This window comes from Eleginops maclovinus, chromosome 13 (assembly GCF_036324505.1).
Source record: "Eleginops maclovinus isolate JMC-PN-2008 ecotype Puerto Natales chromosome 13, JC_Emac_rtc_rv5, whole genome shotgun sequence".
NCBI lineage: Eukaryota > Metazoa > Chordata > Actinopteri > Perciformes > Eleginopidae > Eleginops > Eleginops maclovinus.
The window spans coordinates 10,944,354-11,087,214 of record NC_086361.1 but is presented as its reverse complement, the minus strand read 5'-3'; the positions used below and the strand labels follow the sequence as shown (position 1 = coordinate 11,087,214).

General features: G+C 39.9%; 8 protein-coding genes across 12 annotated transcripts; 4 read left to right on the top strand and 4 right to left on the bottom strand.

Annotated features, from left to right (window-relative positions):
- The first annotated feature begins 53,883 nt into the window (after positions 1 to 53,883).
- Positions 53,884 to 76,567, top strand: LOC134874406 (adhesion G protein-coupled receptor B1-like). The gene is made up of 32 exons (XM_063898397.1): positions 53,884 to 54,362; positions 57,264 to 58,145; positions 58,905 to 59,054; positions 59,144 to 59,242; positions 59,363 to 59,524; positions 59,823 to 59,987; positions 61,060 to 61,224; positions 61,333 to 61,497; positions 61,587 to 61,688; positions 61,793 to 61,899; positions 62,013 to 62,207; positions 62,335 to 62,403; positions 63,553 to 63,661; positions 64,142 to 64,285; positions 64,380 to 64,449; positions 64,676 to 64,778; positions 65,198 to 65,241; positions 67,483 to 67,609; positions 70,811 to 70,914; positions 71,036 to 71,138; positions 71,282 to 71,432; positions 71,560 to 71,629; positions 71,740 to 71,806; positions 71,914 to 71,999; positions 72,193 to 72,364; positions 72,499 to 72,594; positions 72,711 to 72,750; positions 72,934 to 73,556; positions 73,678 to 73,713; positions 73,829 to 73,933; positions 74,157 to 74,207; positions 74,448 to 76,567. Exons 2-32 carry the CDS (start codon positions 57,443 to 57,445, stop codon positions 74,643 to 74,645), a joined length of 4,581 nt encoding a protein of 1,526 aa, XP_063754467.1. The 5' UTR covers positions 53,884 to 54,362; positions 57,264 to 57,442; the 3' UTR covers positions 74,646 to 76,567.
- A 12,039-nt stretch (positions 76,568 to 88,606) lies between these two features.
- Positions 88,607 to 90,402, top strand: LOC134874989 (ATPase inhibitor A, mitochondrial-like). Its single transcript, XM_063899319.1, has 3 exons — positions 88,607 to 88,813; positions 89,924 to 90,036; positions 90,138 to 90,402. The coding sequence occupies exons 1-3, from the start codon at positions 88,742 to 88,744 to the stop codon at positions 90,277 to 90,279; spliced, it is 327 nt and encodes a 108-aa protein (XP_063755389.1). The 5' UTR covers positions 88,607 to 88,741; the 3' UTR covers positions 90,280 to 90,402.
- A 476-nt stretch (positions 90,403 to 90,878) lies between these two features.
- On the top strand, positions 90,879 to 95,554 carry LOC134874987 (heterogeneous nuclear ribonucleoprotein R). Its single transcript, XM_063899318.1, has 11 exons — positions 90,879 to 91,081; positions 91,652 to 91,812; positions 91,915 to 92,033; positions 92,126 to 92,233; positions 92,345 to 92,458; positions 92,626 to 92,802; positions 93,013 to 93,148; positions 93,267 to 93,472; positions 93,560 to 93,709; positions 93,797 to 93,918; positions 94,130 to 95,554. Exons 2-11 carry the CDS (start codon positions 91,656 to 91,658, stop codon positions 94,734 to 94,736), a joined length of 1,896 nt encoding a protein of 631 aa, XP_063755388.1. The 5' UTR covers positions 90,879 to 91,081; positions 91,652 to 91,655; the 3' UTR covers positions 94,737 to 95,554.
- Positions 95,555 to 99,977: 4,423 nt separating this feature from the next.
- Positions 99,978 to 104,378, top strand: dnajc8 (DnaJ (Hsp40) homolog, subfamily C, member 8). Its single transcript, XM_063898656.1, has 9 exons — positions 99,978 to 100,127; positions 100,939 to 101,040; positions 101,521 to 101,577; positions 101,675 to 101,741; positions 102,413 to 102,507; positions 102,622 to 102,693; positions 102,817 to 102,908; positions 103,074 to 103,149; positions 103,928 to 104,378. Exons 1-9 carry the CDS (start codon positions 100,056 to 100,058, stop codon positions 104,048 to 104,050), a joined length of 756 nt encoding a protein of 251 aa, XP_063754726.1. The 5' UTR covers positions 99,978 to 100,055; the 3' UTR covers positions 104,051 to 104,378.
- Positions 104,379 to 104,777: 399 nt separating this feature from the next.
- On the bottom strand, positions 104,778 to 108,466 carry si:ch211-81a5.8 (uncharacterized protein LOC560648 homolog). The gene is made up of 5 exons (XM_063898657.1): positions 107,773 to 108,466; positions 106,780 to 106,941; positions 106,044 to 106,393; positions 105,690 to 105,777; positions 104,778 to 105,153 (listed from the first exon to the last, which is right to left on the bottom strand). The coding sequence occupies exons 3-5, from the start codon at positions 106,271 to 106,273 to the stop codon at positions 105,013 to 105,015; spliced, it is 459 nt and encodes a 152-aa protein (XP_063754727.1). The 5' UTR covers positions 106,274 to 106,393; positions 106,780 to 106,941; positions 107,773 to 108,466; the 3' UTR covers positions 104,778 to 105,012.
- A 581-nt stretch (positions 108,467 to 109,047) lies between these two features.
- clk2a (CDC-like kinase 2a) lies at positions 109,048 to 117,671 on the bottom strand. Its single transcript, XM_063898655.1, has 13 exons — positions 117,481 to 117,671; positions 115,932 to 116,149; positions 115,495 to 115,774; positions 114,319 to 114,409; positions 113,449 to 113,515; positions 112,851 to 112,967; positions 112,502 to 112,668; positions 111,967 to 112,061; positions 111,549 to 111,678; positions 111,026 to 111,108; positions 110,823 to 110,902; positions 110,638 to 110,728; positions 109,048 to 110,505 (listed from the first exon to the last, which is right to left on the bottom strand). Exons 2-13 carry the CDS (start codon positions 116,147 to 116,149, stop codon positions 110,317 to 110,319), a joined length of 1,608 nt encoding a protein of 535 aa, XP_063754725.1. The 5' UTR covers positions 117,481 to 117,671; the 3' UTR covers positions 109,048 to 110,316.
- A 1,285-nt stretch (positions 117,672 to 118,956) lies between these two features.
- LOC134874515 (histone-lysine N-methyltransferase SETDB1-B-like) lies at positions 118,957 to 128,074 on the bottom strand. 3 transcript variants are annotated; one of them, XM_063898546.1, is made up of 10 exons: positions 127,847 to 128,074; positions 126,649 to 126,823; positions 126,152 to 126,273; positions 125,637 to 126,020; positions 124,383 to 124,550; positions 123,114 to 123,315; positions 121,924 to 121,997; positions 119,510 to 119,700; positions 119,276 to 119,390; positions 118,957 to 119,180 (listed from the first exon to the last, which is right to left on the bottom strand). In XM_063898546.1, the coding sequence occupies exons 2-10, from the start codon at positions 126,816 to 126,818 to the stop codon at positions 119,158 to 119,160; spliced, it is 1,449 nt and encodes a 482-aa protein (XP_063754616.1). In that variant the 5' UTR covers positions 126,819 to 126,823; positions 127,847 to 128,074; the 3' UTR covers positions 118,957 to 119,157. The 3 variants fall into 3 exon arrangements, with proteins under 3 accessions (XP_063754616.1, XP_063754617.1, XP_063754618.1); XM_063898547.1 differs by having other exon boundaries at positions 119,276 to 119,386; XM_063898548.1 differs by having other exon boundaries at positions 125,919 to 126,020.
- Positions 128,075 to 128,981: 907 nt separating this feature from the next.
- On the bottom strand, positions 128,982 to 138,740 carry setdb1a (SET domain bifurcated histone lysine methyltransferase 1a). 3 transcript variants are annotated; one of them, XM_063898572.1, is made up of 9 exons: positions 138,652 to 138,740; positions 138,441 to 138,512; positions 132,419 to 132,514; positions 131,752 to 132,075; positions 131,437 to 131,604; positions 130,700 to 130,895; positions 130,477 to 130,550; positions 130,074 to 130,264; positions 128,982 to 129,972 (listed from the first exon to the last, which is right to left on the bottom strand). In XM_063898572.1, the coding sequence occupies exons 3-9, from the start codon at positions 132,507 to 132,509 to the stop codon at positions 129,865 to 129,867; spliced, it is 1,152 nt and encodes a 383-aa protein (XP_063754642.1). In that variant the 5' UTR covers positions 132,510 to 132,514; positions 138,441 to 138,512; positions 138,652 to 138,740; the 3' UTR covers positions 128,982 to 129,864. The 3 variants fall into 3 exon arrangements, with proteins under 3 accessions (XP_063754642.1, XP_063754645.1, XP_063754643.1); XM_063898575.1 differs by having other exon boundaries at positions 130,700 to 130,892; positions 138,441 to 138,681; XM_063898573.1 differs by lacking the exons at positions 138,441 to 138,512; positions 138,652 to 138,740 and adding an exon at positions 135,928 to 137,963.
- Positions 138,741 to 142,861: the final 4,121 nt, after the last annotated feature.

The following is a 142,861-nucleotide window of genomic DNA, read 5'->3' as shown; positions in this document are numbered from 1 at the left end:
GTAAACTTAAACGTTGCTTTAGTAAAGTCATTTTTTGGATGACTTACAAATAAATATCTTGGCATCAACAGGATGGATTCTTCAAGGATTCATCCTATCTAAAAGATTACACATACAAACTCCTCCTGCGTAATATACAGCAAATCTTAAAACAGTTAGTCAGTGTAGCAGATTATGCCTTGTCAAACGCTTGTAAAACACTTCAAGCCGCCTTGTTGAAAGGTGCTACACAGATGAACTTATTATAAACAACATAATTATGTGTAAACCGGAAAAAATTGCATACACGAAGATATGCTACACACTGCAGTTTAGTCCTACAATTAATAAAGTTATTTAAAAAATGAACCCTCTTTAACCATGGTACGTTTTACTAAGTCTTCCAGCTCAGCAGTAATCCCAGTATGTACTAAGCCAATATCTTTGGAAAGTTGAGCACTTGAAGCTAAGGCTCCTTACTTTGTTGTGAATCACCAAGCATGTGTTCCTTATTAAGCAACACTATATTTAATGAAGAAAAATCTCTTTTTACCCACATAATGTAACGAGAAGAAGATTTCCTCCCCCGCAGTTTTTAAATAGCCTCACTGTGAATCATGGTTCTTTCAATAAAGACATTTCTATGACTGACATGTTGACAGCAGAAAGAAAAAAAAAGACAAGTTTGGACGTGAAGGCGGTGATGGAATATTAATCAATGAAATATCTTCAGTTTCTTTTAAGTTGACTTTAAGTGTCAAAATAAAGAGAAAACAAACACGACTTGCGTCTCCAAATTTGAATATGCAAATGTGTGTTAAAGATGGGAATATATAACGTTGGATAACATAAATAGACGAAATCCGTGACAGTTGGTTCTGAAATATCCAAGGACAGGGGAAATATAAATCGTTGTAAGGTTTTTTTTGTTGATCTGATCAGTGTGGTGTTACCATGGTGTCCAAAATCATTGATTGTCAAGCACTTAGAGATGTCCAGCCCCTTAGCAAATCATGTACAATGTGTCTGAGCGCTGGCCAATAGAAGTGCAAGTGTTACTTAGTGATGCCACTATGTTGCGGAAGTAAACAAAGGACTACAATCGAGGCGTTTCAGGCAGTAGGGGAGTGTATGAAGAGAAACTCTATCTGACAGGAACTTTTTCGATTTTGTCTTGCAGACCATTTACATGCACAGAAATCCATATACTGTATACCAAGGAAGGTTAATGGTTGACTTTTAGAGAGTTAATTTGAAGGATGGATGATGAGTTGCTTGTGGGACAAGTTGTTTTTTATTGTTATTTGTTTCAACCCTTAAACCAAATATTTCCATGTACAGTATGTTTGTTTTTTCCATTACAGAAAAATGTGGATTTTAAAAAGACCTTTTGTTGGCCAGAAACAAAATACCAGCGAGCACATTGCAAACTAATAGAGCCATGGCATTAAAGATTGATCCGTTCACTTTCATTATTTCTTAATTTGTTATGTTTCTGCTGCAAAATATTGCATATTAACCAAACAACTTTTTGAGTACTTGGAATAATTTCTCCTTCTAGAGAGCACCTGACTTGTTTGTGAAATACTCCAAGCTCTGAACTTCATTATCTTTTATGGCAAAGACTGCGCCACATGGTCCTTAGGGAGACAGACGATGACGCTCGCCTTGTGCTCAGGACAGAAGAAGACGTCACAGACAGTGTAGAAAAACTTGGTGGTATCTTTGCATGAATCATCTTAAATTCACTCAAAGTATTCAACTTTGATAAAGACACTGTCAATATTGTGATGCTATAAAATCAATGTGAAATAAATATCAAAAGTTCTATCAACCAAATGCCATTGACTTAGATTCATGGATTTAGGTCCTTTTGAACAAGGCAATGTAATGAGACAATCCCTGTAGCTGAATACAATCTATCTATTCATCTATCCATCGCACTTCAACCCCTGTAATAATAAGCTATGCAATGGTATTCATTGCTGTATAAGAACTATAATTATAATATATTTTCAAGACACATGTAATCTTTTATTACAGTGGAATAGAGATGGAGGCCTCCGAAACAGCACTATCAATTAAGTAACTTGATTGAAACCGACAAAAGATATTAGCTTGGCAGCTCCGATGACTTGGAGGATATAGTTTCTCCTGAACTGCTGCACCTCTTGAATTTAATTACACCTTAGCAGGAGCACTGGCAGGGGCCTCACAGATTCCTCTCTAGAGCTGAATAACAGCACTTTCCATCACTGTGCAGCCGTTTCATAACTCCTTTAAAGCCGATGATGGAAAAGCTTTTATTTATGCCACAACATACACACAGATATACCAAACATGGGATTGAAGGATTTACGCAAAGTTTTCTTGTCACTGTAATCATGTTTGATCTTTTTAGGCAATCTTTTATAAGAAAGTACATAAAGCCATGTGTTTTGAACTTTGCACTAGCGGCACAGCTCAATAAAAGGGTTATAGAATAATACTTAACCTCCAGCATGTATACGATCTGCATTTATGAATTTGATTGCATTATTTACATTTATTAACCAATGTTGCACAGATTAGAGATTGGAGATTCTATTAATGGGAATTCCATGTGCCCTTATTCTGACATACTGTTGCCTGCAGCTTTATGTGTTCAGCAAAGCGAAGTGATACACCCTGAGGGCGGAAAAGTTGCTTATAATATGTATTATTGTTAGAGTTCAGTCATTAAAGGAGAACGTTTAATGCTGTGATGTAAAATGCAAAATCTGATCAGCTCCTTTTCAGTCAGGTTTTATGTAAATGGATCAGGAGAAAAATAGAGAATCTTTTTTCCTGAAACTTTCTGAATCTCTTAACACAGAGATGAATTACTGGTTATTTGTGAAGGAGATCCTTTATCCAATAACTTCTTCTTTAAATCCCTTTTACATTTTCCCACAGGCAATCCGGCAATCAGTGTCCTCTGTCTTTGCTTTAAGGGAAGCAAGATTATATACATAACCCATCAGAACAACGTCTTTGGAAATCAAAACAATTGTTCTGGTCATTTAGCAGCCATTGGGATAACTAAGATAAGATAAGATTAAATGTACCCTTAATCCCCGTGGGGAAATTCTAGCGTTTATGCAGCAACAGATAGATCAAAAGAAAACAGAACAGATTCACACAAAGATATGAGATAAAAAATAAAAATGATATACAGCTAACGGTTTTAAACAAACTATTAGAGCAGAAAATAAAATAAATGATGTCAGCATACATTTGGAGTCCGTTTTGTTAAAAATATACACACGTGTGCAGAAAGAAAGTGCAGTCAAAGTTATTGTACAGAAGTGCAGGCTTTATGTGCAGTCTGGGTTATTGTCGGTGAGTCACATGGTTAACCCCTTGTTGTGCAGCCTGATGGCCACAGGCACGAAGGAGTTTCCCAGGCGCTTAGTGCTGTGCGGAGGTGGGATGAGTCTGTGGATGAACATACTCCTCATCTTCACTAGCTCTGCATGGGGGGGGGTGGGAGGGGTTATCCAGGATACTTTCCAGTTTCCTCCTCGTCCTCCCCTCAGCCACCTCCTCCCGATTGTCCAGTTTAACGCCAATTACAGAGCTATCCTTCCACACAAGCTTGTTCAGCCTTTCAGCATCCCTTTTGTTGGTGTCCCCCCCCCCCCCCCCCCCAGCACACCACGGCAAAGAAGAGCACACTGGCCACTACAGACTGGTAGAACATCTGCAGCAGCCTCATGCACACGTTGAAGGACCTGAGCCTCCTCAGGAAGAACAGCTTGCTCTGTCCCTTAATGAAGAGAGCATCAGCGTTGTCACTCCAGTCCAGTTTATTGTTCAAATGCACTCCCAGGAACTTGTAGCTGTTCACCACTAACAAATACATTTAACTGGAATTTTAATTCATGCAGATACATGAGAGCCAAGCACCACATCAAACGAGTACCTAAACCGAAAAGAGAATTATGCAGCAGCTGTTTCTATTGAATTTCTGATGCCTTTGTTTAGCTGTTAACGGTTGAAGTGCTGTTAGCGTAACTGGCATGAATTTCAACAAACCAGTCGCTTTTACATTCACAGCAACATTATACCTTTTGAATCTGGATGAGCTTTCCGGAAGTCGAATTTAAGTGGAATATTTATTCATTTATTTTTCTGTTTAGGATAAAGATGAAAATAGTAGGCTACTGAGAAATGTGAAAATAAAATGGTTGCCTTTTAAACAACACTTAGTGAGAATTGAACTGCCTCAGCCCCAAATGATACTATTAACTGTTATTGATTTGAAGGATTACTACTGAATAGCTCTACTGTTTGCTTTTGCTCAATGTTATTATCTCCAATTAAAAAAAACATTTGTGTATCCACATGCTTTATTGCATTTAACTTGTCAATAAGACTAATAAATACAATTAATCTAATTTCCTTTCTCAGTCTGAACACATTAGTTATCAATTCATCTCATTATTGGTAAATTCATGGAGAATCAAGTTGAGAACAACAACTTTCATTCAAATGCATTTTTCGGATTGGATCTAAACTGTAATGGAATGTTGATCTGATTATGTGTTTAACACTGTTTTTGAGTTTAAGCCATAGGTCAGGGCAATTAATCAAAACAGTGTTCATTAGTCGTTCAGGGCCATATACATTAGGTTTGCAGAGCATTTTATGGCAGTCCATCCCAAAAGATTTTTTATATTAAAACATCTATGTCACACTAACTAACAAAACACCAACTAAGAAAATCTCTTCCGGTTGTCTTTCAGTTCAGTGAAAGACAACCGGAAAGTGGTGACCGATACTACTAACAACTTCAATTGACCAATTTCATCAATTGCTAAAATGTTTCTTTTCTGAACCGCTCCACCAGGCTCTGACACCTCTGGCTGCTCAGCACTACTGAACACAGCAGAGGAGATGCCTCATTTCAAATCCTCCAGCTCTGTTAACCTGTATTATTCAGACACATGATCTCCACAGAGACAGGTAGTCTGACCCTACACATTAAACTGAATCACAACTTGAAGCTAATAACTATCACAACATGGCAGAGTGCTAGAACAATTGCTTTGGTACTTACTTTAATATGAGTATAGATAGGGACTTAATTAGTCAGCTGGCACCAAGTATAACATCTAAGAAACATTTGTGCATAATATTTCATTTTTCCTTCTTTTTCTCTTTGTATGTTTCTGTCTTCCTGTCTCATTATATTTCTTTTCACACTGCAACCTCATCCACCCACTACTGTCACCTTTTCTGCACACTGTACACAAAACAGATATGAAATTTATCTTTTGGAGGTTTTCTCAGAGCAAAAGGGATGCCGTGATCGTGTGTATAGCTGCAAAATGTGCTCCAAATAACCACGTGCAGATTTGAAAGGAGCTGCTCCTGGTTTCCCAACACATCGAGATTCTGCTGACACATCTCACAGTCGGTGGGGTTGAGGTGGTGGAGATAATGCAGGAGCTACCTGACTCGGCCTGGGGACACACATTAGTAAGCAGCAAAGTAGACCAGAGGGATTGTACAAGTTAGAGCAGAATAACTTTTCCTAACTTTTTCCCCCAGGTTTCTTTTATACAATGCAGCAACACGAAGCTGCTGTGCTGTACATCCCTGTTGTGTTTGCAGAAGTCTCTGAAGGGGGGTATGGCAGGCAGTGATGCTGCTCTGTCACCATGCAGAGTGGAGGATAGTAAGCAGCAACTCCTGCCCACTAAGCTAACCCATTGCACAGTTATTCCCCTCAAGCTCCAACACAGAGTGATTATCCCTTTGTTTTGTCAAATTGTGCAACACTTCCCGTGCACACAGACTCAGCTTACTGACGGCTGCAGAGTATCTGCAGTGTTTGTGAGCAAGCATGGATGGATGGATAAGTTATATGCATTTACATGACATGCTTTATATTCTTCTATAGTTCCATGGATAGTGTATTGAATATAAAATATCTGCACATTGCAAATATATGCATTACCTTTATATTTACTTGGCCTTGAGATGTGAAAGAGGACATATGTTATATCCTTGAATTTCAATAAACTGTAAATGACATTTCTCTGCCTCAGTATATCCTCTCAGCTGCTCTCTCCCAACTCTTTTGACCTATTTGATTTCTTACAGCAGCACAGTTTCCTGAGGAAGAGTAAGATGTAAACGTTTATTCTGACAGTTTCCTTTGCAATAATATTGACAATACTGCAAAGGATCTTGAGTGCATTCCCATGTTCAGCAACATGTTTATGACTTTTGTAATACATTAAAACTATTCTAATGCTTTACCCAGTGTAAGTTAACTCTGGAGTCCTTGAACTGTAGTTTATTTACAAGTACGGTAAACAAGTGTCAATGTGGCTGTGTGTGCAGATGTCTGTTCAATAAAAAAGCTGTGACAGAGGGAGGAGGACTGCAGCACAAGAGGAATACAAAAGAGAAGGACGACCGGAAGTGCTGCTCCTCCCAGATCAGCCTGAGAGGGGCAGGAGAGAGCTGGAGATGATTTCCCTGAGCACACCACCCAACACTGCCTGAGGAAAGTACAGACTGTGAGGTTACTAAAGGACATCTCTGCTGTTTAGTCATAAACCTACAACTCAGGCATTGATTGTACAAGTTTCCTTAGGTTAAACAGAGGTGACCGCAGCCTGCAATTATGCAGACACTAATATAGTAATATCTAATAATATTTAACCCTCTAATGCAGACTTTTTATATGTTACATTAGTTTTGAAAAAAACAAACACCAAATAGCACAGGTTGAATGTGTGTGATTTGTTTAAACAGGTATTTCAGGGATACGGGAGTTTTATAGGTATGTTATGTTTGTATCACTTTATGAGACTCAGAAATTAAAAAGGGGCCTTAGACAGACTTTATTATGTATGTATTTTGTGCAGTCTAAAGTTATGTCAAACAGGAACATAAGGCTAAACTGTTGAGTGTCTATGGGATCACATAACATAATCAAGATCCCATAAGCACACACAACTTACCATAAAAAAGTGATATAAGCTTTGTCAGAGGGGAAGCCAACAGTCTCAGACTTTGAAACCTTCTGAACTTATGAAAAGTAATAGCTTTTAAGTAAAGATTTTCCCTGCAGTTAGTAAGTACGTTTTCCTCACCCTGCACCTTTTATGTATTCTATTCAGATGTGTGGAGAAAAACACATTTGCAAACACATACTGTATACCATGTTTTTCAGAATTAAACCTTCATCGCTTGACGTACATCTCTCTCCACTGGTCTGGCAGTGATTCATCACATCAAGGTCTTCTAAATAACAGAACGGAAGTGAGTGAAAACTAGATTAAAGCTCTATATTTCACCTACATTAAGTATGATGATAACTTAAATACATTCTAACAACTTTTATTGATCTGAATATTTCATGCTTATTGGATTGTTGCAGAAAATATGTGTTTTATTTGCTCTACGTATTTGACAACTTTAGTTTTTTATTTTTGACGCAGTAACTGCAAGTGAAATACAGTGGGGCAAAAAAGTATTTAGTCAGCCACCAATTGTGCAAGTTCTCCCATTAAAAAGATGAGAGAGGCCTGTAATTTTTATCATAGGTATACCTCAACTATGAGAGACAGAATGAGAAAAGAAAATCCAGGAAATCACATTGTAGGATTTTTAAAGAATTTATTTTTCAAATGATTGTGGAAAATAAGTATTTGGTCAATAACAAAAGTTCATCTCAATACTTTTTATATACCCTTTGTTGGCAAGACAGAGGTCAAACGTTTTCTGTATGCTTCATCGAAGGTGTTCCAATGCCCTGTCACATGCATGGTATACGCACTCTGCCCATTACTCCCATTGCAGTCTTCCCTCCTCAAACAAGTGATTATCTTTGTTGCTGTCAAATTGTGCTAACAACTCCCTGCCACAGACTCAGTTTACTGACGGCTTGCAGAGTCTGCAGTGTTGGGCAGCAGGCATGGATGGACTTGATTAATGCTTTACATGACATCTTCCTTTTTACTGTTCCGGTGTGTATTGAATCATTTGCACATTGCAAATATAGCCATACCTTTATTTACTTGCCCTTGGATGTGAAGAGGTTGTTTCAACTCATAACTAGATTCTCCCTAGATACTCAGGCCTCTCCCACTTTGACATTTTTCTTACAGAGCACTTTCTGAAGAGAGTAAATGTAACATTTATTCTGACGTTCCTTTGCAGATAATATGACAATACTCAAAGGATCTTGAGTGATTCCAGTCAGCACATGCTTATGACTTTTGTATATCATTAAAACTTTGAATGCTTATACCATTATTTACTCTAAGTCCTTGAACTGAGTTTATTTACAAGTACGTAAACAAGTGTCATGTGGTTGTGTTGCAGATGTCAGTTCATCCAAACGCTTTGACATCAGGGAGAGACTGCAACAAAGAATACAACAGAGAAGGCACCGGAAGTGCTGCTCTCCCAAGATCAGCTGAAGGGGCAGAAGGCTGGAGATGTCCCGGCACACACCCACTGCTGAGGAGTACGATGTGGTTACTGATGGACTCTCGTGTTATCTTAAACCCTACACTCAGATTGATGTACAGTTTCCTAGGTAACAGGTGACCGCAGCCTGCAATTTGCTCACGTCTAATATAGTATACATAATTTAACCCTCTAATGCAGATTTTATGTTGACCATTAGTTGAATAAAAACAAACACCAATTAGCACGTTGTGGTGTATTGTTTAACCAGTATTTCGGTAGGAGTTTAATTGTCATGTTATGTTTTCACACCTATAGACTCGATTAAAGGGCCTATTGCAGATTCATTTTCATGTACTGTTTGTGCAGTCTATATGCAAAGAATAGTATGTTGTGTCTCTGGGTCCTTTCAGATCCCATACACCTTACCTAAAGTGATTAGCTTGTCAAGGGAACCATATGAGTTCAGGACTTGAACCTTTGAATTATGAAAAGTAATGCTTTTATAGTAAAGATTTTCTGCAGTAATAAGTCGTTTTCCCTGCACCTTTATGTATCGTATCGATGTGGAGGACAAGAGCCATTTGCAAACACAAGTGTACCAGTCTGTTCGAGCCATTAAACCTTGCTCTGCTTTGTAGTACATCTTCCCATGTCTGGAAGCTGGTGATCTAAAAAATACAAAACATTAATGACGATATTGAAATGAACTGGTTTAACCTTGAATTATATTATATACTGTACCTTTGTTGAAACGTATTGCATAGTTGAAGGATACTATGGGGAAATAAAGACAGACAACTTAAAAAAACCTTAAAATAAAAAAATAGTTTTTGTTACAAATAGTATTTTTTTGCCATACATTTCGTTCTTGTGTGAAGGTCTTTGTGTGGCTTTGGAGCACTGCACACATTTGGAATTTTTTTGTACTGTATTCTTTCTTCACCACTGAACCAAATAATAAGAAATGTACACAAACACAGGAATACTCTGAACAGTGTGGCGTCTTAGTTGGATAAGGACTGATTGCTGTGTGAAAGGTTGTGTATCCCTTGTTTCCATTGTAAGCAATAGAGAAATACTATACTATTTGTCAGTTAATGTTAAATTTTACCTTAACTATTTTTACCCTACATATAAACAAAGCTGGTTGAAACTTCAGAGCGAGGAAACAGTGAAGAGGAGTGTGCATGTGATGGTGGTGAGTGTGCTGCTCCATCTTTGTGTGGGGGTGTGTGACAGTTTTTCGTTGGCGGGGCAGCAGGTGGAAACCATATTTTATCGAGGGAGCCTCGTGCTTCAGGCCTGCCCATTCCATAGCCCACACCGGGCTGGTGGTGGGAGGGGATGTTACTCATAGAACGACTTGTAGCGGTTGATCAATAATTAAATAGAAACATGACTTCTGGTTGTTTCATTTGACAAACTGTGTTCTGATTCCCACAATTCATTTCCTGCTATGAAGTGGTATTACCACCAGTATGCTGCTGGCACTGTTAGTGTTTGTACACATAACGGCTGAGTAGGGATTTAATTGTCTGCTGCTTTGGCACATTGTTACAGTTTCAGACTATTACTTCTCGCTGCTACTTAGGAGTACATCAGAGGAACACCGAGCTATTCTGCTGGCATTACAGTCTATTACAGCTTAAAAGAGGGTTATCATGGAGCAGGGGAGCACAAACTGCACAGCTGTCTGAAAGAAAGTAGTTTGTTGTGATTAAAAAACAAAACAAATATCCAACTACCTCAGGAAATCACATTATCCCACAAATGAATCTCAGCTTGAGGTCTACTTAGCAGCTGTTCGGGAGTTATAGCTCATTTTAAACCAATGTAATAAAACTGTAGATTCATTTCACAACACTTTGTTTATCCTGCCTTAGAAGCTGACATCAAAGGTAGATTTTTTTTAACTTGGTTGAAGTATTTGAATAAATATGCCCACAATTCATTAGCTGTTTTAAGCTTTTAACTATAAAATATAAAACTGTGTATACAGTACTGTAATTGAAAACTCCACAATAGCTTCGAAGAGGTTGTTGCGTATGGGTTTGCTTTGTCAGATCTACAGCACAGTATGTGAGAGGAATGTGGTCTTCAATCAAAAGTAATGAACATTTTTCAAAATTAGTTCACATGCAATTTAAAATGCAATCAATATGTCTAAGTAAGAAAACAAAACCTTTAAGCGACGTTTTTTCTTTCCATGAATACTGTAATTTGCACAGCTGGATTCTGTCAATCTGTCAAATGTCACGTTGAATATATGTGTGAAAACAAAGTGTCTTGTTTAAAAAGTGCATGTTTTATGTGGAGATACATTTAAAAGAACACACTTCACATTTGAGGTAGTTGTTTAGTTGTTTTTCCTGACAACTCTAGGTCAGATACAAGATAAAAACTCACTGGATCAGACACAAGAGGAACAAACCGATAGTCATACTAGATTTTCTCTAATGGGAAATTAGCCGGAAGATCTACTTTTCCTTTCTGCCAACTTTGGGGATTAAGAACAATGAAGCAGGATCCTCTGTGTGTGTGTGTGCCTCTTCAAATACACTGTGTCAGGACATGGGGTACATCACAGGGAGTCAGAGTGTGCCAAGAGGCATGCTCAATGTGGAGACAGATGGCTTACGACTCCTTCAAGACATCTGCTTACTGTGAGTTACACCATCAGTGCCAGATGCTAAGCAAAATGGGGGATGGACAACCCATGACATGTATCCCTTTCATTCTGAAGGGAGGTCACCCCTTAGCCCTCAATCATGTGGAACATCCTGAATAACACTTTATTTGTTGAGCTTTTTTCCTCTGCATACAGGCTTGATGTTACAGCTGTAATATAAAACTTCACAGAAATAAATACCCTATCATATATATTTATATGGTAGGAGCCAAAGGTTCATTAAGCATTTAAGTGTGAATATGCAAACATGTTTCCGCTGATATGGGTTCTCGTGGCAAAAAATCTGCAGAATGGTTCAATTAATTTCGGTCACAACATGAGTCTTCGTGTTGGCTCTATTGTTTCATGCAACTAAAACAAAATGGTTTCAAAACTGTGATAAAAGTACATATCATTACTTACAACTAGCATTTAAGTCTGTACTCATCAACATTTTGTGTTTATATAAGTGTAAAGTGAAGTAAGTCAATTAATAATGCAGCATATCTTTGTTTTATTATATTTGGCTTTACATCCTACAACTTGGCTTTTGAACATCAACGCTATAATCAACCTTGATTCAGGCAAATGTCAGAAAAGGTTAGCGACTAGCTAGTGAACAAGGTGAAGTTTCTAGCAGCTAATAACTAGATATTTCCCTCAGAAGTTGGTGTAGACAAAGTGTAGACAAAGCTAAAAGGATGAAATTAATAGTGAACCAACTTTGTGAAGGTATTATTTCTTGTCTGTTTGTTTTTTCTGCAGTGAATATGCATTTTGCTCCTTTTAGACATACATGTTTGATTTTAATAACAAGCATCATACAGGATAAAGAAACACCCACAAATAAAATAATACATTCAGTTTGATGTGTATTTACTGCGGCTATTACCTGTTGCTATTACTCCCTGTCTTTCTGTTTTTCTTGTTTTATGTTGAAATGGGGCATCAAGCAAGAATAGCATTCAAATTATGCCCTGCACTTTCTATTTCAATTTTCAGAACACAATCAATTATGATACATCTATCTTGGATGACATTGTTTGATGCTAAATGAAAACAAATCTCAGATGTCAGTCAGACCAGTGCTCCTATAAGTGGCTCAATAAATCAGTTTTCAAAGCCAAATTGTGGGGGTATAAACAGACTGTTTACTTTAAATAAAAGGTCTCTTTGTTGAAAGGTAATTGGATGCCATGTATTTGAAAACCCTCTCCCAGAAAACCTGGTTTGGTAAATTAACTCTATTTTTGCTCTGTTGTGGCAGTACCCGCACTGAAAGTCAATTACTTTCCTCATCAAGCAAGATCCCTCTGTGTAAAAAGCCTTAATTGTACACAGTTTATTCTTAGATGTTAACACACTTTGGTTCCTATTAGAAACTAAAAAAAGAAACAATCAGTCAGATTTATATTTTATACTTAACAAATTACATTCTTTTTAAAGGAACATTTTCGGTGATGCCTCAGGTGAGAAATGTAAAGCTGTCATTGTAATTTGCAAATAAAATTAGTGTCATATAGACTTCAGTTTGCTGCTGGGTCATCCGTGAACCAGAAATAGGCAGGGCCAATAGGAACAGTTCAGAAGACATTAGCCCAATAGTCAGCAAAAGAGCTTTAGAGGAAAAAGACATGACTACTGGCAAGAGAGTCTTCAAAGCTGTCATGTAGTGCATCATTTTATTTTACATATGCAAAACTGTTTCTTGGATCTCTGAAGTTGCTTGATTTTAAGCAGCATTCTTTTTCAATGGGGCTCCAAAAACTTTAGAGAGAGTTCTTCTAGAAAGAAACATCAGAGAGACTACAGGGGAAATATTTGAACTGTCTGTATCTATGAGATTACAGCTCCATTTGGTTTGTCTTCCATCTTCAAAGATACTTGAAAAAGTATGCTAGACCAGCACCAACATAGTGCATGACCATTATCCAACACTTTCAACTTTGGCGCAATTTTAACTGTTGTTTGTAATGAAATATGCAGGTTATTTCATTGGTTAAACCCGGAGCTGCAGTCTTTCTGGTCTGCTTCTGATTGACTAATGTACTGAAAGGCTGATATTATAGGGAGACAGGCATTTACAAGACCACTAGATTCTAACAGCAGTTATTACCCTTTCACATGAATAAGTACTGTAAGTCAATAGCGATACAACAAGCTTGATACTGTAGCTTGCCCAGTAAAGGTCAATACTTCGTCACAATACAGTAGACTTGCTGTCGGGTATTGAACACCAACATTTTTCTTTGCAGACTTTTAAAAATCCTTGCAGAGAAAAGTGCAGAAAGGATATTGATCTAGCCCTGGATCAATTTTCCTTTGGTTTTCTTCTCTGGTTACTTATGAACCCCTCTTCTCTAACCTTGCATCATTTTCTTTCATATTCCATTCAAACTTCCTTTTGTATATTTATATTTGTATATTTTCCTCCCTTATAGGGTCATTGAACTGCTGTTTAAACCAAAGTATGGCTTGCATGATAAAGCACACAATGACACACAGCCACTGCATACATTATAATGTCTGTGTATATAGACACTGCTGTTTCCAGGCTAGAACTTCCTTTCTTTGAAATTCTCTCAGTTTTTTCCCCGTGAGATCCGATTAACCTGTCAGAAGTGGAAAATCCTCGTCTAATACAAGTCCTCGAGAATTCACCACCTGCCACCAGAACGAGACCCTGTCCCCATGGAAACATAATCAGCTGAGAGAGAGTGGCTGAAACTGGCAGTGCACTAGATGAAGAGGAGGACAGACAGACAGAACGAGAGGGAGAAAACTGAAGGTGTTATTGGGAAGCTAGGGGAACTTGTGTCATGTGTCTCACCCCACACACTTAGTTTATCAATTATTCAGACTGTTACAGTATTTAATGAAAAGTAAAAAGGGAAAACCTAGTTTATTGTCTTTTGTTAATCAGGAGGAAGCAATGCATCAGTGTTGGAGTTATGAAGGCGGTTCCTCAAACTCCAGCTTTTGATTACAGTTATTTGAAAAGTCTGTATTTCAAAGAAGATGAACAATACTGTAAATGTACATTCAGGATAAAATGGCAATCTTTTATTTGCTTTCGTACTGAAAATCTACCTTCATGTACGGTGTGGATGTTTATTTGTTTCTTTTCTGAATTGACTCTAAACTTTTAAGTCTGAATGTTACTTTAATTGTCTCAAACACTTAAAGGTTACAGTGTTTGACCCCTTTAGGATAACCTTGACATACTAAAGGAACAAATGAAAATGTTGTTAGCATGTATTATAAAACATATTTACACCGTAGAAGACATGGAGCTCATTAACAATAATTAGGATTCATGTTTCCATAAGTGCAATATTAATTAACATTGTAAATAACTGACTCTTGAGTTATTAAGTCTTCCACTTTATTCACCAGCTAGCTGCAAACATTAGACTGTCTGCCATTTGATGCTGAGCAGGTAGCGTTCAATGGGTTTATCAGAGTGTTTTAGCTGAAAACAGTTGCTTGGTGCGCCTGAAAATGAGGCTGATTATGGAAAAAGTAATATCATGGGCCATATATAATATGCTAAAACACTGTGTAGAGCTGAGGGGAAGAGCAGAGCTTTGTGATTATTCTCAGTAACATTTGATTTATTGTTCACTATCAAACTGAATGACAAGTGTTATCTGTACACAGTGACACTATCATAAATATTCCCTCAAATGATGTCAATATCAAAACAGTAGTGTATTGTTTTGTATTCATCAGCCTTGGGTGGGTTCAGAGACATTACATTGCCTCCCCATCTTGTATTTATTTAATGGATGTTGATGCATAATGAATATGTTACAGAGGGACTTCTCTGCCAGTGTGCTGCTCTCTTGTCCTTGATGAGCGCTTTGTTTATGATCCCCCGACAGCAAATTATCATCAACGCTAACTACATAGTTTTCTCTCTCTGCATGTCGCTCCCTCCTCATCTGCAGCAGCTTTTCTATTACTCTTATCACTTCTTTTCTATCAGTATTGCTTGCACGAACTCCACATATTGTCTGACTCGCCCACCACTTCCGCTCGCTCCCGGTTACTCTCTCTCCCTCCCTCCCTCTCTGAATCTCTCTCCTTTTGATTTGGCTCCTTTCTCTAAGCAAGGTTCATGTCAGCATAAAATGAGGCTGTTTCATTCTACCATCTACTGAAAGCCTTTTTTTTTGCTTAACTATTTCTCTTTTATATTGGCCTGTCTTTCACCTTTGTTCATCTGGGGCTTTGCTCTTCAAGGTCTCTCCTCTGTCATCTGGAAAATCTTTGTCTGAATCAGTTCTCTGTCAGGTGACAGGAACTATTAAGCTGTATGCTGGCCAGACAAATAGAAAAAATAATGGACCATCAAGTGTTATTACACCATCAAAATGGTACAATATAATATTCATCAGCAAAGCAAGCTATCTCAACTTGGTCTCATCTTTGCGGCCACTGCAGTCACACAATTGGGGGCATTGGTGACAAAGTCCATAGGGACTTGGTTTGGGAACCGGAAGGTCACCAGTTCAAGTCCCAGAAAGACCAAGTGCTACCGAGGTGTCCCTGAGCAAGGCACGTTTCCAAACACTGCACCCCACTGCTCCTAACGCTAGGATGGGTAAAATGCAGAATGTACTACATTTCCCCTCTGTGGGACGATTAGGGTATATTCTTCATTCTTCTTCAATTCCAGCCAAGATTTGTAAATCAACCATACTTATCCAACATTGTTATAAGAATTATAAGAATAATTCTCTAAATAAACAAACTATTTAGAACCCATAGACATTTATATTAAATATTATGATAATAAACAAATATTTGATGGAATGTTATGAGGCAGATCATTTTAATTTAGATCAAAGAAGTTTGATAGTAATCATTATTAACTAAAGTTATTAGGTCAACAGAACCTGGGTCATGTTCATTGCCCAGTTTAAAACATTTGATTAAACCAAGGAATGCAATGCTTTGACTTACTTACTTGAGTAATTAAAAAATAGTTACATTACTTATTTAATTTAGAAAGTTTTCATCCCAAAACTGGTGAGAAAGTAACAAAAGAAAGCAGACGCAGCAGAGAACAGCCTGCTGCTGTCACAGGGATGGCACTGCACTCCGGAAATGATGAATGTTTAATAAGTTCACTGGCACAGGAGGGGTGACGGGCGGGGAAGAGTGGTCTCACAAATAATGAACACCTATGCAATAAAATGAATAATCACGTCGTTAAAGATGCCTTAACCCTAATTAATAACCCGTTGAATGCACCACCCGCCCAGCCTGCTAGGTAACTTAAATCAAACACACACACGACCTCCTCAGGTAGACTTTATGTTCAGCTGACATGCTAACATGCTAACATGCGGCTGGTAGTGAACATATTTCTTGATGTGACTGCAGTGGATTGTACAAAACGTTTTGTTTGAGGAGCTCAGGGTGCCAATGCCTGCATTGACAATGAACAAGCAGACGAGTTAAACTCCTACAGAGAAGAGTGAGGAGGACTTTTCCGAATTCACAGAAGATGTGCAGGTGAGTTCAAAAACAACATCACGAAACCCTGTCAACATGATGATGGTGGTGTGTCCCATTGATTTGAAACGGTGCAGCATTGAGAGTCTGTGTTTGAGACTGCAGCATTCAAACTTGGTTTATGTTAACCTATCAATAGGCTAAGAACTGACTGTAGCTTACTAATGGTTTTTGTTGTTGTTGATGTTGTTAGTGTTGTTACACCCGCTGGGGTGTCCATACAGATTATTTAGTGTAGATTTTCTGGTTAATTCTTCAACACTGAGGAAGTGGTTTCTAATACTAAGGCCTACTTTTACAAACAGGCTGCAAAGTGCTGTCTATAGAAAATAAATTAACCGGTAGATCTGGATATAGGGACTTTTTTTTTTGCTAATGTTGTTTCACAAGAGTATCCTCCCTACCGCTCTCTACTCTCCCTCCTTTCAAAACAAATGAAAATGTGAGGGACTATACCTAGAGTTTTAACTGGAATATTTAAAATAATGTCATCCAAGTACAGTTTTACTTCTTACTTTTACATGTGTTCACTATTCTGGTAATCTTTTGTACATCTGCTCTTGCCATGCACATGTATTAATGGACAATATATCATAACAATAGAACTAGTGTTTGCAGAGTCTAGGATTCTTCTGATATTTATTGCTAACTTTAATTCTAATAAAGCAAAAGACATGGGTAGGTCAACATTTCCTAAACACCTGTGTGATTTAATTAAATCCAGTATAATAGATCTGCAACATTTCTTTTTTTGAGACTGTGTCCCAGTTTGAAAATGGGTTGTATAATTATGTTAAGTGGACCTCCTGCCCTCCCATCTCGAATTTATTCTCTACTCATTGCAGAAACTGACACAAACAGCGAAAATGATGGGAGCTTTCAATAGAGCAGAGTTTAGTGTCTGAAACTTTGTAACTGTCTTGCTGTAAATTCAACACCATAAGCTTTATACAGCACCACTTAAGTGAATTGCGTTTCATTGTGCAGTGTTTGTGATATTGTAATGATATTGCGAGTTTGTTTACATTTTCGTCGTTTTTTTAGACCAATAACAACATTTTAGCTGTAACTTAACAATTCAATCAAACCTAAAGCAGCATCTTGTGCCTCTGCTGGATGAATTTCCCCTTCATTCATCATGCAAAGTTTGCAAAATCAATAGGATGCGTTAACATATGAAATATATATGTTAAGAGGAAGATTTATATTCAGTGCAGTTATCGGTAAAAAAACATTAGACAAATATTTTTTTGTGGAGCCTCGTTTTCTCATTTAATAAAGGAAATAAGCATATATGAATAATAAAATAACCAAAAAGCAGCAACGTCAAAGTAGACGAATAGGAGCTTATGTCCTAAGGCACGTGTTCCATCTGCACCAGTCTATGATCCTGGTCATACATACATACAATACATGTGGTGCTTAGGCCCCCCCCATTTCCGTACCATGAACTATTTTCAGAAGTGCTATATTTTGATGTCCTAATGGATCTCAACAAGATATGTTTTTACACCAAAGCATTTCCTAAACCACTTTCCCAGGCTGCCCAATGGAGGAAATGAATATCAGATGAAGATCAACAGTTCATGTAAGTGAAATGGGTATAATGGAGCTACATGTTGGGTTGTTTTAGTCATTATTACCTACCGTACAGTGTGAAATGAAGAAGAGTGGTTAAATGAATGACAGCATATGGTGTGCTTTACATTGTTTTCGTCTGAGGCGGGGGGGCGGGGGGATAGGGGAGTTAAATATCTATTTAAAGAAAGCCTCTGAAGATGAGTCAGGTCTGCATGATAGTTGTGTACTGTATGTCTTCTCCTAACACCACCCACTTTCTCTTCAAGAACAAAATATGAATTCTGTCCCTGTAACTATTTATGAGTGGAAAACACAGTTGACGTCAGTACGATTTACTACTCTATTCCTGTGCAACTAGCTGCACACCTAATAATACACTGATGATGTAATGTGCTTTTTAACAATACAAACAAGATTGTGGAACAGGAGGATCATTGGGCACTACATCAATCCATAACTTCAGCATGGTACAAAATGAAGTCCAGCGTAAGAGGCTAGAAATATACAGTACAGGTGCGTTAATGATGTGACCTGCTAATGTAGCAGACAATCTCATGAAGTGGCGTAACACTGGCACACTTACCCAGTTGTTCAGAGAGTGTGTATGCCTCTGTGTGTCCGGTGCAGAGTTGTTCCTGTGAGGGATGATGCCACAGAGTAGCTGTATAAAAAGCATCCTGCAGATAGTTGTTGCTCCATAAACATGCAGAATCAAAAATAGCCTGCCAACGCCTATGTCCTTCATATGGATGGGAATGATTCCTAAAATATTAACAATGTCTCATTTCACCTATCTATACCATGTCAAACACAGTGAGAAGGAAAGAAAAAAGAATGATAAAGAAAAAGACTCCCTCCTATGTTGCGCCCATTTTTTATTTAATCAAAGGGGAAAACAGTCTTTTAATTATGTTTTGAAGTAGAAAATAGTAAAAATAGATGCCTTACTTTTGGCAAAGTATTTGGTTAAAATGTAATTGAAACCAGACTTCCAGGACTTTCCCTTTTAAGGTTACTGTAACTACTTATATCACTATCAATATTGATTTTGGCCCATGTATTTATTAATATTTGATGTTGTTGACAAATGTTGTGGCATCAGTCTTTTTTAGATAAAAAACGTACAGCCCTTATGAAGGGCATACATTGCCCAGCTATTTTTATGGTATGATGAACAACAAGTTTACACTCTCCATGAAATCATAAAAGCTTTTCCTGTTGACTCTGCTAAAACTGGAAGAGTGTTGGAACACAACTCAACACCCACAACAATTTTACACCTTTGGCTATAATTACTTTTGCTCTGAATACGAGCCATAATTTAAAGATAACGGTTTAATTGATTCTCAAAACACCTCTTCAATTTCAGTGACTTATTGCAGTTTCATTTTTAGTTTTTTAACACCGGAAGTGCTGAGTATGAACTTGTAATAATAGAAAAATAGGCTTGTTAAGGAAAGCAGACTGTTCAACTGTAAAAGAACAACAAATAGCAGGTTTGCTTCTCATACGATTTTATACAAGTTTGGTTTTATTAGGGAATAAGTTAAATTGGGGCAAAAAGTGGATGCCATCAGCAATGAAAGTTCCCAACATGTTGTAAATCCCAGACACTGCATTGGCCTATTGACTAGTATTTAAGTTAAAACTAACATATACTGGTCCTTTTTTTTGTATTAAGAGGGAAACTCAAAATAACAGGAATCCTGTAAGTACATTAGTTCCCTGTAAAACAACTGGATTTTTGGTGATTGTAATTGTACTTAGTTGTATTTCAGTTTAAGGGTGACGTTTAAAATCACGATTTTCCAACTCACGATGTCTAAGTACTTGAGCAAAACAGAATAAAGGGCAATTTAGTTTTAGATGCATTCATCTTGGGTATTTTGTCTTGCAAAAATTGACAAGCACATCCATGTGTGAATAAGGTCAGAGATAGTAGATTTTGAAAACACTGTCATAACAACGATCTGTTGAAATGGTGCGGGATCATAATGCTTGAGCTGAGACTGATGGCTAGCTTGTTCAAACGTCAAAAATGTTTTTGTCTCTGTTACACACCCACATGTAGAGTAGGCTGGCTGTCTGACTAACCTTTGACAAGTTGAGGCTGTTGCTGAGGATGACTAACAGGCTGATAAATAAGCTGACGTTGTGACCATTGCAAACTGAAGGCTTTCTTGTCCTGTACAGTATTTCTCAAGCTCACTGTGTATTGTTGTTTTTGTGTGAAGGGGTTTATATTCATCTTTTGAATCCTTTGAAACCACAGCTATACTGTTCAGGACAGGAGGTGTAGTAAGCAGTCAAGATTTTCCCATATGGTCCGTCTGAACTTTTACACTTGAGGAGGGCTGCGAGCTGCAAAGACTTACTCACTGGGAGCAGATTGGGATGGGGGGTAGTGTGTTAAGTGTGTGTGTGTGTATGTGCTGGTCTGTACATATGCATATCCTCAGTGAGAGGCGCATTTGGTCTCGCACACACACACACACACACACACACACACACACACACACACACACACACACACACACACACACACACACACACACACACACACACACACACACACACACACACACACACACACACACACACAATCATAATCTCTCTCCCACACTCCCACAAACCCTACATGCATGTAGCCTACAATCAGTCTCATACTCACCTCAATGTTCAAGCTGCAAAATTGACCTTCCAACAAATGCACATTATAATAGCTCAATGAAATGCCTCCTTTAACTTACACCATTATTTCCACTATAGGACATCTGCTGTCCTAGAAACAGTACATAGTGACCTTCATATATGGTAGGATACATAACATTGAAATTCCTCTCATAATGTCATCCGAATTATATATATAGGAACGTGTGTGTGTGTGTGTGTGTGTGTGTGTGTGTGTGTGTGTGTGTGTGTGTGTGTGTGTGTGTGTGTGTGTGTGTGTGTGTGTGTGTGTGTGTGTGTGTGTGTGTGTGTGTGTGTGGTGTGTGGTGTGTGGTGTGTGTGTGTGTGGTGTGTGTGTGTGTGTGTGTGTGTGTGTGTGTGACAAAAGTACTGGTAATGCATGTGAGATGGGACAGTAATGTGTGTGTGTGTGTGTAGTGTCTACAAAAGCAGTGGAGATGACAGCACGCTCTCGTCACACAATGCAGGATTTTACATATTTAAAAAATGGCTTTGAAGATGTTTCATTTGGAAAGACATGCATTCAACACTTTCGATATCCATATAAGGTTGGATGCCATCAGTAAAATTCCTTTTTAACTTTGTTAATTAATTGTTTTTTTGTTTTTGGCAAATGAACCCTTTAAATACAAGTGTAGAAAGAAGGAGAGAGAGTATGTAACCATAACTTTAAAAAGCATAAAGAACAATTACACTAGTGGATTGTATAAAGGCAGCTAAATTAGCTGAAACAACAACAATCATGTGTATTACTTACTTGATTTCAATATTTCTAATATATTTTTTGATGAAACAATGGTACTAATTGTAAAAATTGATAAACATGTAAGTGCTCAAAGTTGTGTTGTGGTATGTCACACTTCATTTGGATAACCTACTGTAAGTTGTGTTTGTTTCGAGAGAGCGCCACAGGACTCTATAAGACCAAGATTGCTTAAATGCTCAATTCCTTGCAGACTCCTGAAAGCAAAACAGTTTGAAAGCCTGCTGGGAACACTTTCATCGATATGAGCAATTAAACCAACATACAGTGGCTTTTAACGATACCTTTTTCCCTGTAAGAGTAGCAGCATTGTTGCCATCATTTTCTGATCATTTAGGAATGTGAACTGACTAAGGCCCTCATGAAATAACTTCATTAATCACAATCTTCAAGTAATATTTTCTCATACCCACCACTCTTTTTGTATACACCGCTTTACAGGGTAAAGGGTTGTATGTGTTTAGTTATGATTTATTTGGAGTAATATTTAGCATGCACTGTGAGAGTGTATGGTAGTGTGTGAGAGAGTATGATTCATGACCGAAGAAGAACTGCAAACACAACATGAGGCAGATAGAAGCCACTACAGCTAAGAAATGCACAAACCTTGTACAGAAAGTAAAGAAGCAGATCTGTAACAGATGTATTGCAATGATTAAGCAATAGGCCGAAAAATAATTGCCAAACATTTTGATAAACAATGAATCGTAAAGTGATCTTTCAAGAGATAATGATATTCATCCTCCCAATTGTGAATATCTAGTGCTTTTTGCTGTATTTGATATCATAATAAACTGAATAGCCTTTTGTTTTTGGAGGGACAAAACAAGACATTTAAAGAAAATGTATAGATCAAACAATTATGTTGGTAATGTAGAAGGTTATTGTCAGACAAACCATAAAGGAAATAATCGCTGCAGCCGGAATATCTTCTGTGTGAGGTTGCACCTTGATATGCATAACAAAGCCTCAGCATGATAAATGGAAGCAACCTGAGACATTTTGCTTCTGTTATGCTTGAAAGTCTAATGGCTTTTTATTTGTTAAATATTAACATTTGCTCTACCTTGAGTACAGATTGTGCAATGATGAGTGGCTTACCATCAACAGCCCAGCTGTCACTTTCACCACTACAGTCTCACATGTTGGTTTTACAGAACCAGACAGCTTTAGGAGACATAATCTCCACATCAACACCCCATTAAGAGGACAACACTGACTGAGCATGTCATGTTACACAGACAATTCCCGGTGGTCTTAACCTCACCAGAACACTCAATCCTGCAAAGTGGTCCAAGACTCTGCACTGACAGACTGCAGCTCTTTCATGCAACCCAATTGTTTGCCTTGTTTTTTTGCTGTTTGCTCACTCAGGAAAAATAAATCCCCAGAAAAAATCCCCAGCTCATTTAACGAGACGAGCTGTTCGTCTGTTTTATGAAGGTCACATGTGCAGTGCTGCGTTGCTAAAATTTTACAGAATTATCTACATCCAGTTTTCCCTACAATCTGTTATTTTAGAGGACATGACAATGGGGGAAATGAACCATATCCCACTTGTTAAGTGATTCATGCATATTTATGCATATTTATGAGGGAGTAATCCCATTAAACGTGGCGGCAATGTGCCACTTTGCAATTTTGAATGTGTCACAACAAAAAGCTGCGTTCCTCCAAAATATGCAACCTTAATTTTTGATGAGAGCGCAGACAGCTGAAGTTATCAGGCTGAAAAATGACACTTAGCAGACTCTCTGGCAGGCATTATGTTAATGCTACTAGATCACAAAATAAATGACATGGCGTTGTTGGATAATGTGGTTCTCAGCTCAGATGCAACGAGAGGGATGATCGGGACAACAACCATGTGTCAGTCACACCTGAAAGCATTTCATTGAGCTATGTTAATGACTAATTTCAAATTATTCATATTATTTTATTAATATCACTTTTCATTGTCAAAAAACTGAAAAAACTGCCTAACATCGCATCCTGTGAACAATTTAGAAAAATCATTCACTTTTGTGCGCTCAATTTAATAATGCAAATATTCATAGACATGTATAGAATTTATTAGCTTTCAAAATCCACTTCACAGCCAAATCCCTTTTGGAAGAAATGATTCCTATGAACATGCTTCTTCAAAAATAAAAAAATGTACAGCATTTATGATTTGTCTGTTTTAAAGTTAGTGCTTTGTAGACGTTGTTAGAAGTGCTGCTGATTCATTTCTTATTTCATGTCACTGATACAGATGATCAAATCTGTTTAACTCAGCAAATGTAAAATTGACTTGAACAAAAACTCAAAATACATCGACTGTACTGTAACATATTTCATCAGCAGACCATAACTCTGTTTCACAACCGCAGTAAGATCAATTCTGCACCTTGTATTGTGTTATTGTTCAGTTATAAAACAAACTATGCTGAAAAATGAATGTTTTGTAATAGGATCATAGTACACTTCATTCTTAAATTACTACCAACTTGATCGTCTGGTCGCTGGAATATTTGTTTGTCAGGAAATAAATAGTAAGAAAGAAACTAAAATATACATTTATTTTGACCACGCATTAGATTAAGAATGACTTGTTATGGTCTCACTTGTCTTTTTTTTATTCCCATTGGACTATGAATATCGCAGAGATGAATGCCAGCACTCACAATGACGCATGTAAGCTTCTAAGAGCAGTGTGTGTGTGTGTGTGTGTGGGGGGGGGGTTTGGCAAGCTGATGGTTTCCAGGCTGTAAGTGGTAGCCCCAATTTAAATATTGATGCTATTTCCTGTTGCCAAACCTAGTTAAAGTGCGTATGTGTGAAAGTTTAGGCGAAGATGTAACAATGTGGGCTAAGAAATGTGCTGTTCTTGGCCAATATGCTCTTGGCTGGTATTTAAAAGAAACAAAATTGTAAATAGGGTTGATCATAGGGGGGAGATGGAACGCAAGATTACTGTCAGACATTTATCCATTTAACAAATCTTGTAACTGGAACTGCACCTCGTCATTTTGGTTTGTGGGGTCATTTTCAGTAAATTGCAATGACAGCTTAGCAGAGTTTGTATTTTTATTTTACACAGGAGCCTTTAGTTGAATCCTTCATCCAGAGGGACAGTACAACTTTGAAATAAATGGAATCTAAATACATGCCTAAAACAAGGAACCAACAGAGGAAGCATCAGTTCTTAAGGAGCTTGTTGATCATCTCACTACCAGAATTTGAAAGTGCATCAGTCAATACTTATTGATCAATATTGAAAAATATTGGCCTTATTATTTATGGGGAAATGTTCATGATTCAATTTAGTTTGTATTTACTGAGTCATGAATCCCTAAAAGGTTTTCAAGCATTTTCAATGTTTTCATCAATATAGGTTAATGTAGTGGATAATGAATTCACAAATTAACTTTTACATTTTTACCAAACTTTATTTGTTCATCAAGAGGCAATTTGAGTAAAACAAAACGCAAACAATTGATTTACAACAATGAAAACGGTGTATAAAATAGGATAAATAGAAAAGAAGGATACACTTTTAAGGTTCAATCCAGCAGCCTTCTGGTCTTTTATTTTAAGAGCCTCATGTCTTGCCCAACCGCAAAATGTCTTAAGCGTAGGGAAAAAGCTCCCTTGGCAGCCATTACATTCTCGTAATTGTGTCACGTTATGTGTAAGGATAGGAATATGCGCTCGACACAATTCTTTCTGATACTCGTTTCATGTTAAACAGAAAACAATCGATAAAATCTGGTCCAAATTCTTGCACAAACGATGCATTTCCAATAAAGGTCAACGAGAAAACATAATACTGCTAATATCAATATAGTATGTACAATGTTTGTGAGTGAGATCAGGATGAATGAGATATACCAGTGGTAACAACATATTAAGTTTGAGGGATCTCTTGAACCGAATTGAATATGGTCTTATATCAACTTTATTTTGCACTCAAGTATATCATCTGTCATTTTTCAACAGATTATGTTTTGCGTTATGGCTTGGCAAACATCACATCAATCAGTATCCATGGTAATACATGCTTTCTGCTTGGAAGTAGAGAATGGCAATGCATCCCGCAGTTTTGCTTTTTTATTCATACAATCCCTCTTAATGCAGTGTGCTGCAAAGCTGTGAGTTTTACTTCATGGAGAGTGGCACTTTGCAGAGAAGTGCAGATAAAAGGAATCACACTGCAAAGACAGTTTTAAATTATTAGGACCAATTATGGCAGATGCATCAAGTAACAGCTCAGCATTAACTGCAATAAAGTACCAAATGTAAAGTCTTTCCATGACATATTTTCTGGCTAGCTGAAATAAATGGTAATCAACAGAAAGAAGTAGGTCTTTCTTGAAACAACAGCGTTGCAACCTTTTGAAAATCATCTTTTGGTCAATCTCTGCTTAGTGCGACTATTACAAGCATTGACGTCAGAGAATAAATAAGATCCATTCTGAATTCACTTATGATTCAGAGATTTCAAACACAAAAGTAAAGAGCAAACAACAATGTACAGAGAAATTACATCAGCACCTGTTCATCAGTATAGTTCAGTCAAAGGAGCAGTTTGACAGTCTTTGTGCTATGCTAGGCTAACACCAGACTGTAGCTAGATAATTAGCAGCAGATCTTTATAAATCAATATGTTAGAAAATACAAAGTTAGCTCGATTCAAGCTTACTAATGATACCCTCTTCAACAGTTTAAATAACTACAGATGCAGATTAATATAATGTTGCTGGTTGAACAGATTCAGATAAAGTCGTCTCTAATGCAGACATCAGATTGTTTTGATCTTGCCAGATTATTCTTTGCAAAAAGTCCTTTATCAAACATAGTACAGGATCAGAAGAGAAACACAGTAAATATTGTTTATTCCAATGATTATACATGAGACAAAAGTACAGCAGGCCCTCGGAAACAGTGCAAAAGAGCAGGCCAAAACATAGTGTGGACTTTGAGTGACCCTTAATGCTCCACGCATATGCTAATACTTTTGATGAGGAAATGGTAACTGATCTTTTTGATCTGCCATTCAGACGCTCCTGCTTTGATCTGGGTCCCTCTGACTCTCCCTCTCCTCCCAGCGGTTTATCTTGCAACCTTCTTTGTTTCTGCCCTCCCATCCTCCGCAATCTCCACTTCTCCCACATTGATGCCACTGTTTCCCCCGCTTCTGACTCATCACATGGCCTGGTGTTTAAGTGTGTACGAGTAGAGAGTCTGCATATAAAGTGTCTGCTACACGAGAGATCAACAAAGTCCACATGGCTGCCCACTCTTTGTTATTAGCACCGGACGCTTGGGGAGAGGCTTGGGTACAGAGGCTGGGCAGCAAGTGATTGTAAGAGAGAGATCAACAGGAAGAGACAGAGAGGAGATGGGTAGAAGGAAAAGTCACATTTTCAATTGACAATTGAGAAGGACAGTAAAAAAATAGATGGACAGAGGGACTCTTTGTGCTATCTCAATCACAATCAGGCAAGAAAAATTGCATAATGATTACAAATCACAGAGGAATACATTAAGGAACCCATCTATCCCACACACTGCATTAGCTGTGCAGACAAACACGCATAATAATGACAAGACAACAAAGGTAGTGGTCTAGTGTTTTGTCCGGCCAGTGAGGATGTTCAGGGTGTGGGAGTTGGTCATTGAAGAGCGTTGTCTTTGTGTTTTTGTAAACCATCAAGCCTTCAGCAAAGTCTTTTCCATTTTAATGGCATACAGTGGGCTCACCCAAACCGTTTTGATGTGCTGTTGTGTTTCAACTTAAAGATATTGGCCCGGGTTTGGCATAATTTACTTTATGCATTAGTCATGAAATGCATCTCCAATTAGCTGAACTTAACCAGTCTTATTTTATTTATTTTACTTGGAGCATTTGATTTGTCACCCAACAGTTGTTTCTCATTCTGTTACTACTTATTTACAAATGAGAATGAGATGATAACTGCTTCACTTTTATTAATTGTATTCATTTATAGGGTAAGATATGATCAGTAAATGCCTTATTATAGTATAGAATCATGCTGTAAGAACTTTGATTAGCAATAAAAAAGGCAATTGGAATAAGAACTTGTAAATAAAAAATAAAAACTCAACTGGGCTCCAGCATTAAAGTTTTAGGGTTGAAATATTGTTTAGTTATTCAGATCGGATACTTCCTCCACAATAAATTTACTACAAACTAAACTTGAGGTGTATTTTCATGCACAATCACTTTTTTATTATTTCAGCAAACATTTAAACGTTTCTTCCCCTGCCGTTCAACACATACTGCCCTCCCTGTTTCTTATCTAATGTTTTAATACTGTACTCAGACTTGTTTCCTAATTCGGTCCCTGAGAGATTCTCATGTTCTACTCGAGCCATCTGCTTTCTGTCGATCCCTACTAAAACCCTGACAGTCGGAGCAGACTTTGCAAAGAACCTTAGCGATTAACCAGGGTTAAAAAGTTCCCAGTCTTGTGTATAAAGCTGTTTTTATAAAAGTGTTCATGAATGTGAGCGTGCACAAATGCATGCCCGGTCGAAATGCAGAGGACCGAGGTCAAACGAGTCAGGCATGAGGTGTAGAAATCCCAAACTTTGACAGATTTGGATGATCACATTTGCTATCATCCATAGTTCAGATTGAGGGGGACCTGAACTGTGAGTTTGTATGTGTTAAGCTGAGGTTGGGAAGGGTGATGGTTCTACAAGTGAGTGTGATAGTTGAGTCTTCTGAATATGCGGTGAGGCTGAAGTCACCAGGCCGAGTGTGAAGGTCTCGTGGGAGTGTGCAGATTTTACGGTGAGAGACTCAATCCAGCCCTCCCCTTGTCTTGACATTTTCTAGTATTTGCATGACATTCAAAGGTCCAATAAGCATTTGTGAAAAAAGAAGAGGATGATAAATAAATGTTGACTTCTTAGATATCCCTCTAGATAAAACTCTTTAAAGAATTAAATACATTATGTGCTTCCAAGTTTTGCCCAGAAAACACCCTTTTCTCCGTCCTCAATACAGTTTACAATTCACTGCTATTTTCCCTGCCATATATTTTCCAGTGTGTGGCAATTTTCGTTGATGTCATCAGTCTCTTTGTCTGAAGACGGCTTGGCGGGCATAATTTAAAAAACATATTTCAACACAGTTTGAGAACGTTACCTTGAAACCTGGAACACTTGTACTGTTTAACTGTAGATTGTGGGAATTAGCATGAATTTCAAAGTACAAAGAGGAGACTAATTAAGAGGGACCCGCTCAAGGACAGGTTACCAACCTTAAGTTATCAAACAGGCTCTTGTACACCTACGGACTCCCTGATGCCATTGTCCACAACTCATGAGTGTGAAAGGTGTCTGATTACACATTTAAATGAATGCACTGCTGTTTGATGATAGGTTCAGGTTTCATTTGCATCCAGGCACTGAATAGTTGTTAAAATTGCTGCCCGCAGAGTAAAGTGAGCAACGGGGAGCATGGGTTTGATGTATGATGAAGGAAGCACGTGTAAAATCACTGCTCTCATAAATCCACTTTCTTCATCTTTCTCTTTAACTTCCACACAGTTTGCCTTTTGTAGCACAAAGAGGAATACATACATTTGAGGCACTATGATAAAATCAAATAGATTATTCCAGGTTGATGGATTATGATGACTCTGGATATAAAAGCTGAGTTGTTTATTATCAATTAGGCATCTCTAGCCAGGCTGCAGCCATTCCGCCGCTGATGATAAGTAGTTTAATCAGAGCACCAATGGCTCCTGTCATACTCAGTTGCTGACGCCTGGATCATAGCATGACTCAAGCTAAAGGGCAAGATTTCCTAGTAATAATATTGCTGTGAGGCTCAGGGACCTCGCTGACGCCATTCCGACGCAGGTGCAGGGCGTCGTCATGGCGATAAAGGGATTTCCTGTTCACCACTGAAAGCACAAAACAAATAACCATCTGCAGGATCCTTGCTCCTCCACAGGTGATCCCCGAAAAGTCTCCTTCGTTCATATGCCGGGAAAAACACTTCAACATGGACAGTCCTGGTGAGTTGCCATAGAAGTGATGAGTATAATGACTACCAACTTTCAGTTTCAATGCATTACCTTACTTCCTCCCACTGCAGCAAGACCAAGGTTCATAATGAAAGCATTATTTGTTAACCGTGATTTAGTCCTTCCTAATGAAAAAAATTAGAATGAATCACCATTTGCTGTTAACTCTGTCACCCTTTGTAACAACACACAACAGTGCCCTCTTTATGCCAATAATTACAAAGTAAGGCAACTGCAGTGATTTTAGGTAAAGCTGTGGTAGTGTACGTATTGGACACATAAAAAAACAACCTAAATCCTTATCTTTAGTATAGTTTCCGTGTTCAGTATTAACAATCTAAATCTGTAGTACATATTATCACTGATATGCTGAGTGTACTTCTGTACTAAAGTAAGATTTTGAAAGCAGGGCTTGTAATCGTGTTTGTCCAGATGTGAAAATACAACCTTTGACAAAGCTTCCCACCTATAGTATTTAATTTAGAGAGTATTTTAATTTTACTTGATCCCATTATTGCAGCGAAATTTCTCAAGTTAAAGTTATTTTTCAGTTCATTTGAGTTTATGCAACGGATCTTTTTATACTTCTTGATGACGTCACTGGAAGATCTGAACTTCTTTTCTGAGAAAATAATCATCATGCTCTTATGTTGTTCGTCATGAGTAAAAAAAAAGCTACAGGAAGCGAGTTATGCAGCTGGGTGACATGCACTTAAATCCTAACAGCAGTTTATTCATGCACTTTTAGTCATTCTGATCGCTAAAATTGGAAGTACAGTGTTCATTATTCACATCCATCTGTTAGCACGTCACATTTGGTAACCAGGACTCCCAATTATCATGCCGGCTCAACAGTTGAGTTTCCTGCTGGCGCTCTTATTGCATATCACCGATTAACATTTATCTGAGAGGAAAAAGCCTCTGGTGACATTTGGGGAGCCTTGCATAAGTATGGTGAAAGGCCAGGAAGGCGGTGTTGCTGAGGTTATCAAAGATGTTGAATTTGTACCTGTCAAGATGTACAGTAGGTGTTAGCATATCTGGTGCCAGAAGATCAAAAATGCTGAAAACCAGACTGCGATACCAAACACTTGTCTGCAACATATCACCCAGGCACAGACAAATTATGCTACTAACACAAGAACATCTAAAGACCAGGCTGAGGCCAGGCCTGTGTTTCTGCCTGGTAGACTCGTTAAAGGTGTTCTCGCTCTGCCTGTGTGTTTTGCTCTGAAAACAGAAACCCTCATCAAAGTCACAGCTTGCTTACCGAAAGCTGAATCAAATGGTGAAACCCCAATTAGGGACAAACCTACAAATAATTATCACATGCATCTTATAGAACATTTTAGGTTATCTCATTGTTTTGGTTTTCCAGCAATCAACTTGAATGTTTGAATTCAAAGACACTGCTTGTCTACTTGAAGAGTAGATGCAAGCTGATGTATAAAGCAATTCTTTATCCCCTTTATAAGTGCCGCCGTTTAAACTTACTGGAATATTAGTGGCTTGAGGGAAGAAAAAAAGGGTAATTGCTGTCTGCGCCTGGGCTGCAGACACAAGGCTTTATCCAACCCGTAATGCTCTAACGACAAACAACTCTGAGGAGGGGTGGGCTTGTGGGGCATTGTTTTTTTCAGCAAATTGAACTGCTCAGTGATGCAATGTTGTATCGAAATTAAGCATAGCCAATGTTTGAGCAGGTTGCTTCTTGAAATTGAAAACTCACCTCTATAGTTTTCAATTTTAAGATCAAGATAGTGATACACCTAATTTGTTTTGCAATTAAGTTATTACAAGAAGATCACATGCTATAGCCTAACTGTTATCTGGTTAAATAGTATACAGATACTATAGTGATGGGAATCTGCTGTTTCCCACATCCCTGAGAAGGGAACTAATAATTGACCTAGCACTTTTTGTTATGTCACAAAATAATGTCACACACAAATATATGGCAATATAGGTTAAATTCTTCCTAAATGTCTATAGGAATAAACTAAGCAGGGGGTACAGGGGCACCTTTTTTATTTTGCAGCATTGTCTAGGGGGGATCCCCATGGTCTCAAACTTTCAGTCCCAAGTTATAGAAAAGGTTCCATTAAATTCTTGACACAGCATTTGAGTGAGATTTATCAAACTGGTTCAAATTGATTGAAGGTAACAATATCCACCATACACTGCGTATCTACCGCTGCACCATTGGAAATGACTTTACATTAACTCACTGTGTCATCTGTAGGTGTCCTCCTTAGAGACTCCAAAGTAATGAGCCATTGCAGACTGGCCCCCAGCAGTATTTTGTTGAAACAGGTGTTTTTGTCCTCTATACTGGAGATTTGTTTATCCTAACTCAATTGACGAACTTCACGGTTTTTTTCCAACTGTGAAGCTGAACATGGCCTTTGTTATTTAGACTGAACACGTCAGCCACGATGTTTACTTAGACCTATTCTGAGCGCTCATGAGAAAACCCATGTGAACCCTTCGTATTTTTTACAAGTTAACTTTGCTGTTCCAGGAAGCTCTCCCGCTGACTCATTCTCGTCACCAGGTATTATTTTTACATTAGATTTGTTCCGGGTTGGCTTAGCAACTGGAATATGAATAACATCCTAGCTTTTTTTATTTATTTTTATGGACCTTCCCAAATGGTATTATCATGTTGCCTAGCAAGCGGGTTGACAAAAGAGCTAGCAAATCATTTTGCGCGCAGCAGATGAGCTCTCTCAAGAGTCTCAAGTTTCCAATTCACAAATCTTTTGTGTCTTTCAGTGCATCAAACCAGGGCTGTGAATAGAAAAACCCTGGCTAAAGCACTTTAATGTGTTTCATGTTAAGACCAATACCGCTATCTACGCAAATTCTAAATTTGAACCGTGTCTAATATGATGACTGAGATGTGCCAAATAGAGACATGATGGATCAGTGCTGTTGCCTCCCAGCTAAATAGGCCTCGTGTTATACTTACCTGGATTAAATGGATGATGAAAACTGCATGGAATGTGATTCAAATCATCATTCATTCTTCTCCTTCTCCTTCTCCTTCTCCTTCTCCTTCTCCTTCTCCTTCTCCTTCTCCTCGATAATATTTCAATGTTCTGTAACCGTATTGTTTTATGTCATATTTCGAGAGTTTACACAACCATGTCTTTGTTAACTCCACCTGCTGTGGCTGCAACAAGAGTTTATTTTATTTTTGTGAGCATGAATAAAAGGTGACAGGATTCAATTCCAGAGCGGAGATTGAAGGCACATCTAAGACTTTTGGGGACAACAGATGGAACAACAGCTTGACACTTTAAAAAGAAGCTGCTATTGGCAGACCAGGTGCTTTGTTAAAGTGTTCTAAAAGGAATGTCACAATTCTTCATGGTTCCTCTGATGAATGTGAGATACTTATTCTGAAATGCCTTCTGTCTCTTTTTCACCACAAGCTGCCACGAAATACCAGAAATTATTCATTCATACTGTAGAGCTGCCAGTTCCCTTTTAAAAGATTGATCCAAGCATAGATAAAAGTTGTCATGGAGATGTCAGAAGAATAAAATTACAATTGAACATGTCAATGTCCCACATAGAGAACCTTGCAAATGAATTTTGGAAGGCAGCAAAGAAGGTTATTATCAATGAATCACCGGGAAGCTCTCGTTACTTCCAGCTCTGCGAGGGCACGCTGTGATGTCATTAATGAAGATGACATCACCAAGAGATTCCACGAAAAACTGCATAAGGTCGTCCTTCCCCCAGCCTGTCTGTCGCTGTTTCAAGTGGTGCTCCACACTACTTCTGCTCCTCCACGCTGATTGCGAGATTGAAATGGAATCACTGCACATCCATGTGGTCCTTGACTTGAGAAAAATGTAATCACCCTCTCTCCCTGGCATTTGTTCTCTGCCCCTCGATATGTCAATAAATAAGAAAAAACAGATGTCCATTAATTATTTTATTTGTATAGCAACAAATCATAACGGATATTTTCTCAACACCCTTGTCCTTGTTTTGAGTTTGCGTTCTTTTCTTATCATTTTAATTTAGTTTGTGTATCAAGCTTAACTGCTTATCATCTCCATTAATTCATTCAGTGTCAGTACACAGAAGACACTGTATCCCCTGTCTGCTGCACACACAAAAATCATCTCCACCGCCTACCACAGACTTCGACCCGTCAAGCCTTTGCCTGCCCTTGCACAGCATAGTGGGCATCTCATGAAGGAGACCCACTCAAAAGCTCAAATAAAGTGAGCATACATCTATGACGAATTGCACAACAATCCTTAAGTCACCTAATGATGAATGTATGAATGTAGGAGGGTGAGAGGGATTTTTTTTTTAGATTTATCACCCCAGAACTGATAAGAATGTGTGTGTGAGCCGGATATCTCTTTGTATGGTTGAGTCTCCTACACACATTCTGCTCTTCAGTAACACTCATATGTGTTTGTGTGGGGGGAGGGATTCCTAAATGACTATTTTAAGCATGTGTATCAGATTACTCAACAACTCCCTTATTGATAAGATGCCATGAAAGGAAACATGATAGGAGCATGTGGTTTTTTCCTGAGAAAAAGATCAATTTTAACCAAAGGGAATTCTGTTAATTAGCTATACTAGCTGTTTAAATATTTCATATACGTATCATTTACCTGGATGATCGTGATGTGTATGTTCTTATTTGCTGTATTAACAGTTGTTAAATAAAGAAAAAATGCTACAGAAAAGAAAATGTGCCAGTGAAATGTGTTGCCGATGATGTACACTTTGTGTCTAACCTCTTGAATTTAGACAGGTTTAGCAACTCTAACTTTAAAGTTCATCTTTTAACTTGGTTATTGGGTCCCTCATGATGCTTTAAATACAGTCAGACCATTAATTAGTAACTTACCAATCACAGATGTATCAGGCTTTCATTTGGAAAGCACAACTTGATGTGCAACATTCATTAAAGGAATGACACATCGTGATCTCACGATGCCAGTCTGTTGTTCACTGCTGGATAAAGCAGATGGGAAAAGTATAACTGTCAAATTGTGCATATGATGCACTGAGCACCGCTTATCTCAAATGGCAAAGACGTGTTCCCTTCTCCCAAAACTGTGATAAGTGTGATGTTTCTGACACCACTGAGAAGGATCTTTGCCAAAAGATAACGAGGGCAGATAATTTGACTGGTGTGTCACGACCCAGTGCTGCTTTATAGCCAGATCAGAAGTTATTTCCCAGGTGTTTATATTGCTGTCTTCTCAGGTAGGTCTACCAGAAATAGGTGTGAGGAAAGGGTCATTGTTACACCCCTGGTCCAATTTTGACATTGATGCTTGAGTGATCCCATTGTAAGATGGTCTCTAAATGTAATTATTTTTAATCTGATTGAATTGTTGAATGTCTCAAGTTTTGTGTAAAACTAACACTAGCTCACTTTCATCACCAGGGCAAGCTGCAAGATATATCTGATCAAGCTGCAGCCTCATTTACTTTATAATGTTAAGGGCAACATTGAGCAACTGCCTGTTAGCTAACATCATGTTTAAACTGTATTGTTAGCAGAGGTTTGATGTGATCTGCGTAGCCCCTGATTGCAATAATATAAAAAAAGAAGCTGCTTCTTTTGTTTTACTTAATGATAGGTTTCAAAACCAACCTTGTCTTATCTGGGTCTTAGAAAGGTCTTCTTATTTCACACCGTGGAATAGGCTATTTATTCTTTGAATGTTCACTCTTTAGCTACCCCCGTTCAAATCCTGTAAAAAATTAAACTCTTATTTGTCGGAAAGGTTGTATGGAAAGGCTGCCCATGTTGTCCTTTATTAATATTTTTAAAATCCCATGAAAAAGTAGCCAAACAATCGAATATTTCATTTACATTTAGTGATGGCCCATAAAAGACACGTCTGCAGCTTGGTGAGATATTCCTTAATTTAATGGACCCAAGCAATAGTGACATCTGACTTACACAGAGTTGCCCCCAAGAGAAGGTTGTAAAAACAAAAACAACAATGACCATGTTTATTGGAATTAGGAAATATATCACCTAATGGTAGAATGTATTTTTTAACAGTACTAGGGTGACAGTCCATGGCTTTAGCTTTATACTTTACACATATTGTGTTTGCAGACAGGGTTTGATAACCAGTCAATTTCATTGTTGGTTCTGTTTCCCTCTGGGTAATACAAACAACAAACAGTTAAAATACAGCCATTTTGATTTAGATTTTTTGAATAAAGCCTTTTAAGTTTTCTATCAGTTTTAAACAGATCAATTAACTTCAAATGTGTGGTGAACGAGCCACACATCTGAAAAGCAATTTAGAGATCAGCAAAGACATTTATCAAAAGCTGCCGGAAGTGAAATTATTCTCGTAAGATTTTACATTTTTTGCTTGCAATTTCCTCTCTTGGTTAAGTAAAGTACATTCTTAACATGATGATATCAGGTTGACAGCTTTATTATCCTTAAATCAGAGCTGGAGTCAGACGCTGAGAGTGAGTCAAGGTGACAGCAGATGTGAATGACTCAGGCTCCAGTCAATGGCCCATTATCATGTGCATGTGGCTCCCTCATTATCTCTTGATAGGACAGACTTGTTTTTTGGATAGGACAGATCATATCACCTCACAATAATTGTGTTAGTCAAATATTAATTCATGGCATGGGTTGGTGATGCATTGACACTAAAAATGGAAAACTACAGCAGCCAGGATCGGATGGATGGTTCCACAATTAATGGTGTATTGCTGGACTGTCACCAAATTATTTGAGCTTCAAGTGCAAGACCAGCAATTAAGATCAATGCGATAGTAAATCTTTTCTGATACACTGCACAACTGCAAGAATTGTCAAAAAGGTCATACATTTAAACAATTTGCCAAGAAAAGCTGAAATCAATATCTGAACCCTGGGGAAAGAAACACGTGGAATTTAAAACCATTATAAAAACTTCCCATGGAAAGGTGGGTTGTGATTCCCATTTGGAAATAAAAAAACAACTCCATTACATAAGAACCATGTGGGCATCACAAAGAGACACAAGTCACGATTCTGGGAGAGAGAAGGAACCAAGGTTTTATCCTAGAACAGGTTTCGATATTACTCTACGACCTATAATTGCTGCACACAAAGGCGATATCATTACAGGTAATCTTGATGTTAAATTGGGCCATCTCAAAGTGCTAAATACACTGACTTCATTTGAGTACATATTATGCTCCTGGAAATGAAATGCAATTATTGGAATTATCTGTCCTCATGATATTTAGTACAGCAATTAGTTTGCACTACGTAAAAGAAACGTGTCTAATTTCAGACTCTGTCTCTAGTAAGCTGTTGCACATTAAAAAAGAGATCTGTTTTTCAGGTACATTATCTAAACCTAATTTATTACATCTACTAGCTTCTTAATTTTTGTTGTGTTCATTGACTTATATCTATGACTCCTACAAATGCTATTGCCTGTTTTTTAATACCAAATCCGTATAATCAACTTCCATCCACAATTTTTCATTTTGGTAGAGCAAGTGAGGCAGCAAAAACTTGCACAACTTAAAAATGCAGCCAGCTGTGAAAGGAGCCGAAAGGATTAAACGGATAAGATTGCTAAGCAGAGTCCAACTGCTGCTGCTTCTCCCTGTGAAAACAACTGAATCAAAACTAAGTCTCTCCAGCGATCACCTTTGAATATCTGCTTCAGTGTTTGTCTGAGTTTACATTGGCTCTGTGTTTGTGGTTGGTTGCATCAGTGTTGCCTGAGTGATTTGTGTAGGTCTTTGGGTGTACGTGAGGGGGTGTGCAAGGTGTAGGTGTGCAGGTACATTAGTTTGCATGCATCACCCACCTTTTCTTTTTTTTTTTTAGCACACAAGCAAACAGAGTCACCATTCCTTTAGCAAATAGTGATGGCCACCCTTTATGAAAAGGTGGATTGTTTTTGATTATAAGACCCAATACATTTGCAAGGGAGGATGTCTTTTGGGACTGTTGGACTGGTTCCTTAGTTGGTTAGAGAATCCTTTTAGAGAAATAGATTGATATTTTTGGGAAAATAGTCTTTTATACTTTATGCTGTTGGAATGATACCCCTATTTCTAGTCTTTACGTTAGGCCAAGTTACTTTGCTGTATCGTCAAATATACTGTCTGGATGGTCCTTTCAGTTTCCTCTTGGCAGGACGGCAAATAAGAGAATTTCCCAAAATGTTGAATTATTACTTAACTTTTATTTGTTTAACGTGGATTTTTCATTGAATACATCACATGCCCATTTAAAATCCATGAATTCATAATATAGCGTCTGAAATGTCTACTTTCACTCACATCCCACCCAAAAAGCAACTTCCAGGGCTGGAAAATAAAGCCTATGCAGAAGTGCGAAATCGGCCCCGTGAGGCTGGCTCCAAAAGAAAACAAATGGTGCTGTTTCCTTTTAAATCGTTATACGGCTCGTGTGCTAGTATATAAAATGAAAGACATTTGAATGACTTTGAGTGAAAGGTAGGTGTTATCACAATCCGCCACCCATTTGCTGTCTGCTCGACTGCGTCACTATGGCGCGTATCATCTCCACCTCTTTGCCAATTTTTTACTTGAGCCCGGTGTTTGACGGTGTTGTTGCTGCCAAGATGGCGACTGCCAGAGCCACCCACATTGAGCTTCACAACCGGCTCCTTTAAAACCTCTAAGTGACGTCACACGAGCTACGTCCATGTTTCACAGTCTCTGGTCCCACTTTGAGAAAAACTGTGGGTAGTAATGGATAAATCTATTTCAGGCCCCCTCCCAAAAACAACCTGCATGAATACAAATAACATGACCGTAAAAACTGCGTGACTCTGTGACGTTTACTCAAAGGACTCCATATTGGAAGCACTCATAGTTATTGTGTGGGTGGGAGGCCCTGTCATTGTGTGCCAATCCCACTGATGATTCAACCGTTATGGCCCTTTCTTCAAGGGAAACGACTAAGTAAGAGTGGTCCCTTATATCTGGGACCTGCCAGCAATCGGCGTCCTGTTCTGGGCAATTGGCCGAGAAATCTGTCACAGACCACGTGAACAGAGTGATTGGTGCCATGAGATGTATCAAACACGTACAATTCTGTACTGTCAGACCATGAGCGTCGGGCAGCGTGGGAGGAGGCGTAAACTCAAGTCATCGTTTACTCCCTGCTGTGGTGTTTCATCCACCACACAGCCATAAGGGGTAGACTTGTTCGTCACTGGTTGTCTGAAAAACACCTCCCAGTATGGCCATGTTGTTATTTTGGGCAGTGATGGAAGGATATCCCATTTACATATTGCACAAATAAAAACAACAGTAAAGAGGAGGAATAAACATTTAGTTTGATGGTGTAGGAGGGATCAGATGAGCTTTCACACCAGGGCAACTAAAAGGTTGTTTTATGTTCTGAAGTGTACATAACAGTTCTACTAACAAATAACAATAAATATTTATAGTTGAAGGATTAAAGGTTTTGTTTCCAAAGCTGCAAAAAAATATCAACTCAACAATTTCCATTTTTAGAAAATATTTTAAAATGTCTTGATTATCAATCATTACATCACCTCCACTTTCTAATTAGTATTCATAAAGGTTTTGTTAGTTGTAACTAATCACTCAACTCTTAACCCACAGATAAGGTTATGAGCTGACAGCAGCTTCTACTGATTGGAAACGATACTCGGATTGCACCAAAAGAGAGAGGAAACCCATTGAGAAGTGGAACTATCCTGTAAGGAAATGTTGGTCTTGCCACATCCAGTACTTTTACCTTCAGATGTCCATAGAGAAGATCCAGATTTATTGGATTTGAGTAATTAAAATAAATGGCAAAACAAATCTTAATCAAATATTGTAACTTGCAGTGGCGGAAAAATAACTTGTTTCTATTGTACTTGTATGTACTTATGTAGATGTATACGCCTGTGTTCTTAAACAGCAAACTGAGGTTTTAGGAATTATTATATATAAATTATTTGATTCTCTGAAGACATACACTAAATGAATATAGTCATACAATAGCCTCAGAGTTCCTTTCTTTCCTTTCTAATTTACAGCAAGTCTGCAAAGTAGTCTGGACTTGATACTGTGAACTTTTCAGAGCAAAGTCTCCCACTGAAAAAAACTGTCTGTTACTTAAGTATCAGAAACTGAATGATATATAAGTGGTTTATGGGTCTGATATTGACTCACACTAAGCGTGACTATATTAATCAATCCTCTGGCCCTTTTTATTTGAGAAGATAAAAGTATTTTGTGTCAAAATACGGGTCAGGCTTTTAGAGCTTTCAGACACAAGTGTAGGGTGAACTGCAGGAAGTATGGCTGACCTGCAGAGACACCATGCAGAAAACATTTTTTTGGATCAAAGTGCGTGTGCATGTGTGCGGGCGTGTGAGTTTTTTTTAGACTTTTTCACTCTGAAATTGCCACTTCAATGACGGTATGTTAACCACAGTGCTACAGCCATAAGTCACTTAGCCTAGCTGCTCATAAAGAGATGAGAAGAGCTCGAAGCAGGAGGAAACTTCTAGCCTGAAGGACAAAGATCAAAAGTGTGCCACAAACCGACAGTTGATATCCCTTGTTTGTTATCACTAAACAAAGATGGGTACACTCATTGTAATAGACTATAAAACGAATGAATCAAATCCAAATGATTTCTTTGTATCTTGACAACGTACACACTTCAGCACATGATGAACCCACGTCAGTAATGACATAACAGTTATTGCTCTCCTTAGGCTCTTTGGACCCTAAAACATCTTTAAAACTCTTGTATTGCACTTGACTAGATACTGTATGTGAGTAATTGCACTGACATCAGTTTAAAAGACATCGTTTCCTTTCCTTGCTGTTTATCACAGGCAAAGAAATCTGCCCTTGATGGAAAGTCATGACGCACATTTCCAAAGCCAGCAGTACCTTTTAACACAGACCGTCATGGCAAGCTACATCTGGCTGCTGAAGTGAATTCCCTCCTCGGCTCATTTGAAAAATGCTGTCGTAGTGCTTATTGTTTCTGCCTCAATCAAGTGTGTTAATGGACATACTGTAGCAACTCCAATTTCCTGCAAGAGTATGTGAGCAAGAGAGCAAAGGAATGAATCATTGAGACAGAAGAAAGCCTTTGAGGGAGGAAGTACACTAGCTTTTTTCTTTAAATCTCAGAAATTAAAGTACTAATATTTCATTCTCCTGTGTGTGTAAGTGTGGGTTGACAAAATCTCACAAACATTTTTCAATTAAATGGCTTCCACGACACCACTATTAACATCTGTACAGAACAGCCTCAAAAATTGTAAAAAAGGTATAATATGAAACCTTTTAGAACAATTCAAAACTGTGTGACCTTTGTTATATTCTTTGAGTTGTGTACCTTGATTTGATTTGTTATGAAAGTAAGTCATCACAGTGGTCAATTTAACATCTGCATTTGAAGATCATAATAAGATCACGTTTATAATCATGAGCGGCCTAAAAACTGCAATTATGCACGTGCCTTGCTTTAAAATGTTTGTTTTAATTCCATGTCTCCATTTCTTCTCATAGCCTGAATGCAGGTTGTTATTACAGTATATTAATAGGGTGTCTTAATGCATCCTGACATGTGTGAGTGATGAAAAGCTGTTTTGAAATAACAAACATTAATAAATTAACAAATGCAATTACCCTAATTTCAAAAGATAGTCAAATAAAATGTGCTGGCACAGAGCCTTTCAAAGGACTATGACGTGTTTTATATAATGAAAGCATTAGTCCCAAAATGTTAAAAACACATTTATTCTTAACAATCTAATTTTTCCAGAAAACATGCTGAACCAGAGGAACTGACAGAGACAGCGTTGTTCAAATCTGATAAATAAACAGTCTTACAATATTTTCACATCCGTTACTGGCTGTAGTAAGGGACGTCCAGCACACTATTGTTTTTCCACCAAAAGCCCCCTGGTGATTATGTTATGTTTTCTTCCTGTGTTGAGCCCCAATCTGACAGTTTAGTACACTGTTTCAAGGAATATGTCTGGGCGTGAAAAGCAAGTATACATAATAATTGAATTGCTCCCACTTTGTGCCATCAAGAATAATGTTTGTTTTTGCCTCTGTAAATAGCCGGTTTGAAAGGCCGCAGAACATAATGAAGTGTTGTTGCCGCCCGAGTTTACAGTGACCAAACTGACCTTGGTATACCCATTCAGACGTAAACAAGTGAAAATAATCCAACCTTACTTTGCATTTCACTCTTACTACTCAAGCTTTACTTATATTTGTATAAATAAATGGTAAAAAGTAATACATAAAAACACAGTGTGTATGTGTTATAATACACACTCCAATAGGTGCTTGCTTTTTCTTCCCCTTTTACATTGTCTATTTATGCACACTTGGTGCCAAGCTTAGTGGGAGTAAAATTGATGATTACATTCTTGTCCTTGTAAAAATAGATGAACCCAAGTTATATAAGGCACCAAGGAGGTTGTTAGTTAAAAATATGTCAAATCAATCAACGGAACAATCTCAAAGAAATCCTGATAACAATAAACTTAGCTGAGCAGGAGGAAGAGGAAGGAGTGAGAAAGACACAAAGGAACTCAACAGCCCTCTTTCAGATTTCATACATGTTATATGATCTATCACAGTTCAAAGAAATCAGTTTACACAAAACAAAATCCCCAAACTCAAAATTCTCTTTTCTTCTCTATTGACATCAAATATACAGTGGGGCAAAAAAGTATTTAGTCAGCCACCAATTGTGCAAGTTCTCCCATTTAAAAAGATGAGAGAGGCCTGTAATTTTTATCATAGGTATACCTCAACTATGAGAGACAGAATGAGAAAAAAAAATCCAGGAAATAACATTGTAGGATTTTTAAAGAATTTATTTCAAATTATTGTGGAAAATAAGTATTTGGTCAATAACAAAAGTTCATCTCAATACTTTGTTATATACCCTTTGTTGGCAATGACAGAGGTCAAACGTTTTCTGTAAGTCTTCACAAGGTTTTCACACACTGTTGCTGGTATTTTGGCCCATTCCTCCATGCAGATCTCCTCTAAAGCAGTGATGTTTTGGGGCTGTCGCTGGGCAACACAGACTTTCAACTCCCTCCAAAGATTTTCTATGGGGTTGAGATCTGGAGACTGGCTAGGCAACTCCAGGACCTTGAAATGCTTCTTACGAAGCCACTCCTTCGTTGCCCTGGCGGTGTGTTTGGGATCATTGTCATGCTGAAAGACCCAGCCACGCTTCATCTTCAGTGCCCTTGCTGATGGAAGGAGGTTTTCACTCAAAATCTCACGATACATGGCCCCATTCATTCTTTCCTTTACACGGATCAGTCGTCCTGGTCCCTTTGCAGAAAAACAGCCCCAAAGCATGATGTTTCCACCCCCATGCTTCACAGTAGGTATGGTGTTCTTTGGATGCAACTCTGCATTCTTTCTCCTCCAAACACGACAAGTTGAGTTTTTACCCAAAAGTTCTATTTTGGTTTCATCTGACCATATGACATTCTCCCAATCCTCTTCTGGATCATCCAAATGCCCTCTAGCAAACTTCAGACGGGCCTGGACATGTACTGGCTTAAGCAGGGGGACATGTCTGGAACTGCAGGATTTAAGTCCCTGGCGGCGTAGTGTGTTACTGATGGTAGCCTCTGTTACTTTGGTCCCAGCTCTCTGCAGGTCATTCACTAGGTCCCCCCGTGTGGTTCTGGGATTTTTGCTCACCGTTCTTGTGATCATTTTGACCCCACGGGGTGAGATCTTGCGTGGAGCCCCAGATCGAGGGAGATTAGCAGTGGTCTTGTATGTCTTCCATTTTCTAATAATTGCTCCCACAGTTGATTTCTTCACACCAAGCTGCTTACCTATTGCAGATTCAGTTTTCCCAGCCTGGTGCAGGTCTACAATTTTGTCTCTGGTCTCCTTTGACAGCTCTTTGGTCTTGGCCAGAGTGGAGTATGGAGTATGACTGTTTGAGGTTGTGGACAGGTGTCTTTTATACTGATAACGAGTTCAAAAAGGTGCCATTAATACAGGTAACGAGTGGAGGACAGAGGAGCTGCTTAAAGAAGAAGTTACAGGTCTGTGAGAGCCAGAAATCTTGCTTGTTTGTAGGTGACCAAATACTTATTTTACCGAGGAATTTACCAATTAATTCATTAAAAATCAGACAGTGTGATTTCCTGGATTTGTTTTTCTCATTTTGTCTCTCATAGTTGAGGTATACCTATGATAAAAATTACAGGCCTCTCTCATCTTTTTAAATGGGAGAACTTGCACAATTGGTGGCTGACTAAATACTTTTTTGCCCCACTGTATGTGGAATTCATCTATAGACAACGAATTGGGAAAGATGTTTGAGATGAGAGAAACAATGGGAATGTTCTGAGTTTATACATTTCTGTTTCAGAACCGACCACATTAGGATAGATTGAAACTTCCCTTTCAACAACGGCATTAATAGAAGGGGTGCTTCCCACAACATGGATTGAATGAATAAAGACAGAGACTGACTGCTACCAATATTTTATCAGAATCCATTTATTCCCTATGACATTGTATCTGGTACAGTCAGAAGTTGCTGCTGTCTGTTCCAGTGCAGGGTATTTTTCACAGCAGCAGCTTGCCTCTGTTAGCTTTGTGTCTTTTTCCATATAAAAACGCCGGAAGCTGCTGACCTGCAGGAAGTAGGGCAAACCTGAAGAGACATCCTGCAGATATGAAGGATGTGATCAAAGCTTCATTGTGTCACTTGAAATGGGGAAAGGAAAGATGTGCGTGATTACTCGTTGCATGCACGGTGCATGTTCTGTGAGCATGTGCCTGCTTTTACCGTAGATTAAAACAGCTAAACTAGTCTCTGAATTGGGCACGGCATCATTAATCCATGCCTGAAGCATTGCTCCAAAAAGCTATAAATGTTTGAAGGAAAACATCGAAGTGCACATGTTAAATTGGAACGATGTTTGTCCTTGTGATGACATGTCAGAGCTCTTTGTTAAGAAAAAAGCACGGAAGAAAAGGGCTCATCATGTTGTCTTCGCATTGCCTGCTCCTTTCCACTACACAGAAAAGTGGATTTCCGGGCAGCCCAAATATGGTCAAGCAATGATGAGGTGTGCAACAGATGAGTCATAGACTCCCACACTCCCCAGCCTTACATGTATGCAAGACAGAGAGGGAAAGGGAGACTGCAAGAGAATACAGCTCTGCAAAACCCTGCAAGTTATTGTGCTTACAATGACATCCCCCCATTTTCAATGAGTAAATAATGGTATAAGAGACGGTATGGAGTACTGTGCATGATGTACTCTAACTGCAGTGCTCTTCTTTCAAACACTAAACCAACCTTAACACAGAAACACTGTGTGCTCTCCCTTTGTGTGTGTTTGTGTCGTGCACTTTGCAAATGCATGCAAGATGCAGAATGTAAATGAATAGTTCCTGGTGAATGTGCAATTAAAACTAAATTGCACATATCATGATCATTCAGAATGTGATTTTCATCCTTATCGATGTTTCCCTGAAACCTACTAATTATATTTTCTGATATTGAATAACTTTTCAATATGCAAATGATGTAATGTTTACAGTTTTTCATGTGAGAATGTTCTCTTTACAAACTACATTTTATAAAGGATAACCTAAGAAGAGATATCGGTTCTTGCATTAAAAGAATGTCACAAAAACATGTACCATATTGGCCTGAGTGACCCTGGAGATATTGGGTTTTACTCAGGGTCAGTAAGGCTGTGAGGCAAATGCTAAAAGTAGCATGCTAACATACTGTATTTATCAAAATTAAACATACTTTTTTGATCCCCTGGAAAGGAAATTGGATGAATAAGCATGAGAACAAGCTCTCGTCATCCAAAAGAAAAAGTTTGACATTTTGGGAGAAAAGAAACACATCTCATCAGTGGTTGTCTGTCTCAATGTGATGACAAGACAGAGATCTAAAGGGGAGGGGAGACAGATTGTGTTCATTTACTTTGGAGAGGCTATCTGTTTCTCTTCCAGTCTTTGTGTAACTCATTTTATTAGGATGGTGTCAATCTTATCAGCCAATTCTCTCAAGTGAATAAGTCACATTCCCATGGTTGAGAGGTTTCACTGTAGGGCAAAGTGTTCAAACGTCAAGTGTAAATCTTACAGGTTCAGATTATGCTAAGGAGTCAGCAAGAGTCTGTAGTATTTAAAATCACATATTAGGATACATTTAACAATCGAGAAAATTGCCACTCATACATTTGGACAGTTAACAGCCACATAGTTGTAGACCTCTTATTTTGGAGAGAATGAGTGTAATCCCTGCTAAGTCAGAACAGTGTGTTTCTGCTGTTTCTCAGCCAGGAGACATGATGTTATGCCGTTAACAAACTGATTAGGTTGCAATATCGCTTTTTTATTTGTTGCAGTATGTCTCCGGGGATCAAAGCCAAGCAGTGAGGGGCTAGGTGAAACTGAATCTGCTTATGTGCATCTTCCAACACATTTACGTCTAAATATGTCTATGGTTCATTTTTAGCCTGTTATACCAATGCCAATGCCAGCCGTTATATATTATTACTTTCCTGAGAACACGCTGCCAACACCCCCGAACCCAACAACCATGTGCAAATAAAGAATCCAGAAAATAATCCCTTTTGAAAGGATGAATGTCTCTTTTTACAGTTTTGGTTTTGTACGAATCAAACAAAAATACCTTAAGGACTTCCAGTTGGACAGATAACTGGTTCGCTGTTTCTCCCTGTTTCCAGTCTTAGTGCTAAGCTAACCGTAGGTTGGCTGCAGCCTTAGATTTGATAGACAGTTACGAGAGTTGTATCACACATGTTCTCAAGAACTGTGATGTCTTTTGATTCACAGAAATGTTAATTGACTGGAGACTGGAGTGTTGGATGGCTCCATTTCGCCAGGTGATTTTTCTTCAGTGTGCCAATCTAACAGAAAAGGAAAAAGTGGGCATGATTGATTGAGCTACTAACTAAAGGACCTAACAGGATTGCATATCACTGGAGTTGTTTTTTGTGTGATTTCATGTAACATATTTGATTGATTGATCGTTGGCAACTTTGTTAATGTTGTCATTGTTTTTTCATCTCTTCAAGGCAAAATCCTCTTGAGACTAATGTGTTACTTCCTTTCTCTCCGCATACTTTAGCCTTATATTATATTTAACATGTACTTTCGTCTTGACTCCCAAATTTAAGTCAATATCATAAGAAAATATTCACAGCATCTAGCCCAGTCTTCCTTAGCATTTTACTCTTTCCTCTAGTCTCCAGGCTCTTCCTGCACTACTCATCCACAGATAACTCCATGTATGTCTTTCCTTTGGCCATATCGGTTGTGTCGGTCAAAAACCGTAGTGAAGAGGCCTTCCTCTGGCACTCAGTGTAGCGAAAAACTCCTGTGAGTCATTCTTCTATATGCCTACATCTTTCCTTCGTTCTGGTGTTTATTAAAACCACACCACCTGCTTCATCAATTCCTAATGACTTGTCCCTTTCAAAGATGTGACTGTGACTAAGAACAGTTTGGTGTGTGCTCTCAGCTTGCTGTTGTTGTTGCAAGCGAGCAACAGCCGGGGAAGCCTCCACTCGATTAAAAAGAGCTTTGTGTTCTTGGCAATACCCAGAAAATGACACAAACAAACGAATATTGAAGCATTTGCCTGCAGCCCTGTCTTACCTTACTTTCGCAAAATCCACTGAACTAGTCCTGATCTGTGCACCATAACCTGCCTGCCCGACAGGCAAGGTAACCTCATTCCTGTTCTTAAGAAAAAGTCATGCGGTTCAGCTGAGCTCTGCTGGCTGTTCCATTAGAGAACAATCAATTGCCTGCCTTAACTCAAATGGCAGCATTTCAAGGCCTTTTCGTCTGGGTTGGTATTGATCATGAAACAACTGTTCTTCCACCTATAGGTCTTTCAGTAGGGGCAGCATTAAATGAGGATTGGAGTCTATGATAAAGTGGATGGCTAGCTAATGAACCCTGTAGGACATCCATTACAATCAAACACTGTACAAATGAGTTTGAAGTCCTTTCTTTTTAATTGAATTGAATCCTTTTTAAAGTTTTTAATGATCAATATGATCATCTCTCTCTCCTTGAAATTATGTTTAAATAATACTATTACTAATTTGTGAGCCCCCAATCTACACTTCTGGATATATGGCAAATATAATCAAAGCCTGGGAGTGTTTGATTATATTCTACTCTGACTTTCTTTCTGTTAACATGTCCTGAATGCAACACAATGGTAATCCAGGTTAAAGACTAGTTGCAAAATGTCTGCAAAAGTCACCGGCGGAGTGCCAGAATAAAAACAGGTAGTGGGTCACTGACTGACAAAATAAATGGCCGCTGTGTTCAATAACAGTATATTGAGTCCAGTTGAGTGTAGCGACAAGTGACAAGCTTCAGTCAATTTAAAGATTCTTCTAAAGGTTTGATTGCTGTAGAAAAGTGATGTTAAAGACATGACTCACACATCAGATGGTTTTAAATGGTGTATATTCGGTGATTGAGCTACCCATGTCAATCTGTACTTGAGGATTAAAGGTTAGAGAAGAGCTCAGAGGACAGAAAGAAGGGAAGAGGAAAACAGCAGGACTGTGACATCTTCACTGGGATAAAAGGTGGGGGTATTATTTTATAATTTGGAGAGACTTGAATAAATTCTCTTTTCTGTCTCTCTCAGTCTCAGCTTCAGTTATAAAGAAGTGCCCTTTTGTAGCTGAAAGTCGGTTCCTATAGAAAAACAACTTCTTTAGCTTGTTTTTATTGAACATTGTGCCTTTAAATTTCCCTTGTAAAGTACATTTTAGTTGTGAATGTAAGATATATAGAAATTATATAATGAATGACTCAACTTTCCTCACATTATGCTCTTTTCTCTGCTTTCAGGAAAGCTTTTATCTTGGGCTGGGTCTTGGACATGGCATCCGGTACCCTCGATAATAGTTATGAAGCTATTACTATGACTCTTGCCACTCATGAAGGAGGCTGAACGGAGGAAAAAGAAGTCAGTTAGGAAGAGCAGTTCATATCAAGTGAAATTAGCCAGTGGTTCTTTGTCTGCCCAGCTGTTTGCATGGAAAAAATATAGTTTTCTTATATTTTTTCATCACCAGTTGATGTAAAGAATATCGTACATTAACTTTGAAAAGTAAATAATCCATCAGAAGATATCATAGAAGATATTTTAAGGAACAGTTTGAATCAGCGACAAGCAAAGCAGTCAGAGGACTTCTGTCTCTAGCATCTTCTCACTTTACCTACCCACGAGTTCTGTTTCTGTGTCTTGTTTCACACTTTGTCTTAAATGGTTGCTACGATATATTAGCCAGCACTTAACAAAAAAACACTCATACAACACAGTCAACAAAGTATTCCATAAACCTTGTCAGTTTACAAACTATGTTCAACGACTGAAGTGTTAATGGAGTGTTATTGATGACTTATATTCCCAGGTACTTTTCTTCACCTTTTCCAGATGATGATAAAACTTTTGAGAAAGATGACCTTCTGCAGTTCAAATATATTGTACTGATAACAGTAATGAGACCCCCTGCGAGTGGAGTTGTGAGCAGTCACTGGAAGAAGCAGGCCAAGGTAATGTTTTTTTAGACAAGCATCAACCTGACCCATTTTTCTCCTCTACTGTGTCTGCTCTACTTACTACTAGTACTACCACTCAAATATCCATTTTCTTTGACTGTCAGATGGTAACAGCCTTCAGTAAGAACATCAGTTACATCATAATGGTCGCAAACATTGAGACATAAACCTCTTAACCTTTAGATCAGGGGTAACCAACAGGTCGATCGCGATCGACTGGTCGATATTCAAAGCCTTCACTGTCGATCCCTAGCATTTTCACATTTTCAAAAAAAATTCATATCCACTCAACAGCGCATTAAGATCAAAAAGAATTGATGAACTGAAAAGAGGACTATCGGCGAATATCTTCAAATCTTCCTACAGCTATAGTGGCCTTGTACATGGGATTATGTAAAGGACTCCCAAACAGCTCACAGACTGATACATCCCAGTTCTTCTCACTTCCTGAAAGAAGGGTGAATCCAATGAAGGCCATGAATTCATCTTTGTTGACATTTTTCCACTCTTTTCCTCTAGCTGTTGCTACTCTCCGTCCCTCCAAGTTTGTGCACTTCATCACCTCTTGTATGACATTATCATGATAGAGAGCTGCCATGCATCTTTTGGTGAAACAGTGGTGGCAAGCCCTTGTGCAGGCCCTGACCGACTTCTGAGGATATTGTGGCTCGGTGTTCTGCCCTGGGTGGGAGGTAACTCGCTCCAGTAAGAGCCCTTACGACTCATTCTGTTGGACGTGATTTGGACTTCACTTTCTTCTTCAGAGGACTCACAAGAGGAATCTTCTGTGTCTGATTGATCCTGTTCAGTTTGTAGAGTTGGATTTCCAGGTGGACGACAGACACTGCCACCTGGACAATAGTCTGGGTCCTCATCATCTGAGATTTCAGATTCTGAGTCCAACCCCGTAACTGCCTCTCCATCATCCAGCATCTGTAGGACCATTTCAGCTGTGTACCTAGCAGCCATGACACCTTCGATACATATAGTAATTTATCCCCTCATAATACTTTTTATGCAAATTAAATCAATTCTGTTCTCTGCAAGTTAAAATACATTTGTATATTTCAAAGCCAACTTTGTTTGTTTTAATACATATGTATATTGAGTTTCAACAAAAACATAGAGAAGATTTTAAAACATTCACAACATGGCACCATCTAATTGAACTCTGCCATGATGGGAAATTGAAAATAAAAAATATTCAGTACAGTAAAAAATAAGCTTAAAGTAAATACAACATTAAGTAATGAAGTCAATTAAAGTCAATTAAAAGGAAAAAACACTTGGATGTGATTACATATCTAATTATTAGTTGACATAATCTTACCAAGTAACCCTTCTCTTTTCTCTGCTGGTCTACAAATGAACAGTTCACAGGCACAACCTGCTGCTGCCTCATCACTGGTGTCTGAAAATGGCACCATCTAGGGGCCAGATACCAGAATCTGCAAGGAACATGATCGGTGAAGGCAAAGCAAGAATGAGAAATTGTTAAATCACTCGTACATTATGCTGTAACTCAAGCACAACAGTTTCTGAAGGAGACACTGAGAGTACAGGGCCACAGTGTAACAAAAAACAGATGGAGAAAAATACCTAAGTTGTCATTAATAGTAACAACTGTACTCCAGTTCAGGATTTTTTTCCCCTTGCATTATTGTAAAACAAATGTTTGATAGTTTTGACATTAGTCTATGTACTGCCTTGCTATCTGTGCTAATGTAGCTAAACCTAATGTTAACGCAGCTCACAAGCATTATGCTTTTGGATGTTTGTATGACTTCCATTCATGTCAACATTTTGAAGTTTTTTGTACTTAATATGAACCACTAACTGCTTTGTAACGTCCTGATAGCACTTGTGTTTATAAAGTTGTTTTGTAAAAAAGGGAAATGTATCAAAATGTACGGTCAAAATAAAAAATCAGTAGGAACTCTCTCCCACCTCAGTGAGATAAGTGCATCCTGTGATTCAGAAATATGCAGTGATTTGCCTTTTCCGGGTCCATGAGTGTCTCATCCTGCCTCCAAAATACTCATGTAGTAAGAGGGCTGTCCTGGCTTCTGTGGAAAAGAGTGTGGAGGCAATAGGTGCCGAGGTGCAGTGGTGATTCCTCAAAACTGTTTTCTCTCACACTCACTTATATGGGCATTTCTTTATGTAACTGGCCTGTAGCAGCCTACGTCTCCCTCTTAATTAAGCTCTGACAAACCAGCTTCATGGTTCAAACAGGCAGGTGCAACGACCGTTGGTTGTTTTAGAATTAAACACCTGGTGTTTTCTTGTTAATTACACATTCGCTGCATGCACACATGCCGAACAGCTCTGGTTCAGCAGATGAAGGTTGAATAAACGGCAGTTGAGCAGTAGACCATCCATTAGACTTCCTACCACTGCTTGTCCAGATTCTCCTAATACAAATTGTCTCAAGTCATAATTATCACTTGTCCCCTATGCATGCATTCCTAATACAAATGGGGGAAAAAAAGATTGGGGGTTCTTGAAGATGAGGTTGGACTTGTGCACAGCTTCTCATGTGCAGGAATCAGCTCGTGGTTACATAGTTGGTCGTCAGTTGCATCCGTTTTTTCTCGAGCGACCGATGATGCCTGCTAGTTTGTGATTTTTATCTAAAATAATATAACTGCTACAAAATGGAATCATGAACCAGTTTATCTCTTACCAGAATTCACCTGATTTTGTTTCATGTTAGCCCCTTAACATTTTTTAAGAGTTGTTATGAGTTAAAAGTGATGTCATTATGTGTAACAAGCGGCTCTACGTTTGTGTGGCATGACTTATTGTGTTGCGCTGCACGGGAAGATGTTTGATTGTGACACATTTTACTCTGAGTACGTTCACACGTCTGAAGTTTCACATCTAATGCTGTTCTCATAGTGCCAATGTCATGTGCCTGTTGTTTAATCCAATCCCAGCAACAAATTCAACTTTGCTTCTGTTTTTACTACTACTTTAATACTGTGTATCAAGATCACAACAGTTTTGCAATGTATTTACTTCTAAGGGCATTTCATAAAGGTTTTTAAAGATCCTATTTTTTACATAAATCTGGGTTCAATTATTGAAAATGTATTTCTTAATAGCACTTACAATGCAACTGCCCAGTCTGTCAAGATATATATATTTTTTTAAATGTTGGAAAAAGAGAAACAGTATATAGTCAATGCAGGACGAACATATTTTATAGAAATAGACATTTCCAGGAGGTAATCATAATGACTAAAAGCCATTAGGTGAAGTAAGACCCTGCCTTGAACGATATGCTGTTCTATTACATAGATTAAAATGTACCAGGCAATAAACGGAGGAGGAAATGCCCTTTTTTATGTATAGTAATTTCCCCCGAAATAGCACCTTAAAATTCCCACAAACCACAGTGTGACTCCACACTCCCACAGGCTCAGTTTCCTTGAGGAGACTGAGAAACAATAATGAGGAAGGACAATGACTGATGATCCCGTAATTAGCTCTTCTGTTTTACACATCCTGACTCATGTTGTTTGACAGTTTTTCACTTTCTCTCTCTCTCAAGTAGCTTGGCTAGAAGAGGAAACGAGCCAACATTACATCAACAGGCAGACACCCACGTTAGGTTATCCCTTCCACACTTCTGATTACTACCCAGATTCGCCCACGTCCCTTGAGAGAAACATCGAGACACTGACGAGAGAGGGGAGGAGAAGGAACAGGGATGGATGGAGGGGAGGCAGGGGTGCGCCTGATTCCTGTGAGCCCGCGTGTGTATGTGAATGTGTGTTTTAAGAGAAAGAGAGGGTGTTTCCTCTCCTGCATTGCTGCACTCTCTGTGACTCACCTTTCAATTTTAATTGGATGTTGGGATTCTGTCACTGGTCATGCTGTCTGCACAGCTGAGTTTACACCCCAACATCGCCCCACGTGGCCATCAAAAACTCTGATTGCTCTGAAACTGTTTTTTAATTATCACTAACAAGAAAATAATCTGTTAACGCAATCAATAAAGTGTCAAGTTTGTGAGAATCCAACATTGTCTTGGAATGTGTTAAAGGAAATGCATTAGACATAAACCTGTTGCTTCTTATTAACAAGTAATCATATTTAATATTTAATATCTATCATCATAACTGAGCACTTTCCGTGCAATGTTGCCACATCTCGTACTTCATGTAAAACAATGGATCTCCTTGTATTAGCCAAGTGCATGCACCATGCACACCTATTCCGCTGATCCTCTTTCCGGTACCTTTGGCTCTACGTTGATATCTGCGTAGTTTGGTGCTCATAATCGTTCGTCTCTGTGTCCATGCACAGATCCCTCCCTTCTCTTCTCATTCAGAGTCCCTCCCTCCCTCCTCCGTGCGCTGACACTCTCACACTTACACGCGCGCGCGCACACAAACACTTCTCCCCCGCACACTCCCCCCGTCTTGGTGCTGTCTCATTCACTTCAGTGCGCCATCCACGCACTGATTCCAACTTCAGCAGGGGGGGCGGGGTTGGATATAAACCACCGAGCTGAGGCCACAAGCTACACTGAGACTGAACCCACTTGCAGTGCAAAGACCACAAGCAAGAAGACTCCGAAGCCGGGAGTAGAATTACCAACACTTTTTCTGGAGCTTAGCAAGAAAAGACAAGCGATACCACAGCGTTTGGTTCTACGGACTGTCTGCTGGAGCTCCGATTCAACGAATTTGTCACTTCGCTATACACCAGTTTGTCTGGATTTAGCAGCTAAACAAAGTTGGTAGTAAACTCTTTGGAGTTTGGTTAGAGTCACAATTTTTCTTTGCTTGTGAGAGTGGACTGCACTGAAACTTGGGATCGACCCGGCTGGGGTCGAGCTTGGACCTGGCGCATCCTTTCAGCGGCGTCAAACACTGCGAAAGTTTTGGCCAAATCTGAAGACTTCGAGTCGCGTCAGACATTTGAGTGAACACTCAGCAGCTGCTTCCCCGAACCCAGCTTCAACACACCTGGGCGACCGGATAGAGAGCCACTGACAAAACTTTCTTGAAACGTTTTCAAGGTAAGGCAAACGTTTTTAATTCTTTGCTTTTTCTTCTAAATGTCGGTTTTCTGTGAATACGAGTTTGTGTGTTTGTGTGTTGGAGTGCAGAATACCGGAGCTTACAAAGTGAGAATAAGTGATGTGTATGAATGTTGTCCTGCAGCTTCAGAGGTTTTTCCTGCAGATTTCTCTGTTTTAACTCGTCTGTATCGGCTTCTGCTCTTCTGAGCAACGTGCATCTATTGCATTGTTTTCTGCGTATATGAACTGTCTAATCGCAATAATGTCTTCCCAGATTTAATTTAATATGCCCGATAGTTCTTTCACCATACAAGCGCATATCTACAAACACTGTAGTACTTAAAGTAAAGCTGAGTGAGGCAATGGGAATGAGATCAGCAGCATAAGTTAGACTGTAGCAACAGGTCACTGGCTGCCACATTCTGATGTTCATGTATCACTGAAATACATGATACATCGATTTGTGCAAATCCATCAAGTTTCATGTCAGGCATCTTCTGTTTATCTATCTTGCACAGCTATCAGTTTGCAGACTGGATTTGATTTGCTCTGCTCTAAAGTCATAAGTCCTGTATCTTTTAGTAGTACCACATAGATAAATACCTGGCAAGGGATAGTTTCTAATGAAATCCTTTTGTGAAACTGAACAAACACACGTTCTGTTAACATTCTCCCAAGATGCAGGGAATTGCTGTCTGCAAGCTGCAGTTTAGTTTTGCTGCTTGTAGTTTTTGCTATCACCTGGATTTGCAACAAAGCGGTTCAGCTTCCTGCCCACATGTGCAAGTATCTGCTCCGGGCACTGCAGAAGAGAAAGCGTGAGCAATTTGGGGATGAAGGATGACCTTTTTCTGCATTCACAAGGGAAAGCATTTTGCAAAGGAAAAATGATGGCCAGGAAATTGTCGATGATATCTCTCTATTTATCTTTCTCTATGTATAAACACATACACGAAAAAACATATAATCTAAATTATATTAGAAAATGAATTGTTACAATTAACAGTCTGGATGAAAAAGCATACGACTCATCAGTCAGCCTTCGAGGTAATTGCATCAGAGGGATAGTTATCTGTTTGTCTTAACTTTCTGTAAATTCAGGTTGTGTATGTAATTTCTAAGATTATTTTGCTTTAGTCATGCAAATGATTTACCAACTGCAGACAGTCATCTGCAGCCAGTGAAAATGTTGCATCTCATAATTTGCTTGCACATATTGTGTTAACAGTATAGTCTTGTTACTCCAAGTATGATTTATGTCTCTGTGATGACACAGTGTACTACAAAACCATGCAAGACAGCATAAATTGATAGCATTTTTGCAGTTTTCTACATTTTTTTTAACACTGATCTGCAAAAATGGTACCCTCTCTCAATACAACAAACAACACATTTTTTGGGCAGCGTGCTTTGCAGAAATGTTGATGACGACAGCAAATGGACAAGCGACAGAAAGGGACTGAGAGGTTGGGAGGGTGGGAAGAGAGAGAAAAAGAGCAACACATAAACAGAGTTCTCCTACGACAGCTGGACCTCTTTCTATTCACTGTGTGCCTCATCACATGCCCATTCATGGAGCTTCCGGTGGTTGGGAGGTGGGAGAGAGACACACACCTACACAAAGCAGAGGTCTTTGCTGCGGAGAGGAGGATAGGGGAGGGAGGGGTAGAGTGAGGCTGAGAGGAAGGGAGCAATGTGAGAAATGTAATTATGAGCTATCTGAAAAGTGCAGGTGCTTCTCAAAGTAAGCATCAATTGTGCTGCGTTATCCCTGTTAATCCTTATTCGTTTGATTAACCCTTCTGTAATGTGCAGGAAACACAGGCATTCATTGCTTAGCTTTAAATTAAATCCTCCTTCAAAACAAAGCATGATGTCCTCCACCTGTTGCACTGACATTCAACAGTGACAAGGGAAATAACAGGATGAAAAACATGAGACGGCAGAAGGATAACCCTGAATGTTTGTAAATGATGTTGCTGAGCAACGGTGTTTCCTCCTCTCCTCAGTGGTCCAAAGAGCATCTGCCGGGTCCGGTCAGGTACAGATACCTTGATATTGACCCTGCTTCTTTCTTCCAGACAGGGCTTAGTTATTCAGTGGCAGGAGTCGGTCTCTCTGCAAGATTAATTGAAGTGAAACATGTTTGCAAGATACATTGTGTGGCTTAAGTACACATTTTTAATACAACAAGCCCCTCTGCACAGTAGCATCAAAATGCATAATTAGTTTTATGGTTTTAGTCATGCATCCTTCTTTAAATCTTATATGCATTAATATGCAAGAGTGAATTTAATTTGTCACTCAGGAAACATATTTCATATTACTCAAAGATCTTGTATGCAATGCAGGAAATATTCCCAAAGCTCTTTAAGGGGCCACAGCAGGGTATGTCATCGCACCTCGCCACGGACACAGACGAACTATTCCTCTTGTTTACCACTCAGCATGAGGAGTGCATTGCACAAATTGTGGAACTAATAGGCGTCTTTGGTTGCCAGTGGCAATGCTTCTACGGACGTCAGACTGACGCACATGATGCGCGGCTCAGTTCAGTGTGTGGGAGGAAAGAGCAAGAGCTTGGAGATACCAGCCTGTTGTGAAGGACTGTAATTGCTGTGTCTGAGCAATTATTTTTCGAAGTACTGTGCATTTCATATCACTGAATCTGCCCTCAACACTATGAAACTGATCAGAGGGCAAATCCATGATGCACAAATATCAGTTAGACAATGAGTCCAATTAAAATGCAACTCATGAATAATGTTGTTGTTTTTTTAAATGCATTTCACTTGGATCAGGCTTTCATCCTGTATTCTGGTATATTTTGTTGTTATTATTTAGATATTGGAACATTCTGACATGCTTTCCTCTTTTTCTTTCCCTGTTTCTGTGCAGCACCCTCATTGATACAGACATGACACTTTGTCTGGTGCACTAAAGCCTACAAGTTCTTCAGAGGCGTTCATAGATACAACAAGGTTTCTAAAACAAGTGCAGTTACTTGCAACAAAGAAGTAAAAGAAAAATAAATTGTCGAACCAGCAATCACAGAAGCATACATCCAAGCCGACCCAATGGCGTGGTCAGCTCTTACCGGCCCCTGTGTGGCCCTTGTACTGCTCTTCTTCGGTTTGACGTACTGCACCCCCTCTGGACCAGCATCAGCCACCTGTGCCACCCTGGAACAGAGTCGTTTCTTCGGTGTATTCTCCTCTACGACCACCCTGCCCTCAACACCATGCTCCTGGACCCTGCAGAACCCCGATCCTCGCCGCTACAACGTTTACATGAAAATCACCAAGCCAACTGACTCCTGCGTGCCCCGTCAGATCAAGACGTTCCAGTTCGACTCCTTCATCGAGACCTCTCGCACCTACCTGGGCATGGAGAGCTTTGACGAGGTTGTCAAGCTGTGTGACGCATCCACCACCGTCACCTACCTGGAGTCCAGCAAGCAGTTCCTGCAGATCCGTAAGGTGGCTGCGAGAAATGGCGTAGAGATGCTGGAGGGGCAGAATGATGTTAGTGAGTTCAAGGCTGAATTTCTGGTTGTGGGAAAGAGGAACCCAAGTATGCCTGCCTGCCAGATGCTTTGCCAGTGGCTGGAGAAGTGCCTGTCAAGTAGCACCCACGATTATCCCTGTGGCATCATGAACACACCCTGCCAGTGCTGGGAGGCCCCAAAGAGGAAGCCAGGAAGCTGCTACAGAGGTGGTGTCTACGTTGAGAAATGCCTTCCCGTTCCCAGAGACATCGGACGCGATGCTGAGATTATCAGTGAGTTTGTGACTCTTTTGTTTTCAATTTACCTCCAGAATTGACCTTTTAAAGTGTGTAGGAGAGTTAAAGAAAAACAAAAATCTCAGCAGATGTGTCTGAACACCTGACCTCAAAAGAAACAAACAGAAACAGCGTGTTCCCTTGTAAGCTTTGTTGTAATGTAATGACACATAGCTAGTCTAGATGAGGCCTCCAGCGAACCACATATCTGCAGGTGGTCTCCAACCCTGCTATCTCTCAGTGTTTGTGTTTGTCTGTATGGCAGGGCAGAGGAATACACATCTTGTGCAAGTGATGAGAGGTAAATCAAAGATGTTAGAGTAATTGTGTGACTTCAGGCCTCATTGGCAAGACTTTCTGAAGCGCACATGTCCCAGGCTCTCCAATTTGTCTAAGGCTGGCATTTCTGGGTTTGGTAAGGGAGATGGCACATGTATTAGGTTGAGAGGGGGGATTGAAAAGAGCACAAAGACCTCACAGTCAGCTGGCGGCGGAAATTGAAGTGCAGCACTTGTGGATGTCATAGCAACGCACCTGCCGGGTTCCCACCAAGTGATTAAGTGCAAACAATTAACATTTCTAAATCTCAAACGAGTTAATTCTCTGCACATTAACAAACTATACTCAAATCGTGTTTCTATATATTATGAAAAGTATAAAGGGATACTAACTTCAACTAGTTCGCTGTAATTTCTTGCAGCAAAATCAGTTTCAAACATTTGCTCAATATTTCTGCTCTGCTTTTTCCTTCTGCAGAGGGCTGGGCTACATGGGGCCGCTGGTCGGTTTGCAGCCAGGAGTGCGATGGTGGTGTCCAGGTGCGCAGCCGAGCATGCCAGCCCGAGGAGGATGTGTGCGTGGGAACCGTTGAAGAAGGACGCGCCTGCAACCCTCAGCCCTGCATTGGTAAGCCTGCCTGTCATTCAGTCAGGAGCACAAGGCTGCATGTGACTTTGATTCAATGTAATAATCATACCATTTTCTAATTGTCTCAGGCAAACAGCGCACCAGGAGCCAGGGTCTGCGAGCCATCGTTGGTTTAAAGAGAGACAATGCTGATGATTCTAACCAAGGAGTTGCTGCAACCCAAACAGGTGAGACAGCAAGATCTTGTTGCTGAAGGTGGACGAGAAAACAAAAAAGTTCTGTCTTTTTTAAACTTTCTAAGTGTTGAGCCCCTTCCTCTAATTCATGTGTTTTTTGTTCCATGGTAGATTCTAAGACAGATGAGTGGTCCCCCTGGAGCGCATGTTCAATCACCTGCGGAGAGGGCTGGCAGAGCCGCACCCGCATCTGTGCTGCTTCCTCCTTCACCACCCAGTGCACCGGGCCCCTGCGTGAGAACCGACCCTGCAACAACACAGCTGTCTGCCCCGGTGAGTGCGTGGTTTCTCATCTCTAATGTACAGAGCGAGAAAAGAGTGTGAATGTAATGTGAGCACAATGGAGGTTTATACAAACACCTGTCACAAAGAGACAAAGAGAAGCAGGTGAGTAAGAGAGCCATTTTTTTAGCTTAAGCTTCAATTGATTATTAAGAAAAACTATGCATTTAACCATGTCACAGGGGTTGTGTGAGGGACTGCCCCACCTAGTGGAGAGTTTGCAAAGCGTGCCTTCATTGTGCAGCTTGAAGTGAATTCAAAATAATCCCTATGTTTTCCCCTTGTGTAGTTGATGGTGCCTGGGATGAGTGGACCCCCTGGAGCCTCTGCTCTTCCACATGCGGCCGTGGATACCGTGAACGTTCCCGCACATGCAAGCAGCCCCAGAACGGAGGAGAGCCTTGCCGCGGCCCCACAAGACAAACCAAGTTCTGCAACATCGCTGTCTGCCCCGGTGAGTCAGAGATCTTTTTATTCCTATAATTGATCTGATGAGAAACAGTATAATGCCTGAAAAAAAAGGAATTAAAACCTATATCACATTAAGTAAAAAAAATACAAACACTAATCATAGCTTAATTTACTACAATTGTTAAAGAATCAATGACAACTGACCCTGGCTATCTTACTTGATCCTTCACCTCAATAATTAATACATAACAGATGATTAATCTCCCTGGCGTCCCCACCATCAGAAACAACAACTGCAATGGCAGGTTGACATTACTTCTGACTCATAGGCAGAATAAAAGCTTCTGTGGGCATTAGTCAGTGGCTTTATCATTACCGCAGGTGACTCATGATGTACTCATGGTCACTCAATATAATATAAGCTTTAGAGTTTTGCCACCTACTCCTTTGCTGAAAGGATTTCACTCATTTTGAAGTCACAGCAGCAGTTTAATGAGTTCGTTTTTGACACTTTTTTCCTCTCCTTTATGTGTGTTTAAAAGGTGATTTCTCTATCATCTGTAGAACATTTACTTATCAGCAGATGCACATCTAAATTATGGGAGGAAAATCAATCATCAATCAAAGTCATAACTGAGATGATTGCACTTTTCATTTGAAATAAGAAGACTCGCCTTAAAAAATGTAGTCATCTTTATTTGTAATTTCACTGAGCAAAATTTGGTAGCAAAAGTGAAAAAAAATGAATAACTGAATGAAAAAGTATTAAATATAAAAAGTGTTTTGCTTTCAATGTTTTTTATTCTCATTTTTGATTTTATTAATTGATTTTTTTGAGTATTATTTAACTTAAATATTAGAAAATGGTCTCAGCTAAGTCAAGTGCAACTGAGCCCTAAAGACAGAAACTTGATTTTAGTTTAAGGCAGTTGATCTAGTAGACTTACATTCCTGCTGTATGATAGCCAAACTCAAACGTTTAATGCACTTAAACTCAGCTCTACTAGGTCATGTACGATGCTAAAGCATCAGTGAGTATGACATGATGCCGGCAGCCTGAGATCTTGTCGCTACGCTTGCTGTAAGTTTTTGGTGTATACTCTGCTTCCCTCTAGTGGACGGATCCTGGAATGATTGGTCAGGCTGGAGTTCATGCACTGCTTCTTGCTCCAACGGCACCATGCAGAGAATTAGGGAGTGCAACGGGCCATCCTATGGGGGCTCTGAGTGCCACGGCAGCTGGAAAGAGTCAGCCAACTGCTTCCTGAAAGAATGCCCTGGTAGGAAAAGAAACCAAATGCACATGTTTAACAGTCCCTATCCCCAAAAAAAGACAGAAGACATATCAAAGTCCAGGGTTCATGGTGTGAATTGTTCTTTGTCTTTAGTTGATGGTCGCTGGCATGCATGGACTTCTTGGGGCAGCTGCAGTAAGACTTGCGGTGGTGGAATCCAGCAGAGACAGAGAGTCTGTGAAGGTCCTTTCTTTGGTGGAGAGCCTTGCCCCGGTGAAAAGGGAGAGCAGAAGCGTTGCAACGAGAAGAGATGCCCTGGTTAGTGACTCCTTTACAATGCAAAGGAATGTCCACACTGCCATACAATTCAGTATGGAAAAAGATGACTTATGCTTCTTTCATTTCAGAGCCCCATGAGATCTGCCCTGAGGAGAACACTGGTGATGTTGTGTGGAAGAAAACCCCCGCCGGAGACATGGCTGCTGTTACCTGCCCTGCTGACGCCTCAGGTACAGAGACAGCTAGGACATGTTTTACCTGTTTTCTTCTGACATGTGAGACTGTTTATCATCCCCCAGAGTGACAACTAAAAGTGTGTATTCTCTTACAACAGGTCTGATTCTGCGCCGGTGCACCTTGGACGCTGTAGGTCTTGCCTTTTGGGAGAGCCCAACTTACATCAAGTGTGTCTCCAAGAACTATGAGAACATTCAAATGCTGGTAAGCCCATCCTAATAAGCCTCAAATCCAATGCCTCATCTAAGCTTCCAGTGGTGAAGTAAAACCAGTAAATAGCAGAGATTCACATTAACCTGTCCACTCTTCTTCTGCAGTCAAGGGACTACAAAACCAAAGCGCAGATCGGGCAGAGCGTGGACGGGGTAGCTGAGGTGATTTCACGCCTAAGATTCTCTTCCGATGAGGGAGCAAGGTACAGCGGTGACTTGGTAGCCGTCATGGAAATCCTGAGGAACACCACTGAACTGTACAAGGGAACCAGACTGAGGTTGAGCAATGCTGATGTTGAGGTAAGCTGACATAATTACAGATTAAAGAATAATATAAAGCAACACATTCTCCTCTCAACAAAATGTGTTAATAACTGAGCTGGATTTTGTATCTTCTTACACCCTGCCTCCTTTATGTGATCTGCAGAACTACGTCCAGACAATCAGCAACTTACTGAAGGAGGAACATCGCGACAAATGGGAAGAGGCACAGCTGGTACGTGATAAGGGTGTTTGTGTGTGTGTGTGTGTGTGTGTGTGTGTGTGTGTGTGTGTGTGTGTGTGTGTGTGTGTGTGTGTGTGTGTGTGTGTGTGTGTGTGTGTGTGTGTGTGTGTGTGTGTGTGTGTGTGTGTGTGTGTGTGTGTGTGTGTGTGTGTGTGTGTGTGTGTGTGTGTGTGTGTGTGTGTGTGTGAGTATTATCAAGGAAGAGAATGATGTTATGTTAATGTTCCTGTGATGCGATGAGTATATGCAGGACACATTCAGGGACATAGTTGTCAGGGTCTGTTTGGGAAGTTAGTGTGAAAATGAGAGGGGCGAGTTATAATATCAATGAGTGATGCACTGATTTACACTCCCAAATGCCCTTTCACTCACCCACACACTGCATGAGGACAGAGTAACGGTATGACGCCAAGAGCTAAAATGATCTGTGCAACTAAAGCCATCAAGAGACTAAATAGAACTTTGACCACCTGTTGATGTACTCTTTTCAATTACAAATTTATTTTCCTGTGAGTGCAGAGGGTTAACACATATTTGAAAACTGTATTGTGATATACCAAGGCCACTGCGACAAGAGAAAGCAAACACTTGAAGGTGACAGGGGGAAGAGAGAAAGGGAGAGATTAAATCAGGGAGAATCATTACGCCCACTTAGCAATCTGTGATTCTCTATGCCTTCCTACATACCAATGGCGGTTGCAGGGTGACACAGACAGCACATTGCATACAAGAACACACCTTGCGCCCACATCGCTGCAGTTCTGTGTCAGAGACGCGCAAGTCAGGCAACCCTCCCTTCCACGAGTGAGAGGACAAAAAACCCGAGTATGAATCAACAGCCTGCCCATTTATGGCCTTACGGAAGTTCTGAGGTTGCATAGCAGCAGGCAGTGGAAAAAATAAGCTTTTTTCTTATTTTTTCAATCCACTGCTGAGTACTCTGAAAGAACAAGTACAAGCTGGACTGACATATGAAAAGGAAATCCAGATATGGGCATATGGCATAAATTGCAGCCTTGCCTAGGTTCAATTATACTAATGGTGTGAATTGCATATAATGAATGAGCCGGTGCCCTTTTCCCTATCTTCCCTGTTTCTGACTCTGTCTTTTTTCTCTTCTTTTTTGTTTCTTTATTCCAGATGGGTGCAAACATTAAGGAGTTCCTCCGCCTAGTTGAGGACTCTGTGAACATGATCGGTATGCAAATGAGCGGCTTCCAGGACATTTACGAAGTCACCGAGAATTTAGGTGAGCCCTAATTTCCCCTGCCAGATGCTTTCTGCTCGCATCTAGTCAGGATGATTTGTCCTCTCTCCAGCCAGAGAGTGCATCAGTCTTAATCTTGCTTGTGAGTCTGAGTCCATATAAGCAGCTGAATGCATCAGTTATCACTTTCTCAGTGTCGAGTCCATCAGTTAAAACATATTACTTGTGCCATCTACAAGATGTTGTGCAACCATATTTTTGCATAAACTTATCATCCATCAATCCCTGTAAATAACTGTAGATTCACACTCGGATTCACCCTCTGTGACTTAGGCTCAGCGAAGGTGACATTCTCACAGGATTTAGTGGAGAGTGACTACTCTGCTAAGACACATATGACGCATGAAACCAAAATGTCCTTGGCGTTAGATGATTCCTCAAACAGCACTGTGCACAAAAAGAAACTGTGACCTCCAAGTGCTGTTCACTAACAAACTGTTGTCTCTCAATTTCTGTCCTCAGTGATGAGCATCCACAAGCGCCCGACAAGCACAGGCTCAAACTTTACCTTCCCTGTGAAGGGCTGGAGGGGCATGCTGGACTGGGTCAGGACCTCTGAGGAGAAGATCTCAGTGTCCCGTGATGCTCTGTCCATTGAACAGGCTGGTAAGATTGAACATCACTTATACATCATTTTCAACATTAATGTAATGTGCAGACTTGCGAGTTTGAGTCTAAGCTGACATTTTGTTCCTTCCAGATGGCAATGATGCTTTTGTGACCGGCATTGTCCTCTACAGAAACCTCGCCTCTATTCTGTCCTTCCAGAGGTAATACAATTTCTCTGCTTTTATATTCATATATGCATCTGGCCCTGCATGAAATATACTGTGCCGTCACCAGGTGGCGCCTCAGTCACTACTCATTTTCCTCCATGTTCTATCTCAGTTACATTTTCTCATTGTATGGCCTTGCAGATACAGTACCCCACATTATTCAGTGAAGAATACATTTTCATATGGATGACACTGACTGTAATTTTCTTTTTCTCCACAGTAACACCACTCTCCTCAACTCCAAGGTGGTGACAGTGATTGTCAACCCCACCCCGGCTCTGCTGTCCACCCCTGTTGAGATCGAGTTCCCCCACCTCCACAATGTAAGTCCCTAATGGTTACCAAGTCTAATGGAGACTTACGAAAAATATCAACCCCCCTCCGGCTGTTTGCTCACCGCGGTACGCAGAGCCTGACATTTTCCCGACATTTGCAGTGACACTTTGACTTTTACTGATACTTGTGTTGGTTCAAACCCGGCAAATATCACAGTTGAACCTAACGGTCATCTGGTGAGGATGAGGATAAATCATGCACAGTAATTAGTCCCTGCAGCTGATAAGAAGCTTTTTTAAAGTTTTGTGCATGCGTTATCGGGGAGGGTGGCGGGAAATGTGGGCAGGTGACTGGCAGCAAGCTGTTGCATCTCACACGTTTTTAGCATGGCATCCCAACCTACATTTTTCCCTTTTCTGCATAGACTCTGACACTGACTTATCCATCTGCCCTCTCTTTTTTGCAGGGCACCATGAATGAGACATGCCTCTCCTGGGACGAAAGCGAAACGTAAGTGTTGACGACATTTGTTTTTCTTCTAAAATATGCATCTTCCCGTCACTCATCTACTTTCTGTCCAGAGTGGCCTTGTAAGCCGAGCAGGTGCTTGTTGTTGTTTATCTCCTCTATTGTAGCAGAAGTCCTTCCAGTCATCCATCTGTCACATACGAATATACAAGCCCCCCCTTACCAAAGACAGAGGGGAAGCAATAATCTTTCACACATTTTTCATGTCAATCATTTCCGACAAGGACAAGGAACATGTTGACCCATCTGGAAGCACAACGCCTCCCTCGGCTGTGTGACATACTTACTGCATAAAGCACAGGCAATGACATCCGCAGTGGTTCTAGTGGAGTGACATTTCTCTTCAATCTAGGCGTCCCCTGCATTTCTTAAAATGAACTACATCCCGAGGAGAAAAAAATACACAGGCATCACTTCTTACTTCATTGCATACATCAGTGAGTAAACTCATCGCAGGGTCCTTATAGGTCACACTGCAGAGTGTCAAACTAAAGACAATGTCATCTCTCCTTTCTACACCTCTAAGTTGTGTCCACTTGTCACTGCTGGGCTTAATGGCTATGGTGTGTGGGAGTTTCTTAAAGATGCTTAGACGCATTTGAATGACTTATGAAACAAGCTTCTGCAGCCTGGCCTGAATCAATCAGCCCCAGGCCCACTCTGCCCTCCTGAAGAATACACAGGTGGACCATTTGCATTTAGATAGATTTATACACTTGTGGAGAATAGATAAGAAATGAAAATGCACCAGCAACTGGATACCCCCCATCCCTTTTTACATAAACCTAAACAACTAGAGTCAAAGCAAAAGCAAAAATGGAATTAACTTATATACATTCGGAATAAGGGAAATGTGCCTCTATTCAAATTAGATTCATTTTTTACAGATGTGATTAAGGGCAGGATAGAGACATTGGAGAGCAGGAAGTTTAGGGTCAGTGCTTGCTCTGCAGAGCTGCAAATGTCTGATCACAGGAAGTGCCCCATTAGAATCTCCACCAATAAACTTTACCAGATGAATGAGAGATAAAAGGCGCTGCAGCTTTTTTGTGACAAAAGATTTGGGACAAATTACAGAGCCACACATGTTTTTATTTTTGCTAACTTTGCATCATGCAACATTTAGCCCATCTGCATGATATGACAGCTTGCACATAACACACAATAAACGGTGCAGCCAAACCTGTTAAGATGCCATTTCAGTTAACTACCATGATGAGTTTGCCCCGCGGCCAAGCATCCATGACACTGTGCACCAGGCTGGACCTGCTGGATGCTCCTCTGTATTCACCAGTCAGTCAGAGCCTGAGGGTGCTGCTCACTACCTTCATCTCCTCTGAGCAAGCCAGCATCTGCCGTTAATGCTGCTAACACACAAACGCATATCTCAGTACAAGTTCTGAACAAAATGTTGTAGATTCAGTGATTTGTAGAAGTTGATTTGTCATCAGACTGAAAGTGCATCTCATTTAAAAGATGGCCTCAATAAAGCCCTCCCTATTGATTTTGCTTTCTGCTTGTAGTGTAATTTATCCATGTTTCTGTCTGATCAGGCTTGGCACACTATTAGTAAGGATAGTTGTGACAGAAAACATACCTACATTATGTCAATAATAACTTTAATTTTGTTTTAGATTGCTTAAATACAAACCTTAATCAGTTGGAGTGCAGATGTTCTTAATATGGAAAACATATGGAAGTCATAATTTAGATTGTCTCCACATTCCCCTGCTTATACAAAAGAAGGAACACGCTGTCCTTTGTCCCCCGGTGCACTGGGGACATGTTGCCAAATCCTTATGTCTGCTGAGAAAAGATTGCCCATGTCAAAAATGATACATATTATGCTCATAATGAGATTTATGAAGGCCTATCATCATCAATCATGGCGCAGATGGCTATTAATCACATAAGTGTGAGAAGCCATAATCAGGCTTTCCTAAGATGCAACTAAATACTTCAGGTTATAAGAAACAATATATCTTTACCACACTGGATGCCAATATCTCACTATTTAAGTGTTCTATAAAATGTAAAACTGTATGTATCTGCATTGGGCTAATTAATATGCAATCCTGATGGGTCAACCATACATAGAATGTTCTAACATAACAAATGTTCATCATATATGTAAGAAAAATGCCATCAAAAGAGATTCACATGATGAGAGATTTGTCAGATCTCTCCTCCTAACCCGTCCTTTCCCTCTCCTTCCCTGTGCAGTTCTTCTCTGCTTGGGTCTTGGTCTGCTCGGAGCTGCAGAGCGGTCCCCGTTCATTCATTCAGAACCAAATGCGTGTGTGACAGCCTCTCCACCTTCGCCATTTTAGCGCGCGTCAACTTCGACTCGGTAAGTCTTTTGTCTTTTAACAACATGTGATTGTATTTGTGGTCAAACACTATCTTAAATGATCGTGCAGTGAGTGTATGAATGCGGTGCAGGGTGAATACTTGTTTTCGAGAGGTTTGCTGTAGCGCTGCCTGCCCGCACCTCTTTGTCTCCGTGCAAGTGCCGCGGATCGGAGAATTTAAATTAAAGCGAAATAACCAACCAACGTGTTGATATGCATTGAATCCATGTAGTGTTCAAAACGAAAATACCATGTTTTGCATTTTAGCTGGTCGATTTTGCACGAACGCTTTAATTTAATTTATTTGCTTGCAACCAGCTGCATTTATGCTTATCGACCAAATACATATTATCGCGCCTATGGGAAATAGCAAATGTATTTGCTTGCATGAAAAAATAAGGCACATTGATAGCACGTTTTTTTAAAATCCGATCACTCATAATGACTTTGGCTTTGCGTTAAATTTCCGATTATGCATTTTTTACTAAAATATGCAGGGTTGAATTAACAGAGTCAGTGTTTAGGAACTTGTGTGCACCGAATGCTTTATTTGCCAAAATGTGTCATTACGCATCGCTGTATTTCATGCGCAAAGACAATGTGTAATTTCCCCCCGTAGACTGTTGCCTCTAGAGCTGCTCCTTCTCCAGTTGCCTTGGCAACGGCTTCTGCAGCGCAAACTTGGCCTGTGTGATTTTTGATAACTGAGATGCTGAGGGGAAAACACACACACACCCAATCTAAACAGCCCCTCAGGACAGAGGACATTTTCTCTCGCTCTCTGCTGTGTATCTGATTGCTGCTGAACACAAAAGATAATCAACAGATGTTTTGTTATTTGAGGAATTATACATTTTAAACTGCATTATGCAGATGTACACTTTTATTTAGTGTACAGAAGAGTCCAAATAGCTCATGAATTTGGACTGCAGTGTTTTGCTGCTGCTAAGATCATTGAGTCTCCTCTTTCTCATTTCCCCCAACCTGTTGTTTACATGCTAGATTTGATTTGTCTTGCTTTTGCCAGTCTGAACAGCGCCTCCCATATTTGTTATAGGCTGCATAACCCCCCCATTCCTTTTTCAACATCCCACAACAGTAAAAGGCAACTGCACCAATCATTCCAGTCTGCCAGTATCTCTGAATTCTCGATTACATCCACCCCCCTCTTCCTCTTCCTCATCCTCCTCCTTTCTCCTCGGCCACAGCAGCAAGCATCAAAATGCCAGAGAGGCGGACCAATGAGAGACAGACGTCTGGTCATGCAACGATGGTTCCTCCTCTCCTCCCCCCGCACCCCCCGCCTCTCCAGCCATCCTTTGATGTGTGGCGTGGACATTTTCAATAACGTATTCCTACGAGTCGCATTAGGAACACCATGGAGAGGCGAGAGGCAGAAAGCGAGAAATATGTAAAAAACACACTGCAGTGTTTTAGCGCTCATTCGATATGGTCTCATTTCAGGAGTCCCATAGCATCATGTGTGTTGGCTGCATGATGCTCCAGTGGGAGCAGCCCACACAGTCAGTACAGCAGATGCCCTTGATCGCTAGGTTAATTCATTTTTTTTAAACCAAGAAATCTCTATTAGCTTCTCTGCACATATTTCTCTTTCACATTTGTTGAAAAATTAGAATACGTGGTATTATATATATTTGGTTAAAGACAGGTCAAAGATATGCTTTTTATTTAGGTCAAACAGGTTGTAAGAATTTCAAATTCAGGCCCGTGGTGCAAGCTCAACCCAGATATAGAGATTGAGAAGATAGGAGACATACATACAGGAGACATACTTTATCGCCCTTGTTACTTTTGCTCTTCCAAAAGTCTGGGTTGGGCTGAATCAAAAAGACAGCTCACCGCTCCGCTATCTGCCATCTGTTTTGGGGCGATTCTAGTGTAGTTGGATTGATTTTGAAACAAATTTGCTACACTAAATTAGTCTTTGGCTGCCCTAGGCTGGACTTCGCCAGCTGTGCTTGAATATCGGAAAAGTGTATGTAGGACAAGATATTTGAGAAACACTCCTTTAAGGCTCAGTATTGTATCGTTTAAGTCACTAAAAACAATGGCCGAGGTAGTGTAGGCCATGCTTCACATACGCTTGCAATATAAGTATTTATGGCTATCATAAATCAAAGGAAGGCCAAAGCGGTGTCTATTTCTTTCCCCTCGATGTGTGCTAATTTGATACCTGCAGATTTATTATATCTCAGGACATTTTCTCACTCTACTACTTTGCATTCTCACCTTCCCCTCCCTCAACACCTTATCAAAAATATAATCAAACCATTTGTCAATGAGGGCGCCTTATGTGCACGGTTTTCATCCAGCTCACATGTTTTGTGGCGATGACAACTTGATCAGAGGTGTTGGATTAACTGATACCTGTATTAAAGCCCCTAGAGTAGGTGTGAGACAGACGAGGATTATGGACACAGTGAAACCACACAATTAGCTGCTGGGGGTTTGTAGGTGTGTTAGGTGTGTGTAGGAGCTCCGATGTGTGTGTGCAGTGTGACCCGCCTGCCCTCAGGGACAGTCCCTCCTCTGTTTCCTCCACCAGAGGTTCGGGGCTAGGGCTGCTTGAAACACGGGGCGGTCACGGCCGCTGGCAGTAGAAGGCGCTAAGCTGCTGTCAGAGATCAGAAGGGCAGGTGGCGGCAGATTAATGCACAGGTGATAATGGTCCACCTGTTCACTCCTGCAGGGATGCGAAAGGAGCTGCTGGTCGGCACAAAAACACCAATATAGCGAGTAAATGCCCCAAAAAAAGGAAGGAGGAGTCTTTCAATTATTACAAGGTTGCTGTAGCAGCTCAAGCTTATGACCGAACACAGCAACCCCCCTGAACGGCCCCTGGGAATTAAACACCCCCGCCCTCTGCTTAGTGGATAAAGATATATGTGCAGTATCCTCCTCGCCTCATTTGCTGACTCAAAAGCTTGCTGGAGGAGCGCAGTGACCCTGACCATTTGTTTAGTTTGCCGCTCCATCTTTCTGACATGTTCACCTTGGGGTCACCTTGCCGGAGCTGTGTCCTGATTGTGCCATTCAACTGTTTGCCTACAGGGAGCTGTCTGCTCTTCCAGATAGCGCACACCCACAGGCTGTGTGGATCTCAGTTCTGGTTTCCTGTCTGCATGAATGTGTCTTTGTAATAAGCTCTAACAGGCATTGGTCTTGTCTCCTCTCTGTAGATCATGGACAAGGCACTGCTCCCGTCCGTGACTCTCATTGTTGGCTGTGGGGTCTCGTCTCTCACCCTGCTGCTCCTCATCATCATCTACGTCTCTGTGTGGAAGTAAGTAACCCTAACAACAAAGTCCAACATAACAGCCTCTAAACATTATATGCTGTGTGCTCTGCCTTCTCTCTGTATTTACTCATCCCTAAGTGATTTTTTCCCTTTTTTTAAACTCCAGGTATATCCGCTCCGAGCGCTCCGTTATCCTCATCAACTTCTGCCTCTCCATCATATGCTCCAATGCCCTCATTCTCATAGGACAAACTCAGGCTCGCAACAAGGTAAGGCACTCTTCCAGCAAGTCCTACCCTCACTTTTAAACCTCTCTGTAATTCACTGCTTGGGGATTTTCTAAGTAGCAGCACAACTGACACAGATTTCTCATCTTTCCACTCTTTCTTTCCTTCCTCCTGGGCTCTCACAGGTGGTGTGCACTCTGGTTGCTGCTCTTCTGCACTTCTTTTTCCTCTCCTCTTTCTGCTGGGTGCTGACAGAAGCTTGGCAGTCCTACATGGCTGTCACTGGTCGTCTGCGCAACCGCATTATCCGCAAGCGGTTCTTGTGCTTAGGCTGGGGTAAGAGCATTTTCCTTTTCGTCCATCTCTCCTTTTTTCTACATCTGTTGCATCACTTTCAAAGCTTTTTATCTTCCTAGGCTCTAACCTTATCCCCCCCTCTTCGCCCTATTTCTTAATCTTGCAGGACTTCCTGCACTGGTGGTGGCTGTGTCTGTGGGTTTCACTAAGGCTAAGGGATACGGCACTGTCAACTAGTAAGTCTCTTTGCAACCTGCTATTTCTTAGCATTCTCTTTGCTCTGCATTTATCCTTAAAATGTCTTCCCCTAAGCTCAAGTATTAATATTCTCACTTCTCTTGTATAGCTGCTGGCTGTCTCTTGAGGGCGGACTCCTGTACTCCTTTGTTGGGCCTGCTGCAGCTGTTGTTTTGGTACGTATTTTGACTTTGCCACCCCAATCCATCAAATACATATTTTGCTCGTAAATGCATTACCTATTATTACATTGTCTCATCCATTGCTTTTCTTTTCAAAACAGGTGAACATGGTCATTGGTATTCTGGTCTTCAACAAGCTGGTATCCAAGGACGGCATCACCGATGTGAAACTGAAGGAGAGAGCCGGGTAGGTCTTATTGATCTTCTCCATACACCAGAGTATTACGCTTATTGCCCTCATCAGTGCCATTACAGGTATATTGATGATGTGCTTTGATATCAAGCCTCACCATCAAACAACAGCAGGGAATAGAGTGTTGCTCATAGAGAAACAGAAGTCCAGCCATTGAGATACTAAACTGCGTTTTTTCACCCTACAGAGCATCTCTGTGGAGCTCCTGCGTGGTTCTGCCTCTCTTGGCCCTCACCTGGATGTCTGCAGTCCTGGCCATCACCGACCGCCGCTCCGCCCTCTTCCAGATCCTCTTTGCCGTCTTCGACTCTCTGGAGGGCTTCATTATTGTCATGGTTCACTGCATCCTGCGCAGAGAGGTAAGGAAGACACATTTAGATGAGATAAAGTGACAGATAATAAAATAAAAGGAATGTTGTTTGTTATTGGTTGTTTTTCTACATAACCTGTGGTTTGAATGCAATTTCTTGAAGTTTTCCCCTCTGTCCATTAGGTACAAGAAGCTGTAAAGTGCAGAGTAGTCGACCGCAAGGACGACGGCAATGGAGACTCTGGCAGTTCCCATCACAATGGCCCCACCCAGCATATGGTACATTTCTTGGCTTATTGCCTTTTTAATGTCTTGAGTGCCTCTTGCATTTTAGCCCTAAATGAATATGTGCATACATTAAGCACTGATAGAACATTTCTTTATTCTTTTATCAGCAGTCTGATAACGAAAAGGATGGAGATTCCAGCAGACAAGGTGAGCCCCTTTCACATCAGCTCTTTCTTTTTGCTCTTAACCTTTTCCATTTGCATTACAATTTTGTGAGCCTTGCACTTAAAAGATATGATCATGCATAAAAGACAACATATATTTAGTAAATCCCATTTTCAGACATGGCATGTTTTTTTTTAACTCTTTCTTACATTGTTTCCTAAAAAGGAATGATGAGCTCCTCTGAAGAGAAGATGCCTCCTCCTCAGATGTCTCTTCCCATGGGATCCAACTTCCACACCCTACCATCCAACCCTAGTAAGAGCCACATGCAGGCTGTTCCCGAATACTCCAGCCACACTCTCACCCTGAAGAGAGAGAAGAGCCGTCTCACTGGGGGAGTCGACCCATCCTGTGGGAAACCAGTGTACGTCTGCGAGGGGGAGCTTTTCCATCAGCTGGACGCCGATCTCGCTCGGGCTCAAGCCGAGGGCAGCATCTCAGACGGCAGCAGCTATGTCCTCATGCCCAACACAACCTCCACCCTGAGGGTCAAGCCCAAGGATGACCCGACAAAATACAACATCAGCGTTGAGCAGCTGCCACAGGCCAGACTGATGCACCTCAGCGGACCCTTTGCGGAGCCCCAGGCTGCCTTCGGGATGAAGTCCATCCCCATGGATCAGGTCAGCGTGTCATATTCTGAGCGAGACTCGCCCATCCAGAACATCCACAACATGTCCAGTGAGTCTCACATCACCCACAGCAGCTTGGAAAACACCTTTGAGTCCATGAACTCCATGATGTCCAAGAGTGAGACCATTTCCACACTGTCCATGAGTTCCTTGGAGGTAAGAGAAGATTCAGTTGTGGGACCTCTTAAAGAAAATGTGTTTGTTGCATTCTTGTGCAGTGTTTCTAGTATGCATTTGAAACTAAACCAACTTTCTTTGTCCTTCTTTATCTTTGCAGAGACAGAAATCACGTTATGCTGAGTTGGACTTTGAGGTAAATATTTTTGGAATCTGGCTTTTGAAAACATTGTAAATACCGTTTTTGTATATTAAGTTAACTGAAACTTTATATTTTGAGACTAAAGTGTTGTTTTTTTTGTCTTCCCTAGAAAATAATGCACACAAAGAAACGCCACCAGAACATGTTCCAGGACCTTAATAGGAAGCTACATCATGCTGAAAAAGACAGGGAGTCTCCTGCTTCTGACAGCAAGGTAACATATCATGATATTTTGCTCGTCATCCATTTCCATAGACATTCATTTTCAGGAAATGCAGACCCAAACATGGGAAACAAAAGAGGCCATTTATAATGCTAAAAGAGATTATTTAATGGTAGAAGGACCTTATAAAACAACCAGTGATGTGTATTGACTATGGTTGTCGTTATTTTGAGGTCATTTGATTAAGGATTTTTTTCTTCCTTCCTTCTTACAGTCTGTGAGATGGAGTGTGTCTTCAGGAGGAAGTGACAAAACGAACCACAGTGTGAGTGTTTATTTACAAACTCACAGTCACAAAATTATACTGCCTGTTAAACCAGACACACAATCAGATATTACACTTGCCTCGGGGAGAAATCATTTCCCCTCATTAACAGCATGACTTTCATTATTACAAATATCACCTCTGATGTAATGACGTCCATTTCATTTGTTAATTTAATCAGGAATCTGCTCAGGGCTGATGACACCAGTGTTAAAGTTCCATCTCTTTTTTCCTCATCAGGACAAACAGCAGGGTCCTCTGGAGAGGCCATGGGAGGGAGTCAGGGGGATACAGCAGTCGCCCCCCGCATGGGTGCGTAAAGACCTTGAGCCCTTAGCCGCCTCGCCTCTGGAGCTGCACTCTGTGGAGTGGGAGAAAGCCGGCACCACCATCCCTCTGGTGGGGCAGGACATCATCGACCTGCAGACGGAGGTCTGAGGGGGAGGAGGGGGGCTAGAGAAGCCACCTGATTTCACCTCGTTTACCTTTTTGGTTTAGGAATGGGATCCTGTATGGATAGAAACCCACCAATGGGAGAATGTGAAAAAGTAGGTCCCAGAATCAATGTCTTCAAACCCTCAACCTGAGCAGGAAGGAAGGAAGGGAAAGAGTGATGGAGGAGTGGCTGTGTCTGTGGTAATGGGATGTTAAATGTAGCTTCTCTGTGTGGACTTAAAGCATCTCGTGTCAGAGTGCTCTGAAGGTCAAAGGGTTAGTGGAGCAGTCAGTGGTTTCCATGGACCAGGACTGGCTGTGGTTCCATTAACGCCTCACTCGGAATTTGCTTGATTCTTCAGCCCTGGTTCAGAAGATGTGGTCGACATGTCTGTGCTTCTTTTTTCCTTCAACTCAGCTGTAGAGAGAAAGAGATAATATAATACGGGGCCTTCTTCCCCGCTTCTTGGGAGGAACAACCGTAAACTCTTGGCTGCTCCTCTTCCAGCCAAGTTACCTTCCAAAACAGGACAAGGAAGGAGAGCAAAGGGACCGATTTCATGCTTGGAGTCCAACACTCAGCACTTAAATGGGCTCACATATATATATTTTTTTTCAATTTTTCTGTTTTCCTTGTGCTGTTTCACACCTGGAACTTCTTCATACAGCCTAAATGAGACTCTGTACTGAGAATAAAACTCTTCTACTGGAGAGCAGGCTTAATCACACTGATAGAGCTTCTCACTACTATTATCACCATGGTTATTATTAGTCCGATGATTATTGTCAGTGTTATGTCAATATTGAGCTTATAGCTTATAGCTTATATTTAGATTTGTCATCCCCTCATGACAGTCAGGCACAAGTTCTATTGTTTTGACAACATTTGGCTCCAAAATAAAAGATTCAATGCATCTTTAATGTGTAGTGAGCCCATATGGACTGCATTGGGACAAACATATGAGTGGTGATGGAGGTGATTGAATACCCGAAATGTCCTGGTTTCTTCAGCATTCTGCTTCAATACAAACCACCAGCACCAGGATCAACACAGACTCTCACACAGGAAGAGCAGTGCACCCTGGAGAAAAGCTGGGTGGAAATGTGAGGTTAGGGGGGGGAGTACTTCCCCTCTTAGACCGGCACAAGACGCAGGCTCTTCCATGTCGTACATGTGGATTGACGGGGTCAGCGAGACCTTTCACCATTGCCCTTTTGTTTCTCAGCCTTGTAGGACTATTGGACCGAGCAGAGGCTCCTGGCGCTGATTTGACTTCCAGTGCAGCGCCAGGTCCTCTAGACTTTTAACACATTTGTGTTTTCAGCCATCAGTATGATATAGTGCAATATGATGGGCGCTTGATGCTCAAGCAAGACCGATATAATGATTTAGGCAGTATTTTTTCTTACCGATGTTTCAACACTTTTATACCATCTTCCTCATATTTACAGGGCATATAATGCTTTATGAGATATATTGTATAACAAATCTGTATTAGTAATTCAAAGAATTTATTCACTAGAGATTTGTTAGTGCAAGACTCCATATTTGGAGTTCTTTGTGACAGGTAGATAATTGTACTTCTATAAAGCAAACATTATATAGAAAGAATTATAGCGTATGAATATCTCCAAACTGTGCTTCAGGATATTTGTGATTACTCTCCGCTATGTAGCGACGGGTAATTGAACCTCATGTCTTCTGTAACAGTGTGTTTTTGATAACCTTGTCAGTAACTCACTAGTATGTACTACCAGCCAAATTTCTATGTCCAACCCTCAGCCCGATTCATACCTCGAGTTACCTGTATTCAATTCCCATTTGTATTACCAAGTCACTACTTTGTTTATTATGTTCTGTTTTACCTACTGTATGTGTACAGTTTTCACAGCACAAAATGAATGTGACTTATTTCTAATAAAAACAAAACTATACAACATAAAGAATGTGGTGCTTGAGTATTTGAGCATAGACTCATTATAATGGGCAAAAACAACGTTAAATCTTGTAATCTCTGACATTTTGCAATCACCTGATTCCCTGACAAATAACTATCTAAATCCCGAAAAAAACACAAAGCAACACCTAAAAATAAAAGTTCAGAAATAAAATCTCCATCAAACAAACTGAAAATACTAAATCGAAGTTAAGGAAAAGAATTGGATTCTGTCCACCAATTGCATAAACACTTGATAAAGATGAACTCAAACTTTGAATCTCACATAGGAATATGCAGCAAGAGAGACAGAAATAGAGAATTGGATTTTGAACCCCTGCCACATTAAAGCCTCTGGCAAACACTTCGCTCACTAAATATAGACGTGATTTGCAGGTACAAAACAGCAATCTCTTAAGATGATGAAAGTGCAATTCTCCTTTGTTCTATTTTCATGCCTCGCAAGGAGGCAAATCATTACAGAAAAGAAGACTTGTGAAGTTGAGTAATGAGAAAACAAACACATTTGACAGGGACCAGAATATGATTCGAACCTCTTTAAAAATAATATGGTGTCAACTGTTTAAATTTAGTTGTGTCTGCTTTGTCTGCAGAACTGCTTTCTTTCTTCTACATATAATCAGTTCTTGTTCTTCATTTTAATTAAACCAATGTGCTTCAGTTTTGCTGCAAGGCATTAGAAAAAAGAGATTTACATCATCCATTTGTGCAGCACTGCTCATTTTGTGAGGTCGTCTGGAGTGCAGACTGCGTTGTGTGCCATAGTGTGCTTTACTCTACGTGCCATTTTCAACTGCATTACATCATGGTTACCACTTCACATGGTATGCATATTATTCTCCTTTTTATTTTTTTATTTTGTTTGTCAAACATTTGGTGCTCATTTATTGTCACACAAAAAGGCATCATTGCAGTCTGCACATCCTGCATCCTCATGACTCATCACAAAACTAATGTTGACTTTTTTTTTAAATAAGCCACTGTGACCCCTCGATTTTAGTATTTGCAGATTAGTGTAATAATTGAAAGACAGGTACAGGGGAAACATTTCCGTCATGTTTAAATTCACAGATAGTTTTATTTTATCATTCGTGTTAACATTAAAAACGATAATGCTGAATAAGAAACATTTTTAAGTTTGAATGTAACTATAAAGAAGTGTACATCACTGCTTATTTGATATTATAAGAATACAGCCTTCCTCCTCATCAGCCTTTCACAGATCCCATCTAATTAAAATCACAATAATAAGTAACTGCAGATGCAGTGTGTGTGTGTGTATGTGTGAAAAACACAGGGTCCCAATGCTAATAACATCCTAAAGCTGTCAATGACTAACCACCCCCCACCATCCAACACACACACACAGACAGACACACACAGACACACACACACACACACACACACACACACACACACACACACACACACACACACACACACACACACACACACACAATCTCGCTTCTATTTCTCATCTCAACCCCCCCACCCTTCCCTACATGAAATCCAGTATCAATTAGCACCTTGCTGGCAGTAACAGCAAGGTCTTGCATGTCTCTTAATTGAAGGCTGTTGCTATAGAAACAACGGATGCTAATCCTCTAGACGGGTAAAGATGAGGAGTTCTTTAATCTCCCAAAGAGAAGTGAAAGAACAGATAGAGTCAACGTTATTTCTTTCCACAGGCAGCAATGTCTTTTTAATGATTGTCAGCAGTACATCAAATTATTATAATTAGCAAGTGTAGAGCAGTAACAAGGTTCCTCCTTTAATTAAGAGTGGTATAATGCATGAATATTTGGGAGGATTAACTTTTTAAAAGATTTGTAGAGGTAATTTCAATGTTGTTTTTGCCTTTAAACCATACATCTCTACCATTTTCAACAGTATCCCACTCTAAGTGACTATGTGCTCTGATCTCCTGTGGAGGGGTGAGAGATAAAATAATTTCATCGGCCTGTTCACTGAAAAACCGTTTCTGGATTTTAATAGATGTTTTATTTTTCAGAAAAAGGTCATGATTGTTATGAAAGCAAGCTTTACAGAAAATAAGAAACCTGCATCTTATTCCTGTAAGAGTCATGGATAATCTGGAGAGCACACAATGTTATACAAAGAGAGAAGAAATGGCTGAGTAGAGCAGGGAAAGTAAAGTAGCTCTGGCTGCATGAATCTATTATGCTGCTGCTTTTGGCACGCTGTCGGCTTAAAATTGTATGACAGAGAGGTGACATTTTATCTGCCGAAGACCGAAGCAGCAATTAGAGAGGAAGTTGAACAATTAATGGATTTGATCATGGATTTAGGTCAATGTCTTTAAACTTGTATAACTGCAACTTGTCAACAAGCAAACACAGAAGCACTCCCTGATCCTTCAAACAGATTCAAGTCCCTTTGATATTATATAATGTAATGTTTTTCAGGAATGGACACAACTGAAGAACCAAGAAAGACCATTCGAGCAATAAGACTTGGAAGCAGCAATCATTTCTCATCACAATGTCCATTTAGCAGTTGTTTTGGAGATTTTAATATCATCAAACTGTTCTCATCAACAGATAGAGTTTGCCATAGAATTGTAGATGTTTGCATCTTTTCTTAAGCTGTTCAGAGAAAATTGAAACTGAATAGAGCATTATAAAATCCATAATGACTGGTGGAACTGGATCTGTTGAAGAAGATTGTGCGCTGTGTTAAACATTGCTGTTGAATGGAACAGAGAAAAGGTTTTCTTAACTTTTGCCTTGACTATTACATTTGAATTTAACCATATTTTTGTTGTGACAGAGAGGTGCTGCTGTAAACTCAAATCCATGTTTGTGTTGTTTTGTTAGTGTATTGAATTCCCTTATAATATAGTGTGTATTGTGTAATATTCAAATATTTTCATATTCACGTTATTAGTATTGAAAGTGTGGAAATTAACAATATTAATATCGAGATTCTCGTTTCAAATCCGAGAAGGAGAACAGAATTTGAGCTCTGAAGATCATACATTGTTCTCAGCTGTGACACAGCATTTCCTGCAGCTAAAATTAAACTCTTGTCTTCCAGAGCGTGTCAGATCTGAAGACAGGACTCTAAAATGCTTTACCCGTCATCTTATCTGTTTTTCATGAGGCAGAATTTATCTTGAATGTCAATACATATTTAAAGCAATCACTGAGCACTCCGAAACTAGCACAGGGAGCAGCAATGATGAGGATGTCTGATCTAAAATAAGCACATGTCTGTAGCAAATCATATTCCTGAATAATAATGATGTACTCTGATTACAGTGCAATATTACTTTGTAACTTATTTACTAGTCTCTGATAATGTTGTTTGCTGAAGTTATTTGTTATTTATTTCTGGTGTAGTATAGTGTGCCTCTCTCTCTCTTTCAAACACAAACACAAACACACACACACACACACACACACACACACACACACACACACACACACACACACACACACACATGCACACACACACACACACACACACACACACACACACACACACACACACACACACACACACACACACACACACACACACACACACACAAACACACACACACACACCTATGGGGGTACTTCTCCCTTCCAAATGACGAGAAGTCAAATGTGTTCGATTACAGCTGTGTGTTTGCGTCATAGCGAAATGCAAACAGACTCTTAAGAGTGTTTTCAACACTTTCAGAACATACGCTAACCCCAGGGGTTGACTGGACCATGGGAGGCCAATTACCAGCTTTGCTACTGCTGGAATGCAGGCGGCTTTTATATGGAAATGTACATTTTGTACAATAAAATCAGCTGGAACATGGAAAGAGGCTCAATGTGCGAACAAGTGAGTGAGTCAATAGTTAGCACTTATCGTAGAAATGATCATGTGTCTAATTTAATTTTACATATGTCCTAATGCTACGTTTTATACTACCTTGGGTTTCTTGTCTCACAGTTTAAATGTATCAGTTCTATGTAAACTACGACTGTCCCACTCAGGCTTTTACCACACCTTCAGGCCCGTTTCTAGGATTTTGGGGGCCCTAGGCAAAGAAGTTGTTGGGGGCCTTTAAAAAAAAAATTTCCGCAATTCTGTGCGTTTTAATCACAAAAGAGGTCAAACATACACTGAAAAGTAGCCTTTATTATTTTTTTTATTTCCTACTGAAACTGCTGCTTGCGGCCCTTGGCCTCAGCAAATGCAGACACAATCCCCTCCAAGTCCAAAGACCTGCGGACGTCACTCTCAATTGACATGAGTGCCAGTCCAGAGAGCCTCTCTTGGCTCATAGTTGACCTCATGTAATTCTTTATGCGCTTCAGAGATGAAAAGCTCCTCTCTCCGGAGGCAACCGAGACAGGAAGGGTCAGAAGTAGGCGCAGTGCAATGCTTAAATTGCTGTACAGGTCCAACAGCTTCTCACTGTATATGTAGTCCAGCATTTTAAATGGGCACCTGGATACTTCATCTGGAAAGGTGTGGACAGCAGAGTTGATCTCCAATGCCAAGTCGTCTGCATCAATATCATGGAGGGTTTGTTCCACTTTCCTGCATCTCTCATGCAATTTCCCAGTCTTGATTGTGGCCCTCATGATATCAATGCTGAACAGGAAGTCGTACAGGGCATACACCCCCTCCAGTCTGGAAAATCTGTCTTTTAGGCTGGTGATGGCAGTGTCAACCAAAGGCAGGAAGAAGTCCCTTCTGAAGGCCTCTTCTGGGGTCGATTGGGTTTCATCTGTACTCTCGTAAAGGAACTGCCTTTTCTTTTTACGTTGCCTTTTCTCAGGCAATTTCCTCTCAATTTCCAGATCTTCTGCAATCTCCATTGCATCCGTTTGGCTTGATGCGAGTCCATTTTCCCTGAAATCTTCTAGGTACTCTGTCACTCCCTCGGTTTCTTTTTTCAGTGTTTGCATTGAAACATCCGGGCTCTGGAGGAGCTTGCTCATATGGTTAACCTGATACAAAACGTTGTACCAGGTTATTGTGCACAGAAGAAAGGACCATGTTTTAAGCTCACCATGTAAGCTTTTTGCTGAGGACATGGTCTCTGAGTCCCCCTTCTCTGTAGCATATGTCTCCAGTGCTGACAGTCCGTCTAGTATTTCAGGTAGATGGTACCGCACTACCTTCACACTGTCAATTCGGGCCTCCCATCTCGTCCCTGAAAGTGGCTCATCATATTGCTGCCATTGTCGTATGACTGCCCACGGCAATCTGAAATGCTGAGGTTGTGCTTCTCCAACTGGTCAAGCAGGATTTCACTGAGCCCTTTACCAGTTGTGTCTTCAACATGTACAAATCCCAAAAAATGCTCAGCAATAGAAACAGGTGTTTCACAGTTGACAATCCTGAGAACAACAGAAAGTTGTTCCTTGTGGCTGATGTCAGGAGTGCAATCCATGATCACGGAGAAGTATTTTGCTTTGTGCACTCTTCTTGCAATCTCCTGTAGGATTTTGTCTCCGACCAGCTGAATGATTTCGTTCTGAATGACTCCACTCAGGTAATGCACCTTTGTCTCTTTGCATTGTATTCGTCTGATGTGTTCATTCATTACCGGATCAAACTGTGCTAGGAGTTCCACTTGAGCCAGAAAATTCCCATTGTGGCGATCATACACGGTACTGGTAGTTCCTCTCAAAGCCTGGTTGCGTTCTGCCAGATGGGAAACTATGGCAATCACTCTCCGAATCACGCCTTTCCAGTGTTCAACTTCAAGTTGCATCAACTCCATCTGTCTTTGATCAATCAGTGTACTGGTTTGCAGTCTCCTCTGAAGGTCGTGCCACTTTTTCACATTGTCACAGTGCACCTTTGTGCACTCGTGTTTTTTTAGGCGATAGGAAAGGTTCTTCCATCCACCGTAGCCACAGGTCGTTAAGGCATTGTCACGCTCACGCTTCCCGAAAACAGTACAAGGGAAACAGAACACTCCATCTGTGTGGATGGAATACACCAGCCACGATCGATGTATATTCTCACCATTTTTCATGGTTCTTTTGTAACTGTCCTTGGTGAATCTTCGAGGAGGATTGTCTAAGTTTTGCGGGAATTCAATGTCCATGATTTGCACAGGTCCTTTTTTGACTATTTCACAGCGCATACTGCTTGTTAGGACACTGGGCCAACATCCTGGGTCATCACTTAATGTGGTGCTTGCAATACCTACAGGTACCCCAGTTCTGGATGGTGGGGTGGTCTCTGCCATGTCAATGTCATCTTCCTCTTTGTCCTCCTCATGAAGTGGAGATGGAGTTGATGGCACTGTTGAAAACATATAGTTGCAAATTAATTTATAGCACAATTGCCATGTGGTAAGTACAGCAACTAGGAATGCAATACACACAACATTACACTTAACAAAAACTGTTTCATTTTCATTAACCCCCCACTCCTTCCTACAGAATCCAGTATCATATAGACCTTGCTGGCAGTAACAGCAAGGTCTTGACATGTCTCTTAATGAAGGCTGTTGCTATGAACAACTGCTAACTCTAGAAGTGGTAAGATAGAGTTGCTTAATGCTCCCAAGAGAAATAAAGAACAGAAAGTCAACGTTATTCTTCCACAGGCAGAAGTCTTTAATGATTGTCAGCAGTACATCAAATATTATAATTAGCAAGTGTAGAGTCATAAAAGGTCCGTCCTTAATTAAAGTGGTATAAGCATGAATATTGGGAGGATTAACTTTTAAAAGATTTGTAGAGTAATTTCAATGTGTTTGCGCTTTAAACCAACATCTCTACCATTTTCAACAGTATCCCACTCTAAGTGACTATGTGCTCTGATCTCCTGAGGAGGGTGAGAGATAAAAGTAATTTAATGCGCCTTCTGTTCACTGAAAAACCATTTCTGGATTTTAATAGATGTTTATTTTCAGAAAAAGGTCATGATATGTCTATGAAAGCAAGCTACAGAAAATAAGAAACCTGCATCTATTCCTGTAAGAGTCATGGATACGAGAGCACACAATGTTAACAAAGAGAGAAGAAATGGCTGAGTAAGCAGGAAATAAAGTAGCTCAGCTGCATGAATCTATTATGCTCTTATTTGCACGCTGCATGGCTTAAAATTGTATGACAGAGAGTCATTTTATCTGCAAGACCAGTAAGCAGCAATTAGAGAGGAAGTTGAACAATTAAGGAATTGATCATGGATTTAGGTCAATGTCTAAATGAATAACTCAACTTGTCAACAAGCAAACACAGAAGCACTCCCTGATCCTTCAAACAGATTCAAGTCCCTTTGATATTATATAATGTAATGTTTTTCAGGAATGGACACAACTGAAGAACCAAGAAAGACCATTCGAGCAATAAGACTTGGAAGCAGCAATCATTTCTCATCACAATGTCCATTTAGCAGTTGTTTTGGAGATTTTAATATCATCAACTGTTCTCATCAACAGATAGAGTTTGCCATAGAATTGTAGATGTTTGCATCTTTTCTAAGCTGTTCAGAGAAAATTGAAACTGAATAGAGCATTATAAAATCCATAATGACTGGTGGAACTGGATCTGTTGAAGAAGATTGTGCGCTGTGTTAAACATTGCTGTTGAATGGAACAGAGAAAAGGTTTTCTTAACTTTTGCCTTGACTATTACATTTGAATTTAACCATATTTTTGTTGTGACAGAGAGGTGCTGCTGTAACTCAAATCCATGTTTGTGTTGTTTTGTTAGTGTATTGAATTCCCTTATAATATAGTGTGTATTGTGTAATATTCAAATATTTTCATATTCACGTTATTAGTATTGAAAGTGTGGAAATGAACAATATTAATATCGAGATTCTCGTTTCAAATCCGAGAAGGAGAACAGAATTTGAGCTCTGAAGATCATACATTGTTCTCAGCTGTGACACAGCATTTCCTGCAAGCTAAAATTAAACTCTTGTCTTCCAGAGCGTGTCAGATCTGAAGACAGGACTCTAAAATGCTTTACCTCTCTATCTGTTTTCATATGAAATTATCTTGAATGTCATACATATTAAAGCAATCACTGTGTCTCAGCTCCGAAACTACACGAAACAGCATATGTGAGATTCTGATCTAGAATAAGACATGCTGTAGCAAATCGATCTGATAATTATGAGTACTCTGATTACAGGCATATACTTGAACTTATTATGAAGCTCTGATAAGTGTTTGCTGAAGTTATTTATTTTGGTTTAGTGTGCCCTCTCGCTCTCAAACACAAACACACACAGTCACACACTACACACACACACACACGCACTCACATACAAACATAACAACGATAACCCGCACAGCACACACATCATGGGGGTCTTATTCTACATACCGAGAGTCAATGTTGTTCGTCTTCCACTTTTTTGCTCATATGCGAAGATGAACGCTCATTAATGTTTTCACTTTCAGAACTGACGCTGTCCGCGCAGGTTGATGGACATGGGGGGCCACCTTACGAGCTTGTATCGGAATCAAGCTTCTTATTTTGTACATTCGTACATAATCACTGAACATGGAAGAGGCCAATGTGCTGCACCTCGTGAGTCGCAGCAAGCCTATATCAGATGATCTTTCTAATTATAAGCTATTTAAATATGTCATTGATGCAATAATGATGTTTATAGTACCTTGTTGTTGATTCATGTCTGCAGTTTAGTATCAGATTTCTTTGAATTTCGAGACAACACAGATAAAAAAAAAAAAATTAACGTGTCTTTTCTCTATGCTAAATTGCTACTGCCACCTACGGGCTGCACACCTTTAATACACAAGACGGGCAACCTTCTGTTCTCAGGCATTCGACAGAAAGACGGGTGCCACTGTGACCATTGTCAGGAAAATTATCCTCGGTTAAACTTAACATAGAATAGAATTACTTTATTGATCCCAATTTGGGATTTCTTTTTGTTTTCGGGGGCTTTTTGCCTTTAATCGGATAGGACAGTGGAGAGTGACAGGAAAGTGGGAGAGTGGCCGGGGCTGGGATTTCTTTTTTTTTAACTTAACATGTCAAAGCTTAACCCCCGTCTAGCCAGCAATCTTGCTATACCCTGTAATGTAAAATTTGATTGGCTGTTCCCCTTCCCATTTTTGTCTTCCTTACCTTTAAGAGTCTTGTTTAATGTTTGATCGGGGGCAGATCCTTGTACTACATTGGTTGTGCAGGTTATCTGGCCTTCCAGCTGGAACTCGATTCTGTTAAATGCTTTACTCTCTATTAAATAACATAACTTTGATAAGCTTGTAGATTTGTTATTTTCTTACCAGAAGGTGATAAGTGTGGAATTTCCACCACAACACTTAATGGATATTATTTGGGACAGAGCTGTCAGCATGCACATTGTTTACATACATGTGTGACACTGGCACACTATTTAGAACAAGTGAAAATGGTATGAGTAAATGCTAACAGCCCTTTGACAGAGCAGCCTGAATCATTGCTGCCAGTTTGGGCGGAAAAGGAGATGTAGCTGAAGTGTTTCAGAAGAACTGTCTGTTTTCTGGAAACACTCTTCACATTGTAATTGGTTTTCCAAATTACTAAATTCTCCTTTAATTATTGCCAAGCTGCATGTGAATCTGTTAAATAATCTCTGCCTCTGTTCCCTGGTCAAAAGACCGTGTGTGTACCGAACACACAGAATCTGGACCCCTTTATCGGTCCTGGTGGTCACCATAGCAACAGTGGCAACATATAAGCTGATCATGGAAAAAGGAGTTTCAGCACCAGCAGCATGTAAAGTAAACCAAGAAATCTAAATACTTTAAAAACACTGATCAAGGGTTATGCTTTCAAAGTTTCCTGCATCACAATTAAAATACAATTGAATTTTACATATAATACATCTAAAAGGGAAATGATCTCTCATTTCACCACCTTACTAAAGTGACTCTATGCCAACACATTGCTATTACCTTAGCTGCAATTACCTAACATGTTTTTAAATCCTGAACAATGGGTTCCCCCATACCCCAGGGGTATGAATAGGTTTTAGATGAGAACGCTATCTCATGCAAATTATTGATAGTGCACTGGTAAAAGCAGGAATTACGCATGAAATCCAAACATGTGGATTTATAAAAAACAGAACTAAAATGTGTCTTGAATAGAGTCATGCAGGTGTAATGTGAGCTCATACTAAATGTAATATTTATTAAAAATGCAAAAAGGAGAAAGGATATTATGACACAATTATAATGAATGTCCTTGAAAGTAGAGGTTGTTCATACAGGGAAATTGTACCACATCTTGTTGTCTGCATGACCTTACTTTGTCTTTGCTCAGGTTAGTGCTGTTGCCAGGATACTATTTCCTATGGCAACACTTGAGCCAGCGAGGTGAGCAGCTCTGAAAGGATCCAGATAACTGGCTGCTCTGTACCCAGTGGACCGGATGTCCATACATGAACATAGAAAAACTTGCACATCTGTGCACTGCCACAAAAGCCCTCACAGTTTAGTTTGCCTCAGCGTGTGGGATAATGTCTACCTCCCAAACATGACAAAATTACTTCCGGTTATACCTTTGGAGGGGATTTTACATAAGGTCATATGTAGTATGTGCCATTTAGGAACAAGGATGCTTTTTTTACAGTTGAGTTATGTGACGATTGTAGTCAAATAATGAATATGTATATTTATTGTTCTATGTGAGACTCAATCCTCATTTGAAGCAAAATAAGTGCAGCACTTGCTTTCGTCCATTACTAGAAGAAGATGGAATTGTTATATATGACTGCTATATGAAGCTTATATCCTTTTTCACTGCAAGACAGATGGTCTCACCCTGTACGAGAGTCTACTGCCACCATTTGCTGCAAGAGTGTAACTACCGCTGTGTGCTGTGTGCAGCGTCCTCTTACTGGTGTACAAATGGGTGTCATGTCCAAAATGTATCTTCAGGTGTTCAAATCCAACCTAGAAAGGAGAGTACAATTCTTGAGTTTGAGGGAAAGAATCTTACTCAGCCGCACAAAGTCCAAGCTGTGTAATAGCTTTTATCCCTTTCATTACATATATACTAAAGATGTTGCATTACAGAACACAGTGGACAAACGACTATGAACGCCTCTTTTCACAGGAGCATTCAGAACATCTTGGTCATCGCTGAACCTAAACAGCTGCACAGGATAGAGTACGTCATCACCACAGCACTACACCTACATGTGCCCATTGATCATGAACTCTGGTGGATTCAGACAAAGCAAGGGGAGTGTCAGGGACGCAGAGCTCATACAGCACTGTGCTGTGATGAGCATTGTATGGCAGGGAGGACTCTTCATCAGTGGGACTCCATTATGACTCATCTGTACAAAACACCCACCACTACTCTTTACTGTAGAAGCTTTCCTTTGTGCTGCTGAGTGTGTCTCATCCAGCACCTGAGAGGTGAGCATTACTCATCCTTTTTGAATAATAGGCCCACAACACAAGGATGTCATATTGCTGCTTAAGTATGTAGATATTGGTTACAAAAATGTGATCATGGAATTATTTTAAAAGCCTTGCAAAGCTTTTTAGCAGGGTCAATTTATATTGAAATATAAGTTTTACTCCAGTAGTTACTAATTACTACTAGATTCTGATTACATACAACATATTCAAGGTTCAAAGGTTCAAAGGCTTTAAGATGCAACAGCGTATGGCAATGAAAATCTTAAGTTCCAAGCTCCTCCAACAATACAGAATGATCAACCATTTATGATAATATTACAGCATTGATTTTCAGGGAATCCAGAATTGAAAAAAATTATGAAATATATCTATAAAATATCTATAAACCTAAACATCACTTCACCTTTTTGCACCACTGTGAATGAGCGCAGCAATCACAAATCTTCAGTGCAGGGTACAAAATTACCTTTTGTCTCCACCTGCCAAAAGACTAGTGAATGTACAACTTCTTCCAGCCACTTCATATCACGTTTCATTACATGAGAATTTATGTAAACGACGAACATACAAGCCACTTGCATAGTTTGGTCCTGGCCCTCTGTACATACATCCTGCAGTTCTCACCCCTCGCCGCCTGGTGGCAGCAGTAAGCAAACATGTATCTGAGGTGCCTGTGTAAACGCCCCCGTAAGAGGCGTTTACTACCTTGAAGTGTCAGCATTTCGGATCGCTCACCTAAGTTTTTATATGCCCCGGTGCAGTTTTAAATTTAAAAAATGTCAAGATTCCTCCTCAGAGCCGACCTCCGTAGGTGTGTCGCCTCTCAGATAAGGATGGCATCTGATCAGGTACTGTCAAACTGCAGTGGACTGGTGACAGATGTTGACTTTCTGTTAGCATTAGCTTGCTCATATCAGCAGGAGTAGTTGTTTTTGGACTAAGTTAACAAGGCTAGCTACTTAAGGATCAACCATATTGTGTGGGTTATTGAAGGATTTTTGTCCGTCATGCACGTCAAGACTGCATCATTTTGCTCATGGCTACAAATTAATGTTGCGAATCTTCGACTCTGAAATATATCAATCCTAACTAACTGTCAGCTCTTGAAGGTAACTAAGTACATTTTACTCAATCGGCATTACTTAAATAAATACAAAAATGCTACTTTACACTTCTGCTCCATTAAATGTTGTTGTGTGTATGACCCTTGATGTAAACTCGTCGTCATTGAACATGAGGGAAACCTCAATGCCCTACGAGTGTAATATAAAGGTTTCAATATGTTGACACAAATCATTGTGATATTGCCAATTAAGTCAATCATCTAAGTACTTTCCCCACAATGTGTGATACATTTAACTTTAACCAGAAATATGCACGTCTGATAAGACATAAACTACTGAAGGTTACGGAGCTGTTTCAGATGTGTCACCTTTCGCAGGGAGAGAATAGAAAAAGACATTCAATATTCTTCGCCCTGTCTTCCAAAAAAAGTTTCCTGTGCTGTTGCTGAGATTGTCAAAGGGTTGTGTAATATATTTTTTTTACCAATCGTTGGGTTGTTTTTTATTTATGGCTATTATCTTTTCCCTTACAGATAAAGACATTGAAGACAACCATACATGATTACGTTATTACGAGCAAATAGATAAAAGACCATGTGTTTAGAGAAATTAAATAGTTTACTAAAGCAACCAACAATTAAATGTCTCTGCAACCTTCTTTTCTTTTCTCTTTTTTAAAAGTATTGGCAGCCAACAAAAAAAAAAATTCTGGTGATTTGGATTTATTGTAGTTCACACATTGAGCAAAATAGAAGGAAGATCCTAATTTACCTATTTTTGATATAGGTATTAGTTATTTACTTTTAAGCAACTCCATTTGCTTTACACACAAGAGGATTCTTTCGAATGTGTATTTTTTGTATATCTAACAAAGACAATTCTGTTGACCACCAGCTTGGAGAGTTGGGCAATGGCGCAGGCAAAGGTGGAGGTGGAGGAGGCTCTGTAAGGGAGGCAGGGGGTGCATTTGGAAAGAGAGAAGTTGCACAAGAGGAGCATTACTTCAGGTGAGAAGCAAGCCGTGATATTAGTTATCAACTTGTAGTAGGCTCATGCCTGTGGCCAAGGTTTCCAAAATGATTTTAACCCAGCCACTTTTCACCTGCAGGAAGAAGGAGAAGGCGCAGATGGAGGCACTGAGGAAGCATCACTCAGAGGAGATTGAGCACCACAAAAAGGAGATTGAGCGCCTTCAAAGGGAGATTGACCGCCACAAGGGCAAAATTAGAAAGCTGAACCATGATGACTAAAGCGAATTATCATCATCTGATTGCAAAGTCAATCATTATCTTGTATTGATTGGATTACTGCTGGTCAAGGCAGCTCCACTTTGAACTGCCTTAATTATACCAATAAAGCACTTAATTTTTGAATTTCATGAAAGCTTTTTAAAATGTGTGTGGGTCTTTGTATATGTCCCTTATTTATCTTCCAAATGTCAGCTGTTTGTGTGCTTTCACTGCTTTTTGTCAACTGTGTTTATTCGAAAATAAGGTTGAGCCTGTTTTAGGTCTGTAAAAAACAGATGAATATCGTTGGGCTGAAGTCGTGTCAGTCAAAGTTTATCTTCCGTGGTTGGGTAGTTGAGGATGAAGCGCTCGTTTTAAGTCCCCGCGTTGCCGCTCATCTTGAATATAATTTGCTACTAAGCTGGGATGTAACTTTATCCTCTAATTTTGTTAGTGTGGAATTACATATTTGACCCTACTTTGTGTCAAGTATTATGTTACACTTTCTATAATATACAGGAATGATACTAAGGATAAATACACCTGTTACACTACAGTTGGCGGCGATTATGCTGTAAATCGCCATGAAAGGTAGCCAAAACGAACACACCCACCCCACTACTCGTTTCCCCACCAAATCTCGCGATGGTTGCTGAGCGGTGGCGTTGTTCGGGCGAGCCGACGACGAGACCGTAGCTGTCTGGAAATTTGTCTCGTGGGTTGGACTCAAACGTATTATTCATAATTGACATTTTTGTACGTGCGACAACTTAATCGTCCTGCATTTTAACACACGCCATTGTTAGCGTCCTGAATCAGACTGGTGAGTTCTGCTAACTGTGTGTTTGCACCTTGTACTAAGCATGTGTCTGAAAGCTGTGTTTCTGCACGGCGAGGCCTTCGCATAAGCTCGTTAGCTAGCCCGCTAAACAATAGTAATGTAAACTCCAGATTACCAGTTAGAGTATTTCTGCTCTGTAAACTGCACATTTAATTTGACTGTTAAAAATAGCGTTCAACCAGTGTATGACTCAGTGCATGTAAATATGAAAATAAAATGTGTCCACCTCGATAGCTAGCAGGCTGCATGTGAAGGGGGCGGGACGGTGTCTTCCCAAGTAACCGTGTTATGTTACCGTGCAATATCTGCACATTTTCACATGCATTTCAGTTGTGTAACAGTGTTTATAATGCATGTAATTCATAGTTAACTGTTTTTATGCGTTTTAGAAATTCCTTGTATTGCATCAATAAATTAACGTGTGTGGGTTTTGAACTTCAAAGTCAGATCACAACATCCATGCGTTTGAAAACAAGTTGTTTAATTACAGTATCTTATATATTAAATGTCCCCTCTGTGAGACTAATAAAAGGTTATCTTATCCATATACAGGACAATGGCTGCCGCTGAGGTAAACGGTAGCTCTGCCCCGGTTAAGGAGGAAGAAGAGCCCATGGATGTGACAACAACACACACAGAAAACTACCAGACGCTCATTGATGCTGGGCTGCCCCAGAAAGTGGCTGAAAGTTTGGATAACATCTTCCTTACAGGTGGGTGAGGGTTTGGAAAATGTCATATTAAGAAGCTGTGCATGAGTATAGCAGATGTATACTGTAGCTTACCCTGACTCTGAACATGCTTTTTAAATGTAGGCTTGGTGGCATATGTTGACCTCGATGAAAGGGCCATTGATGCCCTGCGTGAGTTCAATGAGGAGGGAGCATTAACTGTGCTGCAGCAGTTCAAAGAGAGCGACCTGTCCCACGTACAGGTAACTACTTGGAGGGATTACTGCCTTTTTGTCTTTGTGAGGAGTTTCATGTTATTATTGACTAAATAATACGTTTTCTTTTTGTTATTTAGAATAAAAGTGCTTTCCTTTGTGGAGTCATGAAGACTTACAGACAGAGAGAAAAACAGGGAAGTAAAGTACAAGAATCCACAAAGGGCCCAGATGAGGCGAAAATAAAGGTAAACAAACTCCTGAAGCTGAGCTTTGTTGCATAGAGACTCAGAGTGAATGCCATTTAAACATTCCTGCGCCTTCATGCTGCTCAGTTAAGGTTTTGTTTTTGTTTTCAGACTCTGTTGGAGCGGACGGGATACACCCTGGATGTCACCACAGGGCAGAGAAAGTACGGAGGTCCCCCTCCTGAGGATGTGTTCAAAGGAATACAACCAGGGATTGGAACTGAGGTAGATTAGTGATGTGGATAAAGTGTGATTTAATGTCTCTCATATTTATGGTGGAAGCAGTATTAGATCTGTGTTACAGCACCATTTATGATTCTGCAAAACACGATGCTTATTTATGTACAAATCCTAACACTTCCACGTCCACCTGTTTCTCTTTCGTATTTCAGGTGTTTGTTGGAAAAATCCCAAGAGATTTGTATGAAGATGAGCTTGTGCCTCTCTTTGAGTCGGCCGGTTCAATCTGGGATCTGAGGCTAATGATGGACCCTCTCTCGGGTCAGAATAGGGGTTACGCCTTCATCACCTACTGCAATAAGGATGATGCACAAAAGGCTGTGAAACTTGTAAGTAGCACGGTAAAGCTTTGGAAGAAATGCATCACACTCTATAACAGAGTTAGTTTTAAATGAATGCTGGAGACAGTTTGAAAATAGTCTGTTTTGATATCTGGAGAATTATTTAAAAGGGTACAAGCTTGAAATGGCCTAATTCTTAAAGTTGGTGTTCATTTATAATGAGTTTCACATGGTGTTTGGCCTCCATTTCATTTTCAGTGTGATAACCATGAAATCCGCCCTGGCAAGTACTTGGGAGTCTGTATATCTGTTGCAAACAATCGCCTGTTTGTCGGATCAATTCCAAAGAACAAGACAAGGGAAAGTATATTGGAAGACTTTGGCAAAGTTACAGGTCAGTCCCAAAGCAAAGAGGGATATTTTTGTCAGTAACTCATTTCAATTAAAACTATTTAGGATTATAGTCAGGAAAACTGTTTTGGAAGTTAGAGATGTTATTGTCTTTCTCACAGAGGGTCTCCAAGAGGTCATATTGTACCACCAGCCAGATGACAAGAAGAAGAACCGCGGCTTCTGTTTCCTCGAGTACGAAGATCACAAGTCTGCAGCACAGGCTCGCCGTCGCCTAATGAGTGGCAAGGTGAAGGTGTGGGGGAACCCGGTCACTGTGGAGTGGGCTGACCCTGTTGCTGAGCCAGACCCGGAGGTCATGGCCAAGGTCAGTCCCATGTCTTTCTCTTTATAACACAAACATGCACTTTTCTACAGGGCAACAAACCGTCTGTCTTTGTTTTGGATTTCATAGGTCAAGGTGCTCTTTGTAAGAAAGCTGGCCACATCAGTGACTGAAGAGCTTCTTGAAAAGACCTTCTCTCAGTTCGGAAAGCTGGAGAGAGTGAAGAAATTGAAAGATTATGCTTTTGTCCATTTTGAAGAGAGGGATGCTGCTGTAAAGGTGGGTTTTTCATTATTTGGACAAGATATTTTGCATGTCTGATTATTCCTATGTAAGCTACAGTAATTGATTGTTTTCTTTGGTTAGGCAATGGATGAGATGAACGGGAAGGAATTAGGAGGAGAGGAAATTGAGATCGTCCTGGCAAAGCCGCCAGATAAGAAGAGGAAAGAGCGACAAGCAGCTCGGCAGACCACTAGGAATTCTGGGTGAGTAACGGAGACTTGCTCTAGTGTTTTCCCTTAAAAGGGAGCCACCACCAAGTAATAGTAAAAGAGCTATGAATAAAGTTTACTTGCCGCTAGGCTAATTTACAGCTTAAAATGCCTTAGACACAAGGGGATACATTGGACTCATCCTCTGCCTAATTTATTCTCTTATTATGAATCATTAAATGTGAATGTGTCCTACCTTCTGCAGGTATGATGATTATTACTACTACCCCCCTCCACGCATGCCGCCACCAGGCCGCGGCAGGGGTCGCGGTGGCCGGGGGGGCTATTCCTATCCCCCTGATTACTATGGGTATGACGACTACTATGATGACTACTATGGCTACGACTATCATGACTACCGTGGTGGATATGAAGACCCTTACTACGGCTATGAAGATGTCTACAGCATGAGGGGCCGTGGTACTCGTCCCAGCAGGGGGGGGCCTCCTCCACCTAGAGCTCGTGGAGCACCCCCGGCGCGAGGCCGTGGGGGTTACGCCCAAAGGGGACCACCCCTCGGTGGTCCAAGGGGTGGCCGTGGAGGGCGGGGAGCCCCTTTCCAGCCACAGAGGGGCCGCGGTCCACGCGGGGCCAGAGGCAACCGTGGTGGGAACGTCGGTGGAAAGAGGAAGGCAGACGTGTTTAACCAGCCTGACTCCAAGCGCCGCCAGACCAACAACCAGCAGAACTGGGGGTCCCAGCCCATCGCCCAGCAGCCCCTGCAGCAGGGGGCCGACTATTCCGGTAACTATGGTTACAGTAATGACACCATGGAGTTTTCACAGGATTCTTATGGGCAGCAGTGGAAGTAGATGCACCCAAAGGTATTTGGCAAAGTGACAACAAAAAAAGCGAAAAACAACAATAAAAAGGAAAAAAAATAACAGGAGATTGGCCACAATTTTTTGATTGACTTTTTATTCATCACCCCTCATGAAAAAAAAAAAATCTGTACATATGTCAGAAAAAAATGGACAGACCCCAGAATTGGCTCGAGGTGATTGGCTGGAAAGCCTTTTGGCTGAAGAAGTGAAGGTAACCGTTGTGGTGAACCATTTCTTACTCTTACGGTTACATTGGGACATTTTAAAAAAACACGAAACACTTTTATTGTTACATTTTGTTCCTGATTCATTTAAAGCCAACAATGAACATTTACAAAAAGTGGACATTGATTCCCAAAAGTCTGAGAGGACATTAAATAATGATATTGCCTTGAAGGAAGTTTTTGTCCATGCCCCCTCCCTCCTTCCCTTCTTGTACTCCCTTTATTTGTGGTTTCTCATAGTTGCTTAGGGACTTGCTTGTAAATAAATGCATATGGTTAGTGCTTCATACTTCATTTTTTGCAATGGTGGAGAAAAGAATCCACAGGAAGGAAGAAATCAAAGTTTTGTAATGTTCAAAGTGTATGCATAGCATTTCTAGCGATAGACAAATTGTGTTTTTTTTTAAACTGATACCATAACTTCCTATGTTTTCTTTGAACTTGCCCACTAGAATTTGGTTTGGCTTACCTTAAGAGCCATAGCAGTTTGTTCTGATGTTCTTTGTATTTATAACTTTTACGTTTGTTCCGTTTCAATAAAACTCAGCTGAGCATCAGTCAATTGTCAGATACTCAAATTCAGTGTTGTCAGTATTTGATTTGATTTTACCTCAATTCTCTCATTTGGATGAAGATCTCCTTTCCAAGTCAAATTTTTTGCCTCAAAGGAATAATAAAAATACTGAAAATGCGCCAGAGGACAACAGGATTTTAACCCTTTTTAATTTTCAGTGCATGTTACATCGGACTACAGTCATTTCCTGCACTCAATTCTATTTACAGATTATCACAGAAATACTAAAAAATGCAAATTTGACTTCTTGCTGTTACTCAAGATTGTACCTGTCAAGAGTTTGTTTGCACAGGTAAACTGTATGCCTTGGTCAACTTTGGCCTATTATCACTAAATCAAATGATCTGCCATTCATGAAGAAAGGGAAAACACTGAGTGCTTCATATAGGTACTTTTATGTTTGTGAAAACGTTGTTTGCCAAATGAGCTAATGCTTCAATATCCTTAAATTACTACTGTCCTTTACACACTTACTTTATACACTTGACCTCTTCTGAGCCATCCAAATCAATACTTTTGGGATACGGCTAAGGAACCAATTCCATGTGCAGAAGCCTAGAACATTAGCAGAGATTTAACATTGTGCAAATTATTATGGGATGAAGTTTAGTTGCGCTTCATTTTTTTGTCTTTGGCAGGTGGACATTTATTGAAGCGTATACCTGTGCAAACAAACGTTACTGATAAACAATCTTGAATAATGGTGGACTGTCACTTGCACTGTTAGGATCCTGATACTGACACCCTTACAACAGCTGGAACATCATATTTGACTCTGAATGGATTTGTACCTGTATGCTGAGTTTTTTCAATTCCGTTATTTTTATCATCTGAACCACCTGTGCTCCCCTTTTTGAAGACACCAAGGATCTGACCATCCAAAGGGTTAAAATTCTAAAACGTGCCTTCTGCCATAACGAGTGACCACCTCTCATAATTTGCTTACCATAGAGAAGTGTTTATAGCATCTGCCTTGTGGTTCCATGGTATCATTGTATTTTGTTTCATGTGTCTGTCCTCTTATTCCAACCTGCCTAGGTGGTGAAGCATTGAGAGCCGCAGCGCTAGAATGAGGAACTCACCTGAACGGTACTCAAGGGTGAGCTAGCCTTGCACAGAGTACTGTCTCCTCTCCTGTAGCTAATGTAATCACTGGAAAAAACACTAGCCATAATTATGCTTTGTTCTTTTTTATTGTTTTCTTACTAATATACTGCACTTTGAATCAAGCTTCTGTTTATTTAGTAGGAGAGTAATTTCTTATTTTCCAGGCTATAAAGAATACAAGTCATTAAAGTTGACTGAAGAATCATTGAGAAAATTAATTTTACCACCATTTTTCTGGGGCCTAGACACATGGGGAATGTGTAATTCCTTCAGATATAGTGGATATTTTCCCCCTTAGGCAAAATGAAAAGTCCTGCACAAGCCAGAAGATCTGGAAATTGCTATGAACCCTTAAACCCTGCAAACACCTGTTGCCTGTCTTGGCTCCCTGCACCAAAATCTCCTCAGCTGTCTACACACACACACACACACACACACACACACACACACACACTCTGAAAGGGAGGGTGGTGGTGAACCTTTCCCTTCCTACGCCGCTAGAGGCAGCCGTTTCACACCAGCACGACTACCGATCCATTGTTCCTTTTATCCAATGCTGCATTGATTGGGCATATGCTGAGCTGGGAATGCGTTGAGTAAAATGTAGATACCACTTTTGAAGCTGTTGTTCAAATGTATTTAAATAGCAGAGGGGATTCTGAACGTAATACTGATTAAATTGGCTGATGTTGGAACAATGGCCGTGCCTCAAAACAGATGTCTGTTCCCTTTAACTCCACAAGATGGCAGTAGATAGGCAACAGTATTTATATTTCACAGGTAAGGCTGAAAAAGGGGAGCACAGGTAACATCAGAAAGCTCATTGTTTCACACATTTTGTTTTGCATTAAAGTGCCATCAAATGCTGGAGTTTCCTTTACAGTTTCTCACATCAGAACTGTCTCTATATGTTGCCTCTTGTCACCAGGCAGTAAAGGAGCTGCCCCCATCCATGTGAATGAGTTCACACTAATGGAAGGGATGGATTGGTAAGATTTTTCATTATCTGTACTAATGCTCAGAAAGTCACACTATGTTTTTACCTTTCATTTAAATGACTCAAGGTTTCGAACATGTTTGATTTCCTAGTTTATATAGATTTTACATGTTGTGCAAAGAAATATTTTCCTTTTTTTTTTGCAGCCAATTCACAAAAAGTGTTTACAGTGCATTCAGATATACACAAAACAACACATTCAGCAGCTTCACACAGATAACAACAAATATGGACGATACAAAAAAACTTAATGCATACATTTAATCAAATATCCTTAAACTGTTGAAGGCTGCAAAAGGAAGCATTTCTTACCTTCTTACTTCCCTGAGTAAATATATTCTGTAAAGTTATTTTTTGATTTGACTTTGAGCTTCATGTCATATATCTGGCATATACTTTTTTTCAGATGTTTGAGCTATTAATTGCATCTTTTGAAGATAATGCAGTTGGTAGGCTGTGTTTTGATGGTGTTGATGGTCATGTTGGTGCTTAGGAACGGATTAACCATGGTTGGTTAACATGTCCTTGTCTGTGTGGCCCTTTCTAGCTCTGAGTCAGGAGACTGCTCTCTGCCAGCCAGACTCATCACAGGGTTTCACAGCCCTCAGGATGAACTACTAACTGGACTGGGTCCAGTACTCATTGGAACATGAGCTGAACACCCTTTTTCCAGGTCAGCAACCGACACAGGTGAGAATTTATTGTGGATTAGGGCATCTACTCTTTTATTGGATTAAGTTTTTAGGCTTGTCCTTATATTGCTTAAACCAACTTCCTGGTGTCCTCAGGTTAATGTCAAGTCTTTATTTGGTCAAAGTGCATATAAATATATTTATGTAGTACAGCAGTCTTGATAAATGTCTACCATGGTTCCTGCGGATGCTTGAAAGTATGCTTATTTGAAAGTTAAGACTGGAAAGTATAAGTAAGTTATTATAGTAGTTGCTTCATATATGTGCAAAATAAAGGTTTTTATCAACTCTGTAAAAAGTCTCTGTCTTTGTCGCTATACTTACACATATTACTGTGTGGTGTCAAACCTCTTTTTAATATTGTCCCTGAGCGTTTGTAAAGCCTGCTAGTTCTCATTCTAGCAGTTAATTAACCTTGATTCTTGTCTCAAGCTATGCCGTGTTCTGTCCTTGAATTTTTAGAAATTGGTCCTGAAAAGTCATTGGATGTAATGTTCATAAGAAGTTGTGAAACCCAATATTATAATAGTTCATCTCATTTCACATGCTGCAGAAGAGTAGGAGGATACAGTTGGACATGTTGTGATCCAAAGCCCCATAAAGCACACTGATGCTTCATTATCCTGCTTTTAAGTAAGAACAAAGGAAACAGTCGTGCATAGTGAGAGCTGTTCTTTCTATTGTGTGCAAATGTTACTTTCATTTTATCCACCCTTAACATCTCAACAGTGAGGAGCAACCAATAACAAGTGGTAGACATGTAAGTAGGTAGTTTATTTTTATTTTTATAATACCTTAAATAATGTTCAGAGGACTGCGTGTAGTATATGCCTTATGCACAATGTTTAGAGCTTATTTGTGAAGTTTATCATTTTATTATTCTAGTATGACATTGCTTTTTTTGTTTAAAACTTGCTTTTTAAAACATTTCATAATATTGAGTGTTGCATGAATCATATTCAAGGCAAGGCGACTTTATTAACAACACATTTAAAGTAGTAAATTCACTCACAATTACATTACGAGTCCTTGACATGATGATGCTTATCCTGGTTCACACAGGAAATTAGAGTATTAGTGGGATGTCTAAACCTGGGGCATGCAAACACAATGGGTGGATCACTAACTCAGTTCTGATATAGATTATGTCATTCAGAAAATATACAGACGTTTTAGTCCATTGGGCTAAATTAATTGAGATCGTGCAGAAATTGCGGATTACTGATGTTCACAAGATCCATTCACGTAGCTTTACAGCAAATGTAGAGGCTGGTTAGTACCATAGAATACCGTGCTGGTTATTGGTGTAAGTGTATGAGAAACAATGCAAGGCTCTGTTGAATGGTCCCACAATGTCATGTGAATCCAAACAAAAACCGTTGAAGGATATCTTTGGTAAATTGAAGGTCAACCCGATATATAAAAAGTCATTGGATAACATTTTAAGTGTTGTCATATTGCGCATCATAGCACAGATTATCCTGCATTTTCACTATTTTAGCATACGGATATGTTTGCTGAAGTTCCTAATTGAACAATAAGGCAAGGATGTATTTATTTATTTAAAAAATACATTCAAACATAATTCCTTATTGTTGAGTTACATGTATTCATAAAGGTGTAGTCGTCTAAAGCAGATACACTTTGAACAACTTGCTGTAAATAAACGGCATGGTCACGTGACTCCTCTACGTCACAAAAACCAGGGGGAAGATGGCGGCCGCCGGAGGAGAATCTTCTACCACGAATGTTTCGGAGGAATTATTTCAAAACTTTTACACGGAGGTATGATAAAGCTAATGAGACTTTGTGTGATTTGAAAGTGTCGCTCACTGTCTCTACATCGGCTGCAGCCGGCTATTCAACAGCTCTCGTGTTTATCAGCTAATAGGCCTCACAGACATGAACATCAGCTAACGATGAGAAGCTAACGATACATTTCACTGAGGTGATTTCTCTCTGGTGTGTAGGAAACCCCTACATATAGTCTCATGCTTCTGTTTTGCTTATTTTTTTTTAACTACTGCAAGTCACTTCATCGATATCACATTTGGATAACTATAGTGATCCTCAATGCAGTAGCTGTTAGCCTACTATATAGCAGCTTTATCAATCCCAGTGCTGTGTACACACGCTTTGACCATTCACATCATGGCAAATGAATGAGGTCAGGCTCCCAAAAAAAGCTGCAGGATCCTCATGTCCACCACAAACACTCCTGCATGCTGGCTGTGCATTCAGACCCCCCAGAAGAGAATAATACTAAGAACATCACCAGAAAGTGTAGCTTGCAGTTTGACTTTGAACTCGTCTTTAATTATAATGCATCTTTCCTTCAAGCATTCATCCAAAAGACGTTCAGGTAGAGATAAAACAACAATAAAAAAACATTTAAAGTCAAAAATCACAACAACATATTAGGAATAAATACATAAAACGCCATGGAAAGGTTTTCTATTTACTTGTTGAAATACATAGCCAGGTCGGATATTTTTAGGGATTAAACCAAAGTGCAGTTTCATTTTTGTTTTTTACAAACCCATCACTTTTGTTTGTTTGTAAAGTAGGTTTTCATGGTCATTATGTGTTTTTACAGGTGAAGCAGATAGAGAAGAGAGACTCTGTGTTGACCAACAAGCAGCAGATTGACAGACTGCTCAGACCTGGCTCATCCTACTTCAATCTCAATCCCTTTGAGGTGAGTACACCACTAAGGCAGCATTGTTGTTGCTGTTTGTTTTAATTTGTTTAACAGTTAAAACTCAAGCATTGATTTCCAATGACATAACATTTTGGGAAAACGAGTAGTGTATCAGATCTTGAAATGTATACAAATGTTTTTCTTTACTTAATGAATAGCAATTTCTAATCAATGTAATAAAATCAAATCTGTGACATAACATAATATTCCCTACTTTATAGGTCAGACATTATTATTATTTATTTTGTATTTCCCGCCAAAAAGGAATCGGAAAAATTGCCTCATGTGTTAAACTTTTGGGTGAATTCTATTTACAATCTCAATAGGCTGACAAATCTGCTGTCGTCAAGCCCTCATCAGAGTATGAGCCACCAATTACTCTCTTAATATAATTACAGCATAATATTTCTCTTGTATTGACACTTTGGTTAAGATCCAGACGTGTTATAAACTTACCAATGTTCATTTCATCTTCAGGTGCTCCAAATTGATCCCGAGGCAACAGATGATGAATTGAAGAAAAGATTTCGAGCGGTAAGACTGAAAAGTATTCTACGTGATTTGCTGAAGATGCAGTGCCATAATGTTTTTGTAACTAAATGTCTGATATTTGCTCTCTTTAACTCGGCAGTTATCCATCTTGGTCCATCCAGACAAAAATCAGGATGATCCAGACAGATCGCAGAAAGCCTTTGAAGGTAAACTCTTTACAACCCTGTATACGTATGTGTTGTAAATCAAGAGGCTTTGTCATATGCACAGAAGCTACAGGGTAGTTGTTGGCAATTCAAATCTTTAGTCATCGGCTCCTCCAAGAATGCAACGTAAGACATGAAAGTACTTCTATATATTAATGTTAGCTTGTATTATTCCATGCTTTTTGTTTTTAATTTGTTTTTACCTGCTATGCCGCTTTTGCTTTTCCAATGTCAACTTCCTCACTGTGAAAGAACGATTTGTGATCTCATCTGAGAAAAGAGATCAAATATTGTAAATGTTATAATCATGCAAGTAAACCGTAGGATTAAGCAAAAAAAGTAAACTACATGCATGTAAAGTAAATGGAGATAAAACAGAATGCAAAGATAAAGTCCTCCAGTAGAATACAATCCTTTATTTAGTAACAATGTATTAATAACTATGTGGACTAAAACTGTATGTAGGTAAATACACTTCAAAGACTTCAGGAGAATAAATATACGATAAATAAACTTAAATTGATCAGTTTGTCTCGTCTAGCCCAGACTTTAGATTGTATCCTGTTTAAACACAGTAAGATGTCCCTGCAGAGTCTGCCTTTGTTAATGCAGTCAGAAGATAAAGGAGAAACACGCAGGTTTAATTTCACCTGAATGTCTCTCTATTGTAGCCGTGGACAAGGCGTACAAGCTCCTCCTGGAACCAGATCAGAGGAAGAGAGCCTTGGACGTGATCCACGCAGGACAGGAATATGTGGAGCATTTTGTGAGTTTTCAACACATCTCTTACTCTTCAAACACTCAAGGCATGTTACTCAGCTCTCCTGGTGTTTATCAGTTTGGTGACATTTTATTGTTTGCCATCCTTTGTTCCCAACAGGTAAAAGAGAAAAAGAAACAGCTGAAGAAGGACGGGAAGTCGTTGGATTTGGAAGAGGACAACCCTGAAGTGGTAAGTCAAAGTTAAAAAATGGTGTTACAAATATATCTTACATATAACTGGTTATAGCTTTCATAAATGAGATAGTGTATATTTGTAATGTTACCAAATATAAGTCTACTTGTCCTTCTACAGTTCAAGCAAGCCGTGTACAAACAGACCATGAAGCTGTTTGCAGAGCTCGAAATCAAGAGGAAGGAAAGGGAAGCAAAGGACATGCATGAAAGGTAAATCCCACACACAGTATGTTTATAACCTTTGTTGTTTTTAAATCGAAAACCATCCTCAACCTCTTCTTATTTAAATGTCCAAATGTAAGTCATTTTGGTTCTAAATGTTCTCACGCACTCTATAACACAAATTGTCATTACCTGTTTCTCTTAATTCACCAGAAAAAGGGCAAGGGAGGAAGAAATCGAGGCAGCAGATAAAGTAAAGCGGGATCGAGAATGGCAGAAAAACTTTGAGGTGGGTTGTAGTGGCAAAAACTCCCTATGAGTTATGAGATATCAATTCCATATCCAAGTCCGGACCACGCGGTCAACAGAAAGTGTCGGCGCAATTCACCCTCTCCTTTTCGTCATATACAAAACCAGCATCAATGTACCAATTACCGAAAGTGATGACCAATAAGAATTAAACTTGGTGTAAACGGAAATGAAGATAATAATACAAATAATAAGCAATGGCATAAAAAGCATTTTGGCTCCTACATGGGTTCCTCCGACAATGTTACCTTCTCATAAATGGAACCATGGTTGCTTTTGGCATTCAAAGGAAAAAGTTGATCCACTTTTCTATGTGGATGTCTTATCAGTGTTCATGGTACGTGTTGTCAATTGCAGCAGTACATCATTCAGTGTGTTCTGTACTGACAGAATAATTATTCTGACTCATTCTACTAATTATTTACTATGTATTTGTGACTTTTTTTTAAATATCCTTATATTAGGACTTTTTAAGTACATGAGAAACATTTCTTACTATGACATTTAATTACATTTTATAAGATACTTCACTCATCTTGTTTTATGGCTTTTTTTGGGCATACTATGACTTCCATGCAGCCATGTAGGTCACATTAAAGGATGGTGATGGAGGCAGGAGGAAAATATTGTTGAAGCTGCAAACTTCCTCGATTGATGAAGCATGCACTCAAGACTTTATTGCTACATTTACCATCATCCTGTATTTGATACAAATGTCTCCTTTTTTAAAAATGATTATTTCTGTAACACGTTTTCAGGAAACAAGAGATGGGCGAGTGGACAGTTGGAGGACCTTCCAGGCTAAAGGAAAAAAGAGCAAGGAGAAAAAGCCCCGGTCCTTCCTCAAACCTCCGAAGGTCAAGATGGAACAGAGGGAATGATATCGAAAAATGGGACTTTATTAGATTAACACCCACTGTACTAAAAACCCTAGTTCTGTGTCCTTCACCTCGTCGTCTGCAGTCAACTGTGAAGTCGTCACCCGGATACTTCGTACAACAAATTCCTCATCCGACCCTGACAAACGTAGTTTTGTACTTGGTTTTTTAATGTACATATTTGTGATCTGGACCCGGAGATCATACCTGCCTGATGATTGAAAGAGAAAATGATGTATCTTCCACTTCTGTAACTGATGAGAAAAATGTGCTCTGTCATTGTTGTTGTCCTTTTTTTTTAACTAAATAAAGCTTGGTCATAACAAGCCAACATTAGTTTGCTACGAAGCTGAGTCTCAGATTTGCAAAAAAAGTTCAACTAAAAAACAGTGTTTGAGGAAGTTGTTGGACACTTTACCAAGCCAAAATACTGACTGGATTCACACAAACTTTAAAGTATGCTGATGGGTCAAAGCAGAACAGAAACATATCTGCAAAGTTTACAGAAATATTTTAAGTGCAAATCTAAGTTTTGCATTTAATTTGAAGTTGTCCTTAATGTCTTACAGTATTCATTAAGATGCTGTCAATAAATATATCTGACTGGTGTTTGGTGCACATCATTTTATATTTATCTTGAATAAAATCCTGATTAGTTTCTGATTTGGATTTAAATGAGAGCAGCCCAGCAGTGAGAACACCAGATCAGTAAAATTGTAGTCATTCAAGGTCAATGTGTCAAAGATTTACTCAATGTTTACATATCAGTTTTCACAAAAAACAAGTAGATACAGAGTTTAATGCCAAACAACCATCATGAACATTAATTATCAACTATTAATTAATATCAACTGAACGAAACAAAGACAGCCAGATATATTGGCCTTTTCCTTTCCTCCGTGAGCCCTCTGTCCTTTCAGTCTCTTGATAATGAAGACCATTTGGTTGTCGTGACATGTCAGCGCTCACATGACTTTGCACTGATCTCCTCCAGCAGCAGGAGATGAAGTGCTGCTCCCCAGCAGCTCGTCCAGACTGAGGCCCTGAAACGCTCCGAAAAAGGAGTCGTCCTTCACAGGGGCCGGCTTCCTGGCGCAGTTGGTCTGCTGCAGGTGAGAAAGGGTGGAGACTGTTAGGCGTACCGAGAGCTGCAACCAACACTTATTGGTCTATTAAATATCAGAAAATATGTCCCTTTGATCCTTAAATATGCATCCCAGTTTTTCCAACATAATGTCTTTAAAATGAGATTAGAGTTACTTTGGGTAATAGGGAAATTGTTTTGTGGCAGGTAACCACGCTTTCCACCAGTTAACAGTGAACATAAACAGTTCATATACATATAAAATATATCTATTGAGTATCTATGGAGTACTCAATATAAACTATACAGTTAGAATACACTACCACAGACCAACCTACTCCTTAAAAATGTAAATAAAGGATACCTTATACATTAATAAGTGACCAACCAAAATACCAACATTACCATTTAAATGTCTTGTTTTATCAATCCAAATATATTCAGTATATAATATATGGCAAGGTAAAACATGGAATGCCAAATCTGAGAGATAGAAAACTGCCAATTCTGCCATTTGTGCATGAAAAATAACTATTAGTATATTTTGATTTCACTTACCCTTGGGAGGCAGTGTTGGCTCCTGAACTGAGTTCTCCTGACCGGCCTCTGGGCATTCTTCTTGGCAAGTTTGGCCTGCTGCTGTTTCCTTTGGCAAACAGCACAGAGCAACATTAGGAAACAGCACATGGGCAAGCAGCTTACTCATGTGAGGAACAGCCTTATCCTCACTAAGCTGAGGTTGTGTTGCCAAGCTGGATAACAAACACCATCAGTCACTTGAACTCAGATCGGAAACTCATAGTGATTCTTTAAGAAAATGGATTGATCATTTAGTGAGAAATAATCCGTATGACAGAGTAGAGTGTCTCCAGTGTGTTTCTGTGTATCCCTCTTTCAATGTTTCTACCCTACCTCTCCCTCTTCAGCTCCTCCTGGTACAATCTGAGCCAGGAGTCGGGGACTTTCTGGCTGCTGCAGGGCAGGCTTCTCCTCCTGCTGACGCTGATGCTGCTCCTGCGGGTGAAGCTGCTCCTGCGGACACACTGCCCGCCCTTGACCCCTCTCTTAGTGGAGGGTTTTTTCCCAGACACACAGCTGGTGAAGTGCTTCAGAGGAGCACCGAGCGACATGAGGGAATCCATCTCTTTGGTGAAGAGCAGCAGGTGGAGTTTCTCTTGGACAGCTCACAGGTTTAAACACTGATGTCCAGGACAGAAGTCAGTGTTGTTGCTTTACTTTCCAACAAGGTGTGAGGCTTTTATCTGCAAGTACAGAAAATAAAGACTTTTATCCACTAAGAGTAATATAAGCTTATATTTACAGAAACGTTCCTCATGTTGCAAGTCAATACATAGTCCTCTCATTTATTTTCTGTTAGAAGTTATTACATTTATTCATTTGAGTTATAATATAATTACTTTTAACAGGACTCATAGTTCGAATACTAATATTTCATTTTTAATCTAAACATTTTCAGAGATTCATTCTTTTACACAGACAAATTAATTACGTTTTTTAAACAAGTTTTTCAATGGAAATACACGAGGGTTCCTGGTATGTTCTTTGTCTTGTAAGAGGTCGTTTGCTGAATAAACTGTGCTGTTCTACACAGTAGATCTGTCTTTTTAACACAATAAACTGTACTTACCTGCAGGTGGTATCTCCTGTAGACACAATCAGCTGATGGTAGGATTGGTTAAAAGTACTCTTGTTGTGTTGCTTCCACTACCTCAGAGTGTGATGCACTTCTGCTTTAGGTGCTCTTAAGGGATGTCACCTGACGACCTCACTGGAATTCAAACTGGATTACCTTAAGACGCAGGAGTTGATCTCATTAACAATGGAGCAAAACAAAAAACAAACAGCTGCTCTTTAACATTTGATCACTGAAGCCGTAATAGTAGTGGTAATAGTAATGTGACTTGCATTGCAGTTCAGTTTTAGTAGACTGGTTGGCTTTAATTAAAACATATTTTAGTAATGAACACCTCTACGGTTTGTTTTGAAGTACAGCTGATGATATAATATGTTCAGTTAAACACCTAAAGGACTCGTTTCATTCATTCATTCATTCAGTGCACTGAATCCATGTCATCATGAAACTCCTAATCTACTCACATCTCTACTTAGTTCTCAATTCTAAACTATTCTTAATGTATTCCAAAAACTACTGAACTTAAGTCTTTAATAAAAAATGATTTCAAGTAGTCAGTATAGTATGCCATAAAATGCTTTTTTAAATAATTATTAAAAAAAGATCAAAGTATAGTAAATCACAAAGAGAAATGGGTATTGTAGGTTTAAAAAAAGTAAAGAAAAAGTAATGATATAGTATTTAATCAAAAGGTGTTTTAAAGAGTAAAAAACGTACTATACTAAAAATATTATAAAAAGGTGATAGTAAAGTATGTCATTAAAAAAACTCATAGTATTGTCTGCCATATACATGATGCAAACAATGTGTATATATATTGTACATTTCTAGGATTTTTTTTTAAAGCCTTCGCCTTGATTATTGTACTTTTTCCCCCTTTATTGTGTTAATGTTTTGCACCAATACCAAAGCAAGTTCCTTGTACTTGTAAAACCAGATTCTTAAATGAGTCATCACATCTGATATATCACTTTCTACTTCTCTGACCATGTGACGGGAGGGGACCGTGGTTGAGTTACAGGCAGCTGACCCAGAGCACTGACCAGCCCTCCTGTGGGACATTTTGAGCACAGTTAGTATAGTTGTGACTACTCTTGTGTTGCAGGGTTGTTTGGTCTTGACGCCCCCATATAACCTCAGTTATACACTGCCTGGCCAAAAGAAAGGTCACACGCTCTAATATTCGTTGGACCGCCTTTAGCTTTGATTACGGCATGCATTCACTGTGGCATCGTTTCCACAAGCTTCTGCAATGTCATAACGTTTATTTCTGTCTTGCATTGATTTTTCGCCAAGATCTTGTATTGATGACTGGAGATTCGGACCACTGTGCAAAGTCTTCAAAGATTCTCTATCGGGTTCAGGTCTGGACTCTGGTGGCCAATCCATGTGTGAAAATGATGTCTCATGCTCCCTGAGCCACTCTTTCACAATTTGAGCCCGATGGATCCTGGCATTATCATCTTGGAACATGCCCGTGCCATCAGGGATGAAAAAATCCATACCTGGTCATTCGGTATATTCAGGTAGTCAGCTGACCTCATTCTTTGGGCACATAACATTGCTGAACCTAGACCAGACCAACTGCAGCAACCCCAGATCATAGCACTGCCCCCCACAGGCGTGTGACCTTTATTTTGGCTAGGCAGTGTATATTTGGCTGTAGAGCGGTTATTAGTTTTGGTTAAGCAGGTTATTAGATCAGCGCTGCGTTAGCCTCAGCTTACATGACATAGCATCCATGCACCTGTTGCAGCCGGCCTCCCGTGTCCCCCTCCTGACGGGCTGGACGCTGAGCTCTGGGTTTGGAAAGAAGTCAGAGAGAGATTAGTTTGCAACAGACATTAGCTAACAAAAAATGAAAGTAAAATTAGGCAAACAACACCTGTTCAGCACCAGTAGGACAAAATCAGTTCAAACTAATATTTAACGATCCTGCAGGGAGGGGGAAATAGGAGTTAAGTCAGCCACTCAGTTAGGAATATAAGAATAGTGGTAGCTGTATAATAAGGGTAAGCTACTGGTAAACTGCTTTCTAGTAAAACTATTAGGTGAGCATTTTTAAAGGTTATCTAATCAATACAAGTTAAACGTACGCTGTATTATTAATTTCCCTCAAGCAGTATTTTTATCTTTATTTTAGGAGTTCCCTAAAAACAAAACAATGCAGACACCATGTTGACCTTCATTTCAGACGTCTGACTTGAACATCATCCAGCAGCGGGATTAGTGAGCGAGGTAAAGATGGACTCAGACGTAGGATGGTATTTAAAGACGGGACGCCTCCCTTTAGCTACCAGAGGCCCGAACCCATACTGAGAGCACCATAAGCCTTTGGTAAGGAGGACTTAACTTTAATTCTACACAATCGTACATATATACAGTTTTATACGCTTTAATTTATTACAAAAAAAAACAAGTAATGTACAGTTGGGGGGTGGGGACTCTGACCTATATGAACTCAAAATAAATACCGGCAACAGGGGTTGTGTGTGGCTCGTTGGCTACTTCCTATGTGCTTTACCTCGATGGAGACTTCAGAGCTGACCGAATCACACATGAAAAAAGGCAGTTTATGTTTTTCGGGTTTAAAAGGGTGCAAGAATGTTCCCATGACTAATGCTGAACTACTACGAACTCTCTCACACACACACACACACACACACACACACACACTATAACATAACAAATATCTATAGGACAGGCCACAGAGAACTGTGTGTGGAGTGTCCACCACTATCATCGCATTGGCGAAAAATAACCGACCTATAGATCTGTCTCCATACAGGGGAAAATCTGATTGAAAAACATGGAAAAAAACGATATGCAACGCAAGAACTTACTTGACCAAAACATAAACATAAAACTTGAGACATTTTTCTCTTCTGGAGATAATTGCAATTTCCAAAGAAATATATATTCAATTTGAATTATTAGCTGCTAGCATAATAGAATATATTACACGTCTCCATGTTAAGAGTTATGTGGGCGAGGGCTTGCACTGCATACACAGCTCTATCTCCTTTTAAACCTTCCCTTAGACTTCTCAATCGGAACACATTTCTTCCCTTAAACTGAGTTTGTGGGTAAGCTGTTTTGTAGTGTATATTTCCTTCTGAAACGGTGAGTTATTTTCTTAACATGCTAATGAAAAGAATATACGGATGGACGGAAGGAATAGTCAAAAGGAAGACAGGAGCTGCATAGAGGGCTACTTTGGGTACAAACAATCTTCCATCAAAGACCTTTGTCCTCTATGGAGGCTGTGGCGGGCGGCAAAGATTCATTCTTTTCAGTTCTTCCAGTCTTTGTGGTTACTTTGGTCTCTCTGCTGCAAAAACATGCCTCATGTGGCTGCAGAGGTGGATGTCCGATGGGCAGGATGGTGGAGCAAGAGGAAGTTTAGGTGTCCATGCTTTATTGACAAACGACAGAAAACATCCAGAGCCCCGATTAACTTAACAGTTCGTCTGCTCCACGATAAAAAAACACTTGATCTTCTCTGTCATTCAGTCTCTGGAGGCTCAAGGGTCACCGGCTGATGTCCCGGTTGCCCTCCCAGCTCTTGCTGCTGCCTGCCTCGCCAACCGACCCGTTCTCAAAGAAAGGGTGCTTGAGGGAGTCGGCCAGCGCCAGTCTCTTGGTGGGCTCGTACTCCAGCATGCTTTCTATCAGGTCAAACAGCTGGTGGTGCTCCTCCGCCTCCGACAGCAAGTACCGCTGAGAAAAAAGGGAGTAATGAGACTCTGGTACTGCAGTACACAAAAAACAATTCACTTCAGTTAATTGCACAATTTTCACTACGAATAACCATCAATCTTTCCTTTTCCACTCCCCATCCGCCCGTCTTACCCGTAAAGGTTTGCAGTTTTCTCTGACATATTTCCCTGCTGAGGAGCTCTCGTCCCAGTCCAGACGGCCACGGTAGAAATACTTCTGCTTCCTGAGAGGTTACGGACATCAGCGTGAGCAGTGTAAATCACATTTACAAATAACATGTGTATTCATGCGTGTTGCAGGCACGCGTGTCTTCTCACCTCGTCTTACGAATCATCCTGGATGGCACTGGTCCCAGGATTCTCTCCATCATGGACAAATGCTCCCTGTTGTCGTGAGTCTGAAAGAAACATGGAATGGAACCATGATTCAGCATACAGAGGGATAAACTGATTGAGAAGATAAGTAGTGTTTAACTTCTGGTTCGGCCTCTTGGTTCAGCAGTAGTAGGTTGACATTGTACCTGAAACAAGGTGAAGCCCAGGTAGTACTCAAACAGGATACAGCCGATGCTCCACACGTCACAGGGATGACTCCAGCCCAGCTCTGAATAACAAAAACATGCATACAGTTAAGAAAAAACATGTAAGAAATGTGTAAATGCTCAGTCTAAATGGCCAAATGACTGAAAAGCATTTGAGCTACATAGGGTAATCCAGTTCATGGCACAAATAACAACTTCCAGGAAAAGATCTAGGAGACCACGGTTCACTGACTAAAGATGTGTGTTTATTTGTACTCATACATTGATTGGCCTAATTGATCTCGAACCCAGCAGGAAAGCCACGGCTCCCTGACAGTGGTAGCGCTGTTGATGATAATATAGGAATGGGAGATGGATGGGCTTGTTTCTACAAGAACTTTCATTGAACTCTCAAGTAAAAAGAGGAGAGGACGAACAACAACTGACAGAAACAGCTGTTAATTGTTTCTGAGCAGTAGTGTTTACATTTAGTTTATGGCCCAGAGCCTGTTGATGTGCTCACCTAGTATGACCTCGGGTGCACGGTAATGCCGCGTGGACACAATGGTGCTGTGGTGCTCGTGGTCGAAAGTGGCGCTCCCGAAGTCCACAACCCGAACCGCCGTGCTCTTTACTGTCCGCTCCTCTCGCTTCTGCAAGAAAGAAACTTTACATGACTTTTCTAGAAAACATAATGCAAGTTGTGGCTGTAAGTAGTGCCGTTTTATGGAGAAGTTTCAGCCCGTTTTTTCAAACTGCAGCTGTGGGTAGTACATATTTATTCATGAGACCTCTTAGCAGTATCTTTTTCCGACATTTAAACAATGAACTGCATCAGAACCATTTTCAGTATGACATTTAAAATGGGATGTTGTTGTTGTTTTAAACATGCTACTCAAGTCTGTAAAAAAAGAAGATTCTCCTCTTCCTCTGCATCTTACCTTTTCTACATTGAAGGACATGGTGAAGTCTGAGTTGACAAACAGGATGTTCTCAGGCTTTAGGTCTGTGTGTGTCAGCTTATTGTCGTGTAGGACTGTGGAGAAAAAACACGAGTAACTTGTTATAAAGTACATTGAATAGATAAAAGACACTCGAGAGCTCATTTGACAACTTAAACAACCTATCCAGGAAATCTACATCACAGCATAAGTGTCGTCATGAGCAGCCCAATATGTTATTGAAGACGCTCTCCTGACATTTGGCACTTTAATGCCCTCGTGTGGCTACAGTCTGCCTACTGCAGACAACAGAGGCTTTCAGTCCAGCCCCTTCATTGGTAGGCAACAGATGAAGACACATCACAGGATGAGTGTGTTTGAAGGAAAATAAGGATAGCAAACGTTGCTACAAAAACATTCAAGATCAAATTGTGCGCTTACACTAAACATGCTAAATAGGTTTCTTTTACTTGTTAGATCACACATTTTTCTTTTAGAATTGAACTAAATGCAAGACAATTAAAAAACCACTTACATTTCACAGAGAGACAGAGTTGGTAGGCCATGTGTCTGACCTGACCGATGGAGTAGGGTAGGTAGTTGTTTTCCTTTAGAAAGTCAAAGGTGCTGAGAGCTAGCAGCTCAAAGGAGATACACATGTGACCGTGGTAGTCAAACCAGTCGTACATCTGTACACACAGGCTGCCAGATAAAACAGCAAACACACAGTTTGAATGTGATGAAGTGGGTTGAGTAAGTTCAGCTCAATCAAATATTTGTAGAGGTCAATTGGGCAATACAATGATCTTAGTGTCACTACAGTACTAGGTTCATTGCCCAGCATAAAGATAATTGCAGTAAATCGCTATCCCATCAGAACTCACAATTTGTTATCAGGGTCCTTTTCATTGATCTTCTCTAGAACATTTATTTCCAGGCGAGCTGCTTCCTTGTACTTTTCTACATTTTTGATAATCTTCAGAGCAACAGCGGCTCCTCCCCTAAAAAAAACAAAAACTGGATGAAGCCAAACACAGAGGACATAAAACACAAAACATGAATGACACTTGTATGTTAACCTAACTTCTGATGCCTCAGCAAAGGGCCTGACAACTTCAGAAGGAACATAACAATATGACATTGTAAGCAAAGTCCCTGACACTGATCAAGTTAAAACGTGGGAATATGGAAAGTCCCTCTTTACCATAAGCAGCTTCATGAGGTGAACAGATATGAAATAAGAATTGCTTAATGTAAACTTCAAATCACAAGACAATAATTCTTCCATTGTGAATCTAACATTGAGATGGTACAGTCACATGAGACACAGATACACCATAGCCCGATGTGACTGAGTCAGCTCATCCGGACTTCTTTTGCCATAAGTCTAACCCGCCGCAGGAACCTCCCATTCAAACATGTGTCTAAAAAAATCTAACAGAGTGAGCAGGTGTCAGCTTTTCACTGTCAGCTGATACATACCTGCGGTGGTCAATGCACTGCATCACCCTCCCGAAGGTGCCTTCCCCCAAAGTGCTGACAATCTCATCTGCAACACAACACAGAGAGAAAAGGAAGAGAGAGGGAGGGCGGGGAAAGAAAGTACAGGAGCATTAGAAATGTGGACTTAAGTAGGAATACATGATGCAAAAGTTTAGACAGGCGAACACATTTAAGCGCCCATCCCATTTTTAAATTAGATCTGGAAGGCTACGAGATGTGTAGAAAATAAGGGAGCAAATGGAAAGCACTCCTTTTCTTTGATGACCAATTTGAAGCCATTGAATTAAGGCCACATCCTCTCAGGGTGTGGTTGTCTTTGCCCAAAAGGACAGTGGGGTATTGTGTAAAACTGGAAAAATCATTAGTGTTTCTACAAAACTGTGCATCAACCTGAAAATGACCACGGTGTTTTTTTTTTACTGTCTAAATGTGTGCTGGTTGTACTAAGAAAACACTGAGTAAGTGATGTGCATGTCAGATGTCTACAAAAAACATCCCTGAAACCCCTAATATTGGAAAAAGCTATCTTAAGTTACAGGTTTGGAACTGTAAGTGATTTTTTATCTGAAACGCAACAGAGACAAACAGCTGTAAATGGGATTCTATGTTTAGGAAAGTCAAGTAACCTGTGAAACATAGACAATGCTCCACAGCTTAAAATCCTAGAACAAAAGGGAGAAGGTATCTAAAGTCTTCCAACATTCGTGCAATCCACCCTGCTATTTCAGCTAGAGCGAAGAGCATTCTAGCAAGGCATCATCATCATCAGGCACTCCCATGTCATGTAAATGCTCTATGCTTTAATACTCATATGGAGAATGGTTACGATAGAGTAGTGGCAGTGAGTACATCTCTCTTGTAGGACGTCCCCACTCCGACAGATCAGGTGCCCTTCCTCGTCGTCCCTCACACTCAGTGCCCGCGTCCGGCTGTCGCTCCGCTGTTTTCACACCCAAACCGCCATCAGCAGGTCACGACATGACCGGAGGGAACGAGGGATTTTCAGGGACAGCCGCAGCAATGGTAGACGAGGAGGGAAGAGGAGGGTGGTGTTGGTGGTAGTTGTGGTTGTAGGTGGGTTTGGTGGTCATGGGGCGATTCACGCATGACACCACGTGAAGGAAATATATAACGATAGGGATATAGTGCAAGGGAACAAGTCAAAAATTACATGATGCTCCTCCCTCTACCTTTAACCCACAGCTGCTTACAAACAGGGAAGCAACTTGCATATCCATTCATAAACGCAAAACCAGTTAAAACAGTAGTATAACTAAGTCAAAACTTATCAGGTTGAATCAGAAAAAAGATGGAAAATTAAATGAGAAGGACTATATGTAATTAAGCAGGAAATATTTAAAGATAACCCCAACATTTGTTTACTTACATTCAAACTACTTGATACAAATCTGTGTATAAAATAACCAACGCAAAAATATATTTTAACAAAGCTAAGACATTTCAAATGTCAATAAACTGATTAAGTGTAACAAGTTCAAATTGCTTGGTAGAACATTTTCACTTTTTTCAGTCTATCTGTACTGTATTCACAAGTGGCATACCAACTGTTACCACAGGCAATTGGGCTTTATACCAATAACTGACGAGCTAAAATATAAAGTTTTATGAAAGGTAAAGCCACAGACACAAACTAAGTGTGACCAGGTGTAACTAGGCATTCAAAAGGAAAAGTGGAAAAGCTGTGATGGGTGTGTATAGGAAGAACATCAAGAATTGGCAGTTAATCATTAATGAACTTATATAAAACTTCCTTGCATAAAAAATGAAAATGCTCTCCCAAAAAGAAATGCCATTTTAAGCAAAACCCATCTAAACAAAAACCTCTGAAAAAATAAATAAAAATAAAATCATAAAGATTTTACTACTTACCAACTCCAGGAGCTATGGAGAGGAAATTGTTAAAGAAAGAAAGAGACAGAAAGAGCTGAGTGGAAGAAGAGACAGTGATGAGAGGAGAGAGGATGAGGAGAGCTAAAACACAAACTCAGGACTGGCTGTACTCACCGAGGAGGATGGGCTATAGGACCTGGTTCTACGCCGCCTTCGTTTGTGCTTACGCCTGCTGCCTTTCCGTCGGTACGACTCTTCCCGTTCGCGCTCCCTCTCGCGGCCACGTCGGTAGTCATACATGTTTGGGGTGAAATCGCGTGGGTAATAACTTTCAGCTGCTCCATGTGGCTCCCTTTCTCTGTCGTGGTCTCGGCTCGGATCCAAGCGCCTGTATCCGTCGCAGTATCTTCTGTCAAATGGCCGGTGCTCCGTAGAACGATTGTCATAGCTACGACTGAATCAGAGGACAGAGACAAAATAATGAAACCTAAAACTGACAACCAACAAGAACCCAAAAAAGATCAGCGGGGTTGTTACATTTGTTCGAACATTCAGAATGTGAAGTTGCAGTATAACAAACAAATTCATTATTAATATACACACAATCATACCTCCTTGAGCGTACAAAGCTTCCTTCCTGTCGGTGTCCCCGTCCCCTTCGGTCTCGGTCTCGGTCCCGGTCCCTGTCCCTGTCTCTGTCACTGCTGGAGGAGAAAGACGGCGATCTTCTGTGCCGGTGTCTTCGCCCTTTGTCTCTGTCTCTGTAGCGGTCTTGGTAGCTGCTTCGACTGTCTCGGTCCGAAGACGAGTATCGTCTCGTGTGAGGCATCTAGTGAATTTTTAGGAAAAAGACGCCTTTTTTTAATTTAGTAATGCAGGGAATAGTTTCATGAGATCTGTTTTTTAATTGACTCATGTTTTGAGTCAGCTTTTTGCTTCTAGCATCAGTGGGGCAGCTGACCACTAACAGACTTGTAAAGGGAACTGTGGGAGTCAGTAGGTGTGCAGTTGTAGGATAGAAAAACAAACACATTTGGTCGAAAATGTACTGAATATTAGACTGAAAGGTTTTCATTTTTGATATTCACTGATAACGTTCCTGCTCAATAAAGCTGTCCGCAAAGAAAAAAACAAATCCCTAAAAGACCAAGCTGATTGATGTCAACAGCTTAGTAAACAAAGTTGTTTTAAGAATGTGATTGCCTAGGAGGGCCTGTATGTTCCAATAGAAATTACACTGTAAGCACATTTCCTAAGTACTCTACTTAAGTACAATTTCGAGATACAAGTACTTAACTTGAGCATTTCAAGTATTTGCTTGTACTTCTACCCCACTACAATTCAGAGGTAAATAGTGTACTTTTACTTCGCTACATTTTTGGTATATTTTGTTCTTTCTTTACAGATTTGGATTAATAGTCTGAAATATAATAAACTATTCCTACCTAAGAACAAGATACGAGTACTTCTTCCACCCCTGAGTTCAAGACTAACTTCTACGAGCATCCTAATGAAGCATGAAGCCTTTACATCTGTGCAAAATTACTTGCAGCTAGACGAACAAGTGTTGCAGCAGGCTTCGGAATATGTGAACTGATCAGATGCAGGAATGCATTTTAATAACCCTTTTGCATGATCCCATTTAACTAATAACAACCCAACACAGTTGAACGTTAATACAGCGCTTCAAACGACGGTAAGCAACACACTGGCATTATATTACTGTTTTAATTCAATGAATTTAAATAACGCCACCGTTTCATCAGTTGACTAATATAATGTTACATGCATACAGTTATTCGCATCTAAACGTTGAGCTGATTTCATACCAACCTGCGTTAGCAACCCTGCCGTTAACGCTGTTACAGTTTTTGTCACAGGGCTATCTACTGCTGTCACTCAATACCTTTCAGAAACATACACATAAAAGGAGAACTAATAGGTGTTAACTTTAATCAGCTAACTAGCTAGCTGACAAGCGTACTGACTGTTAGCTTGCCTTGCTAGCAACATTAGCTAACGTAAATACTTTGACCGCCATCTTAGCTTAGCTACGTACATCAGCTAGCAAAACAGATACTTTCGCTAGCTGTCGTACAACCCGTTTTTTCGCAATTTGTCAAACAAAACGGAAAGAACTGTCTTGTAAATTAGTGTTACCGTTTTAGCAGCGAGGCCTGTACGTTTGTCCCACAAGAAATCCGTGATGGCGTTCCAGTTTTCTCTATTATTCTTTCGCCAGCACCGATGTTCAATGCTGATGCTAGTAAGCGAGCAGCAGCGTTTCACTGCCTTCGCTGTACAGATAGTTCTGGTTCAGACTGGTGGCTGCTACGCCTCCCTGCGCGGAGAATGCAACTCAAGTCCTGATTGTACACAAACCAATACAGAGCACTAGTCAGCGCAGCACTATGAACCTGCAGCCAAAATAACTAAATCATATTTTTATTGAATGTAAAACATCATTCCTGTTTTATGTCATTGCTTTGTATGGCACTTTGGTCACATATTTTACTTAAACACATGCTCTATAAATAAACTTCACTGTAATTTCTTGCCAAATGTAAACAACCTTTTTTGTGATTATGAAATGGAAACTATATAACAATAGTTTCCCCTTCTTTTAAAATATATAATACTAACAAAAATGGATATGTCATAATGTTCTGACAACCGACTGATATAATCGACTTATTCATTTCACACAATTAACATGATTTTTATTTTAGAAAATGAGTGTATACATAAAAAGGGTGACTATCTGTTTTTACATTTACCATTTAAATCATTGTTTAGCTGATCCAGAGTTTTCTTTTACTCTTCATTATTTTTAACATTGATGTACAACTTTATTATGTATTCAATTTGTTTCAAAAAAGTTAAGAGGCAGAATATGACTCAATCGTACACATGATTCCCTTCAATTTTAACTCACCTCAGCATTTAATCTTTTCAGGAGTTTTAATAACTGTCTCATAATATTGACTCACATATGTGAGTCACATATTTAATAATCTAACTTCATTTCTAAGGTTGTATTTATATATATATTTTAAATGTTGACACCATATTTCATTGATGGGGTGAGAAGTAACTATTGATTTACTCAAATACTGTACTAAAGTACAATTTCAAGATACTTGTTCTCTACTTGAGTATTTCCATTGTATGCTACTTTGTACTTTTACTTCACCAGAACTTAGAGGTAAATTGTGTACTTCAACTCCACTACATTTATTTAATACCCTTAAATACTTCACAGATTTGGATTAATGGTGTGAAATATAATCAACACTTAAACCAGACTCAAGTTACACCTTGAGTAAACTCATAAGCTACCCTATACAAAGTCATTAAACCTAGCTGCAGCTTTACCGGCTTTGATAACACTTTATTGCATCAATAATTACAATCAACATACATATTATTCTGAAATGGACCAAACTGCATAATGAGTACTTTTATTTGTGTTAATTTAAGTATATTTAGATGCTAATACTTTAGTACTTTTACTTCAGTAACACTTTTAATTACGGGTAACAGAGTATTCCTACACTCTGGCACTTCTACTTTTACTCGAGTACAAGATCTGAGTTAGAAGAAGCTGCATTTTTTCATTCAATAGTTAAAATAAGATTCATGGGAATGAACACATCATTTATTAATCAATCATACAAAAAACAAAAATTCATATTTTTGAATAATGGTACATTTTCAGAAGAACTGGAAGTTAAGCTAATTGCCGATCCCCCCAGTACGTTTAAAAAACATTTCAGTCCTATCCTTGTAGAGCACCTTTCATCTTAGGAGCACAGATCTCTCAGATCCATGGTTCCATCAGGAAGCTACCTTTGAGGATTCTGAAGAATACAAGACATAGAAATGCATGAGAGATAAAATAGCATACAGGAATAACATGAATAAGAATTTTATTTAGGTGAAGAAACAAATTTACCAGCGGCTCTAGAAGATGTTTTCTTCTTTGCCTGCTTTTTTGACGACTCAGAAGGACACATTTTGAGTTCCAAGCATGTCGAGCCTTGGTAGATCCATTCCTTACGTTGATCTGTCTATGATTGATGACACACAAACTACTATGAGTCAAGCAATCTAAATACATATTGCAGGGGAGAATAAACCAAGAATACTGTTGGAAATAGTTTTAAGAAAGATGTTCAAAAATACTGACCAAAACTAGAACTTGAAACAAGCTGGAGTCGATCAACTTCACCGTACACCGATGCATAATTCCTTTTAGTACTGCATTTATTTCCTGTCCAACCCTGTACTGCATCTGGGGCGGGTAAGGCCAGACCTTTAAATACTGCTGCACGAAGCTCTTGTGTCTGCCATCTGGAATATCGTCCAAGGGGTCCGTCACTGTAACAGGAAAAAAAGGAAAAATCTGTCACTCTGCTTACCGACAGTGTAGTTGTAGATATTGGGGACAGATCTTTGACAGGCGCAACATTTGAAACTCTAACGCCATAGAGGGTAATTTGTTCAATGTATCATAATGCTGCTCCATAGATCAGCATGAAGGCAGGCTAACGTACTTGCTACTGGTAACAAATGCCAAATAAGTGGGTCAGTTACTGAGAAATAACTGATGCACGTCCATTGTTGTCAGGAATCTTATGCCAGTATTGTTATTTGCATATTTGCAGAGGTAACATGTTTTTAACTGACAACAATTTTGGGATAAGTTATTGTGGATAGCTGAATTCAATTTATCTGCTAAAGTTTCAGGGTCCTGGTGCTTTACATGCATGCTAATGGCTTATCGGTAAACTTGAATACAGCAGAGCGAAAACAAATTATCTAAACCAGTGCAACCAGAGTGCAGCAACAAAAAGCTCTCAAACTGGATTCAATGGGTCTTACTTTCAGATCAGACAAACTGTAATTGTAATATTCAAATCTGTTAATGGCTTCATCGGTCTGTGACCTTCAGCACTCACTGGATCGGTTTGCGGCCGAGTGTGAAGCGGCTGGGATGAGGATCAGCACCTCCAAATCTGAGGCCATGGTTCTCAGAGGGAGACCGATGGACTGTCCACTCCAGGTAGGGAATGAGGCCTTACCCCAAGTGAAGGAGTTCAAGTATCTCGGGGTTTTGTTCTCGAGTGAGGGAACAATGGAGCGTGAGATGGGCTGGAGAATTGGAGCAGAGGGGAGCGGTACTGCAGTCGCTTTCCCCGTTGTGACGAAAAGAGAGCTGAGCCAGAAAGCAAAGCTCTCTGTCTACCGGGCCATCTTTGTTCCTACCCTCACCTATGGTCATGAAGGATGGGTCATGACCGAAAGAAGGAGATTGCGGATACAAGCGGCCGAAATGGGATTTATCTACAGGGTGGCTGGCATCACCCTTAGGGATAAGGTCAAAAGCTCAGTCATCCGTGAGGGACTCGGAGTAGAACCGCTGCTCCTTCGCGTTGAAAGGAGCCAGTTGAGGTGGTTCGGGCACCTAGTAAGGATGCCACGTGGGCGCCTCCCTAGGGAGGTGTTCCAGGCATGTCCAGCTGGGAAGAGACCGAGTGGTAGACCTAGGACCAGGTGGAGGGATTATACAGTATCTCACAAAAGTGAGTACACCATTTTTGTAAATATTTTATTGTATCTTTTCATGGGACAACACTAAAGATATGACACTACAATGTAAAGTAGTCAGTGTACAGCTTGTATAACAGTGTGAATTTGCTGTGCCCTCAAAATAACTCAACATACAGCCATTAATGTCTAAACCGCTGGCAACATAAGTGAGTACACCCCTAAGTGAAAATGGCAAAATTGTGCCCAAAGTGTCAATATTCTGTGTTGCCACCATTATTTTCCAGAACTGCCTTAACTCTCTTGGGCATAGAGTTCAGTAGAGCTTCACAGGTTGCCACAGGAATCCTCTTCCTCTCCTCCATGACGACATCACAGAGCTGGTGGATGTTAGAGACCGTGCACTCCTCCACCTTCCATTTGAGGATGTTGGCAATCTTCTTATAGCCTAGGCCATCTTTAAGTAGAGCAACAATTTTTTTTTAGATCCTCAGAGAGTTCTTTGCCATGAAGTGCCATGTTGAATGTCCCCTGACCAGTATGAGTGAGTGTGAGAGGAATAACACCAAATTTAACACCTGAGACCTTGTAACACTAATGAGTCACATGACACCGGGGAGGGAAAATGGCTTATTGGGCACAATTTGGCCATTTTCACTTAGGGGTGTACTCACTGTTGTTGCCAGTGGTTTAGACATTAATGGCTGTGTGTTGAGTCATTTTGAGGGCACAGCAAATGTACACTGTTATACAAGCTGTACACTGACTACTTTACATTGTATCAAAGTGTCATATCTTCAGTGTTGTCCCATGAAAAGATATAATAACATATTTACAAAAATGTTAGGGGTGTACCCACTTTTGTGAGATACTGTATCTCTTCGCAGGCCTGGGAGCACCTTGGAATCCCCCAGTCAGAGCTGGTTGATGTGGCCAGGGAAAGAGAAGTTTGGGGCTCTCTGCTGGAGCTGTTACCTCCGCGACCTTGACGGATAAGCGGAAGAAGATGGATGGATGGAAATCTGTTAATGTGAATGAAACAGCCATACTTACATGGTCTGCACACCAGGTGAAGGCTAGGTAAGTTCACATAGAGGGGCGTGTGATCATCCATAAAGACCAGGAACCTGGAAAATAAAGACATGATTTTCACTAAAATGCCTAAGCATTACATGGCTATTTGAATGCCCACAGGAAACAGATGGGCATATTGAATTTAACATAACATAGTAAAACTTGTCAAGGTTAACTTAACATCCCCTGTTTTTAAGCAGCTCAAATCATAATTTCCTGGATCATTCAAACGTAACACAGATAATCTCACTATTTAATTATGGGATCAAAACAGGCTGATAAAAAACAAACAAAAACAATAAGTAAAGTGAGCTTGTAACAGTGGGTACCACAGAACCGGGACTCAGCCTATATAGTGCAGCTAGGCCAGTGCTTGCGAGGGGGAGGGGCGGGTCTTTGTGAATCAGGACTATGCTTAGCCAGTAAGTGATATTTTAAACTCGACATACTCTGGTGGTAACTTAATTCCAGATTCTTAGGTCCAGCAGTGGCTCAGTCAGTAGGGGCTTGGACTGGGAATCGTAGGGTCGCCGGTTCAAGTCCCCAAACAGACTTGGAATATGGAAAGTGGACTGCTACTTGGAGAGGTCCCAGTTCACCTCCTAGGCCCTGCTGTGGTGCCTTGAGCAAGGCACCGGACAACTCCAATCCCCCCTCCCCATTGCTCCCCGGGCGCTGCACAATAGCTGCCCACTGCTCCTAGGATTAGGATGGGTTAAAAGCAGAGGACCAATTTCACTGTGTGTGCTCTGCTGTGTGCATGTATGTGACTAATAAAGAGGGTTTCATCCTCCGATTCTATCTTCTATCTAATTCACATTGATAGTAGGTACATATTACCTTGATCTTGTCGAGAAAACTATCTGGCAGGACTTTACAGCTCAACGTTAATAACGCGCTAACTTTGACAGCCCTAAAACAATATAATAAATGCTAATGGTAAGGTGAAAGAAGATTTTTTTAAAAACTGGCTGAGTTTAACTTTTTCTCCAAAATCATACATACTGGTTAACAATGATATGAAGTCCTTGGGAACAAATAGATGATCAAAGTAAAAAAATATTTTAAAGATAGAAAAAAAAAGACCTGTAATACGTGAGAAAAAGTGTAGCTCATGGGGATAAGATTAATCTGACTTGATCCTTGAAGGTATTCCATTACACACAAACCTCATGTGGTTTTTCCTGCTTGGGAGCTCTGCCAGGATCCCGGGGCAAAACAGGCACCCATCAGTTTGATGCTTGACCACTACACGAGCCCCAACAAACAGCTTGTCCACTTCTGGCATGTAATCAAAGGCGATATGGTGGGCGGAGACAAGGCTTTTCCCCTTGTCATTAAATTGGATCTTGTATTTTAATCGTCCATCTTCTACAAAAGAAAGAAAGAAAAACTTCAATTATATTAATTAAAAGCAAACCCTCTTTAGACAATGTCAGCGCTCTGCAACAGTAATTTGTGTTGGCTACATTTCACAAGCTAACTCCTCCTCTGTGTGGGCCTACGACTATATTTTAACAGTTAGCATTAACATCTTTTAACCATCTATGCTAGAATTTTCAAATCATTTCTTACAGGTCAGTTGTCTACAGTTTTCACATGTTAGGGACAGATTATATGACTGTGTGGTGACATCAATGCCTACTGTCTGATTTTGGTGGACAACTCAGTGGCCAAAATAAACAAAACATGTAACTCTCAATGTTATTGTATTAGTGTACTCAGTTACAGGTTATATGAGACTACTTCCAAACTGTCTGAAACACTATTTAGTCAAATGGGATGATACTGGTTATCTAAAAAGCCTTGAAAAGATTTAGCAGGAATGGCTTGATGATGAACTTGCATTACACTGCCTCGGATTTAAAATAATAACCTTTTAGTGGTATATTTCCTTCTACTGACGTATTTTCGTATATTCACTCATTTAACCATACTTGCATGAACTCTGCACTCTGTGAATGTTGTGGCCCTGCAGTGAACTCCTGCCATGGCCTTGAAGTACATATGAATCTGAACCACAATGAATCTGTCTCTTGTTTTCATGTGGGGTGGTTAGCTAAACGCCCTTTTTATGAAAGAGATAACACTGTAACACTGAAAGTGAGCTAGCCTACCCCGTTTTCTTCCCACCATGGATGAAGTCACATAGGTAGGAGCGGGCAAGGTTGTTGATGGCCTAGTAGCCTTAACAACTGTGTGTGTGTTTAAGCTGATTCGAAACGCTGCTGCTCGAGTCCTCCTAAATTAACAAAGAGTGGATTACATCACTCCAGTTCTGAGGTCTTTTTATTGGCTTCCTGTCTGTCCAATAATTGATATTAAAATACTACTGTTGGTTGTAAATCACTGTTTGGTTGAGTGCCGAAATTCATTTCTGATCTTTTACCTCATAATGAACCATCCAGTTTGACTCGAACAGATTACTTTTTTCTTACCCTTTTGTACTTTATTGATGATTTCCCCCTGTTGCCAGTTCATGGTCGTCCTTCTCGCCACGACCCTCATGGTAACCTTAATCACTTCTAGTGGCGCGCTGGGAGAAGTCTTGGTAACTTTGTCAGACTTCTGGCAAAGAGTAGTTACTTTGGGCAGAGGGCATAATCCTGTCAGTGGAAAAGAAATATAATATGAGCATATCAAAACTGATGACTGTAGGCCGTGGCGACTGGCTGGGGCACCGTAGGCCGGCGACCCGGGTTCGATTCCCGACCCGTGGTCCTTTCCGGATCCCACCCCGACTCTCTCTCCCACTTTCCTGTCACTCTCCATTGTCCTATCCGATGAAAGGCAAAACTGATGACTGTAAATTAATTTATAGTCGCCAACATACTTTTTTTCAAAATTTAGAGAATAAATGTTGCATCTTATAAATGATGTCTTAATATCCACCATCTGTAAAATAAATGATTTATGGTGTGCATTATCAATTCAGTTGATTGTGATTGGGTCAAAGACAGTTAAACATCACTAATTTAAATAACAAAAGATGGATCAGCAAACTTTATGGTCATTGTTTAAGTGTGTCTATATCTCATACTCCATGCAGAGCTAGTGAAAATGAGGAGTACGTTCAGTCACAGACTCATCCCTCCTCTGCACAGCACAAGGCGCCCGGGAAACTCCTTTGTGCCTGTAGCCATCGGGCTGCACAACCAGAGGTTAACAATGTAACCGATTAAAAAGTAACCTGTATTGTACATACATCAAATCTGCACTGTTTGCACAATGAATTTGACCTGCACTAGTATCTGCACACATAAATGTAAATATATTTAACAATCTGGACTCAAAAATGTATACGTGTTCATTTAATTCATTTCTTGTTTTAACAGTAACTTGCCTGTATACAATTTAAATGTGTATCTTTTATCGTATTATCCTTGTGTGAGTCTGTATTGTACTGATTTTCACTCTCATTCTGTTGCTGCTTAAACCCCTGAATTTCCCCACTGGGATTAATAAAAGGTCCATCTTATCTTATCTACTGCACTGTCGGGTTTTTTTGTTTAAAAAAGAAATAATTGGTTCCCCCTCATCAGTAGAGACATGCACATCAACCTAAAGCTATGATCAGAATGTGTTTTTTTCCATGACAGGAACAATATGACAAGGAATTTATTAGGATTGAAAGAAATTCATACATCAAAAAGTTCTCCAAGTAGGGATTCTAATGTTTTTGTGTCCATTACCTTTGGTTTCTGCTGCTGGTGTTGATGTTTTTGTTACTGCACTCTCAACCTCGGTATTGGCACGTGATTGGGGTCTTGATATGTTTCCTTTGTTGCTCGTAGAACCGGTAATTGTGCTATCTTGTGAATTTCTTTGAGAAAGTTTTTGGTTCTTATGAACTCCTTTTCTCCTCTTTTTGGACACAGTCTTTTTACTTGAAGTGGAATAATCAGAATCACTTGAGACATGTCGTGGTTCCCAATGTATATCAGAATCCGAATTGTTGGAATATTTATATTTACTGTGGTGATCCTGATGCGTCGGCGCACAAAGAGATTTTAGCTGAGCCTCAGAAAGTCTGGTTAAGACCACTACTGGTTCTCTCCTCCGGCTGATAGATGTTTCTACAAAAGGAAAAAAAAAACACTGGTCAAATAAACTTACTAGAATAAGCCAGTTTGTCGGTAAAGCAATTAACAATTGAAAGTGACAAATGCATAAATGTTTTTCATTTACCAAACAATTTGCATCTTACCACAGCTTGGTATGTTATCGTCACCATCACAATCAACATTATCATCAGAATCAGTGTCTCTGTATTCCCACCCCAGCAAAGAGTATTGTTTCTTCACAATGGCTTCAAATGCTGACACAGACCTGAACACATTAACAAAAGACAACACAAATCAAGCCAAGAACAGAAATCGACTGTACTTCAAATACTCAGAAGGGACAATTACTTGTTTTATCTTTTTAATACATTACTTTAGTGACTTCAGTTTGTCTGAATACCTGTCCAGGATAGGCACTTTTTAGAATGGATGGATGAATATGAAATACTCTTTATTATAAGGTTTTTCATTTTAAGAACGAAGTTAAATGGGTAAAAATTGCAGTTGTTTCTCCTGTCAATCAGTCCCATTTTGGCCTCAAAGATTAAAATGGTTTCTTCTGCAGTTGTTTATGTTTATAGGTTTAAAAAAAAACAACAGGTATCAGTAACGAGAAGCAATTTGTAGGTGTAACACTCACTTGCAGAGCTTCAGGAGTTCGACAGCCTGTTGCTCTTTACGATCCAGAAGAGATTGAATCAGAATGCATTTCTCTAGCACATCTGAGGCGATCAGCTTGTTCTCCTTTACCTTCTGTTTGACCAACTTCTGGAGCTCATTTCTGCTCACTACTATCTCGTCCACCTCCATAATCACTGCAACACACAAAGTCACAAATCATGTGGTAAAGCTTAAGTGTTCAGCAAGGGAGTTTTATCTAAAAATTAAGACTTAAATTATAATATTAACAAGATAAGATTATAAGATTGACAAGAAGGACTCCAAGAAGATGGATGGACGCCTGCTCTTGTTTAAAGTCCCATGCCAAGTTGTGCCTTAGTTTCTGTATTAACTGTACATGAGCAGCTGATGTGATTTGGACAAGAGCCAGCAACAGCATTAAACTGCTGTCTATTATCTGATGCTGTAGAAAGAGCTAACAGGACTACATTCTTTGTCAGAGAGATACCCATTTTCATGTTCACGTTTATGCTTTTCAGGGCTGATAAACTGCATTGATGATTCAATTGACAGAAAGATAATAAAACTATTTTGAAGAATTGTCCTTTATGCTAAATAAATAAACATTGTTTTCAGCCGCTCTAAGGGAGATTTTCTCTGTTATTATCAACCTACTGCGAAGGTCAGTTGTGATGCCTTGTAGATTTAATTGTTTAAAAACTGTTTGATTCATTTTGGCAAGAGATGGAGCTGTGTGTATGGTTACCAGTTCCCTTTGTTCACTGTCTTTATACTATCTATCTATGATCACTGTCTGTAGCTTTGAATAAATAAAAAGAGATGCCAACGTGAAACAAAAGCTGCATTGCCCAAAATATTAAAAGCTGCTTCGTGGTTGTGCAAACACTACTTTGAAATTGCAAATCGCCTAGTTAATCAAATGTATCCCTTTAAATAACTGGAGTTTAAGTCTGCATAGATATAATTTTGCAAGTAACAAAAAGCTAAATATCTTAATGAAGAAAATCTGTGATTTCCCTTTGTTTCTAGCGTCTATGCTAAAGATAGATCTCCCGGATTCCATGATCACAGTTGACCGGGAGCCCCAGGCCCATCCGCCCAACTCATCGGTTAGTCTTCGTCCGTGAAGCCTTTTCTCTGGTAAAGATTTAGCATGTACTTTGTAGATACTTTTAAAAAGAAGTCCCACGCCGTACCTTTTTTCCTGTCGCATCAGCAACTCAATTTGGGCTGCAGTGTCTTCTTCGCCTCATGATGCTACACAAGGCCGGCAGCTGACTGCTTCCCCTTGTGGTCGCACTGACCACCAACAGCTCTGCATACAATACAGCAAAAACTGCACATACTGTAAATTAAAACAGTTAAATATACACAATTTGCAGTGATGGAAGAAGTTTTCAGAACTTTGATTTAGGTAAAAGTAGTATACCACAATGTACAAATACTCACAAGAAGAATCCTGTAATTCAACATGTTAAAATTAAAAGTACAAGTATTACCTTCAAAAGGTACCTAAAGTACCAGAAAGAAGTTATTATCATGCACAGTAAAGGTTCTAAAAGTTGGAGCTAACTTTACCACTTTGTATACGGCCAGGTATGACAGTCCATAATAGCACATGAAAAGTCATTAGTTGATTTATATTTATTATACTATGAAGTTGCAAAGTTACTATTAACTAAACCAAAATATTGCATACGGTTTGTGTAGTAAAAAAATGTTTCCAATTTGTAGTGAGTAAAAGTATATAGTGGTATAAAAATACTTAGAGTAAGTAAAGTACCTCAAAATTGTTTTAAAGTACATTACTTGAGTAAATAAATTCAATAATAACTAAATGATATAATACAACTTAGTTATTATTTTCTGCTTACTTACTGCATACGGCTGCTCCTCAATTTGGAAACAAGAACTTTTCACACTTTTACATTTATTTGACAACATAAGTTACTTTGCACACCAATATTATTAATACAATAATAACAAATTGGTGTACAGTTGGAGAGTTCCTACTGTCATTGAGTTTACGATTATTTCAAGAAGCAAATGATCTTTTAGTGTTTAACTAGAACTGTTTTTTTGTCCTATCCAATCCTTGGCTATTTGTTTGCTGATGGAGCGGTTTATTAAAGCTCTTCTGTCATGCATGTTGGCGTTTTCTTTGATGTGCACACCGGGTTTACTAGCTGTGGTTGGAGCAGTACTTTCTTCTCAGCCATTATAATGTCTCCCCTAAAATGACATAGCATATGCCGCAAATATGTGGAGGTAGCTGCACATTAATTACAAGAAGTTAAGTGTTAGACATTTACGCACACACCTGGAAAAAAACAAAGTTGAAGATTATTTTTTATTAAAAAACTGTACTACAAGCCAGTATGTAATGTACATATTTACTTCTTTACATTTTTAAATAAAACAAAGAAAAGCAAAGCACCAAAATAAATGCAACTTGTAAAATGTTGAGAAAATTAATGCGATACATTCCATGAATAAAGAGTCACTGACTGTTCTAGAGTCCTCTATGGACAATTTGTTTACAGATCTTTTCCTGACTAGAAATCCAAGCAGCTCAACAAAGTCACAACAGTTGGCTGTTTAGGCGCCACAATGATGTAACATAATCCATATGTACATCAGAAAGTGTTTCATCACAGCCTCGAACTCATCTGTTCTGAGTGAATCGTCACCTATCATTATAAAACTACAAGATAAAAAGAGTTTATGCTTAATTATCTTTAAATGTAGACATTAATCAGTTACATTTCATTTTGAAGATGTTAAGTTAGGGGTTCTTGTTTTTGCAGTCGCTAAATAAAAAAATGCAATCATATAACTGAAGGATTAAGCAAAAAATGATGTTCCCTGTTTCGCCGGAATTTATCAAGACCCAACTACATATCACCTTTGCAATATGTTACAACAAATATTGCTTCAAATATTTAATTAACAAAAACTCAACATGAAGTGAATCATTTAAATTGCAAAACTATGCAAAATGTATTAACAAATAGTACATTCAGATTCTTCTCAAGGGCTAAATTAAACCTACATCTGTTTAAATACGCTGCAAAAGCTGCAACATTTCTGTATTAATAGTGCACATTTAGTTGTAACCATAATATCCAAATCCAATAAAGTAATCAAATTAAGTCTTAAATCCAGAGAACAAAGAAATTGTTGCTGGGTTCAAGTAGCATCTTATAGCAGCAAATTAATCAGAATCATCATTTTGCACTTCTGCTGTATCTATATCCAAAAATCTAGCCATGTGTTGTAGTCGGACGGAGCCTCGATGGATCCACTCCTTTTCTTGAGTATCCTGACAGTGAGAAAGGAAAACACATTACTCCCCAGAAATACAAACAATGTGTCGATGAATACAAATAGTTAAACAACAGCACTTTTGTGAATGATGCGGACCTGAAATTGGACCTGCATCACGCTGCAGTCGACCGCCTGCACCTCACACCTCTGATACTCTTGGATTAACTTCACATGGAGCATCTGTCCAGCCTTGTACTGCGTTAAATGTGGGTACGGCCAATCGCTCAGGTACCGCGCCATGAAAGCCTTGTGAGTGCGGTCTGGAATGTCGTCTAAAACATCTTCCACTGTGAGGAAAACAATGTATCACTATTATTAAGGAACTGATGGTATACTTCCAATGCTACTTATAACTGCAACTCAGTAGGTGAGGTGAAAGCATGGCTGATTCTTTCTGGGTCAGCTATGCTTTAAATACTCGCACCTGTGGCCATGTCAATTTTAATGATTTTTATATGTTTTGAGAAGGAACCATGTGTACTTGATTTGGACAACTTACGTGGTCTGCACACCAGGTGAAAAGAAGGTAAACCCATATAGAGCGGCATGTGATTATCCATGAAAACCAAGAACCTGGGAAAGTAAAATCGGTTTGACATCAAACATTTACTAAAGCATTTGTTTAACGGTGAGGCATAAATGTAGAATGTCCGTAACTCAATAACGTTATTACTGTGACAGGCTAAGGGATGGTACATGGACATGGATATAAAAACACTCACCTCAGGCGGTTCTTTCTGCTGGGGAGCTCTGACAAAACTCCGGGCCGGAACTTGTTATCTTGAAACTGGACCACCACACGGGCACCGACATACAGCTGCTCCAGCTCCGGTGTGGTGTCAAAAGCAATGTGGTGGCCAGACACCAGGCTTCTCCCCTTTTCTTCAAAACAAACTTTGTACTTCACCCGCCCATCTTCTTTAAACACAGGAGGTCCAAGAATGAAATCAACATTGATTTTTTTACAGTGTTATTCAAATAAAATACAACAGTTTCTTCTCTACCTCTGCCTAGATCGGTAAGTTGTTATTAATTTGTAACTTTGGTTTTCTAAAAGGGTCTGTTCGGGTTTACTAAAGTCCCACAATAACACAAAAAACAAACTGCTGGTTAAATGTATGGTTTTGTCAATGGAGCCTCGTGGCTGTTACGCGAGCATAGATAACAACTATAGTTTCCTGTTGAAAAGGGCTGTTTACGTTTAAGTAAAGCGGTCAAAAATTACTCTTAATATAGCGTACACTTAAACTGATATTGATCTTTTAGTTGGCTAAAATGCATTTTGCTGCTGCCTCCACAAACAGCAGTATATTGCTTTGCTTGGTACTCCTGTCTGCGTGCCAACTATTGATATGTACTCCATAAAAGCATCTTCAATCAATCATCCTATCTCTTTATGTAAAAACCTAGGTGCTATGTGTCTGAGCACATTTCCCTCCTTAAAAATCTAATTTCTTACCCTTTGTTACGATGTCCACTATTTTCCCCCGTTGCCATTTCATCGTCTTCCTCTTGGCAAGGACCATCATGCCCACTGCAATCTCTTGTTCTGGCAAGTTAGGACGGACCTTGGTGGTTTCAGTGGAGCAATGTGCAAAAGCTGATGATACTATTATAGGGGCTTGTTCTGAAATGAACACAAATGTGTGAATTAAAATCAATGAGCTAAACGATTTAAAAATATGAATGGCTGGTCACAGCTTTTTCTGAAAAAGACATATGTCTGGGAAAGGTACAGCTTAAAATGTGTTTGTATGTAGGTGTCAGTAATTACCATTGTTGTTGCTGTTTCTGCTGGTGTTCTGTTTTCGATTTTTCCGTTTGTGGTTTGAGAGTGAGAAATCAGAATCACTAGAATCATCGTCTTTTTCCCACTGCATATCCGAGTCAGAGCTGCTGAAGGAGTCGTCTTCACTGTAGAACTGCTGCGGCGTTGGTGGTCGCAGAGCGCTGATCTTATAGTCAGGGAGTCGGGTCAAGACCACCACAGCGTTTTTTATTAAACTGAGAGAGTCAGAACTGTACTTCAATTGTGTCTCCTTGTGTGGACTTTCACTTGTGGAGGGAACAGAGTCACATGGAGAAGAAAGCATATTTTCTGAAAAGAAAAAAAGCAGAAAGAGTGAAACTGTGCCTTGCAGCCAAAAAGATTTACAGCAAAGAAGATTTTGTTCCATAGCTGCAGAGATTAGCCAATGAAAAACGTAGTTGTAAACTGATCGTTGGGTCATTTTCAAGCAAACATGCAGAATATTTGCTAGCTCCAGTTTCCTTAATATGTATATTTCCTCTATGGCTTATGAATTACTTATCCTTTAAAGACTAAACTTCACGAATAGGTCACGAATAGGACACATATTAGCAATGTATTGCCAATATTGTCATTTTTATAATGAGGTTGATTGTTGTATATATTTCAATTACTAAAATGATGTTCTTACCGTTATCATATCTTACTTCAGCAGATTCCATCTTTTTCTTTTTGCTCCCGTTAGACTCCTGCATTTTATTCTCCATCTCGTCCACCTCCATCCCCACTAGAACACACAAAGGAATTTAAATAAGGGATAGATCTTCATTAGTCTATGAACAGTGTTGGGTGTAACGCGTCACAAAAGTAACAGAGCTATAGTAATGTATTACTTTTCGCTGTAACGCAGTAATATAACGCATTACTTCTGAAATTTGGGAAATATAATACGCGTTACAATTCTCAGTAACGCAGTTACAACACATTTAAACGCGAAATTCACAAACATCGCAAGACATTCCGACACCAGAGAAGTAATTGTGCGGGTAGAATAGTAAGTCAGTAAGCCTGTTTACTATTGGTTAAGCAGGCTGCAGAAACAGATTCGCAATGGAGAGCTGAAGGCTCACAATGCAGAGCTGCAGGCTCACAATGGAGAGCTGCTTGCTCGGAGAAAATAAAATAAAAAGACAGGAGTGCGCGCAGGCCAAAGCAACAGAAGGTAACTTTCTCTTTCCTCTTGAACCCCGAGAAGTTCAGAGACTCATGGCAGAGTGTTGAAGATATGCAGCCTCTGTGGAATCGCTGGCTTTTAGAAAGCCAAATCCCCGTTAACACACCAATGACAAGGTGAGCTAACGCTGCCATAGAGACTCGTTCATATACAGCAGGTTACAGGGCCGAGCAGAGGCTCCACTAACATGTTATTAATAACACACAGCGACGTAATGTTACTGGTATCAACTACTATTCAGCCCACTTAAACGGAGCATGAGTTTAATTTCTAGCTACTTTCCTAATGTACAGCATGTACTGCCAGATAGATAGATAGCTTTAATTAATGAGCTGCAATAAACTACATTTTAGCATTTAAAGCTATACTTTTGCAGAACTTTTGGTGAAAGTAACTCAAAGTAACGCATTACATTTCAGAGACAGTAATAATGTAATGTAACTTATTACTTTAAAAAGACAGTAATAACTAATATGTACTGTATTACATTTTGGAAGTAACTTGCCCATCACTGTCTATGAAAAGGTACATTATAATTTTGTATGAGTTGGAACATGTTATTTTTTCTTTAAAATAGACGTCAAGTCCCTAGTATGTGTACTGTACAATGATATGTACACATACTCTGCCAGTGAATATTGTGTTGTTACCTGCAGTGGTGGACAGTAACTAAGTAAATTTACTTAAGTACTGTACTTACAATTTGATGGTATGTGTACTTCGTTTGAGTATTTCCATTTCATGCTACTCTATATTTCACATTAGTACATTGCTAAGGTTAATATTGTAATTATTAAATACATTTATTTGGTAGCCTTAGTCACTTCGCATTAATCATATGAAATTCGCTACTTGCACAACCACTTCGGAGTTTTACTTAATACTGCTTGATTGTTTCCGGTTAAACAATAGCTACATTCTATACCCGATGTTTACAAGAGCTCCCAAAGTTGAACATCTCTGTCCAGCAGTGGCTCAGTCAGTAGGGGCTTGGGAAGCATAGGGTCGCTGGTTCAAGTCCCCAAACAGACATGAAATATGGAAAGTGGCCTTGAGCAAGGCACCGGACATCTCCAATCCCCCCTCCCCATTGCTCCCCGGGCACTGCACAATAGCTGCCCACTGCTCCTAGTACTAGGATGGGTTAAATGCAGAGGACCAATTTCACTGTGTGTGCTCTGCTGTGTGCATGTATGTGACAAATAAAGAGGGTTTCATCCTCCCATTCTATCTCGATGTTCACCGGATTTGTAGGACGACCAAAGCCCCAACAAGCAAGTTGGATAAAGGTTTTAAATTGTATGCGACGTCACACATACACAACTAGGAAGGTAAGAAAACAACTATTAACTTTACAAGTTAGCTAACATTAACTAACCTATCTGACGTTACGTAACGGTAGGTGCTTTATCTGGTGTTAATTACCTACAACATTATAACATGTTTTCTTAACCAGCGTTTTATATCAGCCTATATATCGTTGGTGTTTTGGATTAACTAATGTTAGTCTTTCTGTTAGCCGCTGTCATGCCTAACAGTCAGGGACGGACTAAGAGTCATTGGGCCCCTGGGCCTGTGACGCCTTCTAAGGCATAATAGTTATCAAGGAAGGTTATTCAAGTTTGTTTGAGTAGGGAGAGAATATAAAGCTAAGCATTCAGGAGGGTAGGCATCTTCTAGGAGCATGGTTCAGTAACAATAACTGTTCTACTCAAAATAACCTACTTGCTCTTTTCCATGAAGCAGAGGTTATATTTCTCATTTTCTTCTTTGATTACGCTTCGCGATTCATCGCCAGTGGTGTGACGCACAGCCAATGCTCCTGAGTGGCAGGCACTGTTTTGTGCAATCACATAGTGGCATTGCTGTTCCAAACATGAGGACTACCTTTTGCAACGCATACACATGGATCCACAAGTGCAAAGATCAATTAGAGAAAAAGCTGACCATTTCTTTTTCTATGTATACATGCCAAGAAACCTGCAGGTTTTCCCACACAGACTTTACTTGGGCGGGCCGCCCAGGTACATTAACAACCGTCATATTGCTCGAAATAGCACCAAACCTCTGAAGTAGCATGACTAGGGTCCCTAAAACGGAGCACCAACAACGTAGTTTGCAAACCCGAAGTTTATTAAAAAGAACTGTTTTACGAGACTCACAAACTCAGTCAATAAGTCGATTATCGAACGCACCGGAGTTCAGTTCAAGGAGGAATGTTTTGGAATGTATAATTCCAATGACAGGAATTGCATGCAAGTTACAGGCAACTCCTTTGATTTCCGTGTCAACACTCACTAGATATGAATTTCCATGGAATTATACATTTCAAAACATTCCTCCTTGAACTGAACTCCAGTGCATTCAATAATCGACTTGTGCAGACTTTCCCTGGAGAGGAGCTGGAATGGGGGGCAGTTGGTGAGTCTTGTAAAACAGTTCTTTTTAATAAACTTCAGGTTTGCAAACTACGTTGTTGGTGCTCCGTTTTATGTGTAGGGACCTTAGTCCTGCTACTGCAGAGGTTTGGTGCTATTTTCGAGCAATGTTAGTGGTTAAAAAATGCCGTTTTGGAAGCGTTCTGCGCACTGCCCCGATCGAATGCACTGTAAGCCATTTTGGCTATTAGCGTTGCTCTCGGTTTTTCCAGGCAAGCCCAATACTGGTTGATGAACGAAAAAAACTCTCTGGAGGGCTTACTTGATCAGTTTTCATGCAGAAAAAGACCCTGGGGTCAATTTTCGCCGGACTATCCCTTTAAGTTGCTATTTGTGCTGTATTTTATCTGTAACGTTAGGCTACTTTTTAAACAACAATGCGTCTGCATGACACATAGGCTACAGTGGTAGGCACATTGACTTTTTTTGGACTTACGATAGGATTCTTTATAATTTAACTGATGTTTACTTTGGTCAATGTCAAACAGTTAACGTTAGCTGAACAGCATGACTTAGGCCTAACGTTACCTGGTATAGAATCGGAGTCAGCACACCGCTGTATGAGCCAAACTCTCGCTGGACACGCAACTCCTGTATTTCCTTTCTCAGATCCTCTACTTCTTTGGACAGGTCTCCTGCAGCTGATGCAGACATGTCCAGCGCAGACGGTTCAGGGACTGAGCAGTAGTAATGATCCTTATAGTGCCATCGATGTGCTGTTCTTGCTCCTCAGCAGGGACTAGTTCAATGGGCCCAGAGCCGGTTCAGACCTCCATGGGGCCCTAGGCAAAATTCTGATAAGGGGCCCTCTTAACTGAACAGTCGCACCTGACACCCAGTGCTTCCACTCATCCCCCCATTAAACATATTGCACTAGTGTCGCCACCTGTTCGTCTAACACAAAATAAATACAGACCAAATCAAATCGAACTAAATGTGTAACAAATTACTCACCATTAAAAGTGTCCCTTTCTGCACTTTCTGGATGCAAAATCATCAATAATGTGATATATGATATTGGATAATGGACATCTGCTCCTGGTGACTAATGTCAGGTGTACAGTGTAAGATAATGGAGAAGTATTTTGAGTCTCTCACTTGAGTCACAATAGTTGTGAGAATCCTGTCACTCACAAGCTGTATCAGCTCATTCTGTATGTCCTTACTAAGGTCATGAGCATGTGTCTCAACTTCTTTAATTCTGCTGACATGATTTTCCAAAACAGGGTCAAATTTAGCTAATAATTCAACCTCTTTTAGAAAGTTTCCATTATCTGGTTGGAAGAGCTTATCTGATGAACCTCTGAATGCTAGGTTTCTTTCAGCTAGAGACTGTGTTACTTATGAGGCATGTAAGGACATCTCGCCATCTCTTTCTTTCAGCCTCCAAAGCTGTCATTTCTATGTGGTCAAGTGTTTTTCCACGACTTAAGCGCAGATCAAGTTCTCTCCACTTAATCATATTGCTTGTGTGTTCAGGACTACCCTCATGCTGTTTCAGAATGGCGTTGATTTTTGACCAGTCATTAACACCTTCTCCTATTATTTTGTGTTTTTTTGTGGAAAAGAGTTGAGCAAAAACAATACACAGCGTTGTTTTTCACTGAGTATGAAAGCCAGCTCCTGGTAATCTTTTCACCATTTGACAGCCGTCTCTGTAATAATCCTGGATGGAACCCTCTTCTGGACTTGTCTTTGGGGTAAGAAAAATCCACTCCTGGCTAGGGCAGGTTCAAGCGCAGCGTTGACTTCTTTCCCTGCCTGCTCGGCTCCGCTCGGCTCGCAAGTCACGTGACCAGATCACGTGACCAGTCAAATCGCAGCCTTTGCGGTTGGAAAATCTTGTTTTGTCATATCGCGATATTATCGCAAATGCAATTAATCGTTCAGCCCTACTCCTGGCTTGAATGGACCTCTACGCACTAATTGGGCGTATTGGGTGAACCGGTACTGAACGGGCCGCTCTGGTCTGTGCCACACTACGCCGTGGTATTTCAACGGTATATCCATTCCATTCAAAAAGCTTCAGTACGGTCCGGGCCGTGGCGCAACTGGCTCGGGCACCTGCACCGTATGCTGGCGACCCGGGTTCGATTCCCGACACGTCGTCCTTTCCGGATCCCACCCCGACTCTCACTCCCACCTTCCAATCACTCTCCACTTTCCTTTCCGATTAAAGGCAAAAAGCCCCCCCAAATTTTTTTTTTTTAATAAAAAAAAGAATAGCTACAGCACCTTCAACAAGCCTTCTCCGACCATCAAGGGTCGTTGGCTCTATGAGTTGAGTCGGAAGTACGTCACCAAAGCTTAGTGCAGGTACCGAATTTAAAAATCAACATATAAATAAGACTTTAGTTATATGGCTTGAGTAAATTCCCACTCTACAATTTATCTATAAAGTAATTACATTGTCTCCACCTTTTACCAGCTGCATGAAAACACAATAATACATCAATACAAATCTGATCAAAAACATAAATAAATTAGAGTGATAAGTGCTTATACTTATCATGCAGAATGGCAGCAGAGTTTTTCTACACTGGTATTTCTATTTAAGTACAGGATCCAATAACTTATTTCACTTTCGGTTAAGTGCACGTGCGTTTGTTCAAATATGCAAGCGCACGAAAGTTGGCATGACGTTAAAGTCGTGCTACCCTGCTGTACTCCTCTGTAGTTGTTTATAGCATAACGTTAGCATTTTGCTTCTGGCAATTAGATTTATGCTTCGAAAATTATAAAAGTAGGGTAGACATGAGGAAATTATACAGCATTTTATCAAACAGGTTTGTTTTCCACAGATCCTATTTCTTACAATATTCCAAAAGCCTATTGAGAAATTGCATGCTTTTTAGTCGAGGGAACCCATGCGCAGTTTACTTCCGGGTCGGCCTACAAAAACATGTCATCCCTGTGGCTCTCTATAGAGAAGACATATGTATAAACGTTAACGTTAGAGCTCAGTCGAGTTATAAATGTCGCATAGACAACATCTTAAAGCGTAACATTCGTTTTAATACATGCAAAAAACCGTAGCTTACCTGTTGTTGTGTTCTCGAGCTAGCTCTCAGGCTAGAACCGATAGCGTACACTGATGGCAACTTGTTAACAACCTGAAAACACAACAGGTTTAAAGACACACAGCCGTCGTTTTGTTTGTTTCACGGAAGTTTAAAATGCTATTCCAAATTCTTTTTGCCAGAAAATTTGTGTTATCAAGCCTGCTTCCTCCATTTTAGAATGTTATGTTACCAAATGTTTTGATCCTGCTTCTTCTTCGTGGTGTGATATAGCAGTGTGTGTGTGTGTACACACAAACAAAGATAGACAGAGAGAGACAGAGCGAAGGCGCACTAACGCCACCAAGTGGTCCGGAGTCAGTAGTTAGATTTTCTGATCGTTAGGGGACCTGAGCAGCACCACGTCACTTCCTGACCAAACGACGACCCCGCCCACTTCTCAATATATGATGGACACACAAATAGGTGCCCTCTGATATATCGATTTGATAGATAAACCATGATGAAGTGCACTCTAGGCGGGGTTAAATTCAGTGGTGATGTATTTTAAACATGTTCCTCCATTTTTGGTTCATTGCCATCTAGTCCTTCAAATTAAAGCTTGGTTTTGTTGTGCAACTTCAAGACTTTAAGTGGCCCCAATCAGATTACTCCTATGAAAGCTTGACTGTGCCATAAACCATGCAGCCAGAGCCCTGTTTACTTTTGTCAACCTGTCTGCCACTGGCAAAAATACATTTCACAAACTCCGAGGCTACGTGACATGCAAATAGTTTATTTTACAAAACAAATAAACATTGTGTTCTGTGCGATGTTCAGGACGGCTGCTTCAATTGATGTACTTCTGAGGGAGATAGTTCTCTCTTCAGGCAAACACATTTGGTAGTAGCCGCTGCATTAACCGGGTATTCAATGCACAGATTACATGACAATGGGCCCCTTGTCACAAACTTGTATTACTGTTCTCCTTTTGATGTAGTAATGTAGTACCATGTTAGTGTAATGTATATTAAAATATAATTAAATATATAATAATTCAATTGTGATTGCTCTAAGATTGGTTTAATATAAACTCAGATCAGTATCAGGAGCAAATCAACGTCAAAAGGACATGGTATTTTTTGACACAACTCTTTGACTCGTATTGATACAGTGAGTCCTGCAGAGTCCTGTGTGATTCCACCCCTCTGTCTGTGTCAGGTGATCTGCTCCTCCTGGTAGGTGGAGGTGGAGATGGAGCCATAAGGATCCACTACGGTCTGGGCACAGCGCACCACTGTCACCAGCAAGAAGAAACACAGCAGGAAGAGGAAGAAGAGAGCGAAGCCCAGGTCCACATCCACCTCAAACTGCGGCGGCGCGGGATGAGAAGCCTTCTCCATGTGGGTGACTATGACCGATGATCTTGGTTAAATCCTTCAGTGTAGCATCAGCACTCTAAGAGAGGAACAGGCACATGTGCTCCGGAGATGATGGTGATGACTTGAAAGACAAAGATTAAAGACCTTACAGCGTTTGAATGCAGACAGCAATTAATAACAGTGTTGGAATTTAACAGTACATTTACAATTCTACCCCACTACATCTCAGAGGTAAATGTTGTACTTTATATTCCACTTTACTTTTCAGATCACAGTTTTGTATTACCTTTCTGGCCAGTGCAAACCAATGTATCTCCTGATGAGTTAATTTTGAATATAACATACCAAAGGACAAAGTAAAACCTTCCTCTTTCTTAAGCTCAAATACTTTTTAAAATACTGTAACATCAGCTGGAAAATACACCTCCAAAAAAGCCTGGCGGTTTTTATAAGAAAGGTTTACTTTGCAGTGGTTTGAGTGGTTTTCAGAGGACAGCATACCACAAACATATGAGAATCATACAGAACATGATGCATCACTGTAGTTCAAACTGCAATATTTTATAAAAGGATTGAGCCAACCAACCTTGAACATCTACAGCAGTAAAAACTAACATGCACATTGATAACATGCAGCAGTAACAGGGAACATTTTACTGCACAATGACAAGTATTACTTTTCATTATTTGTGCTTATTTTGCTGATAACACTTTCATATATTTACTTGAGAGTTTGAGTGCCATACTTTTATTTGTATTTTTAGCCTGCCATTTGTACATTTACTTTGATCTGTACACAATATTTCTGCCCGGTTTTTATATTCAGGAGGGAAACAGCACAAAGCATTTAAGGTCTCATCAAAACAGATAAGCTCTTGCTAGATTAGTTATAAAGATTTTATGGGAAGACAAATGTATTACTTATATTGTTTGAACTTGTCTAAAGACAAAATATGACATAGTTTGAATCATTGTGAACACAGCACCATTTGATTTCAAAGAGAACCATATTATCAAATAACTCAAATCATTTTCTAACTTACCATTCTGTGTTGCCATCAGGTCTTCCCACTGCCCACTCAAATGTTTGAAAAGCTGTCATAGCATCCGTCTCCTTATGACTGGAGTTACATAAGGCAGTCATCAGTTACCCGAGTCTTAACTGTCCCCCTCTCCTCGTGATCATCACAGGAAAAATGGCCAGCCCAGGAATTAGCTTCCTGCATACACACATGCATACACTTGCACCTTGCGACCTCCCCCTGGCGTGTAAAGCCTTTATTAATACTTAAGCAGGAATTGAATAACCGTCTACACAGTTCACAAGTGAATCAAACACCCCACTGCTTTTGTTCTCCTGTCACAGGGACCTCCATGGCTGTCACCAATAATACTTCACACCACTATAACTCAAGCACCTTAGGCGACACTGAGCTTATTCATTACACAAGGCTGAAAAGGCAACAGAGGAAGGAGGGGAAATTAAATGGGAAAGGAAAGGCAAAGATTTAAAAAGGAGGAGTAAGACTGGACACAGAAGGGGGTGGGGGGGGCGTGTCAAGGAAAGTCCAGACGCTGGAGAGGCAGAAACAGGAGATGCAATTAAAGTGCAGAGCCAGATGCGAGGACATGGTGGAAATCGACCCTGCTGCTTTTAGATGGAGATTGTTACAGTGGGGCTGCCAGTGACCAGAACAGTGTGGAGGTAAAGTGATCCCACTACATATGCAATTAGCCAAGAAGGCCTTTAAGGCTGAAGCCAAAATGTTGTTTCTTCCACTGTAAGGGGAAAGCAGAAGAGAAAGAACGACAGAAATACAAGCTGATCAACACTCTGACACAACTTCAAAGCTGAATGAAGACTAAATATTTCACTCTGAGGTAATTATAAAAAATTCTAGTCATGTTTTGGCAACAGCTTGCCTCCCAAAAGTGCGCCAGCCGGGTGCTGCTCAGTGTGTCACCACAACTCGATGCTATCTGATATTTTAATAGCTCCACGATGCCTTCAGGTCCAATATACACCAGCAGAACCAATGAGTGATGGGTGGTGCTGATGCCAATCTGCGTTTGCTCCACTTCCTCAGTGACTGATGTCTCCCAGCACAGTGTTTATGTTGGTGTCACCAGATTAATCAGCCTCTGAATTATACACGCGATCATTAGGTTGTTTAGTCCCAAGAAAGAACAACACTTTCACATTAATATTATTTTTATTGTTAGACCACATCTAGCGTACATTTACATAGTTATTGGTGGTAAAGTAAGTGGGATGCATTCATAAATCCCTAATAAACACTAACTATGCAGCAAGCTTTATTTTTCAATCCACCAACAATGTAGTGTTATACTAAAACTCATTATTATAGAAATATTTACTTTACTTACCACATACAATGAAAAGGTATGATATTTAACCGACCATTAAAGCAAATTATGAACCTTCACTATAGTTCATTTTGTGTAGCTGTGTAGTCTTAAGGGTTTAATCAGTCAATCTCCAGTTTATGATTCATTCTAAGTCACATTTCCTGACAATTTACTGGGAGATATTGTACTTTTTACTCCGTTACATTAATTTGATGTTACTTTGAAGATTCTGATTCAGATTAATAATAATTCATCATGTATTATGGGTCAATATAAAGCTTTATTAATCAATTGGTGAATTTCAAAAGCACCCTGAAGTATATAAGGTTAAAACAGCTCATCCTTTTACCTGATGCAACTTCAAAGTAATGAACACAATGCATCAATAATTATTATTTAACAGTTTAACATTTATTATGCTGAACACAATAGTAATAGGCTATTTTAAGTATGTTTTAATGCTCATATTGTAATGTCGTTCAGACAAAAACAAGCGGAAGCTGAATTTGTTAGAGCAGAACTTGTTTAACTTGTTCCTGACATTTCAAAGGCCTAACAATTCATTATTTAACAGAAAAACAACAAACAGATAAATTGGTAATGAAAACACCATTGCAGCCCTCAAGGAGTTCAAGTAGTTGGCAAAGATTGCATCTAGTTCATTATTGAGGGAAATTAACACTTTCAGAGGATGCAATTAACAGTTGTTTT

What these genes read in the sequence shown, in the direction of transcription:
- LOC134874406 (XM_063898397.1), top strand. Translation starts at nt 57,443, where the DNA reads ATGGCGTGGTCAGCTCTTACCGGCCCCTGTGTGGCCCTTGTACTGCTC. An exon ending in CTGCCCTGCTGACGCCTCAG is followed by an intron (nt 61,689 to 61,792) that starts GTACAGAGACAG and finishes CTCTTACAACAG; the next exon opens with GTCTGATTCTGCGCCGGTGC. An exon ending in ATCTACGTCTCTGTGTGGAA is followed by an intron (nt 70,915 to 71,035) that starts GTAAGTAACCCT and finishes TTTAAACTCCAG; the next exon opens with GTATATCCGCTCCGAGCGCT.
- LOC134874989 (XM_063899319.1), top strand. Translation starts at nt 88,742, where the DNA reads ATGTCAAGATTCCTCCTCAGAGCCGACCTCCGTAGGTGTGTCGCCTCT. An exon ending in TAAGGATGGCATCTGATCAG is followed by an intron (nt 88,814 to 89,923) that starts GTACTGTCAAAC and finishes GTTGACCACCAG; the next exon opens with CTTGGAGAGTTGGGCAATGG. An exon ending in CAAGAGGAGCATTACTTCAG is followed by an intron (nt 90,037 to 90,137) that starts GTGAGAAGCAAG and finishes TTTCACCTGCAG; the next exon opens with GAAGAAGGAGAAGGCGCAGA.
- LOC134874987 (XM_063899318.1), top strand. Translation starts at nt 91,656, where the DNA reads ATGGCTGCCGCTGAGGTAAACGGTAGCTCTGCCCCGGTTAAGGAGGAA. An exon ending in AACCAGGGATTGGAACTGAG is followed by an intron (nt 92,459 to 92,625) that starts GTAGATTAGTGA and finishes TTCGTATTTCAG; the next exon opens with GTGTTTGTTGGAAAAATCCC. An exon ending in AGAGGGATGCTGCTGTAAAG is followed by an intron (nt 93,710 to 93,796) that starts GTGGGTTTTTCA and finishes TTCTTTGGTTAG; the next exon opens with GCAATGGATGAGATGAACGG.
- dnajc8 (XM_063898656.1), top strand. Translation starts at nt 100,056, where the DNA reads ATGGCGGCCGCCGGAGGAGAATCTTCTACCACGAATGTTTCGGAGGAA. An exon ending in TCAATCTCAATCCCTTTGAG is followed by an intron (nt 101,041 to 101,520) that starts GTGAGTACACCA and finishes TTTCATCTTCAG; the next exon opens with GTGCTCCAAATTGATCCCGA. An exon ending in ATCGCAGAAAGCCTTTGAAG is followed by an intron (nt 101,742 to 102,412) that starts GTAAACTCTTTA and finishes TCTCTATTGTAG; the next exon opens with CCGTGGACAAGGCGTACAAG.
- si:ch211-81a5.8 (XM_063898657.1), bottom strand. Translation starts at nt 106,273, where the DNA reads ATGGATTCCCTCATGTCGCTCGGTGCTCCTCTGAAGCACTTCACCAGC. An exon ending in GAGGAGCTGAAGAGGGAGAG is followed by an intron (nt 105,778 to 106,043) that starts GTAGGGTAGAAA and finishes TGTTTGCCAAAG; the next exon opens with GAAACAGCAGCAGGCCAAAC. An exon ending in GCCAACACTGCCTCCCAAGG is followed by an intron (nt 105,154 to 105,689) that starts GTAAGTGAAATC and finishes TCTCACCTGCAG; the next exon opens with CAGACCAACTGCGCCAGGAA.
- clk2a (XM_063898655.1), bottom strand. Translation starts at nt 116,149, where the DNA reads ATGCCTCACACGAGACGATACTCGTCTTCGGACCGAGACAGTCGAAGC. An exon ending in AAGGACCCTGATAACAAATT is followed by an intron (nt 112,669 to 112,850) that starts GTGAGTTCTGAT and finishes TTTATCTGGCAG; the next exon opens with CCTGTGTGTACAGATGTACG. An exon ending in AAAACTGCAAACCTTTACGG is followed by an intron (nt 110,506 to 110,637) that starts GTAAGACGGGCG and finishes CTTTTTTCTCAG; the next exon opens with CGGTACTTGCTGTCGGAGGC.
- LOC134874515 (XM_063898546.1), bottom strand. Translation starts at nt 126,818, where the DNA reads ATGGAGGTGGACGAGATAGTAGTGAGCAGAAATGAGCTCCAGAAGTTG. An exon ending in CGATAACATACCAAGCTGTG is followed by an intron (nt 126,021 to 126,151) that starts GTAAGATGCAAA and finishes TTCCTTTTGTAG; the next exon opens with AAACATCTATCAGCCGGAGG. An exon ending in TGTTTCAAGTTCTAGTTTTG is followed by an intron (nt 119,391 to 119,509) that starts GTCAGTATTTTT and finishes CATCAATCATAG; the next exon opens with ACAGATCAACGTAAGGAATG.
- setdb1a (XM_063898572.1), bottom strand. Translation starts at nt 132,509, where the DNA reads ATGGAGGTGGACGAGATGGAGAATAAAATGCAGGAGTCTAACGGGAGC. An exon ending in TGAAGTAAGATATGATAACG is followed by an intron (nt 132,076 to 132,418) that starts GTAAGAACATCA and finishes TTTTCTTTTCAG; the next exon opens with AAAATATGCTTTCTTCTCCA. An exon ending in AGCAGAAAGAACCGCCTGAG is followed by an intron (nt 130,551 to 130,699) that starts GTGAGTGTTTTT and finishes TTACTTTCCCAG; the next exon opens with GTTCTTGGTTTTCATGGATA.